Below are 144,179 nucleotides of genomic sequence, written 5' to 3'. Positions count from 1 at the left end.
AAAAAATTAATAGGCTTTCTATGGCCCACTGAGTGAGAGATGGCACACACAGGGATGGCACTCTAGCAGAAATGCCAATCTTAATCTCCCACAAAAAAAAAACAGGGACTGTCCTACAATTACTATCTCCCTGCAGTAATCTCAGCCAGGTATGGCAGGCAGCAATAAGGAGTGGACTGATGCACAAATTAAATAAAAAGTGTGGACAAACAAAAAAGATAGCTGTGCAGAAAGGAAGGAACAAGAGGATTTGTGCTTTGAAAAAAGCAGTTGGTTTGCACAGTAGCGTACACACAGCAACGCAGCTATCAGGGAGCCTTCTAGGGCAGCCCAATGAGCTACAGCGCTGAGGAAAAAAAAAATGTAGCTTCCACTGTCCCTGCACACCGAAGGTGGTGTTGGACAGTGGAAATCGCTACAGCACAAGCGGTTTGGTGGTTAATGGACCCTGCCTAACGCTATCCCTGCTTCTGACGAAGCGGCAGCAACCTCTCCCTAAGCTCAGATCAGCAGCAGTGAGATGGCGGTCGGCGGGAACGCCCCTTTATAGCCCCTGTGACGCCGCAGACAGCAAGCCAATCACTGCAATGCCCTTCTCTAAGATGGTGGGGACCAGGACCTATGTCATCACGCTGCCCACACTCTGCATTCACCTTCATTGGCTGAGAAATGGCGGTTTCATGAAACCCGATCCGACCCCTGTGCGGGGTCGGCCATGCGGTACGCGACTTTCGCGCCAAAGTCGCGTTTCAATGACGCGAAAAGCGCCATTTCTCAGCCAGTGAAGGTGAACGCAGAGTGTGGGCAGCGTGATGACATAGGTCCTGGTCCCCACCATCTTAGAGAAGGGCATTGCAGTGATTGGCTTGCTGTCTGCGGCGTCACAGGGGCTTTAAAGGGGCGTTCCCGCCGACCGCCATCTCACTGCTGCTGATCTGAGCTTAGGGAGAGGTTGCTGCCGCTTCGTCAGAAGCAGGGATAGCGTTAGGCAGGGTCCATTAACCACCAAACCGCTTGTGCTGTAGCGATTTCCACTGTCCAACACCACCTTCGGTGTGCAGGGACAGTGGAAGCTACATTTTTTTTTTTCCTCAGCGCTGTAGCTCATTGGGCTGCCCTAGAAGGCTCCCTGATAGCTGCATTGCTGTGTGTACGCCACTGTGCAAACCAACTGCTTTTTTCAAAGCACAAATCCTCTTGTTCCTTCCTTTCTGCACAGCTATCTTTTTTGTTTGTCCACACTTTTTATTTAATTTGTGCATCAGTCCACTCCTTATTGCTGCCTGCCATAACTGGCTGAGATTACTGCAGGGAGATAGTAATTGTAGGACAGTCCCTGTTTTTTTTTTTTTTTTGTGGGAGATTAAGATTGGCATTTCTGCTAGAGTGCCATCACTGTGTGTGCCATCTCTCACTCAGTGGGCCATAGAAAGCCTATTAATTTTTTTGCTTGATTTGGGTTCTAAAATCTACCTGAAAAAAAATCACTACATCAATCAGTGGGAGAAAAATATTGGCCTCAGGGCTTGTGTGCCACTCCTGACTCCTGTGTGTGCCATCTCTCACTCAGTGGGCCATAGAAAGCCTATTAATTTTTCTGCTTGATTTGGGTTCTAAAATCTACCTGAAAAAAATCACTACATCAATCAGTGGGAGAAAAATATTGGCCTCAGGGCTTGTGTGCCACTCCTGACTCCTGTGTGTGCCATCTCTCACTCAGTGGGCCATAGAAAGCCTTTTTTTATTATTTGGTTTATAAATTGTCCCTGAAAAAATCATTTTATCTTATTTGGTTTCTAAAGTCTCCCTGAAAAAAAATAAAAAAATTAAAACAGTGGGAGATTAATATTTCCCTTTCTGCTTGTGTGCCAGTCTTGACTCCTGGGTGTGCCATCTCTCTCTCTCAAATTGTGGGCCATAGAAAGCCTATTAATTTTTTTGCTTGATTTGGGTTCTAAAATCTACCTGAAAAAAAATCACTACATCAATCAGTGGGAGAAAAATATTGGCCTCAGGGCTTGTGTGCCACTCCTGACTCCTGTGTGTGCCATCTCTCACTCAGTGGGCCATAGAAAGCCTTTTTTTTATTATTTGGCTTCTAAATTGTCCCTGAAAAAATCATTTTATCTTATTTGGTTTCTAAAGTCTCCCTGAAAAAAAAAAAAATTAAAACAGTGGGAGATTAATATTGCCCTTTCTGCTTGTGTGCCAGTCTTGACTCCTGGGTGTGCCATCTCTCTGTCTCAAATTGTGGGCCATAGAAAGCCTATTAATTTTTTTGCTTGATTTGGGTTCTAAAATCTACCTGAAAAAAATCACTACATCAATCAGTGGGAGAAAAATATTGGCCTCAGGGCTTGTGTGCCACTCCTGACTCCTGTGTGTGCCATCTATCACTCAGTGGGCCATAGAAAGCCTAATAATTTTTTTGCTTGATTTGGGTTCTAAAATCTACCTGAAAAAAAATCACTACATCTATCAGTGGGAGAAAAATATTGGCCTCAGGGCTTGTGTGCCACTCCTGACTCCTGTGTGTGCCATCTCTCACTCAGTGGGCCATAGAAAGCCTATTCATTTTTTTGCTTGATTTGGGTTCTAAAATCTACCTGAAAAAAAATCACTACATCAATCAGTGGGAGAAAAATATTGGCCTCAGGGCTTGTGTGCCACTCCTGACTCCTGTGTGTGCCATCTCTCACTCAGTGGGCCATAGAAAGCCTATTAATTTTTTTGCTTGATTTGGGTTCTAAAATCTACCTGAAAAAAATCACTACATCAATCAGTGGGAGAAAAATATTGGCCTCAGGGCTTGTGTGCCACTCCTGACTCCTGTGTGTGCCATCTCTCACTCAGTGGGCCATAGAAAGCCTTTTTTTTATTATTTGGTTTCTAAATTGTCCCTGAAAAAATCATTTTATCTTATTTGGTTTCTAAAGTCTCCCTGAAAAAAAATAAAAAAATTAAAACAGTGGGAGATTAATATTTCCCTTTCTGCTTGTGTGCCAGTCTTGACTCCTGGGTGTGCCATCTCTCTCTCTCAAATTGTGGGCCATAGAAAGCCTATTAATTTTTTTGCTTGATTTGGGTTCTAAAATCTACCTGAAAAAAAATCACTACATCAATCAGTGGGAGAAAAATATTGGCCTCAGGGCTTGTGTGCCACTCCTGACTCCTGTGTGTGCCATCTCTCACTCAGTGGGCCATAGAAAGCCTTTTTTTATTATTTGGTTTCTAAATTGTCCCTGAAAAAATCATTTTATCTTATTTGGTTTCTAAAGTCTCCCTGAAAAAAAAAAAAATTAAAACAGTGGGAGATTAATATTGCCCTTTCTGCTTGTGTGCCAGTCTTGACTCCTGGGTGTGCCATCTCTCTGTCTCAAATTGTGGGCCGTAGAAAGCCTCTTAATTTTTTTGCTTGATTTGGGTTCTAAAATCTACCTGAAAAAAATCACTACATCAATCAGTGGGAGAAAAATATTGGCCTCAGGGCTTGTGTGCCACTCCTGACTCCTGTGTGTGCCATCTCTCACTCAGTGGGCCATAGAAAGCCTAATAATTTTTTTGCTTGATTTGGGTTCTAAAATCTACCTGAAAAAAAATCACTACATCTATCAGTGGGAGAAAAATATTGGCCTCAGGGCTTGTGTGCCACTCCTGACTCCTGTGTGTGCCATCTCTCACTCAGTGGGCCATAGAAAGCCTATTAATTTTTTTGCTTGATTTGGGTTTTAAAATCTACCTGAAAAAAAATCACTACATCAATCAGTGGGAGAAAAATATTGGCCTCAGGGCTTGTGTGCCACTCCTGACTCCTGTGTGTGCCATCTCTCACTCAGTGGGCCATAGAAAGCCTATTAATTTTTTTGCTTGATTTGGGTTCTAAAATCTACCTGAAAAAAAATCACTACATCAATCAGTGGGAGAAAAATATTGGCCTCAGGGCTTGTGTGCCACTCCTGACTCCTGTGTGTGCCATCTCTCACTCAGTGGGCCATAGAAAGCCTTTTTTTTTTTATTATTTGGTTTCTAAATTGTCCCTGAAAAAATCATTTTATCTTATTTGGTTTCTAAAGTGTCCCTGAAAAAAATAAAAAAATAAAATAGGTGGGAGATTAATATTGACATTTGTGCTTGAGTGACAGTCCTGCGTGTGTGGCATCTCTGTGATTTGGTGCCACAGAAAACAGAGTGTGTAACATTAGGCCTGATTTTCCTTGTGGTCTCACCAACCTGTAAAGGGATATTGAAATCATACTGAAGTTATAGCTCACCGTGTAAGTTCTTTGACAGCAACAAATAAAGTTACTTTGGTTAAGTTTTTAAAACAATGAGGAAGTCTTGTGCAAGAGGTCGTGGCCGTGGGCGTTCATTGTCAGCTGGTAATGATGGTAGTGGAGCATCAGGTGGTCGTGGGGATAAAAATATTCCACCTAAGTCTGGAGCTGTGGAGCCAGGTTCGTTGTCTGGCTACACAAGGCCTCGAACGCTCTCTTTTCTGGGAGTAGGAAAACCGCTTTTAAAGCCGGAGCAGTAACAGCAAGTTTTGGCTTACCTTGCAGACTCAGCCTCTAGCTCTTTTGCCTCCTCTTCTGAAACTGGTAAATGTAAAAACAGCGCGTCGCTTGTGGATGTTCACGGTCAGGGACAAGTCGCTTCCTTGTCCTCTTCAGCAAAAACAACAACAAGAGAGAAGGATGCAGCAGGCGACACAACGGGTTACTCCATGGAGCTCTTTACACATACCGTCCCTGGCTTAGAAAGTAAAACACTTAACAGGCCATGCCCATTACAAGTAGATTCTGACATGGAGTGCACTGATGCACAGCCACAGCCAGAGTACTATGCTGCTCCTTTGACTCAGACCACAACATTGCCCTCTCAGGGTACTGATCCACAATCAGACCCTGATGAGACTATGTTGCCCCGCCACGAACGCTATACCACCGACCGACACGGTGACACAGACGAAGTTGCACACGAGCTCGAAGAGGAGGTAGTAGATGACCCAGTTGTTGACCCCGATTGGCAGCCATTGGGGGAACAGGGTGCAGGCGGCAGTAGTTCAGAAGCGGAGGTGGAGGAGGGGCCGCAGCAGTCATCAACATCGCAACAGGTTCCATCTGCCGGGCCCGTATCTGGGCCAAAACGCGTGTCAAAGCCAAAACCTGTTGGAGGACAGCGTGGCCATCCGGTTAAAGCTCAGTCTGCAATCCCTGGAAAGGGATCCGATGCTAGGAAGAGTGCAGTCTGGCATTTTTTTAAACAACATCCAATTGATCAGCGCAAAGTCATCTGTCAAAAATGTTCAACTAGCTTAAGCAGAGGTCAGAATCTGAAAAGTCTCAATACTAGTTGCATGCATAGACACTTAACCACCATGCATTTTCAAGCCTGCACTAACTACCAAACGTCCCTTAAGGTTGTAGCACCCTCGGCCAATGAAGCTAGTCAGCAACGCAACATCCCTTCCGTCACTGTAAGGCCACCATTTTCCGCACCACTGGCAGTATCTGTGCAGGTTTCTTTGCCAGCCAAAAGCAGTCAGGGAATCACCAGTTTTGTAGGAGGAAATATTGCATCTAGGGCACCGGCGGAAACAATACCGTCTCCAACCGTCTCTCAGTCTGCCATGTCCACCGGCACACCCGAAAGTTCCACGATCTCCAGCTCTCCAGTCCAGCTCACCCTACATGAGACTCTGGTTAGAAAAAGGAAGTACTTATCCTCGCATCCGCGTACACAGGGTTTTAACGCCCACATAGCTAGACTAATCTCGTTAGAGATGATGCCCTACCGTTTAGTTGAAAACGAAGCTTTCAGAGCCCTGATGGAGTACGCTGAACCACGATACGAGCTACCCAGTCGACACTTTTTTTCCAGAAAAGCCATCCCAGCCCTGCACCAGCATGTTAAACAGCGCATCGTCCATGCACTCAGGCAATCTGTGAGTACAAAGGTGCACCTGACTACAGATGCATGGACCAGTAGGCATTGCCAGGGACGTTATGTGTCCATCACGGCACACTGGGTGAATGTGGTGGATGCAGGGTCCACAGGGGACATCAATTTCGGGACAGTTGTGCCTAGCCCACGGTCTAGGAAACAGTTGACTGTAGGCGTTCGCACCCCCCCTCCTCCTCCTCGTCCTCCTGCAGAAGCGACAGCTCTTCCACAGACCGCAGTCGGCCAACCACTCCATCGGCAGATGACACTGTTGCACACCAGTTGTCCCATTATGGGCCAGCTACTGGCAAGCGTCAGCAGGCTGTATTGGCTATGAAGTGTTTGGGCGACAACAGACACACCGCGGAAGTTCTGTCCGAGTTCTTGCAACAAGAAACGCAGTCGTGGCTGGGCACAGTAGATCTTGAGGCAGGCAAGGTAGTGAGTGATAACGGAAGGAATTTCATGGCTGCCATCTCCCTTTCCCAACTGAAACACATTCCTTGCCTGGCTCACACCTTAAACCTGGTGGTGCAGTGCTTATTGAAAACTTATCCTGGGTTCTCCGACCTGCTCCTCAAAGTGCGTGGACTTTGCTCACATATCCGATGTTCGCCTGTACACTCCAGCCGTATGCAGACCTATCAGCGGTCTTTGAACCTTCCCCAGCATCGCCTAATCATAGATGTTGCAACAAGGTGGAACTCAACACCGCACATGCTTCAGAGACTGTGCCAACAGAGGCGGGCTGTTATGTTTTTGTGGGAGGATACACATACACGGGCAGGCAGTAGGATGGCAGACATGGAGTTGTCTGGTGTGCAGTGGTCGAAGATACAAGACATGTGTCAAGTCCTTCAGTGTTTTGAGGAATGCACACGGCTGGTTAGTGCAGACAATGCCATAATAAGCATGAGCATCCCCCTAATGTGTCTGCTGATGCAAAGTTTGAAGCACATAAAGGATCAGGCGTCTGCACCAGAGCAAGAGGAAAGCCTTGATGACAGTCAGCCATTGTCTGGTCAGGGCAGTGTACAGGACGAGGTAGCGGGCGAAGAGGAGGTGGAGGACGAGGAGGATGATGGGGATGAGTTTATTTTTAATGAGGAAGCTTTCCCGGGGGCACTGGAAATTGGTTGCGTGGCAAGGCCGGGTTCTGGTTTTTTGAGGGACACAAGGGACATAGATTTGCCTGAAACTGCCCCTCAACCAATCACAACCGGAGATTTGTCAACTGGAACTTTGGCCCACATGGCAGGTTATGCCTTACGTATCCTAAAAAGGGACACACGCATTACGAAAATGATGAACGATGACGATTACTGGTTGGCCTGCCTCCTTGATCCACGCTATAAAGGCAAATTGCAAAATATTATGCCACATGAGAACTTGGAACTAATATTAGCAACCAAACAATCAACTCTTGTTGACCGTTTGCTTCAGGCATTCCCAGCACACAGCGCATGTGATCGTTCTCACACGAGCTCCAGGGGCCAGCAGACTAGGAGTGTTAGGGGTGCACAAATCAGAAGTGGCGTTGGACAGAGGGGTTTTCTGACCAGGTTGTGGAGTGATTTTGCTATGACCGCAGACAGGACAGGTACTGCTGCATCAATTGAAAGTGACAGGAGACAACATTTGTCCAGTATGGTTACTAACTATTTTTCATCCCTTATCGATGTTCTCCCTCAACCGTCATTCCCATTTGATTACTGGGCATCAAAATTAGACACCTGGCCAGAATTGGCAGAATATGCATTGCAGGAGCTTGCTTGCCCGGCAGCTAGTGTCCTATCAGAAAGAGTATTCAGTGCTGCAGGTTCAATATTAACCGAAAAAAGGACTCGTCTGGCTACCCAAAATGTTGATGATCTAACATTCATTAAAATGAACCACAACTGGATTTCGAAATCTTTTGCCCCACCTTGCCCGGCCGACACCTAGCTTTCCTATGAAAAGCTCTTGCCTGTGGACTACTGTGAATTACTTTTCTAATGTCTAATTTGCTGCAGCTGATTGTCCAGCATACGACATGTTTACACCTCCCTAAATGGCCAAACTCCCCACACGGGGCCGTGGTATCGCGACTTGGCGCAAGCACCCGTGAGACTGCTGTTTGTCTGAAGAGGTGGGTGTGCTCGCTTTTGGTCGACGGCATTGCTACTGGGTCCCTCATAGTACAATAAAGTGTCTCTGGCGGTGGTGGTGCACACCCAACGTCAGACACACTGTTGTAACATGAGGGGCCCTGGGCCTGTACCGCCGGCCACAAGAGAGTTCACCCACCCCCAGGTCAAACATTGCTCTACCACTTCCACAGTTATCTCTCACACTTCCACCAATGTTTAGTCTATGCGCTGACATCCTTCCATACCTGCCACTGACAATACCATTGTGTTGACATGTATGATGGTACTTAACATAGTCAGGGGCAGTGTCCTCTATTTACCACAGTAAATACTTTGCGCTAAATTAGTAGGTCTGAAACAACGCAGAGGATCCCACCCCTGAACCTAATGATTGCACCCTTTAGTGTTTTTGTTTTGTTTTAATGCGAGACATTCACATTTATTTGTTGTTTTGGACTACTAACTGGCAGACACTCATTACAATCGGCCTCCGTTGACCAGACCACTGCTGCCCGTGTACCCCTGGAACCAATTATAAAGTGCCTACAGCCAGCCCATTTTATTATGTTAGGCCTTGGAAGCCTGTCTGCGGTCCCTCCTTCCACTAGGCCTCCACTGACCTGACCACTGCTGCCCGTGAACCCCTGGAACCAATTATAAAGTGCCTACTGCCAGCCCATTTTATTATGTTAGGCCTTGGAAGCCTGTCTGCGGTCCCTCCTTCCACTAGGCCTCCATTGACCTGACCACTGCTGCCCGTGTCCCCCTGGAACCAATTATAAAGTGCCTACAGCCAGCCCATTTTATTATGTTAGGCATTGGAAGCCTGTCTGCGGTCCCTCCTTCCAATAGGCCTCCACTGACCTGACCACTGCTGCCCGTGTACCCCTGGAACCAATTATAAAGTGCCTACAGCCAGCCCATTTTATTATGTTAGGCCTTCGAAGCCTGTCTGCGGTCCCTCCTTCCACTAGGCCTCCACTGACCAGACCACTGCTGCCCGTGTACCCCTGGAACCAATTATAAAGTGCCTACAGCCAGCCCATTTTATTATGTTAGGCCTTCGAAGCCTGTTTGCGGTCCCTCCTTCCACTAGGCCTCCAATGACCAGACCACTGCTGCCCGTGTCCCCCTGGAACCAATTATAAAGTGCCTACAGCCAGCCCATTTTATTATGTTAGGCCTTGGAAGCCTGTCTGCGGTCCCTCCTTCCACTAGGCCTCCACTGACCTGACCACTGCTGCCCGTGTACCCCTGGAACCAATTATAAAGTGCCTACAGCCAGCCCATTTTATTATGTTAGGCCTTGGAAGCCTGTCTGCGGTCCCTCCTTCCACTAGGCCTCCACTGACCAGACCACTGCTGCCCGTGTCCCCCTGGAACCAATTATAAAGTGCCTACAGCCAGCCCATTTTATTATGTTAGGCCTTGGAAGCCTGTCTGCGGTCCCTCCTTCTACTAGGCCTCCACTGACCTGACCACTGCTGCCCGTGTACCCCTGGAACCAATTATAAAGTGCCTACAGCCAGCCCATTTTATTATGTTAGGCCTTCGAAGCCTGTCTGCTGTCCCTCCTTCCACTAGGCCTCCAATGACCAGACCACTGCTGCCCGTGTACCCCTGGAACCAATTATAAAGTGCCTACAGCCAGCTCATTTTATTATGTTAGGCCTTCGAAGCCTGTCTGCGGTCCCTCCTTCCACTAGGCCTCCAATGACTAGACCACTGCTGCCCGTGTCCCCCTGGAACCAATTATAAAGTGCCTACAGCCAGCCCATTTTATTATGTTAGGCCTTGGAAGCCTGTCTGCGGTCCCTCCTTCCACTAGGCCTCCACTGACCTGACCACTGCTGCCCGTGTACCCCTGGAACCAATTATAAAGTGCCTACAGCCAGCCCATTTTATTATGTTAGGTCTTGGAAGCCTGTCTGCGGTCCCTCCTTCCACTAGGCCTCCACTGACCTGACCACTGCTGCCCATGTCCCCCTGGAACCAATTATAAAGTGCCTACAGCCAGCCCATTTTATTATGTTAGGCCTTGGAAGCCTGTCTGCGGTCCCTCCTTCCACTAGGCCTCCACTGACCTGACCACTGCTGCCCGTGTACCCCTGGAACCAATTATAAAGTGCCTACAGCCAGCCCATTTTATTATGTTAGGCCTTCGAAGCCTGTCTGCGGTCCCTCCTTCCACTAGGCCTCCACTGACCAGACCACTGCTGCCCGTGTACCCCTGGAACCAATTATAAAGTGCCTACAGCCAGCCCATTTTATTATGTTAGGCCTTCGAAGCCTGTCTGCGGTCCCTCCTTCCACTAGGCCTCCACTGACCTGACCACTGCTGCCCGTGTCCCCCTGGAACCAATTATAAAGTGCCTACAGCCAGCCCATTTTATTATGTTAGGCCTTGGAAGCCTGTCTGCGGTCCCTCCTTCCACTAGGCCTCCACTGACCTGACCACTGCTGCCCGTGTACCCCTGGAACCTATTTTACAGTGCATAGAGCCTATTTTTTTATTTTATTTAATATTAATAAAGCCATGATGGACTACGTTGTACCACGCTATGAGCTACCCAGTTGACAATTCTTTTGCGAGAAAAGCCATCCCACCCCTCCACCAGCATGTTAAAGACCACATTGTCCTTTCATTCTGTCAATCTGTGAGTCCAAAGGTACACCTGACAACAGACACATGGAGCGGTAGGCATGACCACGGAAGGTTACGTGTCCCTTGTGGCGCAATGGGTTAATGTATTGGATGCATGGTCCACACAGGGGACAGCCTGGTAAGTCTGTCTGCAGTCCCTAATTCAAGTTGTCCTCAAATGAATAAACCTGAGCTTCCACCTTCTGGCTCTCATTAAGTGCTGTTTTTTAAAAGATTGTTGGTTCCGGCCTACTAACGGTGTCTGCCCCTGCCTGGTGTTGTCCTCAACTGAGAAAAAGCTGAGCTTCTACCTTCTGGCTCTCATTAAGTGCTGTTTTTTAAAAGATTGGTGGTTCCGGCCTACTGACGGTGTCTGCCCCTGCCTGGTGTTGTCCTCAACTGAATAAAGCTGAGCTTCTACCTTCTGGCTCTCATTAAGTGCTGTTTTTTTAAAAATTGGTGGTTCCGGCCCACTAACGGTGTCTGCCCCTCCCTGGTGTTGTCCTCAACTGAACAAAGCTGAGCTTCCACCTTCTGGCTCTCTTTAAGTGCTGTGTTTTTAAAAATAGGTGGTTATGGGCATACTAACGGTGTCTGCCCCTGCCTGGTGTTGTCCTCAACTGAATAAAGCTGAGCTTCTACCTTCTGGCTCTGATTAAGCTTTTTTTTTTTTTTTTAATTGCTGAATGGGGCCTAATACCTCTGTTTGCTGCTCCCTGGTGTTTGTCCTCAACTGAATAAAGCTGAGCTTCTACCTTCTGGCTCTCATTAAGTGCTGTTTTTTAAAAGATTGGTGGTTCCGGCCTACTAACGGTGTCTGCCCCTGCCTGGTGTTGTCCTCAACTGAATAATGCTGAGCTTCTACCTTCTGGCTTTTGGCCTACAGTAGCAAATATTAAACTGCATTTGGCCTATTAGTGTGTTTGGGCACTTAAAACAGTGTCTGCTGCTCCTGGGTTTGCTACTCCACTCAACAAAGCAATGCCGCCTGTTTAGTCCTGTTACCAATTTTGAACTGCATTTAGCCTACTTTATTCTTTGGCCCTATATCTGTTTCCTCCTCATCCTGCCCATTCCCCAGCCACTGCTAGATGAGTCTGCTGGTACATTGACCTAGACCACTACATTCCCCTTGCACTCTACACAGCCAGAATCTGACCCTGCTGAAAGTAAGGTTCCCCTTCCCGCATGTTATACCACCTTACACAGGGACAAAGAGGAAGGTGCAGATGAAAGTGCAGGTTCCTTCATCAGGTGGGGGGGGCATACTCGTTGGCGACGTCACTGGCACAGGGCCCCTCAGAGTACGCAAAAGTGTCGCTGCTGGTGGGAGGCGCCCCCACCGTGCAAACACACCGCTGTACTTTGAGGGGCCCTGTGCCAGTGCCAATGCCAACGAGGGGGCCTCCCTGCTTGCTTAGGATCACAGCACTTGCAAAACTTGACATACTTACCTCTCACTGCTCCACCGCCGTGACGTAGTCCACGTTTCCTGGGCCCACTAAAAGCTTGAACCAGCCCTACCCTCCACAACTTTTGCAAAATGACCCCCAAGTTCCAATGCCCAACTATTATTATAAAGTTAATTAAGATTGACAAGCTTCAGAAACAAGAGTGGATGTTTTTGGCATTAAAATGGGCACTGTAGGTGTTTTTCTGGCCTCCACTCACTGCCGACTATGCTTCCCCATTGACTTGCATTGGGTTTCGTGTTTCGGTCGATCCCCGACTTTTAGCGATAATCAGCCGACTGCACTCAACTCGACTCTGGACAAAGTCGGGTTTCACAAAACCCGAATCGACCTTAAAAAAATGAAAGTCGCTCAACCCTAGTCATCATCTGACACAAAACTTCTTTTGGCCGGAGGTAACCTATGATGTTCGGCAGTACTGCCAGACCTGTGACAGTTGCCAGCGCATTGGCAAGAGGGGAGATCGATGCAAGGCCAAATTACGCCCCCTCCCCATTGTGGAGGAACCATTTAGCCGAGTAGCGGTCGATCTGATAGGGCCGTTAGCCAAACCCAGTCCGTCAGGGAAAAGGTATATATTGACAGTGGTAGATTATGCCACACGGTATCCAGATGCAGTTGCGTTACCTAACATACTGGCAGAGACGGTGGCGGCTGCCCTGCTCCAGGTTTTCTCACGGGTTGGATTTCCCCGGGAGATTATTTCGGACCAGGGTACCCAGTTTATAGCAGAGGTGACCAACCAACTGTGGAAGCTGTGCGGCGTAAAGTCCATTAGAAGCACCCCGTACCACCCGCAAACCAATGGGTTGTGTGAACGCTTTAACGGGACATTAAAACAACTCATTGCGACTTTTACCAGGACCTACAGGAACTGGGAGAAATTCTTGCCTCACCTCCTGTTTGCCTATCGGGAGGTGCTCCAAGAATCCACGGGGTTCTCCCCGTTTGAACTGGTATAAGGGAGACGGGTAAGGGGACCCCTAGACTTAGTGCTAGAACACTGGGAAGGAGAGGGCACCATAGAAGGGGTAGCTATTGTACCCTATTTGCTGGAATTCCAGGACCGCCTATAGGAGCTGACCCAGGCTGTACGTGGGAACCTGCAGGTGGCCCAACGGCGCCAGCGCATATGGTACGATCGGAGGGCCAGAGAACGCACCTTTGAGATAGGACAGAAGGTCCTGGTGTTAGAACTCACTAGGCAGAACAAGTTCCAAGCTGCATGGCAGGGGCCCTACCAGGTAGTGGGGAAAATAGCTGACACCAGCTATAATGTCGCCGATTGTGACAACCCTAGGGTTATCCGCATGTTCCACGTGAACATGCTGAAGCCCTACCGGGAGCGCCCTGAAGAGGTAGTGGCCATCTGTGCACCTGAAGCAGAGGATGTAGCCGGACTCCCCTTGCCTGATGTCTTAGGGGAGAGGACTCAGTCTAAAACATGGGACCAGGTAACTGGGGTGAAGACCTAGGTCCCCGGGAGAGACAGCAGGCAGAGGCGTTGTTGAGACAGAGGATGTTTTCAGGGAGACCGGGGTACACCCACCTGGCACAACACAAGGTTGAGACCCAGGATCATATATTATGGTGTAACGTGGCACAGCTGTGGAGGTGCAAAAAGAAGGTTCCCAAACCAGAGACTATATAGAATAAACTTTGTACAGACGTTTCAGTCAGTGATATTGACCTTCTTCAGTGTACTTATAAGTACAGTGAAGAAGGTCAATATCACTGACCGAAACATCTGTACAAGTGGCTGCCAATAAAACTTGCATATTACTGAAAGTTGAGTGCCAAAGTTTATTCTATATAGAGACCCAGGATCAGACCCCCCTGAGACAACCCCCCTTCCGTGTCCCTGAGTCTGTACGAGAAGGGATGCAACAAGAGATACGAGAGATGTTGCTTTTAGGGGTCATTGAAGAATCAGATAGTCCCTGGGTATCCCCCGTAGTGTTAGTGCCCAAGAAGGATGGGACTACACGGTTTTGTGTAGAATATTGCAGGCTCAATGAGAAAACGGTGACGGATGCGTATCCCATGCCGCGCGTAGATGAGCTGTTAGACCGGCTGGCGGGGGCAAAGTATTTGACCACCATCGATCTATGCAAAGGCTACTGGCAGATTGTCACCCCGTTTGGCTTATTCCAGTTTCAAATTATGCCATTCGGGATGAAGAATGCCCCTGCGACCTTCCAGAGGCTGTCTGATCGGCTTCTGGATGGTCTCCACTCCAGGACTATGCGTGTGCCTACCTGGATGACATCGCCATCTACAGTGCGACATGGGAAGAGCATCTAAATCACCTAGAGACAGTATTAGACAGGATCCACAAGGCCGGAATCACCCTGAACCCAAACAAGTGTCACATGGGCAAAGCAGAGGTTCAGTATTTAGGACATTGGGTGGGAAGTGGGAAACAGCGACTAGAACCAGCCAAGATTGAGGCCATAGCCAAATGGCCCACCCCACGCACTAAAACCCAGGTCATGGCGTTTCTAGGGACAGCAGGGTATTACAGGAAATTCGTCCCCAATTACAGCAGTGTAGCCAAGCCCCTCACTGATCTGACCTGTAAGAACCAACCCCGCCAGGTAACCTGGACCCCAGAGTGTGAGGAAGCCTTCCGCCAGCTAAAGTACGCCCTCACCAATACCCCTGCATTGGCCGCACCCGATCCAACTAAACGTTTCCTTGTTCACACAGACGCTTCTATGTTTGGATTGGAGGCAGTACTGAGCCAAGTCGGGCCGGACGGCCAAGAACACCCGGTAGCTTACCTGAGTCGGAAACAACTGCCCCGTGAAGTAAGCTATGCGGCCATCGAGAAGGAGTGCCTTGCAGTAGTATGGGCACTCAAAAAGTTACAACCATATTTGTATGGATGACAGTTTTCCCTCCTAACGGACCATAATCCCCTAGTCTGGCTTAATCGGGTCTCCGGAGACAACACCAGATTACTGCAGTGGAGTTTAGCCCTACTGTAATGGTTAGGACAAGGTTGTCCTGTGCTCTCAAGGGTTAATGTTTGTAGCCTCTCTTTCAAGCTGGGAGGGCTATTTATACTCACTCCTAACCTGGTATCCTTGTCAGCTATAGTTTTTTCTGCTGTCTGTATGCTTGACCTCTGAAGTGTGTGCTAATTGCTTTGTGTCTTACTGTCACCTGCTTTATTCGCTTTCCTGGATTTCTCACCCCTGGCTTGGCTTCTGACTATTCTCTGACTCTCCCTGTTGGTATCTTATTATCTCCTGGCTTAGACCTCGGCTTGTTTCACTATTCTTTTATGCTTGCCCCTTCTCTGTTTCCCCAGCGTCTGGCTCCGCCCCCTACTCTGTCACATGATCGTAGGTCCTATTGCTTTACCTGATCACTCTGTCTCATGTGAAAGGTCCCTTTGGTGTTCACGTTAGTTACCCGGTTTCTGACCTATCTCTGTTGCTGCTGGGTGCAGTTTCCCCTGCAGCATTATTACCCTGGTATCGTGACACCTACAACCTCTGGACTTCACCTTCCACTACAGACCCGGCAAACAAAACGGTAACGCTGATGGACTAAGTCGACAAACGGAACTTGTACCAACCCCATAAACTTCAGTCATCCCAAATGGATCCGTTAAGGATAAGACTGTGTATGCCGATCGCGTCACTGAAAGGGGGAGCCGTGTTACAGAACCCCCCAGCACCCAGAATATGTTATGCAGTTATTTGTATATATAATAGGTTCCATGTGAGATATATGTCCCTAATGCATCAGCCCACAGGCTGTGCCCCTGGGCAGAGGAGACAAGATATCCCCCTTCTGACCTCCCCCACCTTTGTAATTCCCTCAGTAAATATCAGCAGGCTCCGGCCCCCTGCGGCTATTGTAATGTGTGTCTGGCCTGCCGCTTTTGAATGGACCTGCCCTCTGTATCTGTTGTTACATATATTCTGTGTTCTGTGAATAAAGTGTTGTGAGACTGGAAATACGTGGAGAAGCAGTCAGCTTTTATATGCTCTCATGTAATCAAGGAATTCCAGCCAGCGTCCTTCATTCAGACTCCAGCCAATGCAAAGTGGACCTCCTGAAAAATGGGGTGGTAATGAACGAGGTACCCCAGCTTGGTAGACCCCGTTACAATAACGCTTCAGATCTTATCATCACTAGGCTGGATGGTGAACCACAAAAAATCAGATATGGATCGCGCAACAACAAAGACTTTTCTGGATTTTTTATTAAACTCTCACAGTCAAACATCCTTTTTGACCAAACAAATGCAAATTATGTTAAGATAAAAAAATAAAGATACTAAAAAGCAAGAAGGTAGTATAAATAAGATGTGCCATGTCAGTTCTCGGATCCATGACATCCTGCATCCAGATGGTAGCATGGGCCCAAGTGCATACAAGAACACTACAAACATACATTCTGGAAAACTGTGATGGATCCCCAGAGTTCTTAAACAGAAAAATCCCAATACCACCTCGGGTAAAAGCCTCGTTGACTTAGTGGCTAAAAACAAAGAATCTGGACAAAGGGGTCCCCTAGACACAGAACCCCTTGATCACTATAAAAGTAAATGCCAGCAGGAAGGGATGGGGAGCCATTGTTTCCAGGAATTCTGGTCAGACAAGATAAGCCAACAGTCCTCAAACTTCAGAGAACTGAAGGCAGTAAAGGAGGTACTCAAAGCTGCAGTAGCTCTAGTCCAGATCACCTATGTCAAGGTCTACTAGGACAACATAACAACAATAGCCTACCTTCGTCACCAGGGAAGTACAAGACATGAGGACTTGAAGGCTATTTCAGCCAGAATCTTCTCGTAGTCCAAAGAACATCTCTCTCTGTCTGCTCTGCACATAAAAGGGCAGCAAACATACAAGCCTATTTTCTCAGCAGAACAGAGATTCATCTGGGGGAATGGAGTCTAGTCCCGAAGGTTTTTCAGATACTGACCAGAAGGTGGGGCTGTCCAGAAGTAGATCTCTTTGCAAGTTTTCAGAACGCAAAGGTGGATCAATATTTCTCACTAAATCCAGCTGATCCTTGCTTAGGTATCGATGTGTTAACCCACACATGGAGATTCAAACTGGCATACGCCTTCCCTCCAATAGCAATCCTGCCAAGAATTCTACATAAAGCAAGGTTGGAAGGGATCAAGATAATCCTGGTAGCACCATTCTGGCCCAAGAGGAGCTGGTTCGGTACCCTGACCAACTTGGATATAGATGGACCTGTAGCGCTTATCCCGATCAGAAGCCTCCTCCACCAGGAACCAATCTATTATCCTGATCCCAAGAAGCTACATCTGAGTGCCTGGCTTCTAAATTCTAAATCCTGAAGACCAGAGGTTTGTCAGTAAGGGTTATTAAAATGCTGAAGGAAACCAAATGCCACATACCAGAAGATATGGAAGACCTTTATCTCTTGGAGTGCACCTGAAAAACCTGACCTGCACCAACCAAATATGGCACAGATCCTGGATTTGCTAAAAGAAGTTCTAGAAAAGGGTATTAGACCAAGTACCCTCAAAGTCCAGGTGGCGGCTCTTAGTTTCTACTTCGACCAGACGTTAGCCAACCAATGTTGGGTTAAAATATTTATGACAGCAGCATCTTGCCTACATCAGAGAATTACAAATTTAGTACCTTCCTGGGACCTCAGTGTTGTCCTAAAAGGGCTCACACTGCCACCCTTCCAGCCCTTATCTATAGATGTGGACAAACTCTCCTGAAAATCAGCATTCCTCGTAGCCATAACTACAGCCAGGAGAGTGGGCAAGTTACAGGCTCTCTCAATCAATAAGCCCTACATGAGAATACTGAAGCTCGACTTATTCTGCGCCTGGACCTGTCATTTCTTCCTAAAGTGGTCTGAGTTCCACAGGTCCCAGGAGATAATTCTTTCCTCCTTCTGTCAAGATCCAAGGAATAAGGAAGGAGAGTTCCACACTCTGGACGTTTGGAGAGCAGTGCTCCACTATCTCCAGGAGACGGAGATCACTTGGAAGGATCAAAACCTGTTTGCTCACATTCAAGGTCAGAATAAAGGTTAGAAGACTTCCAGATCCATGATTGCCAACTGGATCAAGAGAGCAATCTCTGAGGTGTATCACATCCAGAATCTTCCACCTCCAGATAAATTTATTGCTCATTCTACCAGAGTGGTATCAGTTTCCTGGGTCGAGAAAGCCAGTGCTTCCATCAAGCAGATATGAGGAGCTGCTTCCTGGTCTTCGGTCTATACATTTTCCAAACATTATAGGCTAGAGCTGATGTCTTTCAAAGATTTGGCCTTCAGTAGAAAAGTCCTCCAGGCTATAGCCCATCCCTAGCATTATTCTTGGGTTCAGCTCCAGTGTGCTGTCATGGGGATTTACTAGAGAAAATAGAATTAGACTTACCGGTTATTCAGTTTCTAGCAACCCACCATGACATCACAAGTAATTCCCTCCCTTCACTTATTTTTGCATTTTCTCAGAAAAGGAGAATAACATATCGTTTGAAGCATTCATATTCCTGTGGTCCTGTATAATAACACTGAGGGGATGATGTGGGAGAGGTTATTTAACCTCTTTGGTATGTCCTGTCCTTATTAGGAAAGGGGTAACATCCTCCGGTGTGCTGTCATGGTGGGTTACAAGAAACCGAATTACCAGTAAGTCTAATGCTATTTTTACCAATCGTGGCAGTACCCTGTATGTGGGTGAAGGAGAAGTCCAGCGTGGGTGATGTCCATAAAAAATACCTTTTATTCCATTTTCATTAAAAGCACATAAGTCCAAAATCCATCTTTATATCCAAAGACACAAAAACGGGTGATTCATACCAGTGACAGTCACAGGCTTAAAGTGCATTAAAATCAAACATGTTTCAACAGTCATGCCGCCTTAGTCATTGTGGCTGCAGCGTTTGATGACTGTGACATTCAGGTCAGAGGGCGCGATGACATCACGTCTGTGCGCCCTCTGCATGAGCAGTCACAGTTCAGAGAGATGGAAGACAATGACGCTGAGGAGTCCAGAGCAGAGCAGCAGCCAGCGATGAGAGGTGAGTATATTAATATTTTATGTTTGGAGCATTATATATTGGGACCATTATACACTTGAGCATCATATATGGGGCCCATCATGTATGGGGCTCATTATATATTGGAGCATCATATATGGAGCCAATTATACACTGGAGCATCATATATGGGCCCATCATACTCTGGAGCATTATATATGGGGCCCATTATATATGGAGCATTATATGGGAACTATTCTATATGGAGCATTATATGGGGCCCATCATATGCTGTATGGAGCATTATGTGAGGCTTATTATACTATATGGACCATTATTTGGGGCTCATTATACTGTATGGAGCAATATATGGGGCTCATTATAATCTATGGGGCCCATCCTATACTGTATGGAGCATTATATGGGGCCCGCTATATATGAAGCAATATATGGGGCCCATCATATACTGGAGCATTATATGGAGCCCATCATATACTGTATGGAACATAATATGGGACCCATTATGTCTGGAGCCATATATGGGGCCCATTATACAGTACGGAGTAATACATGGGGCTCATTATACTGCATGGAGCAATATATGGGGCCTATTATATACTGTATGGAGCAATATATGGGGCTCATTATTCTGTATGGAGCAATATATGTGGCTCATTATACTGTATGGAGCACTATATGAGGTCTATTATTCTATATGAATAAATATATGGGGCTCATTATTCTGTATGGAGCATTATATGGGGCCTATTATTCTGAATGGAGCAATATATGGTGCCCATAATACTGTACGGAGCAATATATGTGGCTCATTGTACTGTATGGAGCATTATATGTGGCTCATTATACTGTATGGAGCATTGCATGGAGTTCATTATCCTGCATGGAGCAATATATGTTGCTCATTATTCTGTATGGAGCAATATGTGGGGCTCATTATTATGTATGGAGAATTATGTGGTGCCCATAATACTGTATGGAGCAATATATGGGGGCTCTTTATTCTGTATGGAGCACTATGTGGTGCCCATAATACTGTAAGGAGCAATATATGGGGCACATTATTCTGCATGGAGCATTATGTGACGCCCTGATGCCCATAATACTGTATCGAGGACTATACTTTCCAGTTTCTGACCTATTGAAGAATTTACAATAGATATCACTCATGTAATGTGAGAAGTGAAATCTTTGGCAATGTACTAGCCCTATATTTATCTGCTTTAACTGTGCTTTATGAATTGTCGTATGTGTTAAAGAAGCCAACTGAGACTTTTTCCCCAGGGGCCCACGAAAACCTGGAGCCGGCCCTGCCCAGGTGACCCCATATTGGAATCTTCACTGCTTAAAGGGTCCCCAAAACCACCAGCAGTTGTGTCTATATAGCTAAATACCCCGCATAACAGTCCTTCTATTATATGACACACATAAACAGATCTTTAGAAAAAGTATTTCTAAAGTCATTTTATGATATGTAAATTAGGCCTTTGACTAGCTGATGGGGCTCTAGCTACCCTAGACTACTAATACATGAAATTGGACCCCACAATTTACTGCACAATTTCTCCTGAGTGCGGTGCTGCCCCATATGTTGTCAGAAACTACTGTTAGGCCACACGTTAGAGCTGAGAAGGCTGGGGCGCTATTTGGCCATTAGAGCACAGATTTAGCTAAAATAGCTTATGGGTGTCATTTTCTGAGTCCCTAAGGTGTCAAAACAGCAGAAAACATCCAAAAGTAACCCCATTGTAGAAATTGCACTTCTATATGAATTCATCTACTGCTGCAGTGACTACTTTGTAATAACCATGCCCGCTTCATTCTGAAGAATTGCAAAACATTGTAGCACCCTCATATAATATACCCACATATATTGCAGCACCCCTATATATTGTAACCCGATATATTGTACCACTATATATTGTAGCGCCTTCATATATTGTGCCCCAATATATTGTAGTGCTCTCATATATTGTACCCAGGGCTGGCGTTTGGCACAGGCAGACCAGGCAGACGCCTGGGGCCCCCACCTAGAAAGGGGGCCCCCTACCTCTGCAGCCCCTGTATAAAGTGCCCAGAGGGTGTACAGCAGTGGCGTCTCTTCCAAACCCCCCTGGAGACCCCCTCAGTGCTGTGATTTACTCATGAGCTCTGTGCTGTTTGCTGTAGGATCAGGTTTCACAGTCACATACAGCAGGGATCAGCATAGGCTCTGACCACAGTCACTGCTTGTAATCTGACAGGGTGACCTCCTGCCACTACTGTCTGGATGACACAAGACAGGAATATTGTCTGCTAAATCAGAGCATTTATTATATAGAAATAAATGAATTCCCATGTGAAACAATAAGGGTAAACCATACACATATATAGTACAGGTGTGCATAGGAATCAGCGTTTTTGGTGCTTTTTTTTTGCAGCCAAAGCCTGCTCTCTTGACAGTAAAAACACTGCTTTTTTAAAACACCCATTTTTAGAGTATGTGCAGAGGATCCGGAAATGGCAGCCCTTTGGATGCAGTGGACATGTGCTGCGTCCAAAGTGCTGCCATGTTTTGAACACAGGTGATTCCGCGTGTGTTCATTGATCTGTGCGGAATGCCTGCATCCTATACATTGCAGGGGTGAGATTTCTCTGGTGGAGACTCGCGTCTACGCCATATAAATTGACATGCTGCAGCCTGGACAGACGCGCCCCATGTCCGTCTCTGCGGGTGAGGTGCAGGTGATAGTGCACGCATAGTAGAGATGGAATTTCTTGAAATCCCATCCACTATACTGTAACATCTGGACGCTGCGGGTTGGACGCTGCACAAGTACACAGCAGCTGACCCGCAGCGTTTACTGACTGTGAACCCACACCCTTAGAGTTTTTGCTGTTTGTTTTTTACAGTTTACATTTTGTCTACAGTACATGTTTAATAAAGTTAGTGTTATTCACAAAAAACGCAGCGAAAAACAACGTTGCAACATTTGCAGCATTTTTTAAACTTTTTCATTGCTTTCTACAGGTGAAAAAAATTGCTGAAAGAAGTGACATGCTGCAGATTTAAAAAACGCTGCAGTTGTGAAATTCAGTCAGGAGAAAATAAAAGGGTGAGCAGGAGATTTCTGAAAATCTCAGTTTTTGCTTGTGCTGTAAAATGCTGTAAACTTCTTATTTGCAGAAGAAAGAGCTGCAAAAATTCTGCATATGAACATGGCCAAAGCTGCTTTTCAACGTGCCAGCAAAACAGGAGATTTCCGAAATCTCCTGCAGGCGCTTGTTTGTTTTCTGACTGGATTTCAGAACTGTAGCGCTTTTTAAATCCCCTCAGTTTTACCGGCAGATTTACCGCAGATTTATCATGGAATTACCGCGGTTTTTGTGCGGTTTTCAACAGCGTTTTTACACCTGTGGATTCCTTTTATGGAGCAGGTGTAAAACGCTGCGGAATCTGCACAAAGAATTGACATGCTGCAGAAAATACAACGCAGCGTTTCCGCGCGGTATTTTCCGCAGCATGTGTACTGCAGATTTTGTTTTCCATACGTTTACATGGTACTGTACAACGCATGGAAAACTGCTGCAGATCCACACCAAAATCCCAACGTGTTCACATAGCCTGAGAAACATGTCACCACTTCTGTATTTCTCACCATCCTGGTTTTACATACTGTATGCTGATTTGTAATACTGACCAAACATCCTCACTCCAAAAAAAAAGCTGACTAGTGTTGAGCGATACCATCCGATACTTGAAAGTATCAGTATCGGATAGTATCGGCCGATACCCGAAAAGTATCGGATATCGCCGATACCGATACCCGATACCCATACAAGTCAATGGGACACCAAGTATCGGAAGGTATCCTGATGGTTCCCAGGGTCTGAAGGAGAGGAAACTCTCCTTCGGGCCCTGGGATCCATATCAATGTGTAAAATAAAGAATTAAAATAAAAAATAGGGATATACTCACCTCTCCGGCGGCCCCTGGACTTTACCGCCGTAACCGGGAGCCGTTGTTCCTAAGAATGCGCGCTTGAAAGACCTTAGATGACATCGTGGCTTCTGATTGGTCGTGCAGCAGTCGCGTGACCGCTACGCGACCAATCACAAGCAGCCGTGACGTCATCTAAGGTCTTTCAAGCGCTTGAAATACCTTAGATGACGTCGCAGCTTCTGATTGGTCGCGTGAGCGGTCGCGTGACCGCTACGCGACCAATCACAAGCCGCGACGTCATCTAAGGTATTTCAAGCGCTTGAAAGACCTTAGATGACGTCACGGCTGCTTGTGATTGTGTATATATAAACGCCGTGTGCACAGCTGTGTTATTGGTGCAGAGATTAGGTTCCCAAACCATACAGTAAATAATGAAGAAATCTCGCACTCAACTTAAATCTTTTTAGACTGATTTTTTTAATGGTATTGGAGTAGCACTGGAGTCCTCATTATTGGCTGCTTGTGATTGGTCGCGTAGCGGTCACGTGACCGCTGCGCGACCAATCAGAAGCCGCGACGTCATCTAAGGTCTTTCAAGCGCGTATTCTTAGGAACAACGGCTCCCGGTTACGGCGGTAAAGTCCAGGGGCCGCCGGAGAGGTGAGTATATCCCTATTTTTTATTTTAATTCTTTATTTTACACATTGATATCAATCCCGATACCGATTCCCGATACCACAAAAGTATCGGAACTCGGTATCGGAATTCCGATACCGCAAGTATCGGCCGATACCTGATACTTGCGGTATCGGAATGCTCAACACTAATACTGACCAAATACTGCTAGTGTGACGGCAGCCTTAAAAAAAAAATTAAGAGGGGGTTGGGGGCAACTCTTTGTCTTGGGCCCCCAATCTTTTCTGACCCTAGCAACACCCCTGCGTACAGCTAATAGTGGCAGACCCGTTGGCCGATATAAGGCCCCTAAATATGGGGGCCACAGTGCAATGTTATCATTTGGGGCCCCCACTTTAAATTTTTGCCTAAGGCCCCACTTTATAGCAGCTCCGTATATTGTAGCACCCCCATATATTGTAGCACACCCATATATTGTATCCCCATATGTTGTAACCCCATATATTGTACCACCATATATTGTAGCACCCCCATATATTGTCTCGATATGTTGTAGTGTAACCCCATATATTGTACCACCATATATTGTAGCACCCCCATATATTGTGCCCCCATATATTGTAGTACCCCCATATATTGTACTGCCATATATTGTAGCACCCCCATAAATTGTAGTGCCTTCATATATTGTAACCCTATATATTGTACCACCATATATTGTAGCACCCCCATATATTGTAGCACTCCCATATATTGCAGTGTCCTCATATATTGTGCCCCCATATATTGTAGTTCTCCATATATTGTAGTGCCCTCATACATTGTTGCACCCCCATATATTGCCGCATTTCCATATACTGTAACCACATATATTGTGCCCCCATATATTGTGCCCCCATATATTGTAGCACCCCCATACATTGTAGCGCCCTCATATATTGTAACGCAATATATAGTAGCACCATATATTGCAGCACCCCCCTATATCGTAGCGGCCCCATATACTGTACCACCATATATTGTAGCACCTCCATAGATTGTACTACCATATATTGTAGCACCCCATATATTGTACCACCATATGTTGTAGTACCCTCATATATTGTAGCACCCCCATATATTGTAGTTCCCTCATATGTTGTAGTGCCCTCATATATTGTAACCCCATATATTGTACCACCATATATTGCAGTGCCCTCATATATTGTAAAACCTCCATATATTCTAGCACCCTTATATATTGCACCACCATATATTGTAGTGCCCCAATATATTTTTTAGTGTACCCATATATTGGTGTCTGCTCCAGTGGTATCCATTTTAGGTGTTCATATAACTGTGGTCGTCTACACGTGTGCACCTAAAAAAGTGGCACCACCAGAACAGAGACCAGATGGAGTCCAAAATGACTCCACGTGCCTCATAAATGCGTGGTTCCATTGGGGGTTGGTCTAAATCGCAGTTTGGGTAACTGACGGTGTAAGTGCTCAACAGGATAACTGAGCCGGGCCTTATTTCGATTTTTGGGAGGGAGGTAGAATGAACATATTGACAGCTGTACAAGAACAGTTTTTAATTTTGAGCGGGTTCACCATGCGGTATAAGTGATAAGGTGGATTTATTCTTTGGGTCAATGCTAATACAGTGATACCAGATTTGTATTGTTTTTTTAGGTTTTTCTGCTGTCATACAGTAAAAATTATTTTTTTAATTGAAAATAAAGTCATTTTGTCGCCATCTTCTGAGAGCTGTAACTTTTTGGTGAAGAAAGCTGTATGAGGGCTTATTTTTGAATGACGAGTTGGAAATTTTTTTTAATATAATTTCCAGTGCACCCACTAACCCCATCTGTGTCTCCACAATAAAATTTTTAATCAGATTTCTCACACAAGTTTTTTTGTTTTTCAAGAACAAACTAATACCATATACAGTAGTGTATCTTCTCATATGTGCGTATTGAATGTGTCGTGCAGCAGAGAGTCTTTTCAATAACAGTTACTGTAGTATTAATGTCCTATAATTGCCCCATTACATAATTGGCCCTGCAACAATACAGGAGTTTGCATGGTCTCTTGTTACACCCTTCATGAATAGCTGGGTGGTGCATTACACCTGGCAGCTCCTACATCATCATTAATGACAATTTGGAGTCAGTTGATATCAGGTGAACAATTAACCTTAAAGGGAACCTGTCACCACGTTTTTGGAAGATGGGATAAAAATAGCGTTAAATAGGGGCAGAGGTGGGCGTTACATTAGTGTGTTTGTTATGCGTTTATTACCCACCTAAGTTGCCGAAATACCTTTGCAAAGTCTCCGTTTTCGCCTGTCAATCAGGCTGGTCTGGTCAAAAGGGCGTCTTGTCTTCCCCCAGATTTTGCGTAGTTTTCCGTTGGTGGCGTAGTGGTGTGCGCATGCCCAAGGTCCCGAATCCTCTGCCAGGGGATTTAAAAGAGCGCGCTGTTCGTTATTTCATTGGTGATCGGTGGGCGCGGCCATCTTCCTTTGGCCGCGCGTGCGCAGAAGCGGCGCTCTGCTGGCCGCGGCTTCAGGAAAATGGCCGCGGGATGCCGCGCGTGCGCAGATGGATATCGCGGCGGCCATTTTCCTGAAGCCGCGGCCAGCAGAGCGCCGCTTCTGCGCACGCGCGGCCAAAGGAAGATGGCCGCGCCCACCGATCACCAATGAAATAACGAACAGCGCGCTCTTTTAAATCCCCTGGCAGAGGATTCGGGACCTTGGGCATGCGCACACCACTACGCCACCAACGGAAAACTACGCAAAATCTGGGGGAAGACAAGACGCCCTTTTGACTAGACCAGCCTGATTGACAGGCGAAAACGGAGACTTTGCAAAGGTATTTCGGCAACTTAGGTGGGTAATAAACGCATAACAAACACACTAATGTAACGCCCACCTCTGCCCCTATTTAACGCTATTTTTATCCCATCTTCCAAAAACGTGGTGACAGGTTCCCTTTAAGTTTGTGCCACAATGATCCCTACTATGTTGATGAGAAGAGCTCTGTAAGATCCATGGTGGCTCGAGCATTGTAAGAGCCAATCTGTCCATTACTGCATATTATGTGACCCTAACAATACTATCCCATTCTTCTTCCAGTACCCGACCCGCAGCCATGGCTAACCTCCTGACCACCATCCGCAAGATCATAGACACCTTCCACAGTTACAGCAGTCACAGTTCCCCCTGTGATAAACTGGACATCACAGAATTTCAGAGCCTCATCCAGACACAGTTTACAGATGTTATTGAGGTGAGATCTGACTATCACTGTTTTCACCCAATAGTCTGTACTGTCAAGCTGCTGTTCACACAATGAAGACAAATTGACGCCATTGCCAAAAATGTTTAACTTTTAGTGCTGGGTTCTTAAATGTGATCTCTTCTCCTTCGCCGGCTGGTGGTCACTTTCTCACATTACCTTGTACTTTCGCCGAGAGCACCACAATGGTTAATCGATGTTGTGAGTTTCGTCCTTGTTGGGTGTCTCTGGGTTGGGAGTAGCTCACATAGGGTGTAACCGTTCAACCTTTCATGGGAACGTGGGTGACTGTATTAGAACACCACTAAACTTTCTATTTATAGGACACACATTTCTCTTAGTAATCAACTCAATAAATATTTTTCACAGCTCCGTTTGTAATCTTAAACATATGTGTGTATGTATATATACAGTGGGCACAGAAAGTATTCAAACTCCTTTACAGTTTTTCACTCATTGTTTTTTTCTCATTAATGTACTGTAAGGCAGTGACCGGTGTCAGAGGGTCACTATGTATCCCCCAGGATGTGCTTAGAAGCATATTAGATCCGTTGGAGTGCCCTGTGCTCACAGCAGGTTTGCCTGTGAGACACAGGGAAGAATAAAAGTGAGTGTGAATGTAAGAGGGTGGTGCTGTTATGCACAGTAAGGAACACCCTGTCACTTTAAGAGACTGCACCCCCTTGTCTGGTGTGAGATGGATTGTTCTGCTTTTTCCCCTGCTTTAGGCTGTAAGATGAACTGCCCTAGCTTGAGGGGAGGAGTTGAGCCTGGACTGCGTGTGAAATAGGAAGTCTCCAGGGAGAAGAGAGAGAAGTTTCTAGAGGGAACTGTGTGAACTGTGTGAACTGTGTGCTGGCCTGTCTTCTGGCCTGTCTGCAAGGAAGAGCCGTAGGCTGCAAGGAAGATTTCACAGCTTGAGACGAACTGCGTTTGGTAGAGAGACTTTCCCGGATACAGCAAAGGGTGGCTGTTCTGCGCTGGTTTGTGAAGCCACGAAGATACTTGGAAGGGGACTTACGGTCTCCAGGAGCAAGGAGAAGACCACGCTTAGCAGAGCTGATAGGAATCCGTGCGCACCACCGTTGTGGACTTTTGGGGCCCCCTGGGACTGGACCTGTGTCCCCAACATCACCGTGAGTCTGTTCCTGCCTGGTGCACCAGCTAGGGTCTAGTGCAGACTTCAGTAGCTAGAGCACGGTAGCCGTGTGGCCTGAGTAGTAAAGGCCAGGGAGGCTATGTACAGAGTAGCATCGATATATGTTTCATTGTGTACAGTGGCTGGTGAGATAGATTTTGAGTTTGTAATTGTTGAAGTACCGTGCTGTTTTACAGACAAGTTGATTCATGTGCATTATCTTTTGCTATTGTAAATTCCTGTTTGCATCTTCCATGTCCCCTCCATTCCCTGTCTCCCAATAAATCTATCCTTTGTTGATTGCACCTCGTCTTGTGTACAGTAGTCTCCTGCACCGTGGTGGTCCCTCGGGCCATCGCTTCAAGTGGCGCTGCGAGCAGGGTACTGTCACCAAGATGGAGGCAGCAGACAGCAATGGCGGGAATGCTAATGTTAATGGAGATGCTGTGGGCATTGGTGGAACCCCTGCAAGGACACTCCCTATGGGCACCATATTTAGTGTGCTCCCAAAATTTGACGGCAAGAATATGCCACTGTCCGACTGGGTGTCTCGGCTGCAATGCACCCTGAAGATTTATAACATAAGCCCAGTCCTTGAAGTGGACATTGCTTTAACTGCTCTAGAGGGAGAAGCCCGCAGAAACGTCTGCCTACAACCAGAACTCACCCGCAGTACCCTGAAGGAGCTAGTGAAGTTCCTGGAAGAGATCTACGGTGAGACCGCTAGCGCGGGACATCTTCGCGCCAAATTTTTCTCTAGGCTGCAGCGGGAAGAGGAAGGAATTTCTCAGTATGCAACGGTACTGCAGGAAGTGTTTGAAGAGGTGCAGAGAAAGGAGGCAGATGGACTTGGCGGCATGGGCTCTAAAGACCGGATACTCCGGGAGCAGTTCATTCTGGGACTACACAGCACATCCTTGAGGCAGGCACTGTCAGAACGGGTCCGGGCAGATCCAGCCCTTACGTTTCGTCAAGTCCTGGCAGAAACAGTGGCCCGAAGTAAAGAAGAAAGCTATGCGTCTGGAGTGATGCGTGTCCAGGACGCCAATTCCAGAGGGGAAACAGTGGCCCGAAGTAAAGAAGAAAGCTATGCGTCTGGAGTGATACGTGTCCAGGGCGCCAATTCCAGAGGGGACCCAAACCATCAAGATGTGCTGGTCCAGGTAGTGCAAGATTTGCAGCGGTCCCTTGTTAACGTGCAAGAGAAACTGACCCAGATGGAGCGGAGAGTGGGGGAACTACAAGGAACTGACCCACCATACTCATACAACCATTCTTCGGCCCGATCGACAAGGGATCAGTGGGAACAGGCCCCCTCCCGTCAGGCATCGGCGGCACGAGGACAGGCTCGAAGTACCCCTCGGCGAGGAGGAGGCATGCAATGCTGGGAGTGTGGAGGACGGGGGCACCTTGCCAGAGACTGTCGGAACTATACTCAAGGCCAGTGGAAGCCGCCGTTAAACTACCAACCCCCGCAGTAGTGCGGCACTCTGCGGGGGAGGCGAGAAGAGAGGCCGCTCCATATCATAATGAACACTTGATCGCTGGGAGCCCCATCCTACGTGCTGAATTTGAAGGAGTTCTGGTGGATTGCCTGGTAGATACCGGGTCACAAGTGACAATGATGTCAGAAGCGTGCTTCAAGCAGCATTTCCAGAACCTGGCCAAGCCAGAAAAGGAGACATTGATTCGCTTGTTTGCTGCCAACCAACAACCGATTCCGGTCACAGGGGTCGTGTGGATGAATATTCGAATCTGTGGACAAGTAGTTGGAAGAAAAGGGATCCTACTAGTCCCTGAGCCTGTCAAGAAAGATGTGCCTGTAGTACTGGGAATGAATATCCTACGTGAACTCGATCAGATTATGTTTACCAAACGGTGGATGGCTCGCCTGTCCAAGTTCGACTTTACCATCCGCTATCGCTCTGCTACTCAAAACGCAAATGCGGATGGGCTGTCAAGAGTGCCAGTGGAGACACCAGTGGGGGATCTTGATGAGCAACTCGAAGAGGAGGAAACCCCAGACTTCAATAAGTTCAAGACTCCAATGGTTGCGGCCCAGTCAAGAAGGGAGGCCTGCACATTACCTCGGTCCCTGGGGAGAACCAATGAAGAATGGGGGCACGTTCAGGATGAAGACGAAGGGCTGAGACTGATGAAGTGGTGGGTAACGCAAAAACGGAAGCCTGGCAAACAAGAGAGAGAAAATCTGGACTCTGAAACGAGGAGTGTGTTGCACCAGTGGGAAAGACTGGAAGTGCGAGAGTCAGTACTATATCGTAAGAGGCAACAGCCAAAGGATATGGAAGTAAGGTGGCAAGTGGTCATCCCAGGAAGAATGGCTCAAGAAGTAGCTAAAGAAGTCCATGAATTCGGAGCGCACTTCGGCCCCACAAAGACCTACCAATGGTTGCAGCGGTATGTGTATTGCCCCCGGTTGGAGCTTGTGGTGGAAGAGGTTTGCCGGCAGTGTCGAGTATGTGACCTCATTAAAAGTACTGAACAGAGGGCACCCTTCCAGACCATACAAACTACGGAGCTGATGGAGCGAAATGTCACCTCATGGGTGAAAGAGCGTCGGCAACATTTGCAAACGATACGGCGGTTGGCGGGTCAGCAACTGCAAGAAAAGGAACATGCGGCCCGCAAACCGACTCAAGAGTTACCGCTCCAACCTGGAGACCGAGTGTTGGTCAGAGAGAAACGCCCCAAGGGAAAACTAAGTGAGAGATGGGAAGTACAGCCATACAAGGTTATCGAGAGAGTGTATGCTAACGGCCCTGTCTACAAGGTACAGATTGAGAATGGGGCATCCGCCCCTAGAATACTTCACAGAAATATGCTGCGGCCTTGCCGGTCTGAGGTCTGTTCTACGCCATTGTCGCCTGAAGGCGCCACTCCACCTCCTGAATCTGTCATGCCTGACAGCCAAGAGCTTCGGAGATCCCAGAGGTCTAATGCAGGGGTTCCACCAGTCCGATATGTAGAACAGTGTGCTCTGTCTGTCTGTATACCCTTGTTGTCTCCTCAATTATACTTTTATCCTGAAGCTGTGATGGCCGAGGACGACCATCATTAAGAAGGGAGGCATGTAAGAGGGTGGTGCTGTTATGCACAGTAAGGAACACCCTGTCACTTTAAGAGACTGCACCCCCTTGTCTGGTGTGAGATGGATTGTTCTGCTTTTTCCCCTGCTTTAGGCTGTAAGATGAACTGCCCTAGCTTGAGGGGAGGAGTTGAGCCTGGACTGCGTGTGAAATAGGAAGTCTCCAGGGAGAAGAGAGAGAAGTTTCTAGAGGGAACTGTGTGAACTGTGTGAACTGTGTGCTGGCCTGTCTTCTGGCCTGTCTGCAAGGAAGAGCCGTAGGCTGCAAGGAAGATTTCACAGCTTGAGACGAACTGCGTTTGGTAGAGAGACTTTCCCGGATACAGCAAAGGGTGGCTGTTCTGCGCTGGTTTGTGAAGCCACGAAGATACTTGGAAGGGGACTTACGGTCTCCAGGAGCAAGGAGAAGACCACGCTTAGCAGAGCTGATAGGAATCCGTGCGCACCACCGTTGTGGACTTTTGGGGCCCCCTGGGACTGGACCTGTGTCCCCAACATCACCGTGAGTCTGTTCCTGCCTGGTGCACCAGCTAGGGTCTAGTGCAGACTTCAGTAGCTAGAGCACGGTAGCCGTGTGGCCTGAGTAGTAAAGGCCAGGGAGGCTATGTACAGAGTAGCATCGATATATGTTTCATTGTGTACAGTGGCTGGTGAGATAGATTTTGAGTTTGTAATTGTTGAAGTACCGTGCTGTTTTACAGACAAGTTGATTCATGTGCATTATCTTTTGCTATTGTAAATTCCTGTTTGCATCTTCCATGTCCCCTCCATTCCCTGTCTCCCAATAAATCTATCCTTTGTTGATTGCACCTCGTCTTGTGTACAGTAGTCTCCTGCACCGTGGTGGTCCCTCGGGCCATCGCTTCATGAACTGGATCAAGTTATTTGACCCAGAAATTATTCAGGAAAACCCGGTATGGGCTTTTATTTTTGAAACGGACTGCAGGAAGGTAGTGGCGCCGGTCCGTTTCCTCCAGCCCAGATCTTATAGTGGCCCATGGCCATAGAATCTGGAGGAAAGAAAAAAAAACCCTGCAAGAGAGTTTGGGTGTGTCAGTGTTGGTTTGGGAGTCAGACCTAGCAGGAGCTTTATTAGGAGCTCTGTCCGTGTGGTGCAACACGGGCCAGGCAGAGCCTGAAAAGCCTGACACCCCAGCTTACACGGGGGGTGTAATACGTTCATGGCAACGGATTGTGGACTGTTGTTATATTTTGCCCGCTGCATATCGAAGGACTTGTTTGCTTACTTTTTCTGGTTTGTGAGTATCCTGTGAAATAAATAAGACTGTATTTGAACTTTATATGGGTCACTGCCTATTCACTGCACAGCAAGAACATCGCTACATCACATTTGGTTGGAGAATGCGGAGCAGTGTGAATTAAGGCATACCCCAACACCATTAGCATGTCTGTTATTAAGCCTGCTACATTACAATTCAGGCCTACAGACAAAATGGAGGAGATCCTGAGGCAGCTGGTCCTCACACAGCAACAATAGCAACAAACTAATAACCTGTTGCTGCAGCCAATTACAGCCCTGCGTGAGGCACCTCCAGCACCGACCCCGGAACGTCGCGATGCCCGAGACAAGGTCCGCTCCGCTTTGAGGAAATTGAGTCCGGAAGATGACGTGGAAGCTTTCCTCACTGTCTATGAGCGCACGCCAGAGCGGGACAATCTGCCAGCAGCACAGTGGGCTGAAGTTGTGGCTCCGTTCCTGAGGGGTGATGCGCTAAAGGCCTACTTTGACCTCAGTCGGGAGGATGCCCAGGACTATTCCAAGCTAAAAGGTGAGATCCTTGCCTGACTGGGGGTTAATACTTATGTGAGAGCTCAACGGGTGTTTTCTTGGACTTTTGTGGAAGCCCAGCCTGCCCAGTCTCAGATTTTTGACTTACTGCAGCTTGTGAAATGGTGGCTCCAACCTGAGACTTTAACCACAAGTCAGATAGTGGAGAGGGTGGAGGTCGAGTGGAGAGGGCTCTGCCAGCAGCCATACAGCGTTGGGTGGGTCAAGGGGACCCGGGTACCCTAGACCAAGTTGTAGGTCTGATAGAGCGATATAAGGCCACCCAGGACTTTATACGGGACACTGCTCCGCTTCGGCTGTCACGTAAGACTCCGCCAGCTCAGGAGACTGAGAAAAGTCCACGACCCTCCACTGGGACAAAACCGGACCGAGTCCATGCTGAGGGGTTGTCTCGGAAAGAGAGTGACCACAGACCTGTGTCCCCTAAACTGGCCCCAAGGTTACCTCGGGCCACAGTCATTACGTGTTGGCGATGGCAAGAACCTGGACATGTGGTTGCTAATTGCCCTCTAACAACAGAACCCATGGACTGCGGGTATACCCGTCGGGTGTCTATGTATGCCCAGCCAGTCTGCATTGCCACTACAGACCCTGCCGGTACCGAACCTCAGCTGTGTAGAGTACTCGTTAACGGGTACCAGACGGATGCTCTCTTGGACTCAGGGAGCTCAGGGAGCTTGGTGACCCTGGTACACGGGTACCTGGTTGCTGGGGACAGTCCTAATGGATGAAAGGTGGGGGTAGTGTGCATACATGGGGACCTCCGAGAGTACCCGACTGTGGAGGTCACTTTCTCCACCCCATGTGGAGAGATAAAACATGTGGTGGGCGTGGTAAAGACTCTTCCGTATGGGACTGTGATCGGTAGAGACTTGCCCCTGTTCTGGTCCCTCTGGGAGAACAGAGTTAACCCTCTCAGGGTAAAAAGCATTCCAGGTGCCGAACCTGAAGATCCCGAGTCAGGGATACCTGCCGTAGAGGTCGCCATGATAGGGACAGTGTGTAATCCCGATAGGTTTCCCCTAGAGGTGTTGGCAGGAGAAGTGGAAGAGAATCCACCAATTCCTGAGCTGGAGGTGTCACCTGGTAAGTTTGGGACTGCTCAGCTCCAGGATCCCACTCTGACCCGGGCAAGGGAAAGAGTAGTCGAAGTGAATGGGGTGGCACAACAACCTGGTGCAGAAAAGGAGTTTCCCCGGATGATGATGAACCAGGAGTTACTGTACAGGGTTGATAAAATCCGGGATGAGGTGGTGGAACAACTGATAGTGCCCCAACCCTATCGTCGGGGGGTGCTCGACATGGCTCACACTCACATGTTGGGGGGGCACTTGGGGGCCAAAAAGACATTAGAGCACATATTACAGAGGTTTTTTGGCCTGGTGTCTATGCGGAGGTTACAAAGTACTGTGATACATGTCCTTAGTGTCAACTAACCTCACCCACCACGAACTACCGGAGTCCATTAGTGCCTCTACCCATCATAGAAGTACCTTTTGAGCAGATAGCGATGGATCTGGTAGGACTAATAGTAAAATCCGCCCGGGGCCACCAGCACATATTAGTAGTTGTACACTACGCCACCCGGTATCCAGAGGCAATACCGCTCTGGCACACTTCGGCTAAACTAATAGCCCGTGAACTGTTTGCCATGTTTTGTCGCCTTGGGCTTCCCAAGGAGATCCTTACAGACCAGGGAACCCCTTTTATGTCTAAAGTGACTAGGGAGCTATGTAAATTGCTTCAAATTAAACAGTTACGTACGTCAGTGTACCATCCACAAACCGATGGGTTGGTCGAGAGGTTTAATGCTCAAAAAGGTGGTCACCAAGGATGGGAAGGATTGGGATATGTTATTGCCATATTTAATGTTCGCCATACGCGAGGTACCGCAGGCGTCCACGGGGTTCTCCCTGTTTGAGCTGTTGTATGGCAGGCACCCGAGGGGACTGCTGGATGTAGCCAAAGAGACGTGGGAACAGGAGCCCACTCCACATAAGAGTGTTATCGAGTATGTGGCAAGTATGCAGGATCGGATTGCGGTCGTGCAACCCATAGTAAAGGAGCATCTGTTGGATGCCCAGGCCGCTCAGAGCCGTACATATAATAAAAGGACCTTTAAAGAAGGAGACCGGGTGTTGGTACTAGTACCCACCCCAGAGAGTAAACTCATGGCCAAGTGGCAAGGGCCTTATGAGATACGGGGGAAGGTGGGGAAGTGAATTACAAAGTGTACCAACCCGGGAAAAGAAAACCCGAGCAGCTGTACCATGTAAACCTGCTAAAGGCCTGGAAGGACCGAGAATGTTTGGTCACAGAAGCAACTATGGTCATACAATCGGAGGTCCCCCTGGCACTCGCTAAGGACACGGCCGGGTGTGAGGTAAAAGTCAATGATGACCTCACAAAACAGCAGCGGCGGGAGGCTCGAGCTTTGGTACAGCAGAATATGGATGTATTCTCAGAGCTGCCGGGGCGAACCTCAGTGGTTCAGCATGACATTGTCACTGAGCCCCGGGTAAAGGTGCGGATGAAACCCTACCGAGTGCCAGAAGCCCGAAGGCAAGCCATCGCGGCCGAGGTAAAGCAAATGCTTCAATTGGGAGTCATTGAGGAGTCCCGAAGTGAGTGGGCTAGCCCTATTGTACTAATACCAAAACCTGATGGGTCATTACGCTTCTGTAATGACTTTAGGAAGTTAAATGAAGTGTCAAAATTTGACCTGTATCTCATGCCACGTGTGTACTAGCTAATTGAGAGACTGGGGAAGGCACAGTACTTCACCACGCTGGATCTCACAAAAGGTTACTGGCAGGTTCATTTAACAGAGTCAGCAAAAGAAAAGACTGCTTTTATAACTCCAGAGGGTCTCTTTCAATACGTTGTCTTACCTTTTGGGTTACATGGGGCTCCGGCCACATTCCAGAGGCTGATGGACATTGTGTTAGCACCACATAGAGATTACGCGTCGGCCTATTTGGATGACATAGTCATCTTTAGTACTGACTGGGATACCCATCTGTCCCAGGTACAAGCAGTGCTGGAGTCTCTTAGAGCCGCAGAATTAACAGCAAACCCAAAGAAATTTGCAATAGGTCTCACGGAAGCCCGGTACTTAGGATACGTGATCGTCCGAGGGGTGATCAAACCTCAAGTGAACAAAATTGAGGCCATTCAAAACTGGCCCAAGCCCTTAAGTATCAAACAAGTGAGGGCATTCCTTGGCATCATTGGGTATTACCGTCAATTTATACCCAATTTTGCTGGTAATTCGGCTTCCCTAACGGACCTGTTAAAAGGGAAGAAAACGGTGATGGTCAAGTGGAATCCTCAAACAGAGGAAGCTTTCCAGTCTCTGAAGTCGGCGTTGTGTGGACAGCCGGTCCTCATCAGCCCCGACTTCAAGAAAACCTTTATTGTGCAAACCGATGCCTCAGAGGTAGGCTTAGGAGCGGTGCTCTCGCAAGAGGTGAACGGGGATGAGCATCCAGTCACCTATTTAAGCAGGAAACTGACCCCGGCAGAGAAAAATTATAGCGTAGTGGAGAAGGAGTGCTTGGCGATTAAATGGGCCTTGGAGTCCCTACGCTACTATTTGCTCGGACATCAGTTTCGGTTGGTAATGGACCATTCACCCCTTGTCTGGATGAGAAATGCAAAAGAGAGGAATGCCCGAGTCACCAGATGGTTCTTGTCCCTACAAAACTTCAGCTTCTCTGTGGAACATCGGGCTGGGAAATCACAGGGAAATGCGGATGTCCTGTCACGGGCACCATGTATGCTGACAAATGTTCAACCCCACAAGTCTGAACAGAGGGGGGGTATGTAAGGCAGTGACCGGTGTCATATGCGAGGGTCGCTATGTATACCCCAGGATGTGCTTAGAAGCATATTAGATCCGCTGGAGTGCCCTGTGCTCACAGCAGGTTTGCCTGTGAGACACAGGGAAGAATAAAAGTGAGTGTGAACTGGATCAAGTTATTTGACCCAGAAATTATTCAGGAAAACCCGGTATGGGCTTTTATTTTTGAAACGGACTGCAGGAAAGTAGTGGGGCAGGTCCGTTTCCTCCAGCCCAGATCTTATAATGGCCCATGGCCTTAGAATCTGGAGGAAAGAAAAAAAAAAACCCTGCAAGAGAGTTTGGGTGTGTCAGCATTGGTCTGGGAGTCAGACCTAGCAGGAGCTTTATGAGGAGCTCTGTCCGTGTGGTGCAACACGGGCCAGGCAGAGCCTGAAAAGCCTGACACCCCAGCTTACACGGGGGGTGTAATACGTTCATGGCAACGGATTGTGGACTGTTGTTATTTTTTTCCCGCTGCATACCGAAGGACTTGTTTGCTTACTTTTTCCGGTTTGTGAGTATGCTGTGAAATAAACAAGACTTTATTTGAACTTTTACATGGGTCACTGCCTATTCACTGCACAGCAAGGACATCGCTACATCACAGTACACACTACACCCCATCTCGACTGAAAAAAAGAGAAATGTAGAAAAATTTGCAAATTTAATAAAAAAAGAAAAACTGAAATATCACATGGTCATAAGTATTCAGATCCTTTGCTAAGACACTCATATTTAAGTCACATGCTGTCCATTTCCTTGTGATCCTCCTAGAGATGGTTCTACTACTTCATTGAAGGCCAGCTGTGTTTAGTTAAACTGATAGGACTTGATTTGGAAAGGCACACACCTGTCTATATAAGACCTCTCAGCTCACAGTGCATGTCAGACCAAATGAGAATCATGAGGTCAAAGCAACTGACAAAGGAGCTCAGAGACAGAATTGTGGCAAGGTGCAGATCTGGCCAAAGTTACAACATAATTTCTGGAGTACTCAAGGTTCCTAAGAGCACAGTGGCCTCTATAATCCTTAAATGGAAGAAGTTTAGGACCACCAGTAGTCTTCCTAGACCTGGCCATCCAGCCAAACTGAGCAATCGTGGTTGAAGAGCCTTGGTGAGAGAGGTAAAGAAGAACCCCAAGATCACTATGGCTGAGCACTAGAGATGCAGTAGGAAGATGGGAGAAAGTTCCACAAAGTCAACTATTACTTCAACCCTCCACCAGTCTGACCTTTATGGCAGAGTGGCTCGGGGAAAGCCTTTCCTGAGTGCAAGACATATGAAAGACAGCATGGAGTTAGCTAAAAAAACACATGAAGGATTCCCAGACTATGAGAAATAAGATTCTCTGGTGTGATGAGATGAAGATAGATCTTTTTGGTAATAACTCTAAGTGGTATGTGTGGAGAAAACAGGCACTGCTCTTTACCTCATCAATCCCAACAGTGAAACATGGTGGTGGCAGCATAATGCTAAGGGGGTGTTTTTCAACTGCAGGGACGAGACGACTGGTTGTCATTGAAGGAATCATGAATGCGACCAAGTACAGAGATATCCTGGATGAAAACCTTTTTAAGAGTGATCTGGACCTCAGACTTGGTCAAAGGTTCACCTTCCAGCAAGACAATGACCCTAAGCACACAGCTAAAATTACAAAGGAGTGGTTTCAGAACAACTCTGTGACCATTCTTGACTGGCCCAGCCAGAGCACTGACTTAAACGCAATTGAGCATCTCTGGACAGACCTGAAAATGGCTGTCCACCAACGTTCAACATCCAACCTGATGGAACTGGACAGGATCTGCAAGGAAGAATGACAGAGGATCCCCAAATCCAGGTGTGAAAACTTGCTGCATCATTCCCAAGAAGGCTCATGACTAGTGTTGAGCATTCCGATGCTGCAAGTATCGGGTATCGGCCGATACTTGCTGTATCGGAATTCCGATACCGGGATTCCGATACTCTTGTGGTATCGGGTATCGGGTATCGGAACAACATTTTATTTTAATTCTCTCTTTTACACATTTTAACATTGTTAAAATGTGTAAAAGAGAGAATTAAAATAAAAAATATCGCTATACTCACCTGTCCGACGCAGCCGGGACCTCAGCGCAGGAACCGGCAGCGTTGTTTGTTTAAAATTCCCGCTTTTACATGGTTACGCGAACTCCCGGCTTGTGATTGGTCAGGGCGCCCATGTTGCCGGGCCGCGGACCAATCACAGCAAGCCGTGACGAAAATACGTCACGGCTTGCTGTGATTGGTCCGCGTCCCGGCAACATGGCCGCCATTAACCAATCACAAGCCGTGACGTCACGGGAGGCTGGACTTGCGCACTTTTGAAAAAGCGCGCGTGTCCAGCCTCCAGTGACGTCCCGGCTTATGATTGGTTGCGCCGCGATCAACCAATCACAAGCCGGGAGGCTGGACACGCGCGCAATTTTAAAATGCGCGCTTGTCCTGCCTCCCGTGACGTCACGGCTTGTGATTGGTTAATGGCGGCCATGTTGCCGGGCCGCGGACCAATCACAGCAAGCCGTGACGTATTTTCGTCACGGCTTGCTGTGATTGGTCCGCGTCCCGGCAACATGGCGCCGTGACCAATCATAAGCCGGGACGTCACTGGAGGCTGGACACGCGCGCTTTTTCAAAAGCGCGCAAGTCCAGCCTCCCGTGACGTCACGGCTTGTGATTGGTTAATGGCGGCCATGTTGCCGGGACGCGGACCAATCACAGCAAGCCGTGACGTATTTTCGTCACGGCTTGCTGTGATTGGTCCGCGGCCCGGCAACATGGGCGCCCTGACCAATCACAAGCCGGGAGTTCGCGTAACCATGTAAAAGCGGGAATTTTAAACAAACAACGCTGCCGGTTCCTGCGCTGAGGTCCCGGCTGCGTCGGAGAGGTAAAGTATAGCGATATTTTTTATTTTAATTCTTTCTTTTACACATTTATATGGTTCCCAGGGCCTGAAGGAGAGTTTCCTCTCCTTCAGACCCTGGGAACCATCAGGAATACCGTCCGATACTTGAGTCCCATTGACTTGTATTGGTATCGGGTATCGGTATCGGATTGGATCCGATACTTTGCCGGTATCGGCCGATACTTTCCGATACCGATACTTTCAAGTATCGGACGGTATCGCTCAACACTACTCATGACTGTACTAGTTCAAAAGGGTGCTTCTACTCAATACTGAGCAAAGGGTATGAATACTTATGACTAGTGTTGAGCGATACTTTCCGATATCGGAAAGTATCGGTATCGGAAAGTATCGGCCGATACCGTCAAAATATCGGATCCAATCCGATACCGATACCCGATCCCAATGCAAGTCAATGGGACGAAAATATCGGAATTAAAATAAACCCTTTATAAACTTGTAGGTTCATTCTACATGAAGGAAAACAACTAAGAATAATGTAGGATGTATTGGGGGACGTGGCGGAGATATTAAAGGCACAGAGGTTTAGCCCAATGTAATAGAATAGCATTTTTTTTTTTTTTTTTTTATGACGTTTGGCGTTAGAAAGAATTTGAGTATGTTATTTTTTTTTTTTTTTATGTCAGATATTGATGTTTCACTACTTCCACGCCCTTCACATTCTTTTTTACTTCTCCCACGCTTTCTTCTTCATTATCCTCATCATCAGCTTCTTTGACATCAACTTCTTCACCTTATTCATCTTCTTCTTCATCTTCTACCTATAATTTTTTTGGTTACATTGTTCATATTCTTTTTATTTTACTATTATCTTCATCATATTCTACTTCTTCATCATATTCTTATTTGTGACAGGCATTCCCGTAGTTGTTATCTATAAAAGTTTGAAGATTACACCTTCCGTTCTGCCTGTCACAAAACAGTTACATTTGTCCGCGTTCAGTTTGGCCTGCAGCATCAGGCTTTATCCAGGGGCACCACGAGGAGGAACGGACTCACCCCCATACACTGCTTAGTCTTCTTCTGCTTATAATTTAGATAATATTTTTTGCTCTGATATTTAGTGTTATGCTTAATGTCCTTCTGCTCTTTGTTCTGCAGCCTCTTGTTCTTCTGCTTCTCGGTCTTCCAGGTCGTCGTCGTCTCCAGGGTCGTCGTCTCCGGGGTCGTCGTCATCGGGGTGTTCTCCGGGGTCGTCGTCATCGGGGTGGTCTTCAGGGTCATCGTCTCCAGGGTCGTCGTCATCACGGTGGTTGTCGTCTCTGGTGTCGTCGTCATCTTAGGGGTGGTCTTCCGGGTCATCGTGTTTAGTCTCTTGAACTTGGAAATGTAGCAGAAGGTACAAGAAGGCTGAGAAAATGCCGAGAACCAGCTGATGGAACTGGAACTCGGATGGCTACCCGAAGGTCCAAGAGCCAATGGAACTACCGAGGACCAGCTGACGTTACTGGAACCCGGTTACTAAGCAGGAGGTACCCGTGCCTGAAAGCACTACCAAGGACCACCTGACGTTGGTGGAACTCGGATACCCAGAGGGAGGCACCTAAGCCAAAGGCTCTGCCCGGAACCAGCTGACGGTACTGGAACCAGGATGGGGAGCAGAAGGTACAAGAGCAAAAGACAGTGCCGAGAACCAGCTGACGGTGCTGGAACCCGGATGGGTAGCCGAAGGTCCAAGAGCCAATGGAACTACCGAGGACCAGCTGACGTTACTGGAACCCGGTTACTAAGCAGGAGGTACCCGTGCCTGAAAGCACTACCAAGGACCACCTGACGTTGGTGGAACTCGGATACCCAGAGGGAGGCACCTAAGCCAAAGGCTCTGCCCGGAACCAGCTGACGGTACTGGAACCAGGATGGGGAGCAGAAGGTACAAGATCAAGTGTCTGCGTGGCTTTTGCAGGACACGATGCCGGCTGCACAGCAGGGGAACAGCTGGCGGTGCTGAGCCCCACTGACACATTGGCGAGGTGTTTTTCTCTGTGCAGCTAGCAATACCGGGCCCCAACTGGCGGTGTTAGAGCCCGGGGTCAGCAGGAGGAGGAGAGGGAGCAGAGTGTAGGCCGAAGCCTGCACTGGCGGCAGCTTTTGGGTGTGTTGTGCCTGCGTGGCAGTTGCAGGACACGTTGCCGGCTGCACAGCAGGGGAACAGCTGGCGGTGCTGAGCCCCACTGACACATTGGCGAGGTGTTTTTCTCTGTGCAGCTAGCAGTACCGGGCCCCAACTGGCGGTGTTGGAGCCCGGCCTCTGCTGGGGGAGCAGAGTGTAGGCCGAAGCCTAATCGAACCAATTTCAAAGGTAACCTTTAACCCCCCCTCAGGGGTTACAAAGTAGAAGAGCCACATAGTTCATGCAGCAGCAGTGCTGCACAAGTCAAAGGTTGCTCTTTTCATTTTTCTCCTTGCACACGCTGAATGAAACACGCATAACATTTAGCCCTTTATACAGTCAAACTGTGTTGGAGGCGCGAGTTCCCTTTGTAATGAGACGCAGCACAGATGTCAAGAATCCCACCTTGGTGCTGGGTGCAGCCTCCTGAGCGTTGTTATTTGCTGTACAGGAGTCTGCGCTGTCGTGTTATCCCCTGGCCTAGCGCTGTTAGCGCTGCCCATCTTCTGGCATCATGTAATGTCGGCCGTTGCGGTTCGCGATGACCATGAATCCCAGCCCCGCAGTGTCTTAACATTGTTAAAACACTGCGGGGCTGGGATTCAGGGCCTGGCGCAGCACATATGTTCGCCTCTCGCACTCTGGTCCTTACACCCGCTTCAGACTGTGCGGCGTCAGCTGGTCCCTTATCGCATGCCACGGCCAGGAAGCCGCACAGTCTGAACAAGGCGGAAGGAGCTGAGGGACAGGCGAACTGATGCACTGATCATGCCCATCAATCACACCCTCGCAGTCCCAATAAATAAGACAACGAGGGGCGTTGTGTGGGTCAGGGCGGCCGCAGAGGCGCAGCCAGCCAAACAATGATGCCAGAAGACGGGCAGCGCTACCAAGGGGGTTGCAGCGTGTCATTACAAAGGAAAGTCACACGACCGGGACGGTTAAATGGTCACACAGAGGACACATTTCAGACGTGTTTTCAGTTCCACATGTGCGAGGAGAATACGTTTATGAGCCACCTTGCACACATGCAGCATTACCGCTGTACAAGGTGGCTGGATAACGTAAAAACGCCTGGGGGAGGGGGGACAGGTTCCCTTCAATTTCAGTTCTGGTGTCTGCGTGGCTTTTGCAGGACACGATGCCGGCTGCACAGCAGGGGAACAGCTGGCGGTGCTGAACCCCACTGACACATTGGCTGGTGTTTTTCTCTGTGCAGCTAGCAATACCGGGCCCCAACTGGCGGTGTTAGAGCCCGGGGTCAGCAGGAGGAGGAGAGGGAGCAGAGTGTAGGCCGAAGCCTGCACTGGCGGCAGCTTTTGGGTGTGTTGTGCCTGCGTGGCAGTTGCAGGACACGTTGCCGGCTGCACAGCAGGGGAACAGCTGGCGGTGCTGAGCCCCACTGACACATTGGCGAGGTGTTTTTCTCTGTGCAGCTAGCAGTACCGGGCCCCAACTGGCGGTGTTGGAGCCCGGCCTCTGCAGGGGGAGCAGAGTGTAGGCCGAAGCCTAATCGAACCAATTTCAAAGGTAACCTTTAACCCCCCCTCAGGGGTTACAAAGTAGAAGAGCCACATAGTTCATGCAGCAGTGCTGCACAAGTCAAAGGTTGCTCTTTTCATTTTTCTCCTTGCACACGCTGAATGAAACACGCATAACATTTAGCCCTTTATACAGTCAAACTGTGTTGGAGGCGCGAGTTCCCTTTGTAATGAGACGCAGCACAGATGTCAAGAATCCCACCTTGGTGCTGGGTGCAGCCTCCTGAGCGTTGTTATTTGCTGTACAGGAGTCTGCGCTGTCGTGTTATCCCCTGGCCTAGCGCTGTTAGCGCTGCCCATCTTCTGGCATCATGTAATGTCGGCCGTTGCGGTTCGCGATGACCATGAATCCCAGCCCCGCAGTGTCTTAACATTGTTAAAACACTGCGGGGCTGGGATTCAGGGCCTGGCGCAGCACATATGTTCGCCTCTCGCACTCTGGTCCTTACACCCGCTTCAGACTGTGCGGCGTCAGCTGGTCCCTTATCGCATGCCACGGCCAGGAAGCCGCACAGTCTGAACAAGGCGGAAGGAGCTGAGGGACAGGCGAACTGATGCACTGATCATGCCCATCAATCACACTCTCGCAGTCCCAATAAATAAGACAACGAGGGGCGTTGTGTGGGTCAGGGCGGCCGCAGAGGCGCAGCCAGCCAAACAATGATGCCAGAAGACGGGCAGCGCTACCAAGGGGGTTGCAGCGTGTCATTACAAAGGAAAGTCACACGACCGGGACGGTTAAATGGTCACACAGAGGACACATTTCAGACGTGTTTTCAGTTCCACATGTGCGAGGAGAATACGTTTATGAGCCACCTTGCACACATGCAGCATTACCGCTGTACAAGGTGGCTGGATAACGTAAAAACGCCTGGGGGAGGGGGGACAGGTTCCCTTCAATTTCAGTTCTGGTGTCTGCGTGGCTTTTGCAGGACACGATGCCGGCTGCACAGCAGGGGAACAGCTGGCGGTGCTGAACCCCACTGACACATTGGCTGGTGTTTTTCTCTGTGCAGCTAGCAATACCGGGCCCCAACTGGCGGTGTTAGAGCCCGGGGTCAGCAGGAGGAGGAGAGGGAGCAGAGTGTAGGCCGAAGCCTGCACTGGCGGCAGCTTTTGGGTGTGTTGTGCCTGCGTGGCAGTTGCAGGACACGTTGCCGGCTGCACAGCAGGGGAACAGCTGGCGGTGCTGAGCCCCACTGACACATTGGCGAGGTGTTTTTCTCTGTGCAGCTAGCAGTACCGGGCCCCAACTGGCGGTGTTAGAGCCCGGGGTCAGCAGGAGGAGCAGGGGGAGCGGAGTGTAGGCCGAAGCCTGCACTCGAGCAAGTTGAAAGGAAACCTTTAACCCCCCCCCCCCCCAGGCGTTTGTAGCTGAAAGAGCCATTGTGTACAGCACTAATGCTGGAAAAGGTAAACTTAGCTCTTTTAATTATGGTCCTTGCACATGCGGAACCTAACAGTTATGAAATGTGTCCCCTCACAGCGTTAAACCGTCCGGTAGGTGGAACTTTCCTTTGTCGTGTGACGCAGCACAGCCATCATTTTTACCCCCTTGGCGCCGTGCGCCGCCTCCTCAGCGTTGTTTGAGTCTGTCCCGGAGCCTGCGCTGTTAGGTTAGCCCTTGGCCATGCACACATGTTGCGCTGCCCGTCTTCTGACATCATTTGGTGTCAGGCTGGCTGCGCCTGTGCGGGTGCGCTGGCCGAGATCCCGCCTCGCAGTGTCGTCTAATGTAATCCCACCGCGGGCCTGTGATCCGTGCCCGTGCGCAGTGCATATCCTCGCCTCTCACTCCCCTCCCTACGGCTTTTTCAGACTGTGCGGTGTCACGGCCGTGGCATGCTATTAGGGACCAGCTGACATCGCACAGTCTGAAGAAGCCGTAGGGAAGGGAGTGAGAGGCGAGGATATGCACTGCGCACGGGCACGGATCACAGGCCCGCGGTGGGATTACATTAGACGACACTGCGAGGCGGGATCTCGGCCAGCGCACCCGCACAGGAGCAGCCAGCCTGACACCAAATGATGTCAGAAGACGGGCACCGCAACATGTGTGCATGGCCAAGGGCTAACCTAACAGCGCAGGCTCCGGGACAGATTCAAACAACGCTGAGGAGGCGGCGCACGGCGCCAAGGGGGTAAAAATGATGGCTGTGCTGCGTCACACGACAAAGGAAAGTTCCACCTACCGGACGGTTTTACGCTGTGAGGGGACACATTTCATAACTGTTAGGTTCCGCATGTGCAAGGAGCACCACGAAAAGAGGCACTTTTTCCCTTTGCATCATTACTGCTGCACAAGGTGGCTCCTTCAGTAACAAACGCCTGGGGGGGGGAGGGGGGACAGGTTCCCTTAAATTTAACTTGTTGTGCCTGCGTGGCGGTCGCAGTACACGTTGCCATATACACAGCAGGGGAACAGCTGGCGGTGCTGAACCCCACTAACACATTGGCGAGGTGTGTTGCTCTGTGCGTACATCACTTCTGGACGGCAACTGGCGGTGTTGGAGCCCAGGGGCAGGTGGAGGAGGAGGAGGTGGAGGAGGTAGGAGGGATTGCCACACACACAGCAGGGGAACAGCTGACGTTACTGAACCCCAATAACAGAGGAGCGACTGTTGACTGTGCGTACAGCACTTCTGGACGGCAACTGGCGGTGTTGGAGCCCAGGGACAGGTGGAGGAGGAGGAGGTGGAGGAGGTAGGAGGGATTGCCACACACACAGCAGGGGAACAGCTGACGTTACTGAACCCCAATAACAGAGGAGGGACTGTTGACTGTGCGTACAGCACTTCTGGACGGCAACTGGCGGTGTTGGAGCCCAGGGGCAGGTGGAGGAGGAGGAGGTGGAGGAGGTAGGAGGGATTGCCACACACACAGCAGGGGAACAGCTGACGTTACTGAACCCCAATAACAGAGGAGCGACTGTTGACTGTGCGTACAGCACTTCTGGACGGCAACTGGCGGTGTTGGAGCCCAGGGACAGGTGGAGGAGGAGGAGGTGGAGGAGGTAGGAGGGATTGCCACACACACAGCAGGGGAACAGCTGACGTTACTGAACCCCAATAACAGAGGAGGGACTGTTGACTGTGCGTACAGCACTTCTGGACGGCAACTGGCGGTGTTGGAGCCCAGGGACAGGTGGAGGAGGAGGAGGTGGAGGAGGTAGGAGGGATTGCCACACACACAGCAGGGGAACAGCTGACGTTACTGAACCCCAATAACAGAGGAGGGACTGTTGACTGTGCGTACAGCACTTCTGGACGGCAACTGGCGGTGTTGGAGCCCAGGGACAGGTGGAGGAGGAGGTGGAGGAGGTAGGAGGGATTGCCACACACACAGCAGGGGAACAGCTGACGTTACTGAACCCCAATAACAGAGGAGGGACTGTTGACTGTGCGTACAGCACTTCTGGACGGCAACTGGCGGTGTTGGAGCCCAGGGACAGGTGGAGGAGGAGGAGGTGGAGGAGGTAGGAGGGATTGCCACACACACAGCAGGGGAACAGCTGACGTTACTGAACCCCAATAACAGAGGAGGGACTGTTGACTGTGCGTACAGCACTTCTGGACGGCAACTGGCGGTGTTGGAGCCCAGGGACAGGTGGAGGAGGAGGAGGTGGAGGAGGTAGGAGGGATTGCCACACACACAGCAGGGGAACAGCTGACGTTACTGAACCCCAATAACAGAGGAGGGACTGTTGACTGTGCTTACAGCACTTCTGGACGGCAACTGGCGGTGTTGGAGCCCAGGGACAGGAGGAGGAGGTGGAGGAGGTAGGAGGGATTGCCACACACACAGCAGGGGAACAGCTGACGTTACTGAACCCCAATAACAGAGGAGCGACTGTTGACTGTGCGTACAGCACTTCTGGACGGCAACTGGCGGTGTTGGAGCCCAGGGACAGGTGGAGGAGGAGGAGGTGGAGGAGGTAGGAGGGATTGCCACACACACAGCAGGGGAACAGCTGACGTTACTGAACCCCAATAACAGAGGAGGGACTGTTGACTGTGCAACAGCACTTCTGGACGGCAACTGGCGGTGTTGGAGCCCAGGGACAGGTGGAGGAGGAGGAGGTGGAGGAGGTAGGAGGGATTGCAACACACACACACGGGGGAACAGCTGACGTTACTGAACCCCAATAACAGAGGATCGACTGTTGACTGTGCGTACAGCACTTCTGGACGGCAACTGGCGGTGTTGGAGCCCAGGGACAGGTGGAGGAGGAGGAGGTGGAGGAGGTAGGAGGGATTGCCACACACACAGCAGGGGAACAGCTGACGTTACTGAACCCCAATAACAGAGGAGCGACTGTTGACTGTGCGTACAGCACTTCTGGACGGCAACTGGCGGTGTTGGAGCCCAGGGACAGGTGGAGGAGGAGGAGGTGGAGGAGGTAGGAGGGATTGCCACACACACAGCAGGGGAACAGCTGACGTTACTGAACCCCAATAACAGAGGAGGGACTGTTGACTGTGCGTACAGCACTTCTGGACGGCAACTGGCGGTGTTGGAGCCCAGGGACAGGTGGAGGAGGAGGAGGTGGAGGAGGTAGGAGGGATTGCCACACACACAGCAGGGGAACAGCTGACGTTACTGAACCCCAATAACAGAGGAGGGACTGTTGACTGTGCGTACAGCACTTCTGGACGGCAACTGGCGGTGTTGGAGCCCAGGGACAGGTGGAGGAGGAGGAGGTGGAGGAGGTAGGAGGGATTGCCACACACACAGCAGGGGAACAGCTGACGTTACTGAACCCCAATAACAGAGGAGGGACTGTTGACTGTGCGTACAGCACTTCTGGACGGCAACTGGCGGTGTTGGAGCCCAGGGACAGGTGGAGGAGGAGGAGGTGGAGGAGGTAGGAGGGATTGCCACACACACAGCAGGGGAACAGCTGACGTTACTGAACCCCAATAACAGAGGAGCGACTGTTGACTGTGCGTACAGCACTTCTGGACGGCAACTGGCGGTGTTGGAGCCCAGGGGCAGGTGGAAAAGCAGAGGAACACAATGTAGGCCGAAGCCTGAGAAAGTCGAAAGGGAACCTTTAACCCCCCCCAAGGCGTTTGTAGCTGAAAGAGCCAGCTTGTGCAGCACAAAAGATGCAAAAGGAAAAGGTGGCTCTTTTCATCATGCTCCTTGCAAACACAGAACTAAACACTTATAAAATGTGTCCCATGAAGCCGTGAAACCGTCCCGGAGGTGGGACTTTCCTTCGTAATATGACGCAGCACAGCACATCATTCCTACCCCCCCGCCGCCGTGCCCCGGCTCCTCAGCGTTGTTTGATTCCGTCCCGGAGCCTGCGCTGTTATGTTATCCCGTGGCCAGGCACACTTAGCGCTGCCCATCTTCTGACATCATTTGGTGTCAGGCTGGCTGCGCCTGTGCGGCCGCGCTGGCCGAGAGCCCGACTCGCAGTGTCTTCTGATTTAATCCCACTGGGGGCCTGGGATCCATGGCCATGCGCAGTGCATATCCTCGACTCTCACTCCCCTCCCTACGGCTTCTTAAGACTGTGCGGTGTCACGGCCGTGGCATGCTATTAGGGACCAGCTGACACCGAACAGTCTGAAGAAGCCATAGGGAGATGAGTGAGAGGTGGAGGTTCAGATATGCACTGCGCATGTCCATGGATCCCAGGCCCCCAGTGGGATTAAATCAGAAGACACTGCGAGGCGGGCTCTCGGCCAGCGTGGCCGCACAGGCGCAGCCAGCCTGACACCAAATGATGCCAGAAGACGGGCAGCGCTAAGTGTGCCTGGCCACGGGATAACATAACAGCGCAGGCTCCTGGACGGAATCAAACAACGCTGAGGAGCCGGGGCGCGGCGCCGGGGGGGTAGGAATGACGGCTGTGCTGCGTCATATTACGAAGGAAAGTCCCACCTCCGGGACGGTTTTACGGTATCAGTGGACACATTTTATAAGTGTTAAGTTTTGCGTGTGCAAGGAGCAAAACCAAAATAGCTACCTTTTTCCTTGTGCAGCATTACTGCTGCACAAGGTGGCTCTTTCAGTAACAAACGCCTTGGGGGGGGGGGGACAGATTCCCTTACATTTCAGTTGTTGTGTCAGCGTGGCGGTCGCATGACACATTGCCGGCTACACAGCTGGGGATCAGCTGACGTTACTGAAACCCAATAACACTGGGTCGTATGTTTTGACTGTGCAGACGGCACTTCTGAGCCTCAACTGGCGGTGTTGGAGCCCAGGAATTTAAGTTCAGGTGGTAGAAAGATGAACACAACAGGAGACCTGGATAACGTATACAGTGACCTAATTATTCAATCAGGAGGAGGAGTGGCAAATTCCTGCGAGATCCAGGCCTTGTTCATTTTCAGGAAAGTAAGCCGGTCAACGTTATCGGAGGATAGTCGCATGCGACGGTCAGTTAGTACACCACCTGCAGCACTAAAGACACGTTCCGATAATACACTGGCCGCAGGGCAAGACAGCACCTCCAATGCATACTGGCTTAGCTCTGGCCATGTATCCAGCTTTGAGACCCAAAACTTGAAAGGGGAAGAGCCGTCTGGGAGTACAGCAAGAGGGCAAGACATGTAGTCTGTCACCATCTGACGGAACCGTTGCCTCCTGCTGACTGGAGCCGTCTGTGATGGTGTAGACTTTTGTGGCGGGCACAGAAAACTGTGCCACAGTTCGGCCATACTGGTCTTGCCTTGGGCAGAGGCACTGCTTCTGCTCCCTCTTTGTGCAGAGCCTCCACCACGGCCTGGACGCACTGAGCTGCTTTGGAATGCACTAGCAGCACTTCTCTCAGTTGGAATGGAGAAGATGATGGAATTGACCAGTGTGTCTTGGTACTCCCGCATTTTTCGCTCCCGGTTCAACGGTGTGATGAGGCTTTCTACGTTGTCCCGGTAGCGAGGATCGAGGAGGGTGAACACCCAATAATCAGACATGTTGAGAATGTGGTCGATGCGGCGGTCGTTTCTCAGGCACTGCAGCATGTAATCCACCATGTGCTGCAGACTGCCAACTGCCCAAGAAACGCTGTCCCCTGCTGGAGGCGTGATCTCTGCCCGCTCGTCATCACCCCACCCTCGCTGTACACACTGAGTACTGGACAATTCGGTAACTCCCTCCTCTGGACGGATGTCTTCCTCCTCCATTGACTCCTCCTCATCCTCCTCACAAACTGTCCCCTGCCTACGCGTTTGTGAGGAACCACGTGGCGCTGACTGTCCAGAAGATGATGGAAATGGTGAATCCTCATCCTCCACCTCTTCCACAACATCATCCCTTAGCGCTTGCAGTGATTTTTCAAGCAGGCAGATAAGGGGGACAGTCATGCTGACTAGTGCATCATCTGCACTCGCCATCCGCGTGGAATAATCAAAGGGACGCAAAACCTGGCAGACGTCATTCATAGTGGCCCACTCTGTGGTTGTGAAGTCTGTACGGCGCTGACTGCGACTTTTTTGCGCCTGAAGCAGCTGGTACTCCATTACAGCTTGCTGCTGCTCACACAACCGCTCCAACATATGTAACGTGGAATTCCACCTGGTAGGTAGGTCACATATGATGCGATGTTCCGGCAGGCGGTGTCGGCGCTGCAGAGCCGCAATGCGCGCTTTTGCCGTGCTGGAACGCCGCAAGTGAGCACACTCTAGGCGGACCTTGTGCAGCAGTGCATCAAGATCCGGATAGTCCCTCAAAAAGCTCTGCACGACCAAATTGAGCACATGTGCCAGACATGGGATGTGAGTGAGGTTGCCGAGGCCCAGAGCTGCCACCAGATTTCAGCCATTATCACACACTACCATGCCTGGCTGGAGATTCGCTGGCACAAACCACACATCGCTCTCCTGCTTGATGGCATTCCAGAGCTCCTGCGCTGTGTGGCTACGATTCCCCAAAAAAATTAATTTCAAGACGGCCTGTTGACGTTTGGCCACGGCTGTGCTCATGTCGGTCGTAACAGGTACACGTTCATCACGGGTCCATGTGGAGGTGGACTGTGACGGCTCCTGCAGCGATGATTCTGAGGAACTGGTGTAAGAGGAGGAGTCAATGCGTACAGAATGGATTCCTGCAATCCTTGGAGTGGGCAGGACACGTCCTGCGCCACTCGCACGGTCTGTACCCGGCTCAACGACATTAACCCAATGGGCAGTGAGGGAAAGGTATCGCCCCTGTCCATGTTGACTGGTCCACGCATCGGTGGTGAGGTGGACCTTGCTACTGACGGCGTTCAGTAGCGCGTGTTTTATGTGTCCCTCCACATGCTTGTGCAGGGCAGGGACGGCTTGCCTGCTGAAGTAAAAGCGGCTGGGCACATTGTACTGTGGGACTGCCAATGACATCAAGTCACGGAAGCTGTCAGTCTCCACCAGCCTGAATGACAGCATTTCCAGTGACAGAAGTTTGGCAATGCCTGCAGTCAGAGCCTGTGCTCGTGGGTGGTTTGACGAGAAAGGCCGCCTTTTCTCCCATGCCTGTACTACCGATGGCTGTAGACTGGGCTGGGAGTGTGTGGATGACTGGGAAAGTGGCGCTGCGGGTGGAATTACAGCGGGTCTCTGGACAACAGGGACAGAGGTTCTTCCACGGCGATCCTGGGAGGAAGCCGAACCAGCTGCGTGTGAGCTAGAGGAAGAGGCAACACGAGCTGAAGAGGTGGTAGCTGCCGCTGTTGGTTGGCCTACCTCTTCAGTGTGTTTTTCTAACTCCGCCGGGTGCCTGTTGCGCACATGTTTCCACATGTTGGAGGTATTGAGGTTGCTGACATTTCGACCTCTTTTGACTTTTTGATGACACACCTTGCATCTGACATAGCAAATGTCATCTGCAACTGTGTCAAAAAAGGACCAGGCACTGCAAGTCTTGGGAGCGCCCTTTTTTGCTTTGGGAAGAGACATGCTCCTAACGGGTGCCAAAGCGGAGGCTGCAGGATCCGCAGTCTTCCCCCTCCCTCTCCCTCTTTGGGCCGTACGGGGAATCTCTTCCTCAGAGCTGCTCCCACCACCTTCCTGTCCCTCACGCCAAGATGGGTCGAGGACCTCATCATCTACACTACCCTCTGCCCCCAACTGCTCCTCCTGGGTAGTCTCAGCAGCAGAGCACGCACCAGTAAGTGGCACCTGAGTGTCATCATCAGCTGATGCGGCCTGCGATGTGGTGACCGGAGCCACTGGCCCACCCGCCTCTTCAGAGGAAGACAGAAAAAGCTGTTGGGCATCACTGCACCCTGCCTCTTCTTCCATTTCTCCAATGCTGCTTGGCTGGCCCCCTGTTTCCAAGCCAAGAGATTCAGAGAACAGAAGTAGAGACGGCTCCTGTCCTGGGCTCTCTGTCTGCCTGGGCAATTTGGCAGGTGGTGAAGAGACAGATGGCTGCTCTCCAGTGCTCTGTGTCTGAGAGGATGTGGCACTAATGGAAGTTGATGCATTAGCTGCCATCCATCCGACAACAGCTTCAATTTGTTCTTCACGCAGCAGCGGTGTACGGCGCTCGGACACAAAGCTTCGCATGAACGACTGTTGCCTGGTGAAAGTGGGTGCTGATGAGTCACCGGTGCCCGCAGCAGGCACAGAATCCCCACGTCCCCTCCCTGCTCCGCGACGGCTCCCACGCCCACGTGCCTTACTCACTGCCTTCTTCATCTTGGTTGACTGATAAAGATAAGCAGAAAAGTACTAACGGATTTGTGTGCTTATTCCTGAGCAACTCCTCCTAACAGGTATAAGAAACACTAATTATCTAAAGTGTGGACTAGACTTTAATATGAGCTAATGTGGCCTACACAAATGTAAAGTGGTGTAAATGGTGTGTTTGGTGAACTTTATTATTTATTTATTTTTTTGGGGCTGAACTGACAACAGATAGAGCTGCAGTCACACGGAGACCGTGCAGACAGCCGTAAACGGCGCTGCAAGGCCCAAAAACCCTCCTCTACTTTATCCTATGTAGTGTTTTTCCACAAATTAGCTGGAGACGGGTGGAAAGACACTAATAGGATTTTTTTTAAATAAATTAGCAGCAGACTACACTACTTGGAAAAAAAAGAAAATTGATTTGGCGGTATGACGCAGTGAACAACCCTGAGCTGGAGACAACCAGGCTATAGCTGCTCACAGACTACAGGGCGAGCTGCAGTCACACGGAGACCGTGCAGACAGCCGTAAACGGCGCTGCAAGGCCCAAAAACCCTCCTCTACTTTATCCTATGTAGTGTTTTTCCACAAATTAGCTGGAGACGGGTGGAAAGACACTAATAGGATTTTTTTAAATAAATTAGCAGCAGACTACACTACTTGGAAAAAAAAGAAAATTGATTTGGCGGTATGACGCAGTGAACAACCCTGAGCTGGAGACAACCAGGCTATAGCTGCTCACAGACTACAGGGCGAGCTGCAGTCACACGGAGACCGTGCAGACAGCCGTAAACGGCGCTGCAAGGCCCAAAAACCCTCCTCTACTTTATCCTATGTAGTGTTTTTCCACAAATTAGCTGGAGACGGGTGGAAAGACACTAATAGGATTTTTTTAAATAAATTAGCAGCAGACTACACTACTTGGAAAAAAAAGAAAATTGATTTGGCGGTATGACGCAGTGAACAACCCTGAGCTGGAGACAACCAGGCTATAGCTGCTCACAGACTACAGGGCGAGCTGCAGTCACACGGAGACCGTGCAGACAGCCGTAAACGGCGCTGCAAGGCCCAAAAACCCTCCTCTACTTTATCCTATGTAGTGTTTTTCCACAAATTAGCTGGAGACGGGTGGAAAGACACTAATAGGATTTTTTTAAATAAATTAGCAGCAGACTACACTACTTGGAAAAAAAAAAAAAAAAAAAAAGAGAACAGTACTGTATGAGGCAATGAACCACCCTCCCTGAACTGAATACAACCAGCTATGGATGGCCTATGTGGCTGCACTCAGACTAGAGAGTGGGCTGCACTCACACACACACACACACAGACCTTGCAGATCGCTGTGAAAACAGCGCTACAAGGCAAAAGCAAGGTGAATAGTAGGTGAACACAGCGGTTGCTAAATTAGCCTTTGGAAAGCACAAAGAAGCAAATCGCTATCTCTAAACTGTCCCTCAGTCAGCAAACAGCGTCCTGTCACTAACTGAATTCACAGCAGAGTGATCGCAAAATGGCACCAGCAACTTTTAAACTGCATCATGACATCATTTCAGTAGCCAATCACAGCCTTGCCAGTACTTTCATGCCCTCCATGCTAAACAGGATGTGCCCACACTTGGAATCATTCTCATTGGCTGAATTTCTGAATTTTGAATCTTGGAACTTCCGATTCCGGTATCCGATACGCGGCAAGTATCGGAATCCCGGTATCGGAATTCCGATACCGCAAGTATCGGCCGATACCCGATACTTGCGGTATCGGAATGCTCAACACTACTTATGACTAGTGTTGAGCGATACTTTCCGATATCGGAAAGTATCGGTATCGGAAAGTATCGGCCGATACCGTCAAAATATCGGATCCAATCCGATACCGATACCCGATCCCAATGCAAGTCAATGGGATGAAAATATCGGAATTAAAATAAACCCTTTATAAACTTGTAGGTTCATTCTACATGAAGGAAAACAACTAAGAATAATGTAGGATGTATTGGGGGACGTGGCGGAGATATTAAAGGCACAGAGGTTTAGCCCAATGTAATAGAATAGCATTTTTTTTTTTTTTTTTTATGACGTTCGGCGTTAGAAAGAATTTGAGTATGTTATTTTTTATTTTTTTTATGTCAGATATTGATGTTTCACTACTTCCACGCCCTTCACATTCTTTTTTACTTCTCCCACGCTTTCTTCTTCATTATCCTCATCATCAGCTTCTTTGACATCAACTTCTTCACCTTATTCATCTTCTTCTTCATCTTCTACCTATAATTTTTTTGGTTACATTGTTCATATTCTTTTTATTTTACTATTATCTTCATCATATTCTACTTCTTCATCATATTCTTATTTGTGACAGGCATTCCCGTAGTTGTTATCTATAAAAGTTTGAAGATTACACCTTCCGTTCTGCCTGTCACAAAACAGTTACATTTGTCCGCGTTCAGTTTGGCCTGCAGCATCAGGCTTTATCCAGGGGCACCACGAGGAGGAACGGACTCACCCCCATACACTGCTTAGTCTTCTTCTGCTTATAATTTAGATAATATTTTTTGCTCTGATATTTAGTGTTATGCTTAATGTCCTTCTGCTCTTTGTTCTGCAGCCTCTTGTTCTTCTGCTTCTCGGTCTTCCAGGTCGTCGTCGTCTCCAGGGTCGTCGTCTCCGGGGTCGTCGTCATCGGGGTGTTCTCTGGGGTCGTCGTCATCGGGGTGGTCTTCAGGGTCATCGTCTCCAGGGTCGTCGTCATCACGGTGGTTGTCGTCTCTGGTGTCGTCGTCATCTTAGGGGTGGTCTTCCGGGTCATCGTGTTTAGTCTCTTGAACTTGGAAATGTAGCAGAAGGTACAAGAAGGCTGAGAAAATGCCGAGAACCAGCTGATGGAACTGGAACTCGGATGGCTACCCGAAGGTCCAAGAGCCAATGGAACTACCGAGGACCAGCTGACGTTACTGGAACCCGGTTACTAAGCAGGAGGTACCCGTGCCTGAAAGCACTACCAAGGACCACCTGACGTTGGTGGAACTCGGATACCCAGAGGGAGGCACCTAAGCCAAAGGCTCTGCCCGGAACCAGCTGACGGTACTGGAACCAGGATGGGGAGCAGAAGGTACAAGAGCAAAAGACAGTGCCGAGAACCAGCTGACGGTGCTGGAACCCGGATGGGTAGCCGAAGGTCCAAGAGCCAATGGAACTACCGAGGACCAGCTGACGTTACTGGAACCCGGTTACTAAGCAGGAGGTACCCGTGCCTGAAAGCACTACCAAGGACCACCTGACGTTGGTGGAACTCGGATACCCAGAGGGAGGCACCTAAGCCAAAGGCTCTGCCCGGAACCAGCTGACGGTACTGGAACCAGGATGGGGAGCAGAAGGTACAAGATCAAGTGTCTGCGTGGCTTTTGCAGGACACGATGCCGGCTGCACAGCAGGGGAACAGCTGGCGGTGCTGAGCCCCACTGACACATTGGCGAGGTGTTTTTCTCTGTGCAGCTAGCAATACCGGGCCCCAACTGGCGGTGTTAGAGCCCGGGGTCAGCAGGAGGAGGAGAGGGAGCAGAGTGTAGGCCGAAGCCTGCACTGGCGGCAGCTTTTGGGTGTGTTGTGCCTGCGTGGCAGTTGCAGGACACGTTGCCGGCTGCACAGCAGGGGAACAGCTGGCGGTGCTGAGCCCCACTGACACATTGGCGAGGTGTTTTTCTCTGTGCAGCTAGCAATACCGGGCCCCAACTGGCGGTGTTAGAGCCCGGGGTCAGCAGGAGGAGGAGAGGGAGCAGAGTGTAGGCCGAAGCCTGCACTGGCGGCAGCTTTTGGGTGTGTTGTGCCTGCGTGGCAGTTGCAGGACACGTTGCCGGCTGCACAGCAGGGGAACAGCTGGCGGTGCTGAGCCCCACTGACACATTGGCGAGGTGTTTTTCTCTGTGCAGCTAGCAGTACCGGGCCCCAACTGGCGGTGTTGGAGCCCGGCCTCTGCAGGGGGAGCAGAGTGTAGGCCGAAGCCTAATCGAACCAATTTCAAAGGTAACCTTTAACCCCCCCTCAGGGGTTACAAAGTAGAAGAGCCACATAGTTCATGCAGCAGCAGTGCTGCACAAGTCAAAGGTTGCTCTTTTCATTTTTCTCCTTGCACACGTTGAATGAAACACGCATAACATTTAGCCCTTTATACAGTCAAACTGTGTTGGAGGCGCGAGTTCCCTTTGTAATGAGACGCAGCACAGATGTCAAGAATCCCACCTTGGTGCTGGGTGCAGCCTCCTGAGCGTTGTTATTTGCTGTACAGGAGTCTGCGCTGTCGTGTTATCCCCTGGCCTAGCGCTGTTAGCGCTGCCCATCTTCTGGCATCATGTAATGTCGGCCGTTGCGGTTCGCGATGACCATGAATCCCAGCCCCGCAGAGTCTTAACATTGTTAAAACACTGCGGGGCTGGGATTCAGGGCCTGGCGCAGCACATATGTTCGCCTCTCGCACTCTGGTCCTTACACCCGCTTCAGACTGTGCGGCGTCAGCTGGTCCCTTATCGCATGCCACGGCCAGGAAGCCGCACAGTCTGAACAAGGCGGAAGGAGCTGAGGGACAGGCGAACTGATGCACTGATCATGCCCATCAATCACACCCTCGCAGTCCCAATAAATAAGACAACGAGGGGCGTTGTGTGGGTCAGGGCGGCCGCAGAGGAGCAGCCAGCCAAACAATGATGCCAGAAGACGGGCAGCGCTACCAAGGGGGTTGCAGCGTGTCATTACAAAGGAAAGTCACACGACCGGGACGGTTAAATGGTCACACAGAGGACACATTTCAGACGTGTTTTCAGTTCCACATGTGCGAGGAGAATACGTTTATGAGCCACCTTGCACACATGCAGCATTACCGCTGTACAAGGTGGCTGGATAACGTAAAAACGCCTGGGGGAGGGGGGACAGGTTCCCTTCAATTTCAGTTCTGGTGTCTGCGTGGCTTTTGCAGGACACGATGCCGGCTGCACAGCAGGGGAACAGCTGGCGGTGCTGAACCCCACTGACACATTGGCTGGTGTTTTTCTCTGTGCAGCTAGCAATACCGGGCCCCAACTGGCGGTGTTAGAGCCCGGGGTCAGCAGGAGGAGGAGAGGGAGCAGAGTGTAGGCCGAAGCCTGCACTGGCGGCAGCTTTTGGGTGTGTTGTGCCTGCGTGGCAGTTGCAGGACACGTTGCCGGCTGCACAGCAGGGGAACAGCTGGCGGTGCTGAGCCCCACTGACACATTGGCGAGGTGTTTTTCTCTGTGCAGCTAGCAATACCGGGCCCCAACTGGCGGTGTTAGAGCCCGGGGTCAGCAGGAGGAGGAGAGGGAGCAGAGTGTAGGCCGAAGCCTGCACTGGCGGCAGCTTTTGGGTGTGTTGTGCCTGCGTGGCAGTTGCAGGACACGTTGCCGGCTGCACAGCAGGGGAACAGCTGGCGGTGCTGAGCCCCACTGACACATTGGCGAGGTGTTTTTCTCTGTGCAGCTAGCAGTACCGGGCCCCAACTGGCGGTGTTGGAGCCCGGCCTCTGCAGGGGGAGCAGAGTGTAGGCCGAAGCCTAATCGAACCAATTTCAAAGGTAACCTTTAACCCCCCCTCAGGGGTTACAAAGTAGAAGAGCCACATAGTTCATGCAGCAGTGCTGCACAAGTCAAAGGTTGCTCTTTTCATTTTTCTCCTTGCACACGCTGAATGAAACACGCATAACATTTAGCCCTTTATACAGTCAAACTGTGTTGGAGGCGCGAGTTCCCTTTGTAATGAGACGCAGCACAGATGTCAAGAATCCCACCTTGGTGCTGGGTGCAGCCTCCTGAGCGTTGTTATTTGCTGTACAGGAGTCTGCGCTGTCGTGTTATCCCCTGGCCTAGCGCTGTTAGCGCTGCCCATCTTCTGGCATCATGTAATGTCGGCCGTTGCGGTTCGCGATGACCATGAATCCCAGCCCCGCAGTGTCTTAACATTGTTAAAACACTGCGGGGCTGGGATTCAGGGCCTGGCGCAGCACATATGTTCGCCTCTCGCACTCTGGTCCTTACACCCGCTTCAGACTGTGCGGCGTCAGCTGGTCCCTTATCGCATGCCACGGCCAGGAAGCCGCACAGTCTGAACAAGGCGGAAGGAGCTGAGGGACAGGCGAACTGATGCACTGATCATGCCCATCAATCACACCCTCGCAGTCCCAATAAATAAGACAACGAGGGGCGTTGTGTGGGTCAGGGCGGCCGCAGAGGCGCAGCCAGCCAAACAATGATGCCAGAAGACGGGCAGCGCTACCAAGGGGGTTGCAGCGTGTCATTACAAAGGAAAGTCACACGACCGGGACGGTTAAATGGTCACACAGAGGACACATTTCAGACGTGTTTTCAGTTCCACATGTGCGAGGAGAATACGTTTATGAGCCACCTTGCACACATGCAGCATTACCGCTGTACAAGGTGGCTGGATAACGTAAAAACGCCTGGGGGAGGGGGGACAGGTTCCCTTCAATTTCAGTTCTGGTGTCTGCGTGGCTTTTGCAGGACACGATGCCGGCTGCACAGCAGGGGAACAGCTGGCGGTGCTGAACCCCACTGACACATTGGCTGGTGTTTTTCTCTGTGCAGCTAGCAATACCGGGCCCCAACTGGCGGTGTTAGAGCCCGGGGTCAGCAGGAGGAGGAGAGGGAGCAGAGTGTAGGCCGAAGCCTGCACTGGCGGCAGCTTTTGGGTGTGTTGTGCCTGCGTGGCAGTTGCAGGACACGTTGCCGGCTGCACAGCAGGGGAACAGCTGGCGGTGCTGAGCCCCACTGACACATTGGCGAGGTGTTTTTCTCTGTGCAGCTAGCAATACCGGGCCCCAACTGGCGGTGTTAGAGCCCGGGGTCAGCAGGAGGAGGAGAGGGAGCAGAGTGTAGGCCGAAGCCTGCACTGGCGGCAGCTTTTGGGTGTGTTGTGCCTGCGTGGCAGTTGCAGGACACGTTGCCGGCTGCACAGCAGGGGAACAGCTGGCGGTGCTGAGCCCCACTGACACATTGGCGAGGTGTTTTTCTCTGTGCAGCTAGCAGTACCGGGCCCCAACTGGCGGTGTTAGAGCCCGGGGTCAGCAGGAGGAGCAGGGGGAGCGGAGTGTAGGCCGAAGCCTGCACTCGAGCAAGTTGAAAGGAAACCTTTAACCCCCCCCCCCCCCAGGCGTTTGTAGCTGAAAGAGCCATTGTGTACAGCACTAATGCTGGAAAAGGTAAACTTAGCTCTTTTAATTATGGTCCTTGCACATGCGGAACCTAACAGTTATGAAATGTGTCCCCTCACAGCGTTAAACCGTCCGGTAGGTGGAACTTTCCTTTGTCGTGTGACGCAGCACAGCCATCATTTTTACCCCCTTGGCGCCGTGCGCCGCCTCCTCAGCGTTGTTTGAATCTGTCCCGGAGCCTGCGCTGTTAGGTTAGCCCTTGGCCATGCACACATGTTGCGCTGCCCGTCTTCTGACATCATTTGGTGTCAGGCTGGCTGCGCCTGTGCGGGTGCGCTGGCCGAGATCCCGCCTCGCAGTGTCGTCTAATGTAATCCCACCGCGGGCCTGTGATCCGTGCCCGTGCGCAGTGCATATCCTCGCCTCTCACTCCCCTCCCTACGGCTTTTTCAGACTGTGCGGTGTCACGGCCGTGGCATGCTATTAGGGACCAGCTGACATCGCACAGTCTGAAGAAGCCGTAGGGAGGGGAGTGAGAGGCGAGGATATGCACTGCGCACGGGCACGGATCACAGGCCCGCGGTGGGATTACATTAGACGACACTGCGAGGCGGGATCTCGGCCAGCGCACCCGCACAGGAGCAGCCAGCCTGACACCAAATGATGTCAGAAGACGGGCACCGCAACATGTGTGCATGGCCAAGGGCTAACCTAACAGCGCAGGCTCCGGGACAGATTCAAACAATGCTGAGGAGGCGGCGCACGGCGCCAAGGGGGTAAAAATGATGGCTGTGCTGCGTCACACGACAAAGGAAAGTTCCACCTACCGGACGGTTTTACGCTGTGAGGGGACACATTTCATAACTGTTAGGTTCCGCATGTGCAAGGAGCACCACGAAAAGAGGCACTTTTTCCCTTTGCATCATTACTGCTGCACAAGGTGGCTCCTTCAGTAACAAGCGCCTGGGGGGGGGGGGGGGACAGGTTCCCTTAAATTTAACTTGTTGTGCCTGCGTGGCGGTCGCAGTACACGTTGCCATATACACAGCAGGGGAACAGCTGGCGGTGCTGAACCCCACTAACACATTGGCGAGGTGTTTTGCTCTGTGCGTACAGCACTTCTGGACGGCAACTGGCGGTGTTGGAGCCCAGGGGCAGGTGGAGGAGGAGGAGGTGGAGGAGGTAGGAGGGATTGCCACACACACAGCAGGGGAACAGCTGACGTTACTGAACCCCAATAACAGAGGAGCGACTGTTGACTGTGCGTACAGCACTTCTGGACGGCAACTGGCGGTGTTGGAGCCCAGGGACAGGTGGAGGAGGAGGAGGTGGAGGAGGTAGGAGGGATTGCCACACACACAGCAGGGGAACAGCTGACGTTACTGAACCCCAATAACAGAGGAGGGACTGTTGACTGTGCGTACAGCACTTCTGGACGGCAACTGGCGGTGTTGGAGCCCAGGGACAGGTGGAGGAGGAGGAGGTGGAGGAGGTAGGAGGGATTGCCACACACACAGCAGGGGAACAGCTGACGTTACTGAACCCCAATAACAGAGGAGGGACTGTTGACTGTGCGTACAGCACTTCTGGACGGCAACTGGCGGTGTTGGAGCCCAGGGACAGGTGGAGGAGGAGGAGGTGGAGGAGGTAGGAGGGATTGCCACACACACAGCAGGGGAACAGCTGACGTTACTGAACCCCAATAACAGAGGAGGGACTGTTGACTGTGCGTACAGCACTTCTGGACGGCAACTGGCGGTGTTGGAGCCCAGGGACAGGTGGAGGAGGAGGAGGTGGAGGAGGTAGGAGGGATTGCCACACACACAGCAGGGGAACAGCTGACGATACTGAACCCCAATAACAGAGGAGGGACTGTTGACTGTGCGTACAGCACTTCTGGACGGCAACTGGCGGTGTTGGAGCCCAGGGACAGGTGGAGGAGGAGGAGGTGGAGGAGGTAGGAGGGATTGCCACACACACAGCAGGGGAACAGCTGACGTTACTGAACCCCAATAACAGAGGAGGGACTGTTGACTGTGCGTACAGCACTTCTGGACGGCAACTGGCGGTGTTGGAGCCCAGGGACAGGTGGAGGAGGAGGAGGTGGAGGAGGTAGGAGGGATTGCCACACACACAGCAGGGGAACAGCTCACGTTACTGAACCCCAATAACAGAGGAGCGACTGTTGACTGTGCGTACAGCACTTCTGGACGGCAACTGGCGGTGTTGGAGCCCAGGGACAGGTGGAGGAGGAGGAGGTGGAGGAGGTAGGAGGGATTGCCACACACACAGCAGGGGAACAGCTGACGTTACTGAACCCCAATAACAGAGGAGGGACTGTTGACTGTGCGTACAGCACTTCTGGACGGCAACTGGCGGTGTTGGAGCCCAGGGACAGGTGGAGGAGGAGGAGGTGGAGGAGGTAGGAGGGATTGCCACACACACAGCAGGGGAACAGCTGACGTTACTGAACCCCAATAACAGAGGAGCGACTGTTGACTGTGCGTACAGCACTTCTGGACGGCAACTGGCGGTGTTGGAGCCCAGGGACAGGTGGAGGAGGAGGAGGTGGAGGAGGTAGGAGGGATTGCCACACACACAGCAGGGGAACAGCTGACGTTACTGAACCCCAATAACAGAGGAGCGACTGTTGACTGTGCGTACAGCACTTCTGGACGGCAACTGGCGGTGTTGGAGCCCAGGGACAGGTGGAGGAGGAGGAGGTGGAGGAGGTAGGAGGGATTGCCACACACACAGCAGGGGAACAGCTGACGTTACTGAACCCCAATAACAGAGGAGGGACTGTTGACTGTGCGTACAGCACTTCTGGACGGCAACTGGCGGTGTTGGAGCCCAGGGACAGGTGGAGGAGGAGGAGGTGGAGGAGGTAGGAGGGATTGCCACACACACAGCAGGGGAACAGCTGACGTTACTGAACCCCAATAACAGAGGAGCAACTGTTGACTGTGTGTACAGCACTTCTGGACGGCAACTGGCGGTGTTGGAGCCCAGGGACAGGTGGAGGAGGAGGAGGTGGAGGAGGTAGGAGGGATTGCCACACACACAGCAGGGGAACAGCTGACGTTACTGAACCCCAATAACAGAGGAGGGACTGTTGACTGTGCGTACAGCACTTCTGGACGGCAACTGGCGGTGTTGGAGCCCAGGGACAGGTGGAGGAGGAGGAGGTGGAGGAGGTAGGAGGTATTGCCACACACACAGCAGGGGAACAGCTGACGTTACTGAACCCCAATAACAGAGGAGGGACTGTTGACTGTGCGTACAGCACTTCTGGACGGCAACTGGCGGTGTTGGAGCCCAGGGACAGGTGGAGGAGGAGGAGGTGGAGGAGGTAGGAGGGATTGCCACACACACAGCAGGGGAACAGCTGACGTTACTGAACCCCAATAACAGAGGAGGGACTGTTGACTGTGCGTACAGCACTTCTGGACGGCAACTGGCGGTGTTGGAGCCCAGGGACAGGTGGAGGAGGAGGAGGTGGAGGAGGTAGGAGGGATTGCCACACACACAGCAGGGGAACAGCTGACGTTACTGAACCCCAATAACAGAGGAGCGACTGTTGACTGTGCGTACAGCACTTCTGGACGGCAACTGGCGGTGTTGGAGCCCAGGGGCAGGTGGAAAAGCAGAGGAACACAATGTAGGCCGAAGCCTGAGAAAGTCGAAAGGGAACCTTTAACCCCCCCCCCAAGGCGTTTGTAGCTGAAAGAGCCAGCTTGTGCAGCACAAAAGATGCAAAAGGAAAAGGTGGCTCTTTTCATTATGCTCCTTGCAAACACAGAACTAAACACTTATAAAATGTGTCCCATGAAGCCGTGAAACCGTCCCGGAGGTGGGACTTTCCTTCGTAATATGACGCAGCACAGCACATCATTCCTACCCCCCCGCCGCCGTGCCCCGGCTCCTCAGCGTTGTTTGATTCCGTCCCGGAGCCTGCGCTGTTATGTTATCCCGTGGCCAGGCACACTTAGCGCTGCCCATCTTCTGACATCATTTGGTGTCAGGCTGGCTGCGCCTGTGCGGCCGCGCTGGCCGAGAGCCCGACTCGCAGTGTCTTCTGATTTAATCCCACTGGGGGCCTGGGATCCATGGCCATGCGCAGTGCATATCCTCGACTCTCACTCCCCTCCCTACGGCTTCTTAAGACTGTGCGGTGTCACGGCCGTGGCATGCTATTAGGGACCAGCTGACACCGAACAGTCTGAAGAAGCCATAGGGAGATGAGTGAGAGGTGGAGGTTCAGATATGCACTGCGCATGTCCATGGATCCCAGGCCCCCAGTGGGATTAAATCAGAAGACACTGCGAGGCGGGCTCTCGGCCAGCGTGGCCGCACAGGCGCAGCCAGCCTGACACCAAATGATGCCAGAAGACGGGCAGCGCTAAGTGTGCCTGGCCACGGGATAACATAACAGCGCAGGCTCCTGGACGGAATCAAACAACGCTGAGGAGCCGGGGCGCGGCGCCGGGGGGGTAGGAATGACGGCTGTGCTGCGTCATATTACGAAGGAAAGTCCCACCTCCGGGACGGTTTTACGGTATCAGTGGACACATTTTATAAGTGTTAAGTTTTGCGTGTGCAAGGAGCAAAACCAAAATAGCTACCTTTTTCCTTGTGCAGCATTACTGCTGCACAAGGTGGCTCTTTCAGTAACAAACGCCTTGGGGGGGGGGGGACAGATTCCCTTACATTTCAGTTGTTGTGTCAGCGTGGCGGTCGCATGACACATTGCCGGCTACACAGCTGGGGATCAGCTGACGTTACTGAAACCCAATAACACTGGGTCGTATGTTTTGACTGTGCAGACGGCACTTCTGAGCCTCAACTGGCGGTGTTGGAGCCCAGGAATTTAAGTTCAGGTGGTAGAAAGATGAACACAACAGGAGACCTGGATAACGTATACAGTGACCTAATTATTCAATCAGGAGGAGGAGTGGCAAATTCCTGCGAGATCCAGGCCTTGTTCATTTTCAGGAAAGTAAGCCGGTCAACGTTATCGGAGGATAGTCGCATGCGACGGTCAGTTAGTACACCACCTGCAGCACTAAAGACACGTTCCGATAATACACTGGCCGCAGGGCAAGACAGCACCTCCAATGCATACTGGCTTAGCTCTGGCCATGTATCCAGCTTTGAGACCCAAAACTTGAAAGGGGAAGAGCCGTCTGGGAGTACAGCAAGAGGGCAAGACATGTAGTCTGTCACCATCTGACGGAACCGTTGCCTCCTGCTGACTGGAGCCGTCTGTGATGGTGTAGACTTTTGTGGCGGGCACAGAAAACTGTGCCACAGTTCGGCCATACTGGTCTTGCCTTGGGCAGAGGCACTGCTTCTGCTCCCTCTTTGTGCAGAGCCTCCACCACGGCCTGGACGCACTGAGCTGCTTTGGAATGCACTAGCAGCACTTCTCTCAGTTGGAATGGAGAAGATGATGGAATTGACCAGTGTGTCTTGGTACTCCCGCATTTTTCGCTCCCGGTTCAACGGTGTGATGAGGCTTTCTACGTTGTCCCGGTAGCGAGGATCGAGGAGGGTGAACACCCAATAATCAGACATGTTGAGAATGTGGTCGATGCGGCGGTCGTTTCTCAGGCACTGCAGCATGTAATCCACCATGTGCTGCAGACTGCCAACTGCCCAAGAAACGCTGTCCCCTGCTGGAGGCGTGATCTCTGCCCGCTCGTCATCACCCCACCCTCGCTGTACACACTGAGTACTGGACAATTCGGTAACTCCCTCCTCTGGACGGATGTCTTCCTCCTCCATTGACTCCTCCTCATCCTCCTCACAAACTGTCCCCTGCCTACGCGTTTGTGAGGAACCACGTGGCGCTGACTGTCCAGAAGATGATGGAAATGGTGAATCCTCATCCTCCACCTCTTCCACAACATCATCCCTTAGCGCTTGCAGTGATTTTTCAAGCAGGCAGATAAGGGGGACAGTCATGCTGACTAGTGCATCATCTGCACTCGCCATCCGCGTGGAATAATCAAAGGGACGCAAAACCTGGCAGACGTCATTCATAGTGGCCCACTCTGTGGTTGTGAAGTCTGTACGGCGCTGACTGCGACTTTTTTGCGCCTGAAGCAGCTGGTACTCCATTACAGCTTGCTGCTGCTCACACAACCGCTCCAACATATGTAACGTGGAATTCCACATGGTAGGTAGGTCACATATGATGCGATGTTCCGGCAGGCGGTGTCGGCGCTGCAGAGCCGCAATGCGCGCTTTTGCCGTGCTGGAACGCCGCAAGTGAGCACACTCTAGGCGGACCTTGTGCAGCAGTGCATCAAGATCCGGATAGTCCCTCAAAAAGCTCTGCACGACCAAATTGAGCACATGTGCCAGACATGGGATGTGAGTGAGGTTGCCGAGGCCCAGAGCTGCCACCAGATTTCGGCCATTATCACACACTACCATGCCTGGCTGGAGATTCGCTGGCACAAACCACACATCGCTCTCCTGCTTGATGGCATTCCAGAGCTCCTGCGCTGTGTGGCTACGATTCCCCAAAAAAATTAATTTCAAGACGGCCTGTTGACGTTTGGCCACGGCTGTGCTCATGTCGGTCGTAACAGGTACACGTTCATCACGGGTCCATGTGGAGGTGGACTGTGACGGCTCCTGCAGCGATGATTCTGAGGAACTGGTGTAAGAGGAGGAGTCAATGCGTACAGAATGGATTCCTGCAATCCTTGGAGTGGGCAGGACACGTCCTGCGCCACTCGCACGGTCTGTACCCGGCTCAACGACATTAACCCAATGGGCAGTGAGGGAAAGGTATCGCCCCTGTCCATGTTGACTGGTCCACGCATCGGTGGTGAGGTGGACCTTGCTACTGACGGCGTTCAGTAGCGCGTGTTTTATGTGTCCCTCCACATGCTTGTGCAGGGCAGGGACGGCTTGCCTGCTGAAGTAAAAGCGGCTGGGCACATTGTACTGTGGGACTGCCAATGACATCAAGTCACGGAAGCTGTCAGTCTCCACCAGCCTGAATGACAGCATTTCCAGTGACAGAAGTTTGGCAATGCCTGCAGTCAGAGCCTGTGCTCGTGGGTGGTTTGACGAGAAAGGCCGCCTTTTCTCCCATGCCTGTACTACCGATGGCTGTAGACTGGGCTGGGAGTGTGTGGATGACTGGGAAAGTGGCGCTGCGGGTGGAATTACAGCGGGTCTCTGGACAACAGGGACAGAGGTTCTTCCACGGCGATCCTGGGAGGAAGCCGAACCAGCTGCGTGTGAGCTAGAGGAAGAGGCAACACGAGCTGAAGAGGTGGTAGCTGCCGCTGTTGGTTGGCCTACCTCTTCAGTGTGTTTTTCTAACTCCGCCGGGTGCCTGTTGCGCACATGTTTCCACATGTTGGAGGTATTGAGGTTGCTGACATTTCAACCTCTTTTGACTTTTTGATGACACACCTTGCATCTGACATAGCAAATGTCATCTGCAACTGTGTCAAAAAAGGACCAGGCACTGCAAGTCTTGGGAGCGCCCTTTTTTGCTTTGGGAAGAGACATGCTCCTAACGGGTGCCAAAGCGGAGGCTGCAGGATCCGCAGTCTTCCCCCTCCCTCTCCCTCTTTGGGCCGTACGGGGAATCTCTTCCTCAGAGCTGCTCCCACCACCTTCCTGTCCCTCACGCCAAGATGGGTCGAGGACCTCATCATCTACACTACCCTCTGCCCCCAACTGCTCCTCCTGGGTAGTCTCAGCAGCAGAGCACGCACCAGTAAGTGGCACCTGAGTGTCATCATCAGCTGATGCGGCCTGCGATGTGGTGACCGGAGCCACTGGCCCACCCGCCTCTTCAGAGGAAGACAGAAAAAGCTGTTGGGCATCACTGCACCCTGCCTCTTCTTCCATTTCTCCAATGCTGCTTGGCTGGCCCCCTGTTTCCAAGCCAAGAGATTCAGAGAACAGAAGTAGAGACGGCTCCTGTCCTGGGCTCTCTGTCTGCCTGGGCAATTTGGCAGGTGGTGAAGAGACAGATGGCTGCTCTCCAGTGCTCTGTGTCTGAGAGGATGTGGCACTAATGGAAGTTGATGCATTAGCTGCCATCCATCCGACAACAGCTTCAATTTGTTCTTCACGCAGCAGCGGTGTACGGCGCTCGGACACAAAGCTTCGCATGAACGACTGTTGCCTGGTGAAAGTGGGTGCTGATGAGTCACCGGTGCCCGCAGCAGGCACAGAATCCCCACGTCCCCTCCCTGCTCCGCGACGGCTCCCACGCCCACGTGCCTTACTCACTGCCTTCTTCATCTTGGTTGACTGATAAAGATAAGCAGAAAAGTACTAACGGATTTGTGTGCTTATTCCTGAGCAACTCCTCCTAACAGGTATAAGAAACACTAATTATCTAAAGTGTGGACTAGACTTTAATATGAGCTAATGTGGCCTACACAAATGTAAAGTGGTGTAAATGGTGTGTTTGGTGAACTTTATTATTTATTTATTTTTTGGGGGCTGAACTGACAACAGATAGAGCTGCAGTCACACGGAGACCATGCAGACAGCCGTAAACGGCGCTGCAAGGCCCAAAAACCCTCCTCTACTTTATCCTATGTAGTGTTTTTCCACAAATTAGCTGGAGACGGGTGGAAAGACACTAATAGGATTTTTTTAAATAAATTAGCAGCAGACTACACTACTTGGAAAAAAAAGAAAATTGATTTGGCGGTATGACGCAGTGAACAACCCTGAGCTGGAGACAACCAGGCTATAGCTGCTCACAGACTACAGGGCGAGCTGCAGTCACACGGAGACCGTGCAGACAGCCGTAAACGGCGCTGCAAGGCCCAAAAACCCTCCTCTACTTTATCCTATGTAGTGTTTTTCCACAAATTAGCTGGAGACGGGTGGAAAGACACTAATAGGATTTTTTTTAAATAAATTAGCAGCAGACTACACTACTTGGAAAAAAAAGAAAATTGATTTGGCGGTATGACGCAGTGAACAACCCTGAGCTGGAGACAACCAGGCTATAGCTGCTCACAGACTACAGGGCGAGCTGCAGTCACACGGAGACCGTGCAGACAGCCGTAAACGGCGCTGCAAGGCCCAAAAACCCTCCTCTACTTTATCCTATGTAGTGTTTTTCCACAAATTAGCTGGAGACGGGTGGAAAGACACTAATAGGATTTTTTTAAATAAATTAGCAGCAGACTACACTACTTGGAAAAAAAAGAAAATTGATTTGGCGGTATGACGCAGTGAACAACCCTGAGCTGGAGACAACCAGGCTATAGCTGCTCACAGACTACAGGGCGAGCTGCAGTCACACGGAGACCGTGCAGACAGCCGTAAACGGCGCTGCAAGGCCCAAAAACCCTCCTCTACTTTATCCTATGTAGTGTTTTTCCACAAATTAGCTGGAGACGGGTGGAAAGACACTAATAGGATTTTTTTAAATAAATTAGCAGCAGACTACACTACTTGGAAAAAAAAGAAAATTGATTTGGCGGTATGACGCAGTGAACAACCCTGAGCTGGAGACAACCAGGCTATAGCTGCTCACAGACTACAGGGCGAGCTGCAGTCACACGGAGACCGTGCAGACAGCCGTAAACGGCGCTGCAAGGCCCAAAAACCCTCCTCTACTTTATCCTATGTAGTGTTTTTCCACAAATTAGCTGGAGACGGGTGGAAAGACACTAATAGGATTTTTTTAAATAAATTAGCAGCAGACTACACTACTTGGAAAAAAAAGAAAATTGATTTGGCGGTATGACGCAGTGAACAACCCTGAGCTGGAGACAACCAGGCTATAGCTGCTCACAGACTACAGGGCGAGCTGCAGTCACACGGAGACCGTGCAGACAGCCGTAAACGGCGCTGCAAGGCCCAAAAACCCTCCTCTACTTTATCCTATGTAGTGTTTTTCCACAAATTAGCTGGAGACGGGTGGAAAGACACTAATAGGATTTTTTTAAATAAATTAGCAGCAGACTACACTACTTGGAAAAAAAAGAAAATTGATTTGGCGGTATGACGCAGTGAACAACCCTGAGCTGGAGACAACCAGGCTATAGCTGCTCACAGACTACAGGGCGAGCTGCAGTCACACGGAGACCGTGCAGACAGCCGTAAACGGCGCTGCAAGGCCCAAAAACCCTCCTCTACTTTATCCTATGTAGTGTTTTTCCACAAATTAGCTGGAGACGGGTGGAAAGACACTAATAGGATTTTTTTAAATAAATTAGCAGCAGACTACACTACTTGGAAAAAAAAGAAAATTGATTTGGCGGTATGACGCAGTGAACAACCCTGAGCTGGAGACAACCAGGCTATAGCTGCTCACAGACTACAGGGCGAGCTGCAGTCACACGGAGACCGTGCAGACAGCCGTAAACGGCGCTGCAAGGCCCAAAAACCCTCCTCTACTTTATCCTATGTAGTGTTTTTCCACAAATTAGCTGGAGACGGGTGGAAAGACACTAATAGGATTTTTTTAAATAAATTAGCAGCAGACTACACTACTTGGAAAAAAAAAAAAAAAAAAAAAAAAAAAAGAGAACAGTACTGTATGAGGCAATGAACCACCCTCCCTGAACTGAATACAACCAGCTATGGATGGCCTATGTGGCTGCACTCAGACTAGAGAGTGGGCTGCACTCACACACACACACACACAGACCTTGCAGATCGCTGTGAAAACAGCGCTACAAGGCAAAAGCAAGGTGAATAGTAGGTGAACACAGCGGTTGCTAAATTAGCCTTTGGAAAGCACAAAGAAGCAAATCGCTATCTCTAAACTGTCCCTCAGTCAGCAAACAGCGTCCTGTCACTAACTGAATTCACAGCAGAGTGATCGCAAAATGGCGCCAGCAACTTTTAAACTGCATCATGACATCATTTCAGCAGCCAATCACAGCCTTGCCAGTACTTTCATGCCCTCCATGCTAAACAGGATGTGCCCACACTTGGAATCATTCTCATTGGCTGAATTTCTGAATTTTGAATCTTGGAACTTCCGATTCCGGTATCCGATACGCGGCAAGTATCGGAATCCCGGTATCGGAATTCCGATACCGCAAGTATCGGCCGATACCCGATACTTGCGGTATCGGAATGCTCAACACTACTTATGACCATATTTCAGTTTGTGTTTTTTAATACATTTATAAAAATTATTACATTTTTGTTTTTTTTCAGTCAAGATGGGGTGCAGAATGTACATTATTGAGAAAAAATGAACTTTTTTGAATTTACCAAATGGCTGCTCTAATGACCAGAGGTCCGAATAAGATCCAGTGCGTCATAAACCGAGACAGAGACAGAAATAACAACAGTTCCTTTACTGGAATAGGAGTTGAAGTGAAATTCAATATTATATGAAACTGCCTGAGATTCCCCTATTATTTACAGTCATTCAGCCAGGGCTGAAATCAATGTGCCAATCCAAAAGTTCCTGTTTTAAGTGTATTACACTGAGGTTTTTAGAAGAAATGTAAAACAGGTGTAAATTGGATGATGTGGTATTATGGGACCCAATGGGATGGCACACTGAGTATAAATTGACCAAAACCCACAATACAATACATATAGATATAACAGAAGCTTTTAATTCCTTAATCTGGGGATACCCTGGTATCTATTATTACGGTACCGTTAATCTGAGGGGAGTCTCAACTCAGGCATATAACATAAACATTGAAGAAGAAAGGTACATGCATAAGTAATATGATAACCACAAAAATGTAAACAAATTACAAAATGTTTTTATTATGATGCAATTAGTAAGATAGAGCCAATACAATAACACCAAAGTTTTAGAGACAACATACAATGCAAATTCAGTGTACCAGGATTAGTGTTGAGCGATACCTTCCGATATCGGAAAGTATCGGTATCGGAAAGTATCGGCCGATACCGTCAAAGTATCGGATCTAATCCGATACCGATACACGATCCCAATGCAAGTCAATGGGACGAAAATATCGGAATTAAAATAAACCCTTTATAAATTTGTAGGTTCATTCTACATGAAGGAAAACAACTAAGAATAATGTAGGATGTATTGGGGGAGGTGGCGGAGACATTAAAGGCACAGAGGTTTAGCCCAATCTAATAGAATAGCAGGATTTTGTTTTGTTTTTTATGACGTTCGGCGTTAGAAAGATTTTGACTATGTTAATTTTTTTTTTATTTTGTCAGATATTGATGTTTCACTACTTCCACGCCCTTCACCTTCTTTTTTACTTCTCCCACACTTTCTTCTTCATTATCCTCATCATCAGCTTCTTTGACATCAACTTCTTCACCTTATTCATCTTCTTCTTCATCTTCTACCTATTATTTTTTTTGTTACATTGTTCATATTCTTTTTATTTTACTATTATCTTCTTCATATTCTACTTCTTCATCATATTCTTATTTGTGACAGGCATTCCCGTAGTTGTTATCTATAAAAGTTTGAAGATTACACCTTCCGTTCTGCCTGTCACAAAACAGTTACATTTGTCCACGTTCAGTTTGGCCTGCAGCATCAGGCTTTATCCAGGGGCACCACGAGGAGGAACGGACTCACCCCCATACACTGCTTAGTCTTCTTCTGCTTATAATTTAGATAATATCTTTTGCTCTGATATTTAGTGTTATGCTTAATGTTCTTCTGCTCTTTGTTCTGCAGCCTCTTGTTCTTCTGCTTCTCGGTCTTCCAGGTCGTCGTCGTCTCCAGGGTCGTCGTCTCCGGGGTCGTCGTCATCGGGGTGGTCTTCAGGGTCATCGTCTCCAGGGTCGTCGTCATCACGGTGGTTGTCGTCTCTGGTGTCGTCGTCATCTTAGGGGTGGTCTTCCGGGTCATCGTGTTTAGTCTCTTGAACTTGGAAATGTAGCAGAAGGTACAAGAAGGCTGAGAAAATGCCGAGAAACAGCTGATGGAACTGGAACTCGGATGGCTACCCGAAGGTCCAAGAGCCAATGGAACTACCGAGGACCAGCTGACGTTACTGGAACCCGGTTACTAAGCAGGAAGTACCCGTGCATGAAAGCACTACCAAGGACCACCTGACGTTGGTGGAACTCGGATACCCAGAGGGAGGCACCTAAGCCAAAGGCTCTGCCCGGAACCAGCTGACGGTACTGGAACCAGGATGGGGAGCAGAAGGTACAAGAGCAAAAGACAGTGCCGAGAACCAGCTGACGGTCCTGGAACCCGGATGGGTAGCCGAAGGTCCAAGAGCCAATGGAACTACCGAGGACCAGCTGACGTTACTGGAACCCGGTTACTAAGCAGGAGGTACCCGTGTCTGAAAGCACTACCAAGGACCACCTGACGTTGGTGGAACTCGGATACCCAGAGGGAGGCACCTAAGCCAAAGGCTCTGCCCGGAACCAGCTGACGGTACTGGAACCAGGATGGGGAGCAGAAGGTACAAGAGCAAGTGTCTGCGTGGCTTTTGCAGGACACGATGCCGGCTACACAGCAGGGGAACAGCTGGCGGTGCTGAACCCCACTGACACATTGGCTGGTGTTTTTCTCTGTGCAGCTAGCAGTACCAGGCCCCAACTGGCGGTGTTAGAGCCCAGGGTCAGCAGGAGGAGGAGAGGGAGCAGAGTGTAGGCCGAAGCCTGCACTGGCGGCAGCTTTGGGTCTGTTGTGTCTGCGTGGCAGTTGCAGGACACGTTGCCGGCTGCACAGCAGGGGAACAGCTGGCGGTGCTGAACCCCACTGACACATTGGCTGGTGTTTTTCTCTGTGCAGCTAGCAGTACCGGGCCCCAACTGGCGGTGTTGGAGCCCGGGCTCTGCAGGGGGAGCAGAGTGTAGGCCGAAGCCTAATTGAACCAATTTCAAAGGTAACCTTTAACCCCCCCTCAGGTGTTACAAAGTAGAAGAGCCACAGCTTATGCAGCAGTAGTGCTGCACAAGTCAAAGGTTGCTCTTTCAATTTTTCTCCTTGCACACGCTGAATGAAACACGTATAACATTTAGCCCTTTATACAGTCAAACTGTGTTGGAGGCGCGAGTTCCCTTCGTAATGAGACGCAGCACAGATGTCAAGAATCCCACCTTGGTGCTGGGTGCAGCCTCCTGAGCGTTGTTATTTGCTGTACAGGAGTCTGCGCTGTCGTGTTATCCCCTGGCCTAGCGCTGTTAGCGCTGCCCATCTTCTGACATCATTTAATGTCGGCCGGTGCGGTTCGCGATGACCATGAATCCCAGCCCCGCAGTGTCTTAACATTGTTAATACACTGCGGGGCTGGGATTCATGGCCTGGCGCAGCACATATGTTCGCCTCTCACACTCGGGTCCTTACACCCGCTTCAGACTGTGCGGCGTCAGCTGATCCCTTATCGCATGCCACGGCCATGAAAGCCGCACAGTCTGAAGAAGGCGGAAGGAGATGAGGGACAGGCGAACTGATGCACTGCTCATGCCCATCAATCACACCCTCGCAGTCCCAATAAATAAGACACCGAGGGGCGTTGTGTGGGTCAGGGCGGCCACAGAGGCGCAGGCAGCCAAACAATGATGCCAGAAGACGGGCAGCGCTACCAAGGGGGTTGCAGCGTGTCATTACAAAGGAAAGTCACACCTCCGGGACGGTTAAATGGTCACACAGAGGACACATTTTAGACGTGTTTTCAGTTCCACATGTGCGAGGAGAATACGTTTATGAGCCACCTTGCACACATGCAGCATTACTGCTGTACAAGGTGGCTGTAAAACATACAAACGCCTGGGGGAGGGGGGACAGGTTCCCTTCAATTTCAGTTCTTGTGTCTGCGTGGCTTTTGCAGGACACGATGCCGGCTACACAGCAGGGGAACAGCTGGCGGTGCTGAACCCCACTGACACATTGGCTGGTGTTTTTCTCTGTGCAGCTAGCAGTACCGGGCCCCAACTGGCGGTGTTAGAGCCCAGGGTCAGCAGGAGGAGGAGAGGGAGCAGAGTGTAGGCCGAAGCCTGCACTGGCGGCAGCTTTGGGTCTGTTGTGTCTGCGTGGCAGTTGCAGGACACGTTGCCGGCTGCACAGCAGGGGAACAGCTGGCGGTGCTGAACCCCACTGACACATTGGCTGGTGTTTTTCTCTGTGCAGCTAGCAGTACCGGGCCCCAACTGGCGGTGTTGGAGCCCGGGCTCTGCAGGGGGAGCAGAGTGTAGGCCGAAGCCTAATTGAACCAATTTCAAAGGTAACCTTTAACCCCCCCTCAGGTGTTACAAAGTAGAAGAGCCACAGCTTATGCAGCAGTAGTGCTGCACAAGTCAAAGGTTGCTCTTTTAATTTTGCTCCTTGCATACGCTGAAAGGAACACGTATAACATTTGGGCCCTTACACAGTCAAACTGATTTTGAGGCGTGAGGTCCCTTCGTAAAGAGACGCAGTACAGCTGGCAAAAATGCCACCTTGGTGCTTTGCGCGGCCTCCTGAGCATCGTTATTTGTTGCACAGGAGTCTGCGCTTTTGTGTTATCCCTTGGCCTTGCGCTTTTAGCGCTGGCCATCCTCTGACATTATGTAATGTCGGCCGTTGCGGTTTGCGATGACCATGAATCTAAGCCCCGCAGTGTCTTAACATTGTTAAAACACTGCGGGGATGGGATTCATGGCCTGGCGCAGTACATATGTTCGCCTCTCGCTTGGGTTCTTACACCCGCTTCAGACTATGCGGCGTCAGCTGATCCCTTATCGCATGCCACGGCCATGAAGCCGCACAGTCTGAAGAAGGCGGAAGGAGACAAGTGACAGGCGAACATATGCAATGCTCATGCCCATCAATCACACCCTCGCAGTCAAAATAAATAAGACACCGAGGGGCGTTGTGTGGGGCAAGGCGGCCGCAGAGGCGCAGGCAGCCAAACAATGATGCCAGAAGATGGGCAGCGCTACCAAGGAGCTTGTTGCGTGTCAATACAAAGGAAAATCACACCTGAGGGACGTTTTAATGGTCGCAGAGGACTCATTTTAGACGTGTTCAGTTCAACCTGGGCAAGGAGAATAAGTTTCTGAGCCACCTTGCACACATGCAGCATTACTGTCATACAAGGTGGCTGTAAAACGTAGAAACTCCTGGGGGAGGGGGGACAGGTTTCCTTCAATTTCAGTTCTTGTGCCTGCGAGGCTTTTGCAGGACACGTTGCCGGCTACACAGCAGGGGAACAGCTGGCGGTGCTGAACCCCACTGACACATTGGCTGGTGTTTGGCTCTGTGCAGCCAGCACATCTGGGCCCCAACTGGCGGTGTTAGAGCCCAGGGTCAGCAGGAGGAGGAGAGGGAATACAGTGTAGGCCGAAGCCTGCACTGGAGCAAGTTGAAAGGGAAACTTTAACCCCCCCCCAAGCGTTTGTAGCTGAAAGAGCCATCGTGTACAGCACTAATGCTGGAAAAGGTAAACTTAGCTCTTTTAATTATGGTCCTTGCACATGCTGAACCTAACACTTATGAAAAGTGTCCCCTCCTACCGTGATACCGTCCGGTTGGTGGAACTGTCCTTTGTGATGTGACGCAGCACAGCCGTCATTCTTACCCCCTTGGCGCCGTGCGCCGCCTCCTCAGCATTGTTTGAATCAGTCCCGGAGCCTGCGCTGTTAGGTTAGCCCTTGGCCATGCACACATTTTGCGCTGCCCGTCTTCTGACATCATTTGGTGTCAGGCTGGCTGCGCCTGTGCGGCCGCGCTGGCCGAGAGCCCGCCTCGCAGTGTCGTCTAATGTAATCCCACTGCGGGCCTGGGATCCGTGGCCATGCGCAGTGCATATCCTCACCTCTCACTCCCCTCCCTACGCCTTCTTCACACTGTGCGGTGTCACGGCCGTGGCATGCTATTAGGGACCAGCTGACACCGCACAGTCTGAAAAAGCCGTAGGGAGATGAGTGAGAGGTGGAGGTTCAGATATGCACTGCGCATGTCCATGGATCTCAGGCCCCCAGTGGGATTAAATCAGAAGACAGTACGAGGCGGGCTCTCGGCCAGCGCGGCCGCACAGGCGCAGCCAGCCTGACACCAAATGATGTCAGAAGACGGGCAGCGCAAAATGTGTGCATGGCCAAGGGCTAACCTAACAGCGCAGGCTCCGGGACTGATTCAAACAAAGCTGAGGAGGCGGCGCACGGCGCCAAGGGGGTAAGAATGACGGCTGTGCTGCGTCACATCACAAAGGACAGTTCCACCAACCGGACGGTATCACGGTAGGAGGGGACACTTTTCATAAGTGTTAGGTTCAGCATGTGCAAGGAGCACCACGAAAAGAGGCACTTTTTCCCTTTGCATCATTACTGCTGCACAAGGTGGCTCCTTCAGTAACAAACGCCTGGGGGGGGGGACAGGTTCCCTTAAATTTAACTTGTTGTGCCTGCGTGGCGGTCGCAGTACATGTTGCCGTATACACAGCAGGGGAACAGCTGGCGGTGCTGAACCCCACTAACACATTGGCGAGGTGTTTGGCTCTGTGCGGACAGCACTTCTGGACAACAACTAGCGGTGTTGGAGCCCAGGGACAGGTGGAGGAGGAGGAGGTGGAGGAGGTAGGAGGAGGTAGGAGGGATTGCCACACACACAGCAGGGGAACAGCTGACGTTACTGAACCCCAATAACAGAGGAGGGACTGTTGGGACTGTGCGGACAGCACTTCTGGACGGCAACTAGTGGTGTTGGAGCCCAGGGACAGGTGGAGGAGGAGGAGGTGGAGGAGGTAGGAGGAGGTAGGAGGGATTGCCACACACACAGCTGGGGAACAGCTGACGTTACTGAACCCCAATAACAGAGGAGGGACTGTTGGGACTGTGCGGACAGCACTTCTGGACGGCAACTAGCGGTGTTGGAGCCCAGGGACAGGTGGAGGAGGAGGAGGTGGAGGAGGTAGGAGGAGGTAGGAGGGATTGCCACACACACAGCTGGGGAACAGCTGACGTTACTGAACCCCAATAACAGAGGAGGGACTGTTGGGACTGTGCGGACAGCACTTCTGGATGGCAACTAGCGGTGTTGGAGCCCAGGGACAGGTGGAGGAGGAGGAGGTGGAGGAGGTAGGAGGGATTGCCACACACACAGCAGGGGAACAGCTGACGTTACTGAACCCCAATAATAGAGGAGGGACTGTTGGGACTGTGCGGACAGCACTTCTGGACGGCAACTAGCGGTGTTGGAGCCCAGGGACAGGTGGAGGAGGTGGAGGAGGTAGGAGGGATTGCCACACACACAGCAGGGGAACAGCTGACGTTACTGAACCCCAATAACAGAGGAGGGACTGTTGGGACTGTGCGGACAGCACTTCTGGACGGCAACTAGCGGTGTTGGAGCCCAGGGACAGGTGTAGGAGGAGGAGGTGGAGGAGGTAGGAGGGATTGCCACACACACAGCAGGGGAACAGCTGACGTTACTGAACCCCAATAACAGAGGAGGGACTGTTGGGACTGTGCGGACAGCACTTCTGGACGGCAACTAGCGGTGTTGGAGCCCAGGGACAGGTGGAGGAGGAGGAGGTGGAGGAGGTAGGAGGGATTGCCACACACACAGCAGGGGAACAGCTGACGTTACTGAACCCCAATAACAGAGGAGGGACTGTTGGGACTGTGCGGACAGCACTTCTGGACGGCAACTAGCGGTGTTGGAGCCCAGGGACAGGTGGAGGAGGAGGAGGTGGAGGAGGTAGGAGGGATTGCCACACACACAGCAGGGGAACAGCTGACGTTACTGAACCCCAATAACAGAGGAGGGACTGTTGGACTGTGCGGACAGCACTTCTGGACGGCAACTAGCGGTGTTGGAGCCCAGGGACAGGTGGAGGAGGAGGAGGTGGAGGAGGTAGGAGGAGGTAGGAGGTATTGCCACACACACAGCTGGGGAACAGCTGACGTTACTGAACCCCAATAACAGAGGAGGGACTGTTGGGACTGTGCGGACAGCACTTCTGGATGGCAACTAGTGGTGTTGGAGCCCAGGGACAGGTGGAGGAGGAGGAGGTGGAGGAGGTAGGAGGGATTGCCACACACACAGCAGGGGAACAGCTGACGTTACTGAACCCCAATAACAGAGGAGGGACTGTTGGGACTGTGCTGACAGCACTTCTGGACGGCAACTAGCGGTGTTGGAGCCCAGGGACAGGTGGAGGAGGAGGAGGTGGACGAGGTAGGAGGGATTGCCACACACACAGCAGGGGAACAGCTGACGTTACTGAACCCCAATAACAGAGGAGGGACTGTTGGGACTGTGCGGACAGCACTTCTGGACGGCAACTAGCGGTGTTGGAGCCCAGGGACAGGTGGAGGAGGAGGAGGTGGAGGAGGTAGGAGGGATTGCCACACACACAGCAGGGGAACAGCTGACGTTACTGAACCCCAATAACAGAGGAGGGACTGTTGGGACTGTGCGGACAGCACTTCTGGACGGCAACTAGCGGTGTTGGAGCCCAGGGACAGGTGGAGGAGGAGGAGGTGGAGGAGGTAGGAGGAGGTAGGAGGGATTGCCACACACACAGCTGGGGAACAGCTGACGTTACTGAACCCCAATAACAGAGGAGGGACTGTTGGGACTGTGCGGACAGCACTTCTGGATGGCAACTAGCGGTGTTGGAGCCCAGGGACAGGTGGAGGAGGAGGAGGTGGAGGAGGTAGGAGGGATTGCCACACACACAGCAGGGGAACAGCTGACGTTACTGAACCCCAATAACAGAGGAGCGACTGTTGGGACTGTGCGGACAGCACTTCTGGACGGCAACTAGCGGTGTTGGAGCCCAGGGACAGGTGGAGGAGGAGGAGGTGGAGGAGGTAGGAGGGATTGCCACACACACAGCAGGGGAACAGCTGACGTTACTGAACCCCAATAACAGAGGAGGGACTGTTGGGACTGTGCGGACAGCACTTCTGGACGGCAACTAGCGGTGTTGGAGCCCAGGGACAGGTGGAGGAGGAGGAGGTGGAGGAGGTAGGAGGGATTGCCACACACAGCAGGGGAACAGCTGACGTTACTGAACCCCAATAACAGAGGAGGGACTGTTGGGACTGTGCGGACAGCACTTCTGGACGGCAACTAGCGGTGTTGGAGCCCAGGGACAGGTGGAGGAGGAGGAGGTGGAGGAGGTAGGAGGAGGTAGGAGGGATTGCCACACACACAGCTGGGGAACAGCTGACGTTACTGAACCCCAATAACAGAGGAGGGACTGTTGGGACTGTGCGGACAGCACTTCTGGACGGCAACTAGCGGTGTTGGAGCCCAGGGACAGGTGGAGGAGGAGGAGGTGGAGGAGGTAGGAGGGATTGCCACACACACAGCAGGGGAACAGCTGACGTTACTGAACCCCAATAACAGAGGAGCGACTGTTGGGACTGTGCGGACAGCACTTCTGGACGGCAACTAGCGGTGTTGGAGCCCAGGGACAGGTGGAGGAGGAGGAGGTGGAGGAGGTAGGAGGGATTGCCACACACACAGCAGGGGAACAGCTGACGTTACTGAACCCCAATAACAGAGGAGCGACTGTTGGGACTGTGCGGACAGCACTTCTGGACGGCAACTAGCGGTGTTGGAGCCCAGGGACAGGTGGAAAAGCAGAGGAACACAATGTAGGCCGAAGCCTGATTGGAGAAAGTCGAAAGGGAATCTTTAACCCCCCCCAAGGCATTTGTAGCTGAAAGAGCCAGCTTGTGCAGCACAAAAGATGCAAAAGGAAAAGGTGGCTCTTTTCATTATGCTCCTTGCAAACACAGAACTAAACACTTATAAAATGTGTCCCCTGAAACCGTGAGACCGTCCCGGAGGTGGGACTTTCCTTCGTAATATGACGCAGCACAGCCGTCATTCTTACCCCCCCGGCGCCGTGCCACGGCTCCTCAGCGTTGTTTGATTCCGTCCCGGAGCCTGCGCTGTTATGTTATCCCTTGGCCAGGCACACTTAGCGCTGCCCGTTTTCTGACATCATTTGGTGTCAGGCTGGCTGCGCCTGTGCGGCCGCGCTGGCCGAGAGCCCGCCTCGCAGTGTCGTCTAATCTAATCCCACCGCGGGCCTGGGATCCGTGGCCATGCGCAGTGCATATCCTCGCCTCTCACTCCCCTCCCTACGGCTTCTTAAGACTGTGCAGTGTCACGGCCGTGGCATGCTATTAGGGACCAGCTGACACCGCACAGTCTGAAGAAGCCGTAGGGAGATGAGTGAGAGGTGGAGGTTCAGATATGCACTGCGCATGTCCATGGATCTCAGGCCCCCAGTGGGATTAAATCAGAAGACACTGCGAGGCGGGCTCTCGGCCAGCGCGGCCGCACAGGCGCAGCCATCCTGACACCAAATGATGTCAGAAGACGGGCAGCGCTAAGTGTGCCTGGCCACGGGATAACATAACAGCGCAGGCTCTGGGACGGAATCAAACAACGCTGAGGAGCCGGGGCACGGCACCAAGGGGGTAGGAATGACGGCTGTGCTGCGTCATATTGCGAAGGAAAGTCCCACCTCCGGGACGGTTTTACGGTATCAGTGGACACATTTTATAAGTGTTAAGTTCTGCGTGTGCAAGGAGCTAAACAAAAATAGCTACCTTTTCCTTGTGCAGCATTACTGCTGCACAAGGTGGCTCTTTCAGTAACAAACGCCTTGGGGGGGGGGACAGATTCCCTTACATTTCAGTTGTTGTGTCAGCGTGGCGGTCGCAGGACACATTGCCGGCTACACAGCTGGGGATCAGCTGACGTTACTGAAACCCAATAACACTGGGTCGTATGTTTTGACTGTGCAGACGGCACTTCTGAGCCTCAACTGGCGGTGTTGGAGCCCAGGAATTTAAGTTCAGGTGGTAGAAAGATGAACACAACAGGAGACCTGGATAACGTAGACAGTGACCTAATTATTTAATCAGGAAGAGGAGTGGCAAATTCCTGCGAGATCCAGGCCTTGTTCATTTTCAGGAAAGTAAGCCGGTCAACGTTATCGGAGGATAGTCGCATGCGACGGTCAGTTAGTACACCACCTGCAGCACTAAAGACACGTTCCGATAATACACTGGCCGCAGGGCAAGACAGCACCTCCAATGCATACTGGCTTAGCTCTGGCCATGTATCCAGCTTTGGGACCCAAAACTTGAAAGGTGAAGAGTCGTCTGGGAGTACAGCAAGAGGGCAAGACATGTAGTCTGTGACCATCTGACGGAACCGTTGCCTCCTGCTGACTGGAGCCGTCTGTGATGGTGTAGACTTTTGTGGCGGGCACAGAAAACTGTGCCACAGTTGGGCCATACTGGTCTTGCCTTGGGCAGAGGCACTGCTTCTGCTCCCTCTTTGTGCAGAGCCTCCACCACTGCCTGGACGCACTGAGCTGCTTTGGAATGCAGTAGCAGCACTTCTCTCAGTTGGAATGGAGAAGATGATGGAATTCACCAGTGTGTCTTGGTACTCCCGCATTTTTCGCTCACGGTTCAACGGTGTGATGAGGCTTTCTACGTTGTCCCGGTAGCGATTATCGAGGAGCGTGAACACCCTATAATCAGACATGTTGAGAATGTGGGCGATGCGGCGGTCGTTTCTCAGGCACTGCAGCATGTAATATACCATGTGCTGCAGACTGCCAACTGCCCAAGAAACGCTGTCCCCTGCTGGAGGCGTGATCTCTGCCCGCTCGTCATCACCCCACCCTCGCTGTACACACTGAGTACTGGACAATTGTGTAACTCCCTCCTCTGGACGGATGTCTTCCTCCTCCATTGACTCCTCCTCATCCTCCTCACAAACTGTCCCCTGCCTACGCGTTTGTGAGGAACCACGTGGCGCTGACTGTCCAGAAGATGATGGAAATGCTGAATCCTCATCCTCCACCTCTTCCACAACATCATCCCTTAGCGCTTGCAGTGATTTTTCAAGCAGGCAGATAAGAGGGACAGTCATGCTGACTAGTGCATCATCTGCACTCGCCATCCGCGTGGAATAATCAAAGGGACGCAAAACCTGGCAGACGTCATTCATAGTGGCCCACTCTGTGGTTGTGAAGTCTGTACGGCGCTGAGTGCGACTTCTTTGCGCCTGAAGCAGCTGGTACTCCATTACAGCTTGCTGCTGCTCACACAACCGCTCCAACATATGTAACGTGGAATTCCACCTGGTAGGTAGGTCACATATGATGCGATGTTCCGGCAGGCGGTGTCGGCGCTGCAGAGCCACAATGCGCGCTTTTGCCGTGCTGGAACGCCGCAAGTGAGCACACTCTAGGCGGACCTTGTGCAGCAGTGCATCAAGATCCGGATAGTCCCTCAAGAAACTCTGCACAACCAAATTGAGCACATGTGCCAGACATGGGATGTGAGTGAGGTTGCCGAGGCCCAGAGCTGCCACCAGATTTCGGCCATTATCACACACTACCATGCCTGGCTGGAGATTCGCTGGCACAAACCACACATTGCTCTCCTGCTTGATGGCATTCCAGAGCTCCTGCGCTGTGTGGCTTCGATTCCCCAAATAAATTAATTTCAAGACGGCCTGTTGACGTTTGGCCACGGCTGTGCTCATGTCGGTTGTAACAGGTAAACGTTCACCACGGGTCCATGTGGAGGTGGACTGTGACGGCTCCTGCAGAGATGATTCTGAGGAACTGGTGTAAGAGGAGGAGTCAATGCGTACAGAATGGATTCCTGCAATCCTTGGAGTGGGCAGGACACGTCCTGCGCCACTCGCACGATCTGTACCCGGCTCAACGACATTAACCCAATGGGCAGTGAGGGAAAGGTATCGCCCCTGTCCATGTTGACTGGTCCACGCATCGGTGGTGAGGTGGACCTTGCTACTGACGGCGTTCAGTAGCGCGTGTTTTATGTGTCCCTCCACATGCTTGTGCAGGGCAGGGACGGCTTGCCTGCTGAAGTAAAAGCGGCTGGGCACATTGTACTGTGGGACTGCCAATGACATCAAGTCACGGAAGCTGTCAGTCTCCACCAGCCTGAATGACAGCATTTCCAGTGACAGAAGTTTGGCAATGCCTGCAGTCAGAGCCTGTGCTCGTGGGTGGTTTGACGAGAAAGGCCGCCTTTTCTCCCATGCCTGTACTACCGATGGCTGTAGACTGGGCTGGGAGTGTGTGGATGACTGGGAAAGTGGTGCTGCGGGTGGAATTACAGCGGGTCTCTGGACAACAGGGCCGGAGGTTCTTCCACGGCGATCCTGGGAGGAAGCCGAACCAGCTGCGTGTGAGCTGGAGGAAGAGGCAACACGAGCTGAAGAGGTGGTAGCTGCCGCTGTTGGTTGGCCTAGCTCTTCAGTGTGTTTTTCTAACTCCGCCGGGTGCCTGTTGCGCACATGTTTCCACATGTTGGAGGTATTGAGGTTGCTGACATTTTTCCCTCTTTTGACTTTGTAATGACACACCTTGCATTTGACATAGCAAATGTCATCTGCAACTGTGTCAAAAAAGGACCAGGCACTGCAAGTCTTGGGAGCGCCCTTTTTGGCTTTTGGAAGAGACATGCTCCTAACGGGTGCCAAAGCGGAGGCTGCAGGATCCGCAGTCTTCCCCCTCCCTCTCCCTCTTTGGGCCGTACGAGGAATCTCTTCCTCAGAGCTGCTCCCACCACCTTCCTGTCCCTCACGCCAAGATGGGTCAAGGACCTCATCATCTACACTACCCTCTGCCCCCAACTGCTCCTCCTGGGTAGTCTCAGCAGCAGAGCACGCACCAGTAAGTGGCACCTGAGTGTCATCATCAGCTGATGCGGCCTGCGATGTGGTGAACGGAGCCACTGGCCCACCCGCCTCTTCAGAGGAAGAGAGAAAAAGCTGTTGGGCATCACTGCACCCTGCCTCTTCTTCCATTTCTCCAATGCTGCTTGGCTGGCCCCCTGTTTCCAAGCCAAGAGATTCAGAGAACAGAAGTAGAGACAGCTCCTGTCGTGGGCTCTCTGTCTGCCTGGGCAATTTGGCAGGTGGTGAAGAGACAGATGGCTGCTCTCCAGTGCTCTGTGTCTGAGAGGATGTGGCACTAATTGAAGTTGATGCATTAGCTGCCATCCATCCGACAACGGCTTCAATTTGTTCTTCACGCAGCAGCGGTGTAAGGCGCTCTGCGACAAAGCTGCGCATGAATGACTGTTCCCTGGTGAAAGTGGGTGCTGATAAGTCACCGGTGCCCGCAGCAGGCACAGAATCCCCACGTCCCCTCCCTGCTCCACGCCCACGCCCACGCCCACGTGCCTTACTCACTGCCTTCTTCATCTTGGTTGACTGATAAAGATAAGCAGAAAAGTACTAACGGCTTTGTGTGCTTATTCCTGAACAACTCCTCCTAACAGGTATAAGAAACACTAATTTTCTAAAGTGTGGACTAGACTTTAATATGAGCTAATGTGGCGTACACAGATGTAAAGTGGTGTCACTGGTGTGTTTGGTGAACTTTATTATTTATTTATTTTTTGGGGGCTGAACTGACAACAGATAGAGCTGCAGTCACACGGAGACCGTGCAGACAGCCGTAAACGGCGCTGCAAGGCCCAAAAACCCTCCTCTACGTTATCCTATGTAGTGTTTTTCCACAAGTTAGCTGGAGACGGGTGGAAAGACACTAATAGGAATTTTTTGAAAAAATGTGCAGCAGCCTGCACTACTTAAAACAAAATGAAAATTGATTTTGCGGTATGACGCAGTGAAGAACCCTGAGCTGGAGACAACCAGGCTATGGCTGCTCACAGACTACAGGGCGAGCTGCAGTCACACGGAGACCGTGCAGACAGCCGTAAACGGCGCTGCAAGGCCCAAAAACCCTCCTCTACATTATCCTATGTAGTGTTTTTCCACAAATTAGCTGGAGACGGGTGGAAAGACACTAATAGGATTTTTTTGAAAAAATTAGCAGCAGACTACACTACTTGGAAAAAAAAAAAAAAAGAGCAGTATGAGGCAATGAACCACCCTCCCTGAACTGAATACAACCAGCTATGGATGGCCTATGTGGCTGCACTCAGACTAGAGAGTGGGCTGCACTCACACACACACACACACACAGACCTTGCAGATCGCTGTGAAAACAGCGCTACAAGGCAAAAGCAAGGTGATTACTAGGTGAACACAGCGGTTGCTAAATTAGCCTTTGGAAAGCACAAAGAAGCAAATCGCTATCTCTAAACTGGCCCTCAGTCAGCAAACAGCGTCCTGTCACTAACTGAATTCACAGCAGAGTGAATGCAAAATGGCGCCAGCGACTTTTAAACTGCATCATGACATCATTTCAGCAGCCAATCACAGCCATGCCAGTAGTTTCATGCCCTCCATGTTGAACAGGATGTGCCCACACTTGGAATCATTCTCATTGGCTGAATTTGTGCAGTTTGAATCTGTGAACTTCCGATTCCGGTATCCGATACGCGGCAAGTATCGGAATCCCGGTATCGGAATTCCGATACCGCAAGTATCGGCCGATACCCGATACCGCAAGTATCGGCCGATACCCGATACTTGCGGTATCGGAATGCTCAACACTAACCAGGACCCTTCACTATAGTGTTAAATTTCTAAATAGACGCCTCTGGACTCTAAATGCATTAACCAAAGAAGGGTAAACAGGTGGATATCTAAAGCAAGGTAAGTGAAATACTTTACCCTAACCAGTCCACTATTGTCGCCCCATGGCCCTATGAACAGCAGTGCAGCAAGGTGGAAAAACAGAGGACCCACGCATTCTGACAGTCAAGGTGTCTTTCTCAAGGTGTGACTCTATTTTACTAATTGTATTTTGCAAAGAATTAATAGCTTACAAGCTTATTGAGAAAATATATGTGCAGCTAGGCGATGTACTGATATGTATATCTTTATTGAATATTGTATTTAACATATTCGATCTATTATGTATGTTCCATTTGGAATGTTTTTAGATGTTTTTAATTGTGTAGTGTGTTGTTTTGGATTGGAAATAAAAACATTTTGTAATTTGTTTAAATGTTTGTGGTGATCCTATTACTTATGCATGTACCTTTCTTCTTCAATGTTTATGGTATATAATGTTTTACATGCATTTTAGTTATCCAACTTTACTCTATTATACAAACATTACTAGAAGGTGCCCACTTTAAAGTAAAAGGTGTACAACTCAGTCATAGAAATTGCATCGGCTGCAGCCAGGCCCAAGATCTTCGGCACCAAAACAACTACAGCAAAACAAGGCTCTGCGTCTTGTCAGCCGACGCCGAGCCCACACGCCGGGGACTTACAGTTCTGTAGTCTCAGGATAAGTGTTGTGAATTCTGTTTGTGGGCTCCCCCGGTGGTGTTTTATGGTATTGCCACTTATTTGCCTTCTTCTATCCTTGATCACCTGTTGACACCCATTAGGGGTGTTTCCTATTTAAGGCTGCTTGGCTGCTGGTCCGATGCCGGCCAACAATGTATCAGTAGCATTCTGTTGCATTCTCCTGCCTCAAGATCCTGTTCAGCTAAGTTGAATTTTGTTTCTAGTTAATGCTATTTTTGTCCAGCTATTTGCAATGTACTCTCTGTAGCTGGAAGCTCTCGTGGACTGAAATTGCCACTCCAGTGGCATGAGTTGTCACTGGAGTTTTAAAGTAATTTCAGGATGGTGTTTTTGAGTAGTGTTTTGAAGTTGACCGTGAAGTGACTCTTTCCTGTACTTCTGCTATCTAGTAAGCGGACCTCACTGTGCTAAATCTGCTGTTCATCCTACGTATGTCTTTTCCTCTTGACTCACCGTCAATATCTGTGGGGGACTGCTATCTCCTTTTGGGGTTCATCTCTGGAGGTAAGGCAGGCCTGTATATTCCTCTGATAGGGGTAGTTAGATCTCCGGCTGGCGCGTGGTGTCTAGGGCATCGTAGGAAACACTCCCCGGCTACTTCCAGTGTCGTGTCAGGTTCAGGTCACGGTCACTTTAGTTCCCATCACCCGAGAGCTAGTCTGTTGTTATTTTGATTTCCCTGCCATTGGGAAAATCATAACAGTTTGGCCGGCCAGCATGTGTTAAAACTATGCACTAAAGCAGGAAAGGATATGAAAAGGTTTTTTTTTTCCTTCTGTGTTTGGAAAGTGCACCTTAGTGCTTATTTGTACTCCTTGCTTAAACTGCAGTCTTCAGCCTTTTTTTTTTTTTCCTCTCCTCTTAATCTCTGAATGGCTTTGGTTACACCTGTTTGAATCATGGATCCACAGAGTTTGGTTGCAGGTCTGAATAACCTGGCTTCAAAGGTCCAGAACTTACAAGATTTTGTTATACGTGCTCCAATGTCCGAACCTAAGATCCCTATGCCTGAATTTTTTACCGGAGACAGATCCCGTTTTTTGAATTTCAGAGAGAATTGTAAATTGTTTTTGTCTCTGAAATCTCACTCTGCTGGTGATCCTGCGCAACAGGTTAAAATTGTTATTTCTCTATTGCGGGGTGACCCACAAAGTTGGGCATTTGCATTGTCGCCAGGGGATCCTGCGTTATTAAATGTAGATGCGTTTTTTCTGGCTTTGGGGTTGCTTTATGAAGAACCTAATTTAGAGATTTTGGCTGAGAAAGCCTTGATAGCTCTTTCCCAAGGGCAAGATGAAGCTGAGATATACTGCCAGAAATTTCGTAAATGGTCGGTGCTTACTAAATGGAATGAGTGCGCTCTAGCAGCTAATTTCAGAGAAGGTCTCTCTGATGCCGTGAAGGATGTCATGGTGGGGTTCCCTGTGCCTACAGGTCTGAATGATGCCATGAAATTGGCTATCCAGATTGATCGGCGTTTACGGGAGCGCAAATCTGTGCACCATATGGCGGTATCTTCTGAGCAAAAACCTGTGCACCATATGGCGGTATCTTCTGAGAAAAAACCTGTGCACCATATGGCGGTATCTTCTGAGCAAAAACCTGTGCACCATATGGCGGTATCTTCTGAGCAAAAACCTGTGCATCATTTGGCGGTGACCTCTGAAAAGGCACCAGAGCATATGCAATGCGATAGTGTATTGTCTAGAGGCGAACGACAGAATTACAGGCGCAAAAATGGGTTGTGCTTCTATTGTGGAGATCCAGCTCATGTTATATCAGCATGCTCTAAACGCATAAAGAAGGTTGATAAAAAGGTTGATAAATCTTTTTCTATGGGTACCTTGCAGTCTAAATTTCTTTTGTCCGTGACATTGATTTGTACTTTATCATCTGTTACTGTGGATGCTTATGTGGATTCTGGCGCCGCTCTGAGTCTCATGGATTGGTCCTTTGCCAAGCGTTGTGGGTTTGATTTAGAGCCTCTGGAGGTTTCTATTCCCTTAAAGGGTATTGATTCTACACCTTTGGCTAGCAATAAACCACAATATTGGACACAAGTGACTATGCATCTTTCCCCAGACCATCAGGAGATTATTAGTTTCCTTGTGTTATATAATCTACATGACGTATTAGTACTTGGATTACCATGGTTACAAATTCATAATCCAGTCTTGGACTGGAGATCAATGTCTGTGCTGAGCTGGGGATGTCGGGGGATTCATGGGGATACATCTTTGGTTCCCATTTCTTCATCTACTCCCTCTGAGATCCCAGCATTTCTGTCAGATTTTTATGATGTCTTTCAGGAGCCTAAAACTGATTCTCTCCCCCCTCACAGAGAGTGTGACTGCGCTATTGAGTTGATTCCCGGTAGTAAATTTCCTAAGGGTCGCTTGCTTAATTTGTCTGTACCTGAACATACTGCTATGCGGGAGTATATCAGAGAATCTTTGGAAAAGGGTCATATTCGCCCCTCTTTGTCTCCATTGGGGGCAGGGTTTTTCTTTGTGGGTAAAAAGGATGGTTCATTGAGACCTTGTATCGACTATCAACTTCTGAATAAGATTACAGTTAAATATCAGTACCCGTTACCTTTACTGACTGATCTTTTTGCTCGCATAAAGGGGGCAAAGTGGTTCACTAAGATCGATCTACGTGGTGCGTATAATTTGGTGCGGATTAAGCAGGGGGATGAGTGGAAGACCGCATTTAATACGCCTGAAGGCCATTTTGAGTATTTGGTAATGCCTTTCGGTCTCGCGAATGCCCCTTCCGTTTTTCAGTCCTTTATGCACGATATTTTCCGTGAATATCTGGATAAATTTATGATTGTGTATTTGGATGATATTTTGATTTTTTCGGAGGACTGGGAATCTCATGTTCAACAGGTCAGGAGAGTTTTTCAGGTTTTACGAGCTAATTCTCTATTTGTGAAGGGCTCAAAGTGTATTTTTGGGGTTCAGAGAATTTCCTTTCTGGGATATATTTTTTCCCCTTCATCTATGGAGATGGACCCTGTTAAGGTTCAGGCTATTTGTGATTGGATACAACCTACTTCTCTAAAGAGTCTTCAGAAATTCTTGGGATTTGCTAATTTCTATCGCCGATTCATAGCGGGTTTTTCTGCCATTGCTAAACCTTTGACTGATTTGACCAAGAAGGGTGCTGATGTTGCTAATTGGTCCTCTGCGGCTGTGGAGGCCTTTCGGGAGCTTAAGCGCCGCTTTTCTTCTGCTCCTGTGTTGCACCAGCCTGATGTTTCGCTCCCGTTCCAGGTTGAAGTAGATGCTTCCGAGATCGGAGCAGGTGCAGTTTTGTCGCAGAAAGGTCCTGACTGCTCAGTGATGAGACCATGTGCGTTTTTCTCTCGAAAGTTTTCGCCCGCTGAGCGAAATTATGATGTTGGAAATCGGGAGCTCTTGGCCATGAAGTGGGCATTTGAGGAGTGGCGTCATTGGCTTGAGGGTGCTAGACACCAGGTGGTGGTCTTGACTGACCACAAAAATCTAATTTATCTTGAGTCAGCCAGGCGTCTGAATCCTAGACAGGCGCGCTGGTCGTTGTTTTTCTCTCGATTTAACTTTGTGGTCTCATATCTGCCTGGGTCTAAGAATGTGAGGGCGGATGCCCTCTCTAGGAGTTTTGAGCCTGACTCGCCTGGTGATTCCGAACCTACTGGCATCCTGAAGGATGGGGTGATATTGTCAGCTGTCTCCCCAGACCTGCAGCGCTCTTTGCAGGAGTTTCAGGTGGATAGGCCTGATCGCTGTCCGCCTGGTAGACTGTTTGTCCCTGATGACTGGACCAGTAGAGTTATTTCGGAGGTTCACTCTTCCGCGTTGGCAGGTCATCCTGGAATTTTTGGCACCAGGGATCTGGTGTCTAGGTCCTTCTGGTGGCCTTCCTTGTCTCGAGATGTACGTATTTTTGTGCAGTCTTGTGATGTTTGTGCTCGGGCTAAGCCCTGCTGTTCCTGGGCCAGCGGGTTGTTGTTACCCTTGCCTATTCCTAAGAGGCCTTGGACGCACATCTCTATGGACTTTATTTCTGACCTTCCTGTTTCTCGTAGGATGTCCGTCATCTGGGTGGTGTGTGACCGTTTTTCCAAGATGGTTCACTTGGTACCTTTGCCCAAATTGCCCTCCTCCTCTGAGCTGGTCCCTCTATTTTTTCAGAATGTTGTGCGTTTGCATGGTATTCCTGAGAATATAGTGTCTGACAGGGGTACTCAGTTTGTGTCTGGATTTTGGCGGGCGTTCTGTGCCAGGATGGGCATCGACTTGTCTTTTTCGTCTGCATTCCATCCTCAGACTAATGGCCAGACTGAGTGTACTAATCAGACCTTGGAGACTTACTTGAGGTGTTTTGTGTCCCCTGATCAGGACGATTGGCTTGATTTTTTGCCATTGGCAGAGTTTGCCCTTAACAATCGGGCCAGTTCTGCCACTTTGGTTTCTCCATTTTTTTGTAATTCAGGGTTTCACCCTCGCTTTTCGTCCGGTCAATTGGAGTCTTCGGATTGTCCTGGAGTAGATGCTGTGGTTGATAGAATGCATCAGATTTGGGGACAGGTTGTGGACAATGTGAAGTTGTCCCAGGAGAAGACTCAACAGTTCACTAATCGTCATCGGCGTGTCGGTCCTCGTCTTTGTGTTGGGGACCTGGTTTGGTTGTCTTCTCGATTTGTTCCTATGAAGGTCTCGTCTCCTAAGTTTAAGCCTCGGTTTATCGGCCCTTATAGGATTCTGGAGGTTCTCAATCCTGTGTCCTTTCGTTTGGACCTCCCAGCATCTTTTACTATTCATAATGTTTTTCATCAGTCATTATTGCGGAGGTATGAGGTGCCGGTTGTTCCGTCTGCTGATCCTCCTGCTCCTGTGCTGGTTGAGGGTGAGTTGGAGTATGTGGTGGAAAAGATCTTGGACTCCCATGTTTCCAGACGGAAACTTCAGTATCTGGTTAAGTGGAAAGGCTATGGTCAGGAGGATAATTCTTGGGTTACAGCATCTGATGTTCATGCTCCTGATTTGGTTCGTGCATTCCATAGTGCTCATCCAGATCGCCCTGGTGGTTCTGGTGAGGGTTCGGTGCCCCCTCCTTAAGGGGGGGGTACTGTTGTGAATTCTGTTTGTGGGCTCCCCCAGTGGTGTTTTATGGTATTGCCACTTATTTGCCTTCTTCTATCCTTGATCACCTGTTGACACCCATTAGGGGTGTTTCCTATTTAAGGCTGCTTGGCTGCTGGTCCGATGCCGGCCAACAATGTATCAGTAGCATTCTGTTGCATTCTCCTGCCTCAAGATCCTGTTCAGCTAAGTTGAATTTTGTTTCTAGTTAATGCTATTTTTGTCCAGCTATTTGCAATGTACTCTCTGTAGCTGGAAGCTCTCGTGGACTGAAATTGCCACTCCAGTGGCATGAGTTGTCACTGGAGTTTTAAAGTAATTTCAGGATGGTGTTTTTGAGTAGTGTTTTGAAGTTGACCGTGAAGTGACTCTTTCCTGTACTTCTGCTATCTATTAAGCGGACCTCACTGTGCTAAATCTGCTGTTCATCCTACGTATGTCTTTTCCTCTTGACTCACCGTCAATATCTGTGGGGGACTGCTATCTCCTTTTGGGGTTCATCTCTGGAGGTAAGGCAGGCCTGTATATTCCTCTGATAGGGGTAGTTAGATCTCCGGCTGGCGCGTGGTGTCTAGGGCATCGTAGGAAACACTCCCCGGCTACTTCCAGTGTCGTGTCAGGTTCAGGTCACGGTCACTTTAGTTCCCATCACCCGAGAGCTAGTCTGTTGTTATTTTGATTTCCCTGCCATTGGGAAAATCATAACAGATAAGGTACGGGATAGCAGTTCAATGGGGCTTGTCTGGGTCCCTCTCAATACGGATGGTACAGGATACCATCTCTCCTCCAGCAGTCACTCACAACTTCACTGAAAGCAACCCACCCAGATCTGCACAGGTCAATGTCTTCTGTTGCTTTTCAGCTCAGCACAGCAGAGATTCCACAGAGCTCCAAAGTCACATGGCACTCATGGTTAACACCCTCACAAACATGCTGGCAGCAAACAGTCCTTACAGAGTACAAACTGCTCACTTCTTATCAGCTGCCTCACAGTGAGTGGCAATCTCTCTGCTACTGCAGCATCACCTCTCAGAGTCCTACACAGTAGACACTAGGCCCCACCCCCGAGCACACACATTTTACTGGGCTTTTGCTCTAAGGTCAATCGTGCAGCAGCAGGGTCCTAATGCTTTCCTGATGTTATCATAGTTTACCCTCTAAAATGCCACCCCATTAGAGGTTGGCATCCCTGACATATCTCAATACTTCAATACTCAAAGGTGTCTTGGGCTTAGAGCTGAGGTGGTATTCCCATCGTAGCTTGAGTAATTCTCCTGAGACCCACCCCAACATGCTCAGTCCCAGAGGGAGCCGGAGACTCTTCCATGGGGTCATCGGAGGGAGCAAATAAGGCTGCTTCCTCCTGAGGTGTGGCACCCTGTGACACAACTTCTGGGTCAAGTAACTGACTTGACTCTCTCTCCTCAGCCGGACATACCACATGCTCAACACTCTCTTCACACGGGGACAGATTGACCACAGGGGGCAAGTAAGCAGGCATGGGAGAAAGCACACCATAAAATTCAAGAACACTAGTAGTACCCATTCCTTGAGATGCAGCCTCTAGCTCTATGGAAATGGGGACTGAATCTTCAAACCAACACCATTGTAGCATGTTATGGTGAAGACTATGGGTTGCCCCCTGTCCCCACCGGCTCGACCTCATAAACTGGAATCTCAGAATTCACCCTTTTTTTAGCAGACCCGGAGTTGCCTCAACCGGTCACTCAGCTTCCCTGACGGTCGTTTGGCTTTCACCAACACTCTATCCCCCGGAGAAAATGGCTCTGCTTGTACAAGTTGAGTGTTCTTATAGGCCACCTGACATAGGCAATCACCCACTACCTGATGCACCACCCATAATTGCCGCCGGTGCTCTTATACCCATTCAGATGCAGTCCAAGGGTGATTGGAGGAGGGGTCCAGCATGCTCAAATCCTCAAAGTCCCTGCTGGGCCTCCCGAACAGCAGCATGTGTGGTGAATAGCCAGTAGTGCTGTGCACTCTATTATTGTAGACCCACATCATTTCGGGGTGATACTCAGGCCAGTGCGCTTGCTGTTTACCCTCTAATGTCCTCAACATCTGCAACAGGGTCCGATTAAAGCACTCATATGCCCCATTGCCCTGGGGGTGATAAGGCGTAGTTCTCTACTGTTTGAGACCATGCAGCTGGTACAGCTCTTTCATCAGCATCCCCTGGAAGCAAGCCCCCTGATTCGAGTGTATTCTCTGCAGACAAAAATGTTGACACACGGCCTCAGCCACAGACTATGCCATCTGGTCTCTTGATGGCACTGCTACAGCATACTTTGTAAAGTGATCTGTCATTACCAGACAATAGGAGTACCCAGATGTGGAGTACCCTATCAAAACACAGTCAATCATGAGTAGCTCTAATGGAGTGGAAGTCTGAATAGACTGTGTGAGGGTCCGCTGACCCAACACTGCCAACACGTGTCTGCCACCATCCCTCCCAACTCAGGGCAATAGAGGACTCACTGTAGCAACTGAAGTGTCATTTCACTTCCAAAGTGGGTTCCATTCTCATGCGCCTCTCAAGCGACCATCAGACAAAGCTTCACAGGGATCACCAGTTGGTACCGATGCTGCAGCTTGGATGGCAGATACAGTACACTTTACGATACAACAGGCCTTGTTCCACACACAACTTGTCCCACTGTCGCAGTAGATTCATTCCTTCCATGGACACTTGAGCCTTGTCCTCTGCATTGGGCCAAACCCCATTTTGTACCCAACGTCACAAAAATGCAGTGTCTGGGCACTCTTCCTGGTCTTTTGCCCAATCTGAGGGCATTTTACCCAGGATACAGGGCATCCCTGATGCCACCCCACTTGAGTGTACCATTCTTCAGAAGATAGGTACCTGCCCCATTGCTGGAGTTTCAATTTCCTCTAGTCGGTCATCAACATTTTCCCCCAAGGGGTACCCTTGACAATGCATCTGCATTCCCGTTTTCCCGCCCAGAGTGAAATTGAATGCAATAAACTTGACAATGCGGGAGAACCACTGCTGCTCCAATGCTCCCAAGTTTGCATTCACTGAGCCAGTGGGTTGTTATCCATCATGACTAGCACCTCAGCCCCTGTTAGATTCTCAGCAAAGCGTTCTGTTATTGCTCACATCAGGGCCAGTAGCTCCAGACAAAATGAGCTGTAGTTAGCCAGATTATGCTCTGTGTCTTTTAAAGACCTGCTGCCACAGGCAATCACCCACACCTGGCCATCCTGCACCTGTGCTAGTACCGCCCCCAAGCTATGAAGACTACCGTCTGTGTACAATAGAATAGAGGCATCAAACTGGGCATACGCCAACAATGGGACACTTGTTATGGTGGTTTTAACTTCATCAAATGCTTTTTTCTGCTGGGGCCCCAATTGAATGGGGCAGTTTTGGGGACCCTGTGCTGTCCCTCTTAAAAGTTAATTCAGGGGACCCACTACCTGTGAAAAGTTAGGCACATATAGCCAATAGTACTCCACTAGGCAGATCATGGGATGGTGGCCACTCCTGTGCAGCCTTAACCTTACTAGCTGTAGGTAGCACCCCGTCCGAGGTCACCATGTGGCCCAAGTACTCAATCTGGCTCTGGAACAGTTGACTTTTTTTGGCTTTATTTTCAGGAAGTAGTGACTGAGCCGCCTGAAAACTTGACGTAACTTCTCAAGATGGTCTTCAAATGCAGTCCCAAACACCACAATGTCATCTAGGAATGTCAGGACTGATTCAAAATTCAGATCGACTAAGCAATGTTCCATCAGGTGTTGAAAGGTTCGTGGAGTGTTAGCGAGCCCGAGTGGTATCCGATTGAATTCATAGAACCCCATTGTTAAGAAAAACGCAGTTTTGGACCAATCTTTTTAGGCAATTGGTACTTGCCAGTTGCCACTTGCCAAATCCGCCATTGAGAAATACTTGGCCTAACCCAATGCCGACAGGGATTCTTCAATACGAGTTAAATGATATGCATCCCGCACCGTGTAGGCATTCAATTTTCGATAGTCCACAAAATCGAACGGTCCCATCCTTCTTTTGGACCAAGACTACAGGAGCCACCCAGGGGTTCTGTCTCTCTCTATCACTTGATTGTCAAGCATACTGTCCACAATGCCCTTCACCTCTTGATAGAGCTCTGGGGGAATTTGTCAATATCGTTCCATAATGGGGGGTATCCCCCATGGGAATCTCACGCTCAATCATCCGAGCACATCCGAAGTCCTCCCCATGTCGCGAAAAGGTCTCTTGATGCTCCCACAAAACTCTCTCCAACTGCACAGAGGTCAGTTTCCTCTGATCCACTCCCATCTAATCCATGATCACACGACCATTCCATTCTTCGGTAGGGGGTTCGGTCTGGCCTACCTCGACAGCATATGTCCAGGATGACTGTTAATCTGGGCACAGTTCAAATACAGCCTTGTCAGGCACCTTCTCTGCTGGCACAAATAGTTCAGCCAGAATTGTCCCAGCAGGAATTGTAACAGCCTCATCTAAAACATTGATGCATCGGACTGGCACCTGTCCATTCTTCACAATTGCCAGAGACCGGGACATGTGTGCCTTGGCAAATGAGGACTTCTCTGGAACTGGCTCTAGTAGTACTTAAAGCCCATTCAATCTCTGCACAGCTCCCACCATCAGCATTAAGAGTTCCACTTGTCTGGATGCCAGCAAGATCGTGGTCCATGATGGCACTCGAACCAGGCCCACCCGGCCCCTTGTGATTGCAATCTTCAGCAGTTCGCAGCTCAGCACTAGATGGTGTAACATTCTCTTTGTGGGTCGGTGGCTTATAGTACGGGTCCAGTATCGGGGTCCCTCACTGGCATACATCTGGTGAGTCAAATCTCACAGCACATTCATTCTGAGCATCACCTCCTTCTAGGGGCGTGGTCAACCAGCACTATCCATTTTTGACCCAGCTCTTGACCAAACATTTTCAGCTGTATCCATACGATCCCCTTAACCATCAGTTGGCCATTGTTAGTGGCGGTAAGTCATATCACTCGGCCATCTTCGGGAACCACTAGTTGACTGAAGTATCTCTCATACACTTCTAAAGGCATTATGGTACATTCGGATCCTGTGTCGATCAAGGACCTTATTTTCCGCCCTTCAAACTTTGCTTCCAACACTGGACTGCATGCAAACAAATCATATTCATCCCATTGAGGGCTGCAGCTGGAAGTTTAAAGCCAGTGAAGAAGCCTCTGGGGCTGCAGGCATCCGACAAGGAGAGATGTGTCCCCAGCATCCACACTTCCAGCAGGTGACTTTTCCTTGTGGATGAGGACGTGACTCATTCACGGAGGGCATCCTGGCCACCTGCATAACCACTAATCCAGGGGACATGGCAGATGGCCCCTCTGCGGGAGTAGAGACAGATCGATTAGATGAGTCATATAGCGCAGGATTACACTGTGGCCAAGAGGAAACTAATGTCCCTCTTCCATCAACAATATCATAATAATCATGTATTTGTATGAGAGTACTCCCTGATAGATCCAACACAACAAAGAAATGGAGTAGACATAAGATCTCAAGAATGATTATAAAATGCTCAGTTTATTACATAAATACCAAAGAACAATTCCACTATATAAATATGGTATACAGAATGCAGGAACAATCCAAGAAACAAACTAGTGGTACACCAGAAAATTCATGGGAACACATGACACTGGAATATTATAACATGGTACGAGCCCAGTATATTTACCGGTGTGCCCAGTGTGGGAGGCACAATGTATCATCAAATGCTTCATTGCATAGTACCGCCCCCCGCAGAGAGCACTGGTGTAATTTATAGACGCTTACCCATGGAGTACAGTCGGTCCCACGAACTCCCTGGCACCCCTGACGCGCGTTTCGCGGTCCAGCTTTTTCGAAGTGGAGACACACATAAGCAGGTCTCGTAAGTTTATAAAGGGGGAAAAACCGGAAATGTCTGAGAGTAGCGGCGCACATGCTTCCAGACTACATTACCCATCACTCCAGCGGCCGTCATAGAGGAAGTGCACATGTGGGCGGAACTCCAGCCTCTGACGTCATCAAGACATGCGCAGTCCACATAATAGATAGCCACCAAGGTACGGGGATTATAGCAGCCCGGATACATGTGCGCACCAACAGACAAAATCAAGGGACGTATCCTTCGGCTCAGATCTTTAAATTAAGAAGAGAGAGGGGAGAGGAAACCTTCCCCACCATAACGCTACACCACATAAATCGCACATTGAGGTGAAAGTGACATACATCATCAACGAAGATATTGTGACGTGTTGATACAATTAAGATATGGTACAATATACAAAATAGTACAAGATAGTGTATAAAGTGCAACAGTGCAGAACCAATATAAGGGTCAAATGCATACTCCTATATTAAGTGTTCATATATATCCATATAAAGTACTGCCAAAGTATGCCATTACAGCATAACAAAAAATATATATATATAAAAAAGAATAATACATAAATATAAGAAAAAATTAAAGAGACAATAACATAAAAAGCAATGGCGGGTTTTCTCTTTTCGTCTTTTCTGCTCATTCCTGGAGTGTCATCCGCCATTTGTTTTTTATTATTTTAATTTTTATGTTTTTTGTCTCTTTTAGTTTTATCATATATATAAAGGGAGAACCGGGCCTTTGTCTGGACATTTCTATGTGAATTATGTGATGGTGACTTCGGCTGTCATGAAGGAGGGATTTAGAGGAGGAGAAAACCCACCATTGCTTTTTATGTTATTGTCTCTTTAATTTTTTCTTATATTTATGTATTATTCTTTTTTATATATATATATTTTTTTTGTTATGCTGTAATGGCATACTTTGGCAGCACTTTATATGGATATATATGAACACTTAATATAGGGGTATGCATTTGACCCTTATATTGGTTCTGCACTGTTGCACTTTATACACTATCTTGTACTATTTTGTATATTGTACCATATCTTAATTGTATCAACACGTCACAATATCTTCGTTGATGATGTATGTCACTTTCACCTCAATGTGCGATTTATGTGGTGTAGCGTTATGGTGGGGAAGATTTCCTCTCCCCTCTCTCTTCTTAATTTAAAGATCTGAGCCGAAGGATACGTCCCTTGATTTTGTCTGTTGGTGCGCACATGTATCCGGGCTGCTATAATCCCCGTACCTTGGTGGCTATCTATTATGTGGACTGCGCATGTCTTGATGACGTCAGAGGCTGGAGTTCCGCCCACATGTGCGCTTCCTCTATGACGGCCGCTGGAGTGATGGGTAATGTAGTCCGGAAGCATGTGCGCCGCTACTCTCAGACACTTCCGGTTTTTCCCCCTTTATAAACTTACGAGACCTGCTTATGTGTGTCTCCCCTTCGAAAAAGCTGGACCGCGAAACGCGCGTCAGGGGTGCCAGGGAGTTCGTGGGACCGACTGTACTCCATGGGTAAGCGTCTATAAATTACACCAGTGCTCTCTGCGGGGGGTGGTACTATGCAATGAAGCATTTGATGATACATTGTGCCTCCCGCACTGGGCACACCGGTAAATATACTGGGCTCGTACCATGTTATAATATTCCAGTGTCATGTGTTCCCATTAATTTTCTGGTGTACCACTAGTTTGTTTCTTGGATTGTTCCTGCATTCTGTATACCATATTTATATAGTGGAATTGTTCTTTGGTATTTATGTAATAAACTGAGCATTTTATAATGATTCTTGAGATCTTATGTCTACTCCATTTCTTTGTTGTGTTGGGAGTAGAGACAGGCCCAGCTCTAAGTTTTGACTCCTCCAGCTTCAGCTCCTTGAGCTCAGCACGCAGAGCTTGTATCACGTTTACCAGCCCTTCCTCTCCTGACACTGACAACGGGCTTCTCTCCAGCTGTGCACTATTCACTGACCCCTCGATCACAAGGACAGACTCCTCCTCCCTTTCCACCATGGCTCGATAATTCTGACAGAGGAATGATTCTGGTGCAGACCAGACAGGTCCATCTGCATCAATTTGTCTCGGAGGAGCCTATTGGCTAACCCGGTGATGAATTGATCCTGGAGTAAGAGGTCTACTTCTCGGAATGCCTCTATGGCCCCTGGGTCCAGTCACTGCACCTCATTCAATGTCTCCTGTAAGATAATAGAGCACTGCATCGGGGACTCATATTCCCTTTGGAGGCAATTAAAGAACAGGGACCAAAGCTGGGCCACACAAGCTCAGCCTCCCGTACTCCCCTCAAACAATTCCAAAATCTTCTCTAATGTATCTTCTCTCTGATTCCAGACGTACCATCACCATTCGCTTAGTGTCGCTCACTAGTTGTCACAGGAGACCTTGGTAGGCAAGAGCTAATAACCCGGGCCCCTGCGATTTCCCTCAGACTAGGGAAACCCTGACTGACCCTCTCCCAGAGTTTACACTGATGGTGTGCATGTCTGGGCCTCCATCCTCACCCTGTCTCCTGTTTCAACCCTAGGCTGAAAAAACCAACCACCCACCACCCAGTGAAGAGACCACACACCAATACCCACAGTTAGCACAGACAAGGATAAGGGAAAAATATGCACCACGCCGCAGTCACTCAGGAATTCACTATAAGTGCACAGGGCAAAACAAATGCAAATATAGGAAGGAGAAAATAATACAAAGGGAAATACACCACCAGAAACGATACTCCAACTCCTAGCTCACCACTCCAGACCGAGATAACCAAGCACAAGACAGAAGCTATAATCGGCGACGCCCAATGTTCAGAAGAACTATTTAAAGGCAGTAGGCGTGGCCCAGCTTCCAATCCGAGCACCAGCTAAATTAACCCCGGACCAGCTAGATAAAATCTAGCCGACGCGACTGAGCGCATAGTGGACAAAAGCGGAATTACTGCTGTCTGTCGAACGCCCTGGTATGAACAGCGTCCGACATGACACTAGTGCATTAAATGCCAGCTCAGCGCGTAATGCATCGGGCCATATTACACATATGCAGAATACTCCGGACCCTCTCAGCCCAATCCTGCAATGCCATGTTACACCCATCATATTACGGCATGTGCTGGAGTAAAGCTTCTACCGGCAAATACCCTCCCAAAGTTGCCGCGGCTGCCAGGGGATCCACGACCAGCAAGGGAGCTGCTGGTGCAGCAGGGTCATTTCTTTCCTCGCCTCTGTCCATGACAAACACTGGATCCTTCTTATTATGCCAAAATTGTAATGACCAGAGGTCCGAATAAGATCCAGTGAGTTACAAACTGAGACAGAGACAAAAATAACAACAGTTCCTTTACTGGAAAACGAGTTTAAGTCAAATTCAATATTGCATGAAACAGCCTGAGATTCCCCTATTATTTACAATCATTCAGCCAGGGCTGAAATCAATCTGCCAATCCCAAAGTTCCTGCTTTAAGTGTATTACACTGAGGTTTTTAGAAGAAATTTACCTAACAAATGGTCAAACAATGTACTGAGAAAACAGGTGTAAATCAGATGAGATGGTATTATAAGACCCTCTGGGATGGCACACTGAGTATAAATTGATCAAAACCCAATATACAATACATATAGATATAACAGTAGCTCATAAATCTTTAATCTAGGGATACCCTGGTATCTATTATTACGATACCGTTAACCTGAGGGGAGTCTCTCCTCAGGCATATAAATTGCAGCGGCTGCAGCCAGGCATAAGATCTTCAGTGCCAAAACAACTACAGCAAAACAAGGCACTGCGTCTTGTCAGCCAATGCTGAGCCCACACACCGGGGACTTACAGTTCTGTAGTCTCAGGATATGGTACGGGATAGCACTTCAATGGGGCTTGTCCAGGTCCCTCTCAATACGGATGGTACAGGATACCATCTCTCCTTCAGCAGTCACTTCCCTGAAAGCAACCCGCCTGTGTCTGCACAGGATCAATGTCTTCTGTTGCTTTTCAACTCAGTACTAGTGTTGAGCATTCTGATACTGCAAGTATCGGGTATCAGCCGATACTTGCCGTATCGGAATTCCGATACCGAGATCCGATACTTTTGTTGTATCGGGAATCGGTATCGAGACCATATTAATGTGTAAAATAAAGAATTAAAATAAAAAATATTGATATACTCACCTCTCCGATGCAGCCTGGACATCACCGCTGGTAACCGGCAGCCTGCTTTGTTTAAAATGAGCGCGTTCAGTACCTTCCATGACGTCACGGCTTCTGATTGGTCGCGTGCCGCTCATGTGACCGCCACGCGACCAATCACAAGGCTGCCGGAAAGAAGCAGGGCGCGTCCGAGGGTGAGTATATACCTAATAGGAATATACTCACCCTCGGCTTCTTTCCGGCAGCCTTCCTTCCTAAGAATGAGCGCGTTCAGGGCCTTAGATGACGTCACGGCTTGTGATTGGTCGCGGCCGCCCATGTGACCGCCACGCGACCAATCACAAGCCGTGACGTAATTCTCAGGTCCTAAATTCCTAGAATTAGGAATTTAGGACCTGAGGGATGACGTCACGGCTTCTGAGAGTTTCCTCTCCTTCAGACCCTGGGAACCATCAGGGATACCTTCCGATACTTGAGTCCCATTGACTTGTATTGGTATCGGGTATCGGTATCGGATTAGATCCGATACTTTGCCGGTATCGGCCGATACTTTCCGATACCGATACTTTCAAGTATCGGACGGTATCGCTCAACACTACTCAGTACAGCATGGATTCCACAGAGCTCCAAAATCACATGACTCTCATGGTTAACACCCTCACAAACATACTGGCAGCAAACAGTCCTTACAGAATCCAAACTCCTCACTTCTTATCAGCTGCCTCCCAGTGTCTCACATGGCAATCCCTCTGCTGCTGCTGCATCACCTCTCAGAGTCCTATACAGAAGACACTAGGCCCCACTAGGCCCCACCCCTCAGCACACACACTTTAATGGGCTTTTGCTCTAAGCTCAGATGTGCAGCAGCAGGGTCCTAATGCTCTCCTGTTTTCACAGTTCACCATCTCACACTGCAATGAAAGAAAGAGTGAACAATTTAAATGGGTCTGAAAACTTTCCGTACCCACTGTATGTGTGTGTTTGTATATAAATATATATATATATATATATATATATATATATATATATATTTATATTTATATATATACAGTACCGACCAAAAGTTTGGACACGCCTTCTCATTTAAAGATTTTTCTGTATTTTCATGACCATGAAAATTGTACATTCACACTGAAGGCATCAAAACTATGAATTGACACATGTGGAATTATATACTTAACAAGAAAGTGTGAAACAACTGAAATTATGTGTTATATTCTATGTTCTTCAAAGTAGCCATCTTTTGCTTTGACTGCTTTGCACACTCTTGGCATTCTCTTGATAAGTTTCAAGAGGTAGTCACCGGGAATGGTTTTCGCTTCACAGGTGTGCCCTGTCAGGCTTAATAAGTGTGATTTCTTGTCTTATAAATGGGCTTTGGACCATCAGTTGTGTTGTGCAGAAGTCTGGTGGATACACAGTATCCCCAAGTGCAGGGGCAAAAACCATCAAGCGCTACAAAGAAACTGGCTCACATGAGTATCGCCCCAGGAGAGGAAGACAAAGAGTCACCTCTGCTTCTGAGGATAAGTTTATCCAAGTCACCAGCCTCAGAAATCACAGGTAAAGAGCAGCTCAGATTAGAGACCAGGTCAATGCCACACAGAGTTCTAGCAGCAGACACATCTCTACAACAACTATTAAGAGGAGACTTTGTGCAGCAGACCTTCATGGTAAAATAGCTGCTAGGAAATCACTGATAAGGAAAGGCAACAAGCAGAAGAGACTTGTTTGGGCTAAAGAACACAAGGAATGGACATTAGACCAGTGGAAATCTGTGCTTCGGTCTGATGAGTCCAAATTTGAGATCTTTGGTTCCAACCACCGTGCCTCTGTGCGACGCAGAAAAGGTGAACGGATGGACTCTACATGTCTCGTTCCCACCGTGAAGCATGGAGGAGGAAGTGTGATGGTGTGGGGGTGCTTTGCTGGTGACACAGTTGGGGGTTTATTCAAAATTGAAGGCCTACTGAACCAGCATGACTACCACAGCATCTTGCAGCGACATGCTATTCCATCCGGTTTGCGTTTAGGTGGACCATGATTTATTTTTCTTTTTTTTTTTTTTTAATTCTTTATTTAATTTTTCAAATTACAAAACAGAAATCAAAAAGCATATACTCACAAATTGGTCTCATTTGTGCACTGAATTCAGTAGAGACTAAAATGTGTTTAAGAACAAATGTTATCATTACAGGCAGAGCTGAGAGAAAACAAGTGAGCATAATAACATAAACAACTTTTTCAGGTCTAATATAGGAAAATGGCCTTGAATTTAAGCGACTACCAGATAAATATATAGATAAGGCTTGGAGATGTGACGGTAGGACTTCAAGTAAGCAATTTTTTACTGCTATGGATTTAGGAAGGATATGAGGCTCTATTAGAGAGTTGATCGGCTTGAATGGCTAGATAGCATGGCTGAGGGCACGGCCAAGGCATCGCACTCAGAGGGCGGGTCAAGAATCAAACAAAGTCTTCCAACAGAGACAAAGATGAGTTCCAGGGGGAAGATCATCCGAGCCTGGTAGGAGGGGATGAGAATTTAATCCAGGGAAGCCAAGAAGATTGGAATTTCTCGTGGGTGCGTGTTTCCCAACTAGAGAGTTCTTCTAGGCGATACAAATCGTGAACCTTAAGAGTCTATTCTCTCAGCGTTGGAGGAGTCGGTTGCCTCCAATGTGTAGAGATCAAGTATTTAGCGGCTGCCAATAAGATGGGGAGCAACTCGTGTTTCCCTGGTTTAAAGGTAGATGAGGGGAGGGAAAGTAATACCTCTTGAGGAGTGAGATCCCATGTCGTTAGACCCATACTATGTAAAGATTTATTTATGTCAGTCCAGATTTGTATTAATCCTGGGCAGAGCCAAAAGATATGTAAAATAGTGCCTACGGATTGGGAGCATCTCCAACACAATGGGGAATCTGTTAGCCCTAAGTGGAACAGTCGCTCCGGGGTTCTGTACCACCTAGAGAGAATTTTGAATGCATTCTATTGTAGTAAGATACATCTAGAAAATCCATGAGAGTTGGCTAGTACCTGTTGGGTTTCTTGGGGGGGATAGTGTAATCTTTAACTCTGACTCCCATGAAGAGAGATATAGAGGTTTAAACTGGTTTGGGGTTTTGAGGGGGTTTGCATATAGTTTAGAGACTAATTTAGTAATTGGCGATTTCAGTTTAACCAAAAATTCAAGCCAGAGCCAATCAGAGGATTGTCTCTCAATTGATTTGAATTTTGACATGATATGATGTACATGGCTCTTTTGAAGGAAGTTTGAGGGTTGTTTTGTAGCATTGGTTGGCCAATTGTCAGTGCAAGGAATCTGTGTGGACAGAAATTTGGAGATTGTGACATTAGGCAGGGATTCCCAAAGTCCATATGCATCTTCATATTTGGGATCCGTTAGCCAGGGGATGATTTTTAGCAGGATATTATCAAGTAAAAAGCAGTTTGGGAGATGATTTGGGATAAAAGTCCGCCTAATAGATAGGGTGTTGTGGGTTATGTCGTCTAGTTTTTGGTTAGAGGGGGAAACAGGTGTCCAGAGGTAGAGGTCGGCCTTGCCCCCCATCAGAGATAGTACAAGTTGTGTGTTTAGGTTATCTAGGATAGGTTTTAATAAGTTTATCCATCTTACAAGGTGGATTGCTTTGTGATAAGTGCGGAAGTCAGGCAACCCGAGGCCACCCCCGCCCCTGGGCAGAGAAAAATTTTTTAGGGGGAGTCTAGCTTTTTTGTGTTTCCACACAAATTGCGAGACCAATTGGTCAACCGAGAGGAAGAAAGAGTTAGGGAGAGTTATAGGTACCATGTTCATGATGTAAAAAATCTTTGTGAAAATATAAGATTTTATGACGTTAATCCTTCCTATCCAGGACAAATATGATAGGTCATATTTAGGGAGGAAGGATCAGCCATTAAATAGATTCCAAGGTATTTCAATTTTTCCATGGGCCAATTAAAGGGAGTATTTTTTTTCAGTACCGAGATATCTGAGGTATTTGCCAAGACATTTAAAGCTTCTGATTTGTTCATGTTTATTTTAAAATTAGAGATTTCTCCAAATTTGGCGAACAGTGTCATAAGTTTTGGAAAGGATGATTTTGGGTTAGTGGTTAAAAGTAAAAGGTCGTCTGCGAAAGCAGCCTGTCATGTCGGACGCTATTCAGACCAGGTCGTTCGACAGACAGCGGTAATTCCGCTTTTGACCACTATTTGCTCTTTTGCGTCGGCTAGATTTTATCTAGCTGTTCCGGGGTTAATTTACCTGATCCTCGGATTGGAAGCTGGGCCATGCCCATTGCCTTTAAATAGCTCTCCTGATCATTGGGCGTCGCCGATTATAGCTTCTGTCTTGTGCGTTATCTCGGTCTGGAGTGGAGAGCTGGTTGCTGGAGATTCGTTGCTGGTGGTGTATTTTCCTTTGTCTTATTTACTCCTTCCTATATTTGTATTTATTTTGCCCTGCACATTTATAGTGTATTCCTGAGTGACTGCGGCGTGGTGTATATTTTCCTTTATCCTTGTCTGTGCTAACTGTGGGTATTGGTGAATTACATCTTCACTGGGTAGTGGGCAGAGGTTTTCAGCCTAGGGTTGAAACAGGAGTCAGGGCGAGGGTCGAGGCCTGGACATGCACACCATCAGTGTAATCTCCAGGTAGAGGGTCAGTCAGGATTTCCCTAGTTGGAGGGAAATTGCAGGGGCCCGGGTTATTAGCTCTCACTCACCTAGTCTCCCCGTGACATTATAATCAACAAAAAAAAAAAAAGGAATTTCTTTTTTTTGTGTTTGTCATGGATCCCATGACTTCCATAACCCGCCAGTTGAGGGCGCTGTTCCTACAGGTCACTGAGTTGAGGGGGGCAGTGCAGCAACAGGGACATGCAGTATCTAATGTGCAAGCTGGAGCGACAGGAAGAGTTGCTAAGCCTAAATTTCATTTGCCTGAAAAATTTGCTGGGGAACGCAGTAAATTTGTTTCTTTTCGTGAAGCTTGCAAACTATATTTCCGTATGCGCCTGATCTCCTCGGGTAATGAGGCTCAGCGTGTGGGCCTGGTGTTGTCATTGTTAAGCGGGGATCCCCAAGCATGTGCGTTTTCTTTGCCATCTGATTCTGCTGCATTTGACTCTGTGGAGAGTTTTTTTTCTTCTCTTGGGAAAATCTACGATGAACCTGACAGAATGGCTCTAGCAGAATCTAAGATACGCACTATTCGCCAGGGGGAGCAAGTTGCAGAGGAGTACTGTTCTGAATTTCGTCGCTGGGCGATTGATACACAATGGAATGATCCAGCATTGCGGAGTCAGTTTATACATGGGATTTCTGGAAGGGTTAAAAAAACCCTTCTGATGTATGAGACTCCTACTTCTCTAGATTCCGCTATGAGTCTGGTTGTCCGCATTGATCGCCGTTTACGTCAGGGGGAGCATGAGACACCGCCTATGGGAGAGGGTTTAGGTTCACGTGAGGTTGCTGCAGGTGAGCCCATGGAACCTATGCAAATCGCAGGGTTATCACATGTGAAGCGTCGAGTCCCTGAGCTCAGGAATCAGGGAGCCTGTTTTTACTGTGGTAAAACTGGTCATTTTGTTAACATCTGTCCTGTGCTGTCTAAGAAAAACGCAACGGTGGAAAACTTCTAAGCTCAGAGGGTGTGGAGGAGACCAATCTGAGCTTATGTATATCCTCCATGGTGGTTTCTCAATGCATGCTCCATGCTAAGGTTTTTATCGCTGGCAGTGAGCTGCCAATTACTGTTTTTGTGGATAGTGGTTCAGCCACAAATCTCATTGATGAGAAGTTTGCGCGCACAGCAGGTTTTAGGATTGAAAAACTGTCTCATCCTATCCGCGTGGTCACCATCAATGCTGCTCCTCTCTCACAGGGAGAGATTACTGAATTTGTGGCTGAGGTGAAACTCCACATTGGAGTTCTACATTCCGAGCGGGTTACATGTAAGGTGCTCAGGAATCTTCCTGTCTATGTACAACCCGGTTATTGACTGGAAAACTCAGGACATAATTCAGTGGAGCGAGTTCTGCCAGGAGAATTGCCTGGCCACATTTGTGGCTGCGGTGACTTCAAGCGTTCCGGAGTCACTTCTGGATTTTGTGGATGTGTTCTCTGAGAAGGGTTGTTCAGATTTGCCACCACATCGTCCCTATGACTGTTCTATCAGGTTTAAACCAGGGGCCAAATTGCCTAAAGCAAAGATGTTTAACATCTCCGGTCCGGAGAGACAAGCGTTAAAAGATTACATTGCTGAAAGCTTGAGCAAAGGGCACATCAGGCCGTCATCCTCGCCGGTGGCAGCAGGGTTCTTCTTCGTGAAGAAGAAAGATGGTGGATTACGCCCGTGTTTGGATTTCAGGGAGTTGAACCAGATTACGGTTCGTGATCCATACCCTATGCCACTGATACCAGATTTGTTCAACCAGGTGGCAGGTGCTAAGTGGTTTACCAAGCTTGACCTCAGGGGGGCGTACAACCTCATAAGAGTCCGTCAAGGTGATGAGTGGAAGATGGCTTTTAATACCCCTGAGGGTCATTTTGAAAATTTGGTGATGCCATTTGGGTTGACTAACGCACCTGCAGTGTTCCAACATTTCATCAATGATGTGTTCTCGCATGTTTTGGGGAAATTCGTTATCGTGTACCTAGATGACATTCTCATATATTCTTGCGACAGTGATGCTCATTTAGATCATGTCAGGCAGGTGTTACAGCTTCTCAGAGAGAATAAGCTGTATGCTAAACTTGAGAAATGTGTATTTTCTGTTCAAGAGTTTCCTTTCTTGGGTTATATTGTGTCTGCTTCTAGTTTTAAAATGGACGCCGCTAAGGTGCAAGCGGTGCTGCATTGGGAACGTCCTGATAACCTGAAAGCACTTCAGCGGTTCCTTGGGTTTTCTAACTACTATAGGAAATTTATCAAGGATTTTTCCATCATTGCTAAACCGCTAACTGACATGGCTAAAAAGGGTACCAATTTCTCCGTTTGGCCTGAGGCTGCTGTGCGCGCATTTGAATTTCTTAAGAACAGTTTTGTTTCAGCCCCCATTCTTGTGCAGCCAGACGTATCAAAACCCTTTGTTGTGGAGGTCGATGCGTCTGAGGTTGATGTGGGGGCGGTACTATCTCAAGGCTCATCTTTGAGTGGTTTGCGTCCGTGCGCCTATTTCTCCAAGAAACTGTCGTCTGCCGAACGTAACTACGATATCGGCAACAGGGAGTTGTTGGCAATTAAGTTGGCCTTTGAGGAATGGCGACACTTCTTGGAGTGGTTGGTACATCAGGTAACTGTTATTACCGATCATAAGAATCTGCTGTATTTGGAGTCAGCCAAGCGTCTGTCCCCCAGGCAGGCTCGCTGGGCATTGTTTTTCATGCGGTTCAATTTTGTTGTCACTTACAGACCGGGGTCTAAAAACACTAAGGCGGATGCTCTGTCCAGGTGTTTTCCGGGGGGAGAACCTCGGGAGGATCCAGTACCCATCCTCCAAAAGGGTGTTGTGGTTTCGGCTCTCACTACCGAGGTTGAGGCTGAGATTGCCGAGGCTCAGGAGGAGGTACCATCTGAGCTTCCATCAACAAATCTTTTGTACCGCTTCATCTCTGCTTAAAGGTTTTGGCGGAGCATCATGATGCTGTCCTGGCTGGCCACCCAGGGGTTAGAGGTACCTTGGAGTTGGTGTCACGTCGGTTTTGGTGGCCCAAGATCCGACAGGACGTGGTCTCATACGTGTCAGCTTGTACCACGTGCGCTAGGGCTAAGATGCCCTGCTCCCGTCCTGTTGGCACACTACTTCCTCTTGAGGTACCTAGTAAGCCGTGGACGGAAATCTCCATGGATTTCATCACTGATTTGCCCTCATCAGCTGGGAACACGGTCATCTTGGTGATTCTTGATCGGTTTTCTAAAATGTCGCACTTTGTGTCTTTGCCTTCGTTGCCTAATGCTAAGAATCTGGCTCAGGTATTTGTGCAGGAGGTGGTCAGACTTCATGGGGTTCCGTCTGACATCGTGTCTGATAGGGGGTCTCAGTTTGTGGCAAAATTTTGGAAAGCATTTTGCTCACGGCTGGGGATCAAGTTGTCTCATTCTTCGGCATTTCATCCTCAGTCAAATGGTCAGACGGAGCGTATGAACCAAAATTTGGAACTGCACTTACGCTGCTTTGTCTCTGATAACCAGGAGGAGTGGTCTACCTTTCTTCCTTTGGCTGAGTTTGCCATCAATATTCACCGCCAGGAGTCATCTGGGGAGTCTCCGTTTATTTGTGTTTACGGGCTACATCCTCAATTTTGTACTTTGAGTCAGAGGGGCTCTTCCTGCGTTCCGGAGAAGGACCACTTAGGAGCACAATTGTCATCAGTCTGGTGGAGAGTTGAACAGCGCCTGTTGAGTGTGGGTGCTAGGTACAAACGTGTGGCTGACAGTAGGCGTGTGCAAGGTCCGGACTTGAGTGTGGATGACTGGGTGTGGTTATCCACAAAAAACATAAGACTCAAAATACCATCCCTTAAATTGGGTCCCGGGTTTATTGGTCCATTTAGGGTCACCGCCGTCATTAACCCAGTAGCGTACCGATTGGAGCTGCCTACGGTGTATAAGATACACAACGTGTTCCACAGGTCTCTTCTAAAGAAGGTGGTGGGTTCTGTGGACGGGGCACCTATGCCACCTCCAGTCTTGGTGGATGGTAATTTGGAGTTTGAAGTCTCCAAAGTGGTTGACTCTCGTGTAGTGCACCGCACTTTACAGTACTTGGTACACTGGCGTGGTTATGGGCCTGAGGAGAGGTCCTGGGTACCAGCCTCGGACATTCATGTGGATCGGCTGGTCAGGTTTTTTCATCGTCGCCATCCAGGCAAGCCAGGTCCTATAAGCCGTGAGGGCCCTGGGGTCCCTCATAGAAGGCGGGGTACTGTCATGTCAGACGCTGTTCAGACCAGGTCGTTCGACAGACAGCGGTAATTCCGCTTTTGACCACTATTTGCTCATTGGCGTCGGCTAGATTTTATCTAGCTGTTCTGGGGTTAATTTACCTGATCCTCGGATTGGAAGCTGGGCCATGCCCATTGCCTTTAAATAGCTCTCCTGACCATTGGGCGTCGCCGATTATAGCTTCTGTCTTGTGCGTTGTTATCTCGGTCTGGAGTGGAGAGCTGGTTGCTGGAGATTCGTTGCTGGTGGTGTATTTTCCTTTGTCTTATTTACTCCTTCCTATATTTGTATTTATTTTGCCCTGCACATTTATAGTGTATTCCAGAGTGACTGCGGCGTGGTGTATATTTTCCTTTATCCTTGTCTGTGCTAACTGTTGGTATTGGTGAATTACATCTTCACTGGGTGGTGGGCTGAGGTTTTCAGCCTAGGATTTAAACAGGAGTCAGGGCGAGGGTCGAGGCCTGGACATGCACACCATCAGTGTAAACTCCAGGTAGAGGGTCAGTCAGGATTTCCCTAGTCGGAGGGAAATTGCAGGGGCCCGGGTTATTAGCTCTCACTCACCTAGTCTCCCCTTGACACAGCCGCTTTGACTTCTATCTTACCAACTACGAGGCCTCTAATATCAGTGTCTTGCCTTATCTTCTCTATCAGGGTCTCCATTACCATGATGAAGAGGACGGGGGAAAGAGGACAGCCCTGTCTGGTGCCATTTCGTATACTAAAGGGCTCTGAGAAGATCCCATTCACCCCGACTCCGGCAGTTGGTTCCACGTAAAGGAACATGATAGCATCTATGAAAGGGGGCGGGAAGGCAAATTTTTGCAATGTGCAGACGATGTATTGCCAACTGATCCTGTCAAACGCTTTCTCAGCATCTGTTGAAAGGATGGTTAGTGGAGTTTTGGTTCTCTTTGCATAAGAAATGGCGTGGAGGACCCTAACAGAGTTGTCTTTGCCTTCCCGACCCCTCACAAAACCCACTTGATCAGGGCGAATAATCTCACCCAGAATTCCATTGATTCTTGAGGCTAGTGTCTTAGCCCACAGTTTTAGATCGGTGTTAAGCAACGAAATGGGATGATAGTTACTACATAGGCTATCGTCTTTCCCCTCTTTTGGAATAATGGCGATGTAGGCTTCCAATGCCTGGCGAGGAGGGGTCTTCCCTTCAAAGAAGGAATTAAAGAGATTTACTAGGTGGGGGAGGAGAATTTCAGAAATTTTTTTGTAGTAGCCCACTGGGAAACCGTCCTGACCAGGAGCCTTACCAGTGGGGGTAGTTCTTAAGGTGTCTTCCACTTCTTTTAGGGTAACTTTAGCAAGAAGAGTGTTACAGTCTTTAGGGGAAATTGTCGGGAGAGAGAGAGGGGCTAAGAAATTTTGAATTTTTGTTGTGGCCGTTGACCAGTCTTTCATGTCGTCAGAGGGGGACAAATTATAGAGGGATTCATAATATTGGCGAAAGGTCTCAGCAATTTCGTTAGAGTCCACAACTCTCTTATTTGTCCTAGTAAGAATATTTTTTATGAATTTCTTCTCTTTTTGCTGTTTAAGCATCCGTGTAGTGAGCTTGCCACTTCTGTTACCATGCATGTAGAAGCGATGTCTGCAGTACATGGACAGTTTGGCTGATTTCACGTTTAATAAGTCTTTGAGTTTATTACGAAGGGAGATAAGTTCCTGGTGAGACTTAGTCGATCTAGTGGATTTATGAGTACGTTCTGATATATTGATTTGATGAAGAAGAGACTGAATTTCTTTGTTTCTCTGTTTTTTGATATATGAACTTAGTGAAATAAGTTCCCCTTGTGTGTTTCCCAAATGATGGGTGTAATTTGGTCAGTATTAATATTTTCATCGAAAAATCATGAAATGGTGGTTTTTAAACCATTCACGTGCGTTGGATTATCAAGCAGTGATTCGTTTAGCTTCCAGGTGATGGTGGCTTTAGGTAAGGTGGAAATAAATATCGCAAGGAAAACAGGGGCATGATCCAAGATTGTAATTTCACCGATACGGGATGATTTGATTAAATGAAGAGCTCGGGATTGCACAAGTAAATAGTCTGTTCGATGATATGAATTATGTGGAGGTGAGAAGAAAGTGTAGTCTTTTGTGGTAGGGAAGAAGCTACGCCAAGGGTCTATTAACTGTATGGAGTTTAGTTTGTTTAGAAATTTTTGTCGCAATTTTTGGGATATGGTGGAGGAACCACTAGAAGCATCTATGCCGGGTTGTAGCGTTAGATTTAGGTCACCGCCCACAATCTGCAGCCCTTCTTTGAAGAGTTGGAGAGTGTCTAGTGTTTTTATAAGCCAGTGGGTTTGGTTAGAGTTGGGGGCGCATAAGTTAGCTAAGGTTATTTTCATGTTGGCCAATAGGCCTTTTACAAAAATGTATCTGCCTTCCGAATCTGCCAAACTATCCCCAAACGTAAAGGGAAGTCTCTTTTTAAGCGCTATGCTCACTCCTTTGGATGCGGAAGAGGAGCAGCTATTGTACCAAGTGGGAAAGGATGAGAATTTCATATTCGGAGCTCTCCCCACTTTAAAATGTGTTTCTTAAAAAAACGCAATTTGTGCTATTTGTTTCTTTAGCAGTGAGAGAAACTGATTACGCTTTGTAGGGGAATTGAGACCCTTTACATTAAAGGATGCTACCGTGGCCGAGCCCGCATCAACCCGACTAGTCGCCATCAATCCTTTCCTCGAGGTCCCTCATCACATCACAGAGCCTCAAAAAACAGCAAAACAGGGTAAATAACCATATTTGCACAAAATGACACTCGCCCATCGCGGGGTGGGGGGGGGGGGGGTGTGCAGGTACCCAAACATAGGCAAGATAGTTCAAGTGGTGGTATTTGTAAGGAAAAAAAATATCCAAAAAGACAAGCATAAAGAAGGGAATTATTTCCGAAGAACCATTAGAACAAAAAAAACCTAATCAATCATTTGCAATCAACAAGCAATCTAAAGAATATAACATAAACATCGAAAAACTTCACTTGTTCAAAACACTGGGCCTATAAAACAATGAAAGAGAGACCAAGTAAAATTGTGTAGCCGAAAAAGAACAGTGCACTAGAAAACAGACTACAAAAAAGGTCCCCTACTAAATATAAATCATCACACTGTTTTAGAGAGATCAAATGGGGTGGATTTTAGAGACAGATTTTTTCGGCTTAGGGGAGGCGTGTTTCTTCTTGACAGACCATTCCTGTGGCTTCGTCAGCTGAAGGAGGCTTAATCCCGTGTCAACTGGCATCCAGGAATGAATGTCTATTGGTGTGATGTCAAGAACTTTCCAAGCGCTTTCCAAGTCTGCAGGGGAACGTATTGTGATCTGACGATTGCCCATTGTGATAGCGAGACCGAAGGGATAAAGCCACTTGTATATCAAGCCTCTTGATCTGAATTCTGTTAGAAGGGGTTTGAGAATCCGCCTCTTTGCGAGAGTGTATGGGGCGAGATCTTGAAAAATTTGTAGTTGGGAGCCTTCATATGAGAGACTGTCATGTTCTTTTGCACTGGTTAATATGGCTGCTGTGTCAACAAAACTCAGGAGGCCACATATGATATCTCTTGGTTGGTCATTCTGTTTCGGCTTGAGTTTGAGAGCACGGTGAACTCTTTCGATAACAATTAGGTTGGCTCTCTCTTTGCCAAGAAGGTTAGAGAAAATTTCTCTGGAGACCTTGTCCAGGGATTCGCGAATACCTCTCACCCTGATATTCTTTCTCCTGCTATGATTTTCCTGATCCTCTGCAGCCAGGAGGGCCGTGTTTAGCTGGTGTTGTTGTTGAAGGAGTTGGTCTTGTAAACAAATTATTGCATCTGTCGCTTCCGCGTTAGCCGATTCCAGGGTCTCCACTCTCTGACCCATTTGTTGTATGTCTGCCCGCAGACCAGATATTTCCTCCAGGAGCAGTTGCATGCTTTGCGACAGCAACTTCTTCATAAAGGCTCTGGAGATTGGTAGAGAGTCCTCCAAGGTAGATTCGCAATCTGATCCCTCCCCGCTGGAGTCTGAGTCTCCCAGATTACCAGATTATCAGGGGAGAAAGGTCTCTTACATGATTTTTTGAAGGGGTCTGTGGTACATCAGACCTCTTCTTAAGATATTTATCGAGGTCACCATGAGTGTTGCATTTCCGGTTCTCCGTTAGAGTTTTAATCGTATTTTTATCACGCTCTTTGTTTGTTTTGCCCATGTTGAAGCTTTTGACGGCGTGAAGTGCGATGATCACCACTTGAACTTTCAGAAAAGAGTTAGTTGTCCATTCTTGTGTGTAGAGCAACTTTTTATAAATTTAGCAATAGGTGTCGCCCCTGTGTTGAGGCATTTTTGGTTATAATGGAAGTCCAGAAGAGAAAAAAAACCCTAAATATAATTATGAAAAGAAAAAGAAAAAAAAAACAAATAAAAAAGAAAGGAAAAGGATTGAGGTCTAACAGGAAAAATAAGCTGCAATTCCCTTATGCCACCATTAGGTGGCAGTATAATACCACCAAGTAGCTTCTTTATTGTTGGCTCCTATGGGCTGCATTCATGAAAGGGGGTTTTATCCCTGTTAATATGAGAAGTGATTTGTAGTAGTCTGAGCAGCAGGTGTCACTCTTGCGTCAGATTAGGGCTGTGGTAGGCATCCAAAAAAAAAAAAATAATATGGAGGAAAAAAAAGAAAAACTAAATAAAATAAAACTAAAGAGGGATGGAGCTCAGTGGTCTTGAGCAACAGTCAAGTAGTCACACTAGGGTTGTTTATATTTGTTCTGAGTGGGAAGGAGTTAACAGCACAGCCAACAGTGACTGACCTTGAAAATGGTGCTTGTCTTATGGGGCATTTATGTGAGGAGAGGACCGCTCCTTAAGGAGCCACTTTGCTCCAGCCGAGGTGGTGGAGGGACCCGATGTGTTGTGTCTCTTCCTGGTTGTTGTGCAGCAACCCAGTGCGCTGTCAGCAGTCGCTGAGGGGGGGGGGGAGAGGGCGCTTCCCGCCTTTTCACTAGTCACACTGACGGCCGCAGGAGGGAAAGATAGTGCCGGCCTCGTGGAAGGTCCGGTAGGAGGGGGGCCCCGCCCCGACCGCAGCCTCTCACCTCCAGGCAGAAGAAGAAGGGGCCTCTGTCCGCTCCAACTGTCCACCTCCTCCTCTCCTCCGCACTCTTCCCAGGCACCGAAGCGGATCCTCACCAGCAGGACAGCTCGTCTCAAAGTTCAAGGTGCCGCCACCTCACCGCCGCAGGTAGGCTCGTTCCACCGTATCGCACTCGCGGTCAGGTGTGGACGGCGTCCCCACGAGGTTTGGCGTATGCTTCAGCCGAGTGCCGTGTTAAGGGGGAGATTTGCACCGCTGGTATGGCGAGGTCGGGGCCAGGCCCTGGACTCACCGGGCTCTCACTCGCAGTCACCCCGGTATACGTTCCTTTAGGGTTCAGTGACTTGCCTCAGGAGTCACCGCTGTGGTCACTCTCTCTTAAGGTGTTGTTTGGTGCAGTTCTCAGGTGTTTTCTGGTGCAGAAAAGATCTAATTAACATCAGATTTCAGCCTGGGGATGGGAGCTGATGAAAAGCACGTCTGTCTTAGCAGATTCCCAGGCCACGCCCCGACCATGATTTATTTTTCAACAGGACAATGACCCCAAACTCACCTCCAGGCTGTGTAAGGGCTACTTGACTAAAAAGGAGAGTGATGGGGTGCTACGCCAGATGACCTGGCCTCCACAGTCACCAGACCTGAAACCAATCGAGATGGTTTGGGGTGAGCTGGACCTCAAGTGAAGGCAAAAGGGCCAACAAGTGCTAAGCATCTCTGGGAACTCCTTCAAGATTGTTGGAAGACTATTCCCGGTGACTAAAGGTACCGTCACACTAGGCGATATCGCCAGCAATCCGTGACGTTGCAGCGACCTGGATGGCGATATCGCTGTATTTGACACGCAGCAGCGATCTGGATCCCGCTGTGAAATTGCTGGTCGCTGCTAGAAGGTCTGCACATTATTTGGTCGCTAGGTCGCCGTGTATCGCCGTGTTTGACAGCAAAAGCGACGATACCAGCGATATTTTACACTGGTAACCAGGGTAAACATCGGGTTACTAAGCGCAGGGCCGCGCTTAGTAACCCGATGTTTACCCTGGTTACCAGCGTAAAAGTTAAAAAAACAAACAGTACATACTCACCTGCGCGTCCCCCAGCCTCTGCTTCCTGACACTAAAGCGCCGGCCCTAAACTGAAAGTGAAAGCAACAGCGGTGACGTCACCGCTCTGCTGTTAGGGCCGGAGCTCAGTCAGCGTCAGGATGCAGAGGCTGGGGGACGCGCAGGTGAGCATGTACTGTTTGTTTTTTTAACTTTTACGCTGGTAACCAGGGTAAACATCGGGTTACTAAGCGCGGCCCTGCGCTTAGCAACCCGATGTTTACCCTGGTTACCCGGGGACCTCGGCATCGCTGGTCGCTGGAGAGCGGTCTGTGTGACAGCTCTCCAGCGACCACACAGCGACGCTGCAGCGATCGGCATTGCTGTCGCTATCGCTGCAGCGTCGCTTAGTGTGACGGTACCTTTACTCTTGAAGCTCATTAATAGAATGCCAAGAGTGTGCAAAGCAGTCATCAAAGCAAAAGGTGGCTACTTTGAAGAACATAAAATATAACACATAACGTCAGTTGTTTCACACTTTTTTGTTAAGTATATAATTTCACATGTGTTAATTCATAGTTTTGATGCCTTCAGTGTGAATGTACAATTTTCATAGTCCTATAAATACAGAAAAATCTTTAAATGAGAAGGTGTGTCCAAACTTTTGGTCTGTACTATATATATATATATATATATATATATATATATATATATATATATATATATATATATATATATATATATACATACACATATATATATATATATATATACATACACATTGCATTAGAATCTACATATATCCCTTACTAGGAGATGCACACTGTTTCTTTGATACACCGCAGTTGGAGTATATGTTGGAATAAGCAGCAGTTTGAGGGTTTTTTATACTTTTTAACCCCTTCATGACCCAGCCTATTTTGGCCTTAATGACCTGGCCGTTTTTTGCAAATTCTGACCAGTGTCCCTTTATGAGGTAATAACTCAGGAACGCTTCAACGGATCCTAGCGATTCTGAGAATGTTTTTTCGTGACATATTGGGCTTCATGTTAGAGGTAAATTTAGGTCGATAATTTCTGAGTTTATTTGTGAAAAAAAATGGAAATTTGGCAATTTCGCAATTTTCACATTTTGAATTTTTATTCTGTTAAACCAGAGAGTTATGTGACACAAAATAGTTAATAAATAACATTTCCCACATGTCTACTTTACATCAGCACAATTTTGGAAACAATTTTTTTTTTTGCTAGGAAGTTATAAGGGTTAAAATTTGACCAGTGATTTCTCATTTTTACAACAAAATTTACAAAACCATTTTTTTTAGGGACCACCTCACATTTGAAGTCATTTTGAGGGTTCTATATGGCTGAAAATACCCAAAAGTGACACCACTCTAAAAACTGTACCCCTCAAGGTGCTCAAAACCACATTCAAGAAGTTTATTAACCCTTCAGGTGTTTCACAGCAGCAGAAGCAACATGGAAGGAAAAAATGAGCATTTAACTTTTTAGTCACAAAAATGATTTTTAGCAACAATGTTTTTATTTTCCCAAGGGTAAAAGGAGAAACTGGACCACGAACATTGTTGTCCAATTTGTTCTGAGTACGCTGATACCTCATATGTGGAGTTAAACCACTGTTTGGGCGCACGGCAGGGCTTGAAAGGGAAGGAGCGCCATTTGACTTTTTGAATGAAAAATTGGCTCCAATCTTTAGCGGACACCATGTCGCGTTTGGAGAGCCCCCGTGTGCCTAAACATTGGAGCTCCCCCACAAGTGACCCCATTTTGGAAACTAGACCCCCCAAGGAACTTATCTAGATGCATAGTGAGCACTTTAAACCCCCAGGTGCTTCACAAATTGATCTGTAAAAATGAAAAAGTACTTTTTTTTCACACAAAATTTCTTTTAGCCTCAATTTTTTAATTTTCACATGGGCAACAGGATAAAATGGATCCTAAAATTTGTTGGGCAATTTCTACTGAGTACGCCGATACCTCATATGTGGGGGTAAACCACTGTTTGGGTGCACGGCAAGGCTCGGAAGGGAAGGCGCGCCATTTGACTTTTTGGATGGAAAATTAGCTCCAATCGTTAGCGGACACCATGTCGCGTTTGGAGAGCCCCTGTGTGCCTAAACATTGGAGCTACCCTACAAGTGACCCCATTTTGGAAACTAGACCCCCAAAGGAACTTATCTAGATGCATAGTGAGCACTTAAAACCCCCAGGTGCTTCACAGAAGTTTACAACGCAGAGCCGTGAAAATAAAAAATAATTTTTCTTTCCTCAAAAATGAATTTTGGCCCGGAATTTTTTATTTTCCCAAGGGTAATAGGAGAAATTGGACCCCAAATGTTGTTGTCCAGTTTGTCCTGAGTACGATGATACCCCGTATGTGGGGGTAAACCACTGTTTGGGCGCACGGCAGGGCTCGGAAGGGAAGGCACACCATTTGGCTTTTTGAATGGAAAATTAGCTCCAATCATTAGCGGACACCATGTCGCGTTTGGAGAGCCCCTGTGTGCCTAAACATTGGAGCTCCCCCACAAGTGACCCCATTTTGGAAACTAGACCTCCAAAGGAACTAATCTAGATGTGTGGTGAGCACTTTGATCCCCCAAGTGCTTCACAGAAGTTTATAATGCAGAGCCATGAAAATAAAAAATAATTTTTCTTTTCTCAAAAATGATTTTTTTAGCCCACAATTTTTTATTTTCCCAAGGCTAACAGGAGAAATTGGACCACAAAAGTTGTTGTCCAGTTTTTCCTGAGTACGCTGATACCCCATATGTGGGGGTAAACCACTGTTTGGGCATATGCCGGGGCTCGGAAAGGAAGTAGTGACATTTTGGAATGCAGACTTTGATGGAATGGTCTGCCGGCATCATGTTACGTTTGCAGAGCCCCTGATGTGCCTAAACAGTAGAAACCCCCCACAAGTGACCCCACTTTGGAAACTAGACCCCCCAAGGAACTTATCTAGATGTGTGGTGAGCACGTTCAACCCCAAAGTGCTTCACAGAAGTTTACAATGCAGAGCCGTGAAAATAAAAAAATCATTTTTATTTCCTCAAAAAAGATGTTTTAGCAAGCAATTTTTTATTTTTACAAGAGTAACAGGAGAAATTGGACCCCAATATTTGTTTCCCAGTTTGTTGTGAGTATGCTGATACCCCATATGTGGGGGTAAACCACTGTTTGGGCGCACGTCAGGGCTCGGAAGGGAAGTAGTGACATTTGAAATGCAGACTTTGATGGAATGGTCTGCGGGCGTCACGTTGCATTTGCAGAGCCCCTGATGTGCCTAAACAGTAGAAACACCCCACAAGTGACCCCATTTTGGAAACTAGACCCCCCAAGGAACTTATCTAGATGTGTGGTGAGCACTTTGAACCCCCAAGTGCTTCACAGAAGTTTATAACGCAGAGCCGTGAAAATAAAAAATAATTGTTCTTTCCTAAAAAATTATGTTTTAGCAAGTAATTTTTTATTTTTGCAAGGGTAACAGGGGAAATTGGACCCCAACAGTTGTTGCCCAGTTTGTCCTGAGTACGCTGGTACCCCATATGTGGGGGTAAACCACTGTTTGGGCGCACGTCGGGGCTTGGAAGGGAGGGAGCACCATTTGACTTTTTGAACGCAAGATTGGCTGGAATCAATGGTGGTGCCATGTTGCGTTTGGAGACCCCTGATGTGCCCAAACAGTGGAAACCCCTCAATTCTAACTTCAACACTAACCCCAACACACCCCTAACCCTAATCCCAACTGTAGCCCTAACCCTAATCACAACCCTAACCCCAACACACCCCTAACCACAACCCTAACCCCAACACACCCGTAACCCTAATCCCAACCCTAACCCTAATCCTAACCCTAATCCCAACCCTAACCCTAATCCCAACCCTAACCACAACTGTAACCCCAACACACTCCTAACCCTATCCGTAACCCTAACCACAAGCCTAATCTTAACCCTATTTCCAAACCTAGCCCTAATTCCAACCCTAACTCTAATTCCAACCCTAACCCTAAGGCTATGTGCCCATGTTGCGGATTCGTGTGAGATTTTTCCGCACGATCTTTGAAAAATCTGCAGGTAAAAGGCACTGCATTTTACCTGCAGATTTACAGCGGATTTCCAGTGTTTTTTTGTGCGGATTTCACCTGCGGATTCCTATTGAGGAACAGGTGTAAAACGCTACGGAATCCGCATAAAGAATTGACGTGCTGCAGAAAATACAACGCAGCGTTTCCGCACGGAATTTTCCGCACCATGGGCACAGCGGATATGGTTTTCCATACGTGTACATGGTACTGTAAACCTGTTGGAAAACTGCTACGAATTTGCAGCGGCCAATCCGCTGCAGATCCGCGGCCAATCCGCTGCGGATCCGCGGCCAATCCGCTGCGGATCCGCGGCCAATCCACTGCGGATCCGTGGCCAATCCGCTGTGGATCCGCAGCCAAATCCGCACTGTATGCACATGCCCTAACCCTAACCCTAACCCTACCCCTAACCCTACCCCTAACCCTAACCCTACCCCTAACTCTACCCCTAGTTCTAACCCTTGTTCTAACCCTAACCCTAGTGGAAAAAGAAAAAAAAATATTTTCTTTTTTTTATTATTGTCCCTACCTATGGGGGTGATAAAGGGGGGGTCATTTACTATTTTTTTTTATTTTGATCACTGTGATAGGTTTTATCACAGTGATAAAAATGTATATTGAACGAATCTGCCGGACGGCAGATTCGGCGGGCGCATTGCGCATGCGCCCGCCATTTTGGAAGATAGCGGCGCCCATGGAGAAAACGGACAGACACCGGGAGGCTCGGTAAGTATAAGGGGGTGGAGATCGGGGCACGGGGGGGGGCGTCGGAGCACGGGGGTGGCATAGGAGCACGGGGGAAGCGGACAGGAGGACGGAGGAGCGGAGCACAAGACATAGGGGAGCGGACCACAGATCGGTGGCTTGGGGGGGCGATCGGTGGGGTGGGGGGATCACATCAGTGTTTCCAGCCATGGCCGATGATATTGCAGCATCGGCCATGGCTGGATTGTAATATTTCACCAGTTTTTTAGGTGAAATATTACAAATCGCTCTGATTGTCAGTTTCACTTTCAACAGCCAATCAGAGCGATCGTAGCCACAGGGGGGTGAAGCCACCCCCCCTGGGCTGAAGTACCACTCCCCCTGTCCCTGCAGATCGGGTGAAATTGGAGTTAAACCTTTCACCCGATCTGCAGTGACGCGATCATTCCATGACGCCACATAGGCGTCATGGGTCGGATTGGCACAGGTTTTCATGACGCCTACATGGCGTCATGGGTCGGGAAGGGGTTAAAGAGAATCTGTCACCCCCTGGGACATTTTTCAGCTATTAATATAGGCATACAGGTAGTGGAAATGTTAATCTAGTCTTACCTGTATTCCTCATTGTTGCTATGTAGATGTGGAGAAACAGTTTTATTTCATTGTAATGATTTCTTCCAGGCTCTGGGGCATGTGTGACCTGGAACCATTCCCTGCCTCTGCTCTCCATTATACTACCACCTTCCTCCCATGCATGTCACACTGACCTGTGATATGTAGTTTTGATGCTTGAATCCCACACCGGAATCTTGCGCAGGCACCCTGCACTTCCTCAACAATCTGCACCTCTTCCTTCTTTCTATGGTCCAGTTCTTGTGCGCAGGGCCCAGCGCACAAAACGCTGAATACACTGACCATGGAAACAAGGAAAAGGTACAGATTGTCGTGCAAGTGCAGGGTGCATGCATGGGATTCCGGAGCCACAACTGCATGTCACAGGTTAATGTGATGTGAATGGGAGGGGGATGATAGTATAATGAAAGGCAGAGGGGGATTTGTTCCAGGCTCCGCACACCTCAGAGCCAGGAAGAAATCATTACCATAATTAAATAAAACTCTATTTCTACACATCTAAACAGCAACTATGAGGAATACAGGTAAGAGTAGGCTAACATTTCTCTTACCTTTATGCCTACAGTAATAGATGAAAAGTGTCCAAGGGGGTGACACATTGCCTTTAAATTTGGTATAGTTTGCTTGTTACATGTGCTGCAGTTTAGAAGTTTTCATTCAACTGTCCAACACTGAAAACTAAAGGACAAGAAAATGTAGTATGTGGTTTAATTCACTCATAACTGGTTCTTTCCATAATTTCCTTATATGTTTTTCATCAGGATTCTGATGACCCTCACACAATTGAAGCAATAATGCATGCGCTTGATCAAAACACTGATGGTGAAGTAGACTTTAAGGAATTTCTTGAACTTATAGCAAAAGTTGCTGTTGCTTATTTTCATGCTCTGAGGTCCAAGAAAGGCTGTCAAATATGTGCATCTCAAAACATTTTTAAGTCATTGATGTTCCCACAAATGTCAGAATCGATCCCCAGATCAGATCAAACACAAATATCAGAGTCAACTCATAAACAAGACACAACCAAGAAACATGATGGAACCCAGAAACACGAACCAATATCAAAACAAGATCAAATACAGGTTAAGGACTCCATTCTGAAAAAAGACCCAACCCACAAAAAAGATTCAACTCAAAAACATGATGCAAATGAGAAACAACTCTCAACTCAGAAACAAGAACAAACCCCAAAAGAAGAGTCAAAACAGAAGCAATTCCAAGCCCATAAACAAGACTTCGCCCAGACAAAAGAACTAACTCAAAAAGAAGACCCAAAACAAAAGGAACAACTAGCTCAAAACCCACATAAAATTCTAAAAGAGGACCCAAAACAGAAACATGAAATAACCTCCAAATTAGACCCACGCATTAAACAAGATCTAACCCAGAAACAAGATTCAACCCAGAAACCAGACCCAGAGCAGAAACTACTTACCCAAAAACAAGATGCAGTCCAGAAAAAGGAACAATCTCAGAAACAAGACTCAGACCAGAAACAAGACTCAGACAAGAAACAAGCCTCAACCAAGAAATCAGAAATGACCCAGAAACAAGACTCAACCCCGAAATCGGAAATGACCCATAAACAAGAGCTGACCCAGAAACAAGAGCAAACCCAGAAATCAGAAATGACCCAGAAGCAAGACTCAACGCAGAAACAAGAAAAGACACACAAACAAGACCTGATGCAGAAACAATACAAAACCCAGAAACAAGACTCAACCCATAAATCAGAAATGACCCAGAAACAAGACTCAACTCATAAATCAGAACCGACCCAGAAACAAGAACCAACCCAGAAACAAGAACCAACCCAGAAACAAGACATGACCCAGAAACAAGACCCGACCCACAAACAAGACATAACCCAGAAACAAGACTCAGCCCCGAAACAAGACTCAACCCAAAAATCTGAAATGACCCAGAAACAAGAACGAACCCAGAAACCAGAACCAACTCAGAAACAAGACTCAACCCAGAAATCAGAAATGATCCATAAACAAGACATAACCCTGAAACAAGATGCAACCCAGAAACAAGATGCAACCCAGAAATCAGAAATGACCCAGAAACAAGACATAACCCTAAAACAAGACGCAATCCAGAAACAAGACACAATGCAGAAACAAGAACCATCTCAAAAACAAGAGCCAACCTAGAAACAAGACTCAACCCAGAAACAAGGCACAACCCAGAAACCAGAAATGACCCAGAAACAAGATCTGACTCAGAAACAAATCATGACCCAGAATCAAGACTCAACCCAGAAATCAGAATTGATTCTGAAACAAGACCTATCCCAGAAAAAAGACCAGACCCAGAAACAAGAAATGACCCAGAAACAAGATCCGTCTCAGAGACAAGACATGACCCAGAAACAAGACCCGACCCAGAAACAAGACTCAACCGAGAAATCAGAAATGACACAGAAACAAGACTCAACCCAGAAATCAGAAATGACCCAGAAACAAGACACAACCTTAAAACAAGATGCATCCCAGAAACAAGATGCAACCCAGAAACAAGAACCAACTCAGAAAAAAGAGCCAACCCAGAAACAAGAACCAACTCAGAAACAAGATACAACCCAGAAACAGGAATCAAACCAGAAACAGGACTCAACCCAGAAATCAGAAATGACCCATAAACAAGACTCAATCCATAAACAAGACTCAAACCAGAAATCAGAAATGACCCAGAAACAAGACATAACCCAGAAAGAAGACATAACTCAGAAACAAGACGCAACCCAGAAACAAGACCGAACCAAGAAACAAGACACAACCCAGAAATCAGAAGTGACCCAGAAACAAGACACAACCCAGAAACAGGACTCAAACCAGAAACAAGACTCCACCCATAAATCAGAAATGTCCCATAAACAGGACACAACTCGTAAACAAGAACCAACTCGAAAACAAGAACCAACCCAGAAACAAGACTCAACCCAGAAATCAGAAATGACCCATAAACAAGACTCAACCCATAAACAAGACTCAACCCAGAAATCAGAAATGACCAAGAAACAAGACATAACCCAGAAAGAAGACATAACTAAGAAACAAGACACAACCCAGAAACAACACCCAACTCAAAAACAAGAGCCAACCCAGAAACAAGTCCGAACCCAGAAACAAGACACAACCCAGAAATCAGAAGTGACGCAGAAACAAGACACAACCCAGAAACAGGACTCAAACCAGAAACAAGACTCAACCCATAAATCAGAAATGACCCATAAACAGGACACAACTCCTAAACAAGAACCAACTCAAAAACAAGAACCAACCCAGAAACAAGACTCAACCCAGAAATCAGAATTGATCCTGACACAAGACCTAACCCAGAAACAAGACCCGACTCAGAAACAAGAAATTACCCAGAAACAAGATCTGACTCAGAGACAAGACATGACCCAGAAACAAGACCCGACCCAGAAACAACACTCAACCCAGAAATCAGAAATGACCCATAAACAAGACTCAACCCATAAACAAGACTCAACCCAGAAATCAGAAATGACCCAGAAACAAGACACAACCAAGAAACAAGACTCAACCCATAAACAAGACACAACACAGAAATCAGAAGTGACGCAGAAACAAGACACAACACAGAAACAGGACTCAACCCATAAATCAGAAATGACCATGAAACAAGACACAACCCAGAAACAGGACTCAAACCAGAAACAAGACTCCACCCATAAATCAGAAATGTCCCATAAACAGGACACAACTCGTAAACAAGAACCAACTCGAAAACAAGAACCAACCCAGAAACAAGACTCAACCCAGAAATCAGAAATGACCCATAAACAAGACTCAACCCATAAACAAGACTCAACCCAGAAATCAGAAATGACCAAGAAACAAGACATAACCCAGAAAGAAGACATAACTAAGAAACAAGACACAACCCAGAAACAACACCCAACTCAAAAACAAGAGCCAACCCAGAAACAAGACCGAACCCAGAAACAAGACACAACCCAGAAATCAGAAGTGACGCAGAAACAAGACACAACCCAGAAACAGGACTCAAACCAGAAACAAGACTCAACCCATAAATCAGAAATGACCCATAAACAGGACACAACTCCTAAACAAGAACCAACTCAAAAACAAGAACCAACCCAGAAACAAGACTCAACCCAGAAATCAGAATTGATCCTGACACAAGACCTAACCCAGAAACAAGACCCGACTCAGAAACAAGAAATTACCCAGAAACAAGATCTGACTCAGAGACAAGACATGACCCAGAAACAAGACCCGACCCAGAAACAACACTCAACCCAGAAATCAGAAATGACCCATAAACAAGACTCAACCCATAAACAAGACTCAACCCAGAAATCAGAAATGACCCAGAAACAAGACACAACCAAGAAACAAGACTCAACCCATAAACAAGACTCAACCCAGAAATCAGAAGTGACCATGAAACAAGACACAACCCTGAAACAAGACACAATCCTAAAACAAGACGCAAACCAGAAACAAGATGCAACCCAGAAACAAGACAAAACCCCGAAACAAGACCCAACTCAGAAACAAGATCTGACTCAGAAACAAATCATGACCCAGAATCAAGACACAACCCAGAAATCAGAATTGATCCTGAAACAAAACCTAACCCAGAAACAAGACTCAACCCAAAAATCAGAAATGACCCAGAAACAAGACACAACCCTAAAACAAGACGCAACCCAGAAACAAGATGCAACCCAGAAACAAGAACCAACTCAGAAACAAGACTCAACCCAGAAATCAGAAATGACCCATAAACAAGACTCAACCCATAAACAAGACTCAACCCAGAAATCAGAAATGACCCAGAAACAAGACATAACCCAGAAAGAAGACATAACTCAGAAACAAGACGCAACCCAGAAAAAAGACCCAACTCAAAAACAAGAGTCAATCCAGAAACAAGACCGAACCCAGAATCAAGACACAACCCAGAAATCAGACTTGACCCAGAAACAAGACACAACCCAGAAACAGGACTCAAACCAGAAACAAGACTCAACCCATAAATCAGAAATGACCCATAAACAGGACACAACTCCTAAACAAGAACCAACTCAAAAACAAGAACTAACCCAGAAACAAGACTCAAACCAGAAATCAGAATTAATCCTGAAACAAGACCTAACCCAGAAACAAGACCCGACTCAGAAACAAGAAATGACCCAGAAACAAGATCTGACTCAGAGACAAGACATGACCCAGAAACAAGACCCGACCCAGAAACAAGACTCAAACCAGAAATCAGAAATGACACAGAAACAAGACTCAACCCATAAACAAGACTCAACCCAGAAATCAGAAATGACCCAGAAACAAGACACAACCCTAAAACAAGACGCAACCCAGAAACAAGATGCAACCCAGAAACAAGAACCAACTCAGAAACAAGTGCCAACCCAGAAACAAGAATCAAACCAGAAACAGGACTCAACCTATAAATCAGAAATGACCCATAAACAAGACTCAACCCATAAACAAGACTCAACCCAGAAACAAGACTCATCCCATAAATCAGAAATGACCCATAAACAAGACTCAACCCATAAACAAGACTCAACCCAGAAATCAGAAGTGACCCAGAAACAAGACACAACCCTGAAACAAGACACAACCCTAAAACGAGACGCAACCCAGAAACAAGAACCAACTCAAAATCAAGACATAACCAAGAAATCAGAAGTGACCCAGAAACACGACAAAATGCAGAAACAAGACCCAACTCAGAAACAAGATCTGACTAAGAAACAAATCATGACCCAGAATCAAGACACAACCCAGAAATCAGAATTGATCCTGAAACAAGACTTAACCCAGAAACAAGACGCAGCCCAGAAACAAGATTCAACCTAAAATCAGAAATGACCCAGAAACAAGAAACAACCCAGAAACAAGAACCCACTCAGAAACAAGACTCAACCCAGAAATCAGAAATGATCCATAAACAAGACATAACCCTGAAACAAGAAGCAACCCAGAAATCAGAAATGACCCAGAAACAAGACATAACCCTGAAACAAGACGCAACCCAGAAACAAGAACCAATTCAAAAACAAGAGCCAACCCAGAAACAAGACCCAACCCAGAAAGAAGACACAACCCGGAAACCAGAAATGACCCAGAAACAGGACTCAACCCAGAAATCAGAAATGACCCATAAATAAGACACAACTCATAAACAAGAACCAAATCACAAACAAGAACCAACCCAGAAACAAGACTCAACCCAGATATCAGAAATGACCCAGAAACAAGACATAGCCCAGAAACAAGACCCAACTCAGAAACAAGATCTGACTCAGAAACAAATCATGACCCAGAATCAAGACTCAACCCAGAAATCAGAATTGATTCTGAAAGAAGACCTATCCCAGAAACAAGAACAGACCCAGAAACAAGAAATAACCCAGAGACAAGATCCGACTCAGAGACAAGACATGACCCAGAAACAAGACCCGACCGAGAAACAAGACTCAAACGAGAAATCAGAAATGACCCAGAAACAAGACACAACCTTAAAACAAGATGCATCCCAGAAACAAGATGCAACCCAGAAACAAGAACCAACTCAGAAACAAGAGCCAACCCAGAAACAAGAACCAACTCAGAAACAAGATACAACCCAGAAACAGGAATCAAACCAGAAACAGGACTCAACCCATAAATCAGAAATGACCCACAAACAAGACTCAACCCAGAAATCAGAAATGACCCACAAACAAGACATAACCCAGAAAGAAGACATAACCCAGAAACAAGATGCAACCCAGAAACAAGAACCAACTCAAAAACAAGAGCTAACCCAGGAACAAGACACAACCCAGAAATCAGAAGTGACCCAGAAACAAGACACAACCCAGAAACAGGACTCAAACCAGAAACAAGACTCAGCCCATAAATCAGAAATGACCCATAAACAGGACACAACTCCTAAACAAGAACCAACTCGAAAACAAGAACCAACCCAGAAACAAGACTCAATCCAGAAATCAGAAATGACCCAGAAACAAGAAACAACCCGGAAACAAGACCCAACCCAGAAACAAGATCTGACTCAGAAACAAATCATGACCCAGAATCAAGACTCAACCCAGAAATCAGAATTGATCCTGAAACAAGACCTAACCCAGAAACAAGACCCGACCCAGAAACAAGAAATGACCCAGAAACAAGATCTGACTCAGAGACAAGACATGACCCAGAAACAAGACCCGACCCAGAAACAGGACTCAACCCAGAAATCAGAAATGACCCAGAAACAAGACACAGCCCTAAAACAAGTCGCAACCCAGAAACAAGATGCAATCCAGAAACAAGAACCAACTCAGAACCAAGAGCCAACCCAGAAACAAGACACAATCCAGAAATCAGAAGTGACCCAGAAACAAGACAAAACCCAGAAACAGGACTCAAACCCATAAATCAGAAATGACCCAGAAACAAAACCAACTCAGAAACAAGACTCAACCCAGAAATCAGAAATGACCCAGAAACAAGACACAACCCAGAAACAAGGCACAACTCAGAAACAAGACACAACATTGAAATCAGAAGTGACCCTGAAACAAGACACAACCCTGAAAAAAGACACAAACCTAAAACAAGACGCAACCCAGAAACAAGACACAACCCAGAAACAAGAACCAACTCAAAAACAAGAGCCACATCAGAAATCAGAAGTTACCCAGAAACAAGACAAAACCCAGAAACAAGACACAACTCAGAAACAAGATCTGACTCAGAAACAAATCATGACCCAGAATCAAGACACAACCCAGAAATCAGAATTGATACTGAAACAAGACCTAACCCAAAAACAAGACCCGACCCAGAAACAAGAAATGACCCAGAAACAAGATCAGACTCAGAGACAAGACTTGACCCAGAAACAAGACCCGACCCAGAAACAAGACTTAGCCCAGAAATTAGAAATGACACAGAAACAATACACAACCCACAAACAAGAACCAACCCAAAAACAAGATCTGACCCAGAAGCAAGATCTGACCCAGAAACAAAACCCCACCCAGAAACCACACCAATCCCAGAAAAAAGACTCTAACCAGAATCAGGACTCAACCAAGAAACTAGAACTAGCCAAGAAACAAGACTTCACTCAGAAACAAGACCCAACCCACAAATCAGAAATGACCCAGAAACAAGACCTGACCCAGAAACTTGACACGACCCAGAAACAAGACCCGACCCAGAAACAAGACCCGACCCAGAAACAAGACCCAACCCAGAATCAGGACCCAACCCAGAAACAAGACCCAACCCAAATACAATACCAAACCCAGAAACAAGACGAAAACCAGAAAAAAGACTCTGACCAGAATCAGGACTCCATTTAGAAACCAGAACTAGCCCAGAAACAAGACTTCATCCAGAAACGAGACTTAAGCCAGGAAACAGAATTGTGTTATGGTTCTCAATGGCAAGAGAACATAGCCCAGCAAACATAAGTACTAGCTCTTGGAAGGATGGAAACTAAACTGACCATGAACTAAACCTGCCGCACAACTAACAGTAGCCGGGTAGCGTTGCCTACGTTTTTTATCCCTAGACGCCCAGCGCCGGCCGGAGGACTAACTAATCCTGGCAGAGGAAAATATAGTCCTGGCTCACCTCTAGAGAAATTTCCCCGATAGGCAGACAGAGGCCCCCACATATATTGGCGGTGATTTTAGATGAAATGACAAACGTAGTATGAAAATAGGTTTAGCAAAATTGAGGTCCGCTTACTAGATAGCAGGAAGACAGAAAGGGCACTTTCATGGTCAGCTGAAAAACCCTATCAAAATACCATCCTGAAATTACTTTAAGACTCTAGTATTAACTCATAACATCAGAGTGGCAATTTCAGATCACAAGAGCTTTCCAGACACAGAAACGAAACTACAGCTGTGAACTGGAACAAAATGCAAAAACAAACGAGGACTAAAGTCCAACTTATCTGGGAGTTGTCTAGCAGCAGGAACATGCACAGAAATGCTTCTGATTACAATGTTGACCGGCATGGAAGTGACAGAGGAGCAAGGTTAAATAGCGACTCCCACATCCTGATGGAAGCAGGTGAACAGAGGGGATGATGCACACCAGTTCAATTCCACCAGTGGCCACCGGGGGAGCCCAAAATCCAATTTCACAACAGAATTGATCCTGAAACAAGAAAAAACCCAGAAACAAGACTTCACTCAGAAACAAGACCCAACCCAGAAATCAGAAATGACCCAGAATCAAGACTTGACCCAGAAACAAGATTCTACCCAGAAACAAGACCCGACCCAGAAACAAGACTCAACCAGGAAAGAAGAACCAGCCCAGAAGCAAGACTCCACAAAGAAACCAGACAGAACACAGAAGCAGGACACAATTCAGAAGCAAGAACCAACCTCCCAAAAATACATTAATATTAAACAAGAACTAACTCAGAAACAAGAACCAACAAAGAAAAAAGACTCAACCGAGAAAGAAGACTCAACCCAGAAATCAGAATTGATGCTGAAACAAGACTCGACCCAGAAACAAGAACTGACCCAGAAACAAGACTCTACCCAGAAACAAGATCTGACCCATAAACAAGATCTGACCCATAAACAAGATTCAACCCAGAAACAAGACCTGACCCAGAAACACGACCTGACCCAGAAATACGACATGACCCAGAAAACAGACATGACTCAGAAACAAGATCTGACCCAGAAACAAGACATGACCCAGAAACAAGACCTGACCCAGAAACAAGACTCGACCCAGAAATCAGAAATGACACTGAAACAAGACACAACCCTGAAACAAGACGCAACCCAGAAATCAGAAATGACCCAGAAACCAGACCCGACCCAGAAACCAGACCTGACCCAGAAACCAAAACTGACCCAGAAACCAAACCCGACCCAGAAACAAGACCCAACCCAGAAACAATACCAAACCCAGAAACAAGACCTAACCCAGAAAAAAGAATCTGACCAGAATCAGGACTCAACCAAGAAACAAGAACCAGCCCAGAAACAAGACTCCACCCAGAAAAAAGACACAACACAGAAGCAGGACACAATTCAGAAGCAAGAATCAACCTCCCAAAAATACATTAACATTAAACAAGAACGATCTCAGAAACAAGAGCTAACACAGAAACAAGATTCAGCCCTGAAAATAGAGCCAACCCTGAAGCAAGAACCAACTATGAAACAAGAACTGATCGATAGCAAGAATATCCAGACTCGGAACCAGACTCGACCCAGAAACAAGACTCAACCCAAAAACAAGACTCATCCCAGAAACAAGACTCAACTCAGAAAACAGAAATGACGCAGAAGCAAGATGCAACCCAGAAACAAGGCCCAATCAAGAAACAAGACCCAACCCTGAAACAAGACTCTGACCAGAAACAGGACTTCACCAAGAAACAAGAACCAACCTCCCAAAAAGACATAAACATTAAACAAGAACTAACCCAGAGACAAGAACTGAACCAGAAACAAGATCTTACCCAGAAACAAGATTCAGCCCAGAAACCAGAGCTAGCTCTAAAGCAAGAACCAACTCTGAAACAAGAAATGATCAATCAACAAGACTCAACAATAACCACTCGACCCAGAAACAAGAATCAACCCAGAAACAAGACTCGACCCAGAAACAAGACCCAACCAAGAAACAAGATCCTGCAGAGATACAAGACCCAACTCAGAAACAAAACCAGACCCAGAAACAAGATTTGACACAGAAACAAGACCCAACCCAGCAACAAGACTCAACCCAGAAACAAGACTCAACCCAGAAATCAGAACTGACCCAGAAACAAGACCCAATCAAGAAACAAGACCCAACCCAGAAAGAAGATCCGACCCAAAAACAACACCAGACCCAGAAACAAAACCTTACCCAGAAACAAGATTCGACCCAGAAACAAGACTCAACCCAGGAGCAAGTCTTAACCCAGAAACAAGACAAAACACAGAAGCAGGACACAATTCAGAAGCAAGAACCAACCTTCCAAAAAGACATTAACATTAAACAAGAACTATCTCAGAAACAAGAACTAACCCAGAAACAAGATTCAGCTCTGAAAATAGAGCCAATCCTGAAGAAAGAACCAACTCTGAAACAAGAACTGATCGATAACAAGAATATCCAAAAACAAGACTGGACCCAGAAACAAGACTCGACCCAGAAACAAGACTCAACTCAGAAAACAGAAATGATGCAGAAACAAGGTACAACCCAGAAACAAGACCCAACCCAGAAACAAGATTCTCACCAGAAACAGGACTTCACCAAGAAACAAGAACCAACCTCCCAAAAACACATAAACATTAAACAAGAATTAACCCTGAGGCAAGAACTGAACCAGAAACAAGAACTTACCCAGAAACAAGATTCAGCCCAGAAAACAAAGCCAACTCTAAAGCAAGAACCAACTCTGAAACAAGAACTGATCAATAAACCAGACTCAACAATGACCCAGAAACAAGACTCGACCCAGAAACAAGAATCAACCCAGAATCAAGAACCGACCAAGAAACAAGACCCAACCCAGAAACAAGATCCGACCCAGAAACACGATCCGACCCAGAAACAAGACCCGATCCAGAAACAATATCTGACCCAGAAACAAGATCCGACCCAGAAACAAAACCCGACCCAGAAACAAGACCTGACCCAGAAACAACATCCGACCCAGAAACAAGATCCGACCCAGAAACAAAATTTGACCCTAAAACAAGACTCGACCGAGAAACAAGTCTCAACCCAGAAACAAGAGTCAACCCAGAAATCAGAACTGATCCAAAAACAAGACCCAACCCAGAAACAAGACTCAACCCAGAAAAAAGACCTATCCCAGAAAAAAGACCAAATCCACAAACAAAATTTAACCCACACAGAACAAACAACAAAGAAAGATACCACTCAACAGCAGGGGGTTCCTCAGAAACAGGTCATTGAACAAAAAGAGAGCCCTTACAAGATGGAGTATGCAAAGGAGAAACTAGAATCAGTACAGAGTGCAGATGTGACTGTCTACAAGTCATGTCCTGATCCAGACCACCAGGATACTCAGAAATATTATTCATATTTTGAACAAACATCAAGTCTAGGAGCTGGGTTGCCCCACGATGTTCCCCAAAGTCAAGTCACACACACTGAGATACATTATACTTACCACAGTCATGGTGGTCAGCCTTCTCACCATGTCTGGGCTTCCAATCTCCTACAAGGTGAACAAGGTAAAAAAGATGACTTATACAGTCAAATGAATCAGAGGTCAGAGAAACATACTGATCACTGGCAGTGATGCCTCCAGCTCCCAGCAGACTAATTCAGAAAGACAGCAGCACATATCCTCATGGCCAGTGAATACAGAGCAGCATTTGGTACTGGAGGCCGCTGCAGCTGTTAGACCTCAAAAGGTGGAAGGGAACAAAGATTCATCACCATCACAGAATCCCTTGTATGTGCTCTCTCAGCAATCTCCAAAACTAATCAGAAACCGCAGCATCGGACAAAATACCGCAGCACAGCCAAACCTTTACCTAGAATCTCAATTGAAACCAGAGAATTTCCACCAGCAACCACCTTCTTTTGAAATGAGCTCATCAACACAAGCCCACTCCACACAGAAGAAAGAGAAGCATAGTTCTTCCCAGAAAGGCTTCAAGTGGCCATGGCAGTAATCAACTACAGGTCCAGATGATTTATTCCGAAAAATTCCCCAAATCTTCATTCATTTATTGGGACACTGTTATATGGAGAAGTTGGCATTCAGACAAAAAATGAAAGTATTTGAGTATTGCTTCCCTCGTCCACTCATGGAAAACACCTGTGAGTACAGTTACCCCCATCTACTCATAGAGCCTGTGAGTCCTGCACCCTTTACCCACTTATAGATAAAGCCTGTGAAACCTGCATCCACCGCCCACTTATAGATAAAGATTATGAGTCCTGCACCCTCTACCCACTTAGGCTGGGGTCACACTTGGCGTAAGACAATACGCCACGTATTATACGTCCGTACTACGTCCGTAATACGGAGAAATGTTCCCAAAATATTGATCCGTAGTCAGGGTGTTTCAGCGTATTTTGCGCATGGCATCCTCCGTATGTAATCCGTATGGCATCCGTACTGCGAGATTTTCGCGCAGGCTTGCAAAACCGACATCTAATGGATTTATGTGCTCAAATGTTCATTAAAACATATATACAGTAATATATATATATATATATATATATATATATATATATATATATATATATATATATATAATGTCATTGAGACATATGTCTCATATCCTGTCGGGTTTGTGCAGGAGAAATGAAAAGCCGGCAATTGAATTACCGACTTTTCACTAACACCGCTGCGTATTTCTCGCAAGTCACACTGCTGGTCCGTGTGGAATCCGTATTTTTCTCGCCCCCATAGACTTTCATTGGCGATTTTTTCGCGCAATACGCTGACAAACGCAGCATGCTGCGATTTTGTACGGCCGTAGAAAGCCGTATATTACGGATCCGTAATATACGGCTGATAGGAGCAGCCCCATTGAGAATAATTGTGCCGTATGTAATGCGAGTTTTACGGACGTAGTTTCTGCGCTCTTACGTCCGTAAAACACGCATGTGTGACCCCGGCCTTATAGTTAAAGCCTGTGAGACCTACACCCACCGCCCACTTATAGATAAAGCCTTTGAGACCTACACCCTCTGCCCACTCACAGATAAAGCCTATGAGTGCTGCATCCTCTGCCACTCATACATAAAGCCTTTGAGTCCTGGAACTTTCACCCACTCAAAGACAAAGCCTGTGAATCCAGTTTTTCCCACCCACACAGTACTAATTGGCAGCATCTCTTGTGGTTGTATATACCTGTTGAGCCGTCAGTCACTCAGTGTGGGCAATGGATACTAAACTGACAAGCTCTAGTGCGGTCTGGCATTTGACTATTACATGTACGGCTACGATAGAACTAATTAATGTTAATATTTGACCCCTTAATAAGCTGACAATGACTCAATAATGTGTAATGTAACAATGATGTTGTGTCATGTGAGATGGTGTAAGGATACAATAAAGGTGAACTAAATCTTCTGTGACTCTGTGCCCCTGTGTCCATCACTAGAGATGAGCGAATATTTCAATACGATCTCCAAATTTGCAATATTCACTGATTTATTCATCGATTATTCGCCAAACATAACTGATCGCCATTCAAGTCAATGGGAGGCAAAAACAAACGCATGTACAACACCTAACTAGAGATGAGCAAATATTTTAATGTTCGGTTCGGATTACATTCACTGAAATTGCAATATTCACTGAACATAACTGAACACCATTCATCTCAATGGGAGGCCAAAACAAATGCATGCACAACACTTTATAACAGCCCCAAATTCTGCCAAAACACATCAAATGAGGGACAGACACCAGGTAAGTGGCCTCAATTCACCCACAGAGCAAATTTTAGCATGGCACTGCAGTAATCAGCCAGGCATGAGGTATCGGGGTCTGGGTCAGCATTTACAGGTTTCAACTGAACTTCACAGTAAGATGAGGTGGGTGAGAGATCAGTGTAGGGCCCCTTTGCTGGGAGCCATGACACCACATGCAACACCTCTACCTGCTTTTATGCTGAGCCACACTCAGGTGGCACAAATATCAGTTTTATAGACTACTATTGTCAGAAAAATACAAGGATAGTAACACGAGTAGCTGAGCCTGACAGCCTCGGAGGCCTACTGCTACAGGCAACACGCATGAAGGAGACCTAACCAGGATTGTTCACATTTCCAAAAATTATTGGCAGACACCACCAAAGTGGCATCAATTTCACCATAGTAGAAATAGTATAATAGGGACTGATAGGTCTTTCTCTACACCCAATACAGCAGATCACCATAGTAGAAATAGTATAATAGGGACTGATAGGTCTTTCTCTACACCCAATACAGCAGATGGACACCCAACAAGGACTGTTCACATTTAAATAAATGAGGGCATTACACCGCAGAAGTGGCATCAATTTCACCACTGTAGAAATAGTCTAATAGGGACCAACAGGTCTTTCTCCACACCCAATACAGCAGATGAACACCCAACCAGGAGTGTTCACATTTAAACAACTCTTATCCAGAATAATTGTTTTGTGAAAATCCTCTGCGCTGCAGAATGATTGTCCATGTGTGGTTTATCAATAAAGTGTGGCTTCATTCTACAGCATTTCGAAGTTACAAGAACTTCTTCATCAGGAAAATGAAGGACCACATGTACATAGTAGATGCAATGGTGGATTCTTATAGATGCAAGTTTTGAATCTAGGTGCCAAAAAGATACCACCTGACAGTTCAGATTGTTCTATGTAAGCGTTACTGGTCTTTTTGTGTCATATATGCATGATTAATAAAAATTCACTTAAAATAAGTTACATACGTTTGATAAAATGGTCCAAAAAGGATAAAAAAAAGAAATCTTAAAAAGACATAGGGGTTTTGCTCTGTTCTAGAACCCTTGTTATATTTGTTAAAAAACATGTTCAAGGTACTGCTTCTCTACCTTGCCAACTATTCTGCTATTCTAGTTTACTCAGAACCAACTACGGCACAAGAAGTGAATAGAAAAAATCAATAAAGTTTATTCCCATTAAATATACATAAAATCATGTCAAAGTATATAATGGATGCCTCAAATCAGACTAGAAGACAGGCAGCAATTAGGTACACCAAGTCACATAAACTATAATAATTTAAAGCCTAATGATAAAAGCATAATCAATGTTAGGGTATGTGCACACGTTGCGGATTCTCTGCGGATTCGCAGCGTTTTTTGTAGTGCAGAAACGCTGCAGATCCGCAATTGATTTACAGTACAATGTAAATCAATGAGAAAAAAAAAAATGCTGTGCACACTTTGCGGAAAATTCGCTGCGGAAACGCTGCGGTTTTCAAGAAATAGCATGTCAATTCTTTTTTGTGAATCTGCAGCGTTTTTGTACCCACTCCATTATAGAAAACCGCAGGTACAAGGTTACTGAAAGAATCAACCATAAATCAGATATATCAACAATCCCTGACATAAGCCATAGTGCCATTTATCAAAGAAGTATGTTTGAATTCTTTAAAATACTATCTCCCTTAATCTCAGTATAGGGGCACTATCAAGTAAAGTGTCTACGTGCATGTCCGACGCCCCCAGAAGAAGAATAGGCGAAACGCACGTCGGGATGAGACGCAGCAGCTTTGATACACCACTCAGGTACAATGAGATATTTTATGCACGTTATTTGTGGTTAACCATCTTGATGTGTGGTGATTTGATTGATTTAGGACCAAGGTTACATGCACATAGACACTTTACTTGATAGTGCCCCTATACTTAGATTAAGGCCGGGGTCACACTTGCGGGTTCAATGCGAGAAACTCACATCAATACCCGGCTGCTGCTGGCATTCGGGAACGCAGGGTTCAGCTATATAGAAATACATGCAGCTGCATGCTCCGGTCCGAGTGCCGGCGACAGTGCTGGGACTTGATGCGGGAGTTTCTGACAATTGAACTCGCAAGTGTGACCCCGGCCTAAGGGAGATAGTATTTTAAAGAATTTAACCATACTTCTTCGATAAATGGCACTATGCCTTATGTCAGTGATTGTTGATATACCTGATTGATTTATTGTTATTTCAGTAACCTTGTACCTATAACATTGATTATGCTTTTACCATTAGGCTTTAAATTAATATAGTTTATGTGAGTTGGTGTACCTAATTGCTGCCTGTCTTCTAGTCTGACTTGAGGCATCCATTATATACTTTGACATAATTTTATGCATATTTAATGTGAATAAACTTTATTAATTTTTTCTATGCACTTCTTGTGCTGCAATTGGTTCTGAGTAAAGTAATTCTATACGGAGTGTGACCTATGTTGTGTAGGGTTTTTTTGAGGACTAATATGTATGCGTATTCTGCTACTCTGTCTGATGCTGGGTGATTACTATGGGTGAGAACTCCTTTAGATCAGAGACAAATTTCCAATTTATTTTCTAATGAATTACTGATATTTAAAACTTCCTTTAATATAGATCATTATTAAAAGTCAAATACATTTTCTCATGTTATATGTTTCTTTTATTTTTTATTTAATTTGCGCTGTTTTTATTACAAAATTTTCTGCAGATTCAATGGTGCACCGTCTGGCTCATGATGAGCAAGCTGCCAGATGCTGGAATCTGACTATAGCAGTCAAGTAACAATTAAAGGGAACCTGTCACCTGAATTTGGCGGGTCCGTTTTTGGGTCATATGGGCGGTGTTTTTGGGTCTTTTATTAACCCCTTTTTTTCCCGCTGGCCGCATGCTGGTCGCGAAATTGACTTGCCATTGATTCACTTTCCTCCATAGTTAACGCGTGCGCAAAGCAACCTTGCCTTGCGCACGCGCAGTATGCTTTGCCCAACTGCAGGCAAAGCCGTAAACCATTAGTATGCATGCACCGGCGCACTATGTCCCGGAAGTATTTTGCTGTGTTCCGGGACATAGTGCGCTGGCGCATGCGCACTAATGGTTTTCGGCTTTGCCCGCAGTTGGGCAAAGCATACTGCGCTTGCGCAAGGCAAGATTGCTTTGCGCACGCGTTAACTATGGAGGAAAGCGAATCAACGGCAAGTCAATTTCACGACCAGCATGCGGCCAGCGGGAAAAAAAGGGCTTACTAAAAGACCCGAAAACACCGCCCATATGACCCAAAAATGGACCCGCCAAATTCAGGTGACAGGTTCCCTTTAACATATCACATTCAGGAACATACGCTGTGTTGGAAGTTTTCAATATTACGCTATCTAGAAGTTTGATGTAGTGTTAGTGTTCATACTGTGGTGATCTGTAGAGCAGCGGTGCTTCAGCTTCAGGCTCTGTTGTCTGTCACATTTGTAACTGTGCGTGAAGTTTGGGAGTATGGCAAATCACAGTTAGTCGGCGGTTCCACAAGATAAGATTGTGTTGGTCTCTGGACATGCAGGATCAGGGGAAACTATTGGTTTGAGGCCGGCGTCACACTAGCGATTTTTATGGACATATGAGTGCAGAAAATACGTCCAGAAAATATGCATTGCACACGGCCCAATGATTCTCTATGGGGCAGCTCCTATCTGCTGTATATTACGCATCCGTAATATACGGTATGTTACGGGCGTAGAAAATCGCAGCATGCTGCGTTTGTCAGCGTATTGCGCAAAACATCCGCCAATGAAAGTCTATGGGGGCGAGAAAAATACGGATTACACACGGACCATGCGTGTGACTTGCGAGAAATACACACCGGTGTTCTATAGAAAAGCCGGCAATTCAGTGCGGTGTACAGTAAAATCACACTGACAGAATAGAATAGAATAGAATAGGTAGAATAAATGTGTACACATAGAATAGGTATATATATATATATATATATATATATATATATATATATATATATATATATATACACACATATATATATATATGTCAGTGAGACACACACACATATATATATATATATATATATATATATATATATATATATATATATATATTTATATTTAATTCAGCGCTAGGTAGCAGAAAAGCTGGTAATTCAATTGCCGGCTTTTGCTATCTCCTTCACAAACCCGACAGGATATGAGACATCTCATATCCCTTCTATTACATATTCCTCTTTACTAATGTAAGAAGTGTCTCTGTGACAAATTTGGAGGCTCTAGCTATTAAATTAAAGGGTTAAATCCCAGAAAAATTTGGCGTGGGCTCCCGCACAATTTTCTCCGCCAGAGTGGGAAAGCCAGTGACTGAGGGCAGATATTAATAGCCTAGAGAGGGACCATGGTTATTGGCCCCCCTGGCTAAAAACATCTGCCCCCAGCCACCCCAGAAAAGGCACATCTGTAAGATGCACCTATTCTTGCACTTCTCCCCACTTCCGTGTAGCGGTGGGATATGGGGTAATAAAGGATTAATGTCACCTTGCTATTGTAAGGTGACATTAAGCCAGGTTAATAATGGAGAGGCATCAATTATGACACCTATCCATTATTAATCCAATAGTACGAAATGGTTAAAAAAACACACATTATTAAAAAGTATTTTAATGAAATAAAGACACATGGTGTTTTAATATTTTATTATACTCTTAATCCACCTGAAGACCCTTGTCACCTGAAACAAAGTTAAAAAAACAAGCAAAAATATTCCATACCTTCCGTCGTTCAGTCTTGTCCCATGCTGTAAATTCATCTGAAGGGGTTAAATCATTTTACACCCAGGAGCTCTGCTGGATGAACTCATATGAACTCATATGAACTCGAGCGTGAGAAAAGATTCTGAAAAGTTCCCAAGCTCGAGTTCATATGAGTTCATCCAGCAGGGGGCGCATCACCGCAACTCGAGGTAACTACAGTACATTCCCCTGCATTCCATTCATTCACCAAGTTTTGCAGACAGGAGCACAGCTGCATTAGCAGAGCTCCTGGGTGTAAAATGATTTAACCCCTTCAGATGAATTTACAGCGTGGGACAAGACTGAATAACAGAAGGTATGGAATACTGCCTGGCTATATGGGATACCATGCACACGGAGTACATTCCACAACCGACAAAGGACATCTGGCTTTCAAGTGCAGAACTGTTTGAGAAACTGTGACATTTCCCAAATTGCTTGGGTGCCGTAGATGGCAAACACATCCGTATTGCAAAACCGGCAGGATCTGGCTCAGAGTACTTTAATTACAAGAAGTACTTTTCAATAGTACTCATGGCCATAGCAGATGCCAACTGTAAATTTCTGGCTGTGGACATTGGAGCCTATGGCCAGTCCAACGACTCCCAAGTCTTCAAAAATTCACCGATGGGCCGTTGTTTGTATGGAGACACATATGATTTTCCACCAGCAAGACCACTCCCGGGAACAACTGGACCACCTATGCCATATGTCTGTGTTGGTGATGAGGCATTCCAGTTGTCCCCACATCTACTAAAACCGTATGCAAGCAGAGACTTGACCCGAACAAAAAGAGTTTTCAATTACCGCTTAACAAGAGCCAGACGAGTGGTGGAGTGTGCATTTGGCATTCTAACTGCAAAGTGGCACGTGCTTCTAACCGCCATAAGACTGCACACACAAACAGTGGATGAGGTTGTCAAGGCCTGTGTGGTCCTGCATTTCCAAGGATTTGCATTTCCCGTTTCCGTGGATGATGACTTAGAGACAACCTTTTGGGATTACCACAGCAGCTCTGTACATTCCGCAGGTTCTGTTTCCAGAATGAGGGACCACTTTGCAGAGTATTTTGTGTCACCTGTAGGCAGAGTGCCATGGCAAGACAACGTAGTGTGAGATCTTTCTTTCATGTCTCGGTGATTTATGTTTCTGTACAAAGTGTGACACCAAATTTTATTAATTAGTTTCCAAAAGTTTGGTATTTTTGGTAATAAACCAAATATGTTATACCTTTTAATGTGTGGTGTGTGATGTTTTTTTACCTTTTGTTTGTTACCATACCAGCATACCTAAATGAAGGCACTGAAACAGATAGTAGATTTTAAACCAAAATAAATTTTCTTTAACTTTTTTGATTTTTTTTTTCAAAACCTTGTCATCCTTTTTTTTATAAAACTTTTTGTGTTAACTTTTTTTTGTATACATATATTTTAAAATTTTGAGAAAAAGATTTTTAACATAAAAATATATATATTTTTTAACATTAAAAAAATTCATAGGTCAGTAAAGTGTGGGGTGGAGATACTAGCGGAGGGGCTGGAAGGTTGGACCACGTCGATAGGTGGGGAAAGCCTACTGGGTTGGGGTGTAGTGGAAGGGGGGAACAAACAGGAGGCTGAGCGGGGGGGGCGGCGT

General features: G+C 48.1%; 2 protein-coding genes across 2 annotated transcripts; both read left to right on the top strand.

Moving 5' to 3' along the window:
- Positions 1–26,892: 26,892 nt before the first annotated feature.
- Positions 26,893–129,156, top strand: LOC143793822 (uncharacterized). The gene is given in 4 exon segments (XM_077280796.1): positions 26,893–27,030; positions 124,033–124,353; positions 125,017–125,455; positions 125,528–129,156. Coding segments are annotated over 4 exon segments (4,527 nt in total).
- An 8-nt stretch (positions 129,157–129,164) lies between these two features.
- On the top strand, positions 129,165–136,227 carry LOC143801128 (uncharacterized). Its single transcript, XM_077281231.1, is given in 6 exon segments — positions 129,165–131,584; positions 132,468–133,071; positions 133,542–133,647; positions 133,932–134,236; positions 134,828–135,597; positions 135,599–136,227. Coding segments are annotated over 6 exon segments (4,587 nt in total). The 3' UTR covers positions 135,981–136,227.
- Positions 136,228–144,179: the final 7,952 nt, after the last annotated feature.

This window comes from Ranitomeya variabilis, chromosome 1 (assembly GCF_051348905.1).
Source record: "Ranitomeya variabilis isolate aRanVar5 chromosome 1, aRanVar5.hap1, whole genome shotgun sequence".
Classification (NCBI taxonomy): domain Eukaryota; kingdom Metazoa; phylum Chordata; class Amphibia; order Anura; family Dendrobatidae; genus Ranitomeya; species Ranitomeya variabilis.
This window is presented reverse-complemented; position numbering and strand designations above follow the sequence as displayed.